This window comes from Cynocephalus volans, chromosome 5, assembly GCF_027409185.1.
Source record: "Cynocephalus volans isolate mCynVol1 chromosome 5, mCynVol1.pri, whole genome shotgun sequence".
Taxonomy (NCBI): Eukaryota; Metazoa; Chordata; class Mammalia; order Dermoptera; family Cynocephalidae; genus Cynocephalus; species Cynocephalus volans.
The window spans coordinates 14,296,992-14,441,170 of record NC_084464.1 but is presented as its reverse complement, the minus strand read 5'-3'; the positions used below and the strand labels follow the sequence as shown (position 1 = coordinate 14,441,170).

Genomic DNA, 144,179 nt, shown 5'->3' with positions numbered 1-144,179 from the left:
GGACAGAACAGGACTCTATGTAGCTTTCTGTTGAGATAACAGAATTCATGATGGCATGGAATAGGAACCTGACATATTCTATCCTAAAAGGTAAATTAAAAGGGCTGTGCAAGACATACTGACTCCCCCCCCCTTTTTCCTATGAAACAGAGGCTGGAAAATTGAAAGTTTTCTGGCTAAGCAAGCTTCAGGCATCTATCAGCTGAGATTATTTTTCCTATTCCCATATTTGATATGGGAATAGCATGCACAGCATACATATAAAATTCAACATGGTGAAGGAAGTAAGTGCCATCAGAATTATAAAAACTTTGGCATAGAAAGGAGACCTTAGAGATCATTGCCTTGGCATCTTGGAGTGGTCCAGAAAGCCTGGGGGTCAGCTTCCTACCTCCAAGGGTGAATCTTCCTACTCCTGTATTCGTTGGAGCAAATCTTCCCTGCTTATGATTTTTTTAAAAAATATATTTAGGCATCTAACACAAAACATGATTGGAATAAGCTGCTGGTCATCGCTACCCACTCTCCCAATAAATACTCCATTCCAAAAAGTACCATATTCACATCGATCATCTCCTGGTACCTGCCAACTCTCCTTTCATTTTATTTTTTGGAAAACATTTTGTCATGGTAAAATATATATGACATAAAATGTTTGCCATTTTACCTATTTTTAAGTATACAATTCAGTGGCATTAAGTACATTCACAGTGTTGTGAGTATTACCTGTATTTCCAAAACTTTTTTACTACCTTAAATGGAAACTCTGTAAGCATTAAGCAATAATTCCTCATTTGCTTCTTTCCTAGTAGCCTCTATTACACTTTCTGTGACTGAGTTTTCCTATTCTCGATACTTCATATAAATGGAACCACATAATACTTGCCCTCTTGTTTCTGGCTTATTTCACTGGTATATTGATGTCAAGGTTCACCCTTGTTGTAGCATGTGTCAGAATGTCATCTGTTTGTATGGCTGAGTAACATTCCATTGTATCTATCACGTTTATATGTTGATGGACCAATGGGTTGCTTCCACTTTTTGGCATTGTGATTAATACCACAACAAACACTGGCACACAAGTATCCATTTGAGTCCCTGTTTTGAATTCTTCTGGAGTGGAATTGCTGGATGATATGGTAATTCTATGTTAGCTTTTCAAGAAAACCCCACACTGGTTTATACATTGGCTGCACCGTTTTCCACCCACCAGCAAAGTACAGTCCATTTCAATTTCTCCACATCTTCACCAACACTTGTTATTTTCTGTTTTGTTTTTTGTTTTTAAATAATAGTCATCTTAATGGCTATGAAGTGGTGTCTCATCGTGGTTTTGATTTACATTTGCTTAATGACTCATGACGTTGAGCATCTTTTTATGTGCTTGCTGGCCGTTTGTATATCTTCTTTGGAGAAATGCCTATTCAAGTCCTTTACCCATTTCTTAAATTGGGTTGTTTGTCTTCTTGCTGAGTGTTAGGAGTTCTTCATATACTTTGGATATTAAACTTTCATCAGCTATATGGTCTGTAAATATTTTCTCCCATTCTACAGGCTGTCTTTTCACTTTCTTGATATTGTTCTTTGGTGTACAGAAGTTTTAAATTCCGAAGGGCCGGCCCGTGGCTCACTTGGGAGAGTGTGGTGCTGATAACACCAAGGCCATGAGTTCAGATCCCTGTATAGGGATGGCTGGTTAGCTCACTTGGGAGAGCGTGGTGCTGACAACACCAAGTCAAGGGTTAAGATCCCCTTACCGGTCATCTTTTAAAAAAAAATAAAAAATAAAAAATAAATTTTGAGGTCCAATTTATTTTTTCTTCTGCTGCTTGTGCTTTGGTATCATATGTAAGAATCCATTTTCAAATCCAAGGTCCTAATTTATCCCTGTGCTTTCTTCTAAGAGAAACATTCTCTTAGAATTGTATTCTATCTCTGCTCTTTTGATTTATTTGACTTTATGGTTTTAAGTCTTATATTTAGGTCACTGATTTATTTGAGTTAATTTTTGCATATTGCATGAAATAGGAGCCGGACTTCATTCTTTTGCATGTAGAAATCCAGTTTTCCCAGCACCATTTGTTGAGCTGTTTTTTCCCTATTAAATGGACTTGGCACCCGTGTTGAAAATCATTTGATGATAGACCCATGGGTTTATTTCTAGATTCTCAATTTTATTCCATTGATCTATATTTCTCTACTTACGTCAGTACCACACTGTTTTGATCACTTTATAGTAGGTTTTGAAATTGAGATGTGTGAATCCTCCAACTTTGTCCTTGTTTCTTAAGATTCTTTTGGCTCTTTGGGGTCCCTTGCATACTGTGTGAACTTGAAGATTGCCTTTAATGTATCTGCAAAAAAACCTGCCAACTGTCCTTTGTCCTCTTCCCATAAGGAGCATTCAAACAACTGCCTTCCTCCCCAAAGGCTGCCCTGGCGCCAGCTCCCCTCAGGCTCTCTGCAGGATCCTAATCACTGGCATTGGTCCCACCTGCCTCCCAAGACAGGTTAATCACCTCTTTGCATGCAGACTGCCAAGAGCCTGGTCTGCTCAACCCTTTTATCAACATTATGCATGTGAGGGTATTTCAACTTAGAATTCCTACCCATGAAGCTTCTTTTGGAGGCCTGAGAACTCTTTCTGACACGGGGATAATGATTTTGGGGGCTGTATTAAGAAAGCAAAGGGAGAGCCAGTGGGGTTGGCACTTAGGGGCCACTTCTATGGATTGAAATGAATGTGCTTATATTCTATCTCTGCCCTTTTTGCCAACTAACTCCATTTCCTGGGACAAGGGAAAAATTCTACACAGACTGTTGGGGTGTGGGCTATTGTCTCAGCATGAATTTGTTGAGCATCTATGATGTACTGGGTTGGGCAGTGTAACAAATACACAGGAAGTCCCAAATTTATAACCTCAAGGAGTTTAGAGTCTTATGGGGTAGTGTGCACGGCATGTAAATGTTCCAGTATCTAAAGCATGGGCGTGATATGTTATTTCACATCATGGTGCACTTTGTGGTATAGACAATATGTGTGATTGGTGTTCAGCCGAGAGAGAATGCCATGGGAGCTGTATTAATCACAGAAGGCTGCTTGGTGAAGGCAGTACATAAACTAGAGATTTCCAGAGGTAAGAAAGAGAAGAAAGAACATTCTAGTAGGTGCAAAAGATATGAGGAGAGGAGATAACAACAAAATCCAAAACACAGTGGGAGTGAACTTAACACTTTTGTGAAACAGCAAGTATCTCAGTTTTAGTGTAAACTACTCATATGGGAGAAGAGAGGGGATCCAGTTGCAGAGCCAGGGTGGAGCCAGATTGAGAGGGCCTTGAATCAAAAGGAGTGGCCCAGAATTGTTGGTGTCCCAGGACGTATGCGCTCATCCTACACAGCTTTGGTAGCCACTGCCTTTCTAATTTCTAGAGGGATCATTGTTCTCCAGGTGAGGGTGGAATGTGGCTCTCACCGACACATCAGCAGGTGCAGGAGCTTGGAACAACCACTAGGCACACCCATGTGTCTTCAGCTTGTATTTTGCAGCCACCACCCTGGTCAAGGCCCTCTGTCACCCCACACCTGGAATGACTGAAAGAGCCTCTCATCTGATCTCTCTGCCCTCGGGCTCACCTCTGCTCCAAACCACCGGGCAAAGTAATACCAGTCAAATGTGCCTGCGACCATGACAACATCATATCATTCCTTTGCGCAAGAGTGTCTGACAGCTTGGATCTAGGCTCTGTCTCTGGCTCAAGGCTCTCTATGATCTTGCCTTCTTTAAGTGTCCCACAGACTTCCCACTGCACCTGCAAACAGAGAAATCCCATTTGCTTCATTCATTCAGTTTTTCACCTATTTCCTGGCTACACCTCAGGTGTAGACACGGTTGTAGGCTGCCTTGTGTCCTTTTCTCCCAAATTCCTCATGTTGAAGCCCTTACCCCCGTAACTCAGAATGTGACTGTATTTGGAGATAGGGTCTTTAAGAGGTAATTAAATTAAAATGAGGTCATTAGGGTGGGCCCTGATCTGATATGACTCTTGTTCTTATAGGAAGAGGAGATGAGGACACAAACACATAGAGGGAAGGCCATGTGAGGACACAGGGAGAAGGCGGCATCTGCAAGGCAGGAGAGAGGCCTCAGGAGAAACCAGCCCTGCCCACACCTGGATCTCAAACTTTCAACTTCCAGAATTGCAAGAAAATAAGCTTCTGTTGTTTGAGCCCCCAAGTCTGTGGTACTTTGTTATGGCAGCCCTGGCACACTAATGCAGACACCATCACCAGGCCTCCCTCAGTCGTGGATTTATATGCATGTGCACACTTTATTTTCTTACAAAAAACGAAATCATGCCATACATATTTTGCTACTGAATTTTTAAACTTAGCAATATTCATAGACATCCTATAAGTCAGTATTTATAAGTACACTGCATCATTTTTTTTTATCATTTTACTATGTAAACATTTTTTGTGGCCCTTTACCAATTTCTTCCTAATCCCTCCTGCCTCTATCTCTTTCCTACTTCTGGTGTCCTCAGTTCTGTTCTCTCTCTCTCCCTTTTTCAGCTCCCACTTACGAGTGAGTACATATGGTATTTCTCTTTCTGTGAACTGAACATAATCTAAGTTCATCCATGTTGCTGTGAATGGCAGAATTTCATTCCTTTTTATGACAGAGTAGTATTCCATGGTGTATATATACCACATTTTCCTCTACTCATCCACAGATGGACATTTAGGTTGGTTCTGTATCTTGGCTATTGTAAATAGAGCTGCAATAAACATGGAGTGCAGGTATCCATTTGACGTGATGATTTGTACTCCTTTGAGCATACACCCAGCAATGGGATTGCTGGATCACATGGCAGTTCTATCTGTAGTTGTTCGAGGAACCGCCATACTGTTTTCCATAATGGCTGCACCAATTTACAGTCCCCACCAACAGTGTGGGAGGGATCCCCTTTCTCTGCATCCTCGCCAGCATTTGTTATTCTCTGTCTTTTTGGTAATGGCCAGTCTAAGTTGGGTGAGATGATATCTCCATGTGCATGTCCCTGATGCTGAGTGATGCTGAGCATTTTTTCATTTCTGCTGGCCATTTGCATATCTTCCTTTGAGAAATGCCTTCTCAGGTCCTTTTGCCCATTTTTTAATCAGGTTACTTGTTTTTTTACTGTTAAGTAGTTTGAGTAGTATATTCTGGATATTAATTAATATTCTGGATATTAATCCCTTGTCAGATGCATAGTTTGTATTTTCTCCATTCTGTAGGTTGTCTTTTTGCTCTCTTAACTGTTTCTTTTGCTGTGCAGAAGCTCTTTAGTTTGATATAATCCCATTTGTTTATTTTCCTTTTGTTGCCTGTGGTTTTGGGGTCTTGTTCATAAAGTCTTTGCCCTGTCCTACTTCCTGAAGTGTTTCTCCTATATTTTCTTTTAGCAGTTTTATAGTTTGGGGTCTTATATATGTCTTTAATCCATTTTGAGTTGATTTTGGTATATGGTGAGTGGTACAGGTCTAGTTTCACTCTTCTACATATGGATGTCCAGTTTTCCCAGCACCACTTATTGAAGAGGCAGTCCTTTCCCCAGTGTGTGCTGCTGAAGCCTTTGTCAAATATCAGTTGGCTGTAAGTAACTGGGTTGATTTCTGGGTTCTCTATTCTGTTCCATTGGTCTGAGTGTCAGTTTTTATGCAAGTACCATGCTATTTTGGTTACTATAGCTTTGTAGTATAGTTTGAAATCAGGTAGTCTAATGCCTCTGGATTTATATCTTTTGTTCAGGATTGCTTTGGTTACTCAGGGTCTTTTGTTGTTCTATGTGAATTTTAGTATTGTTTTTTTCAATTTCTGTGAAGAATGTCATTGGTATTTTGTTGGGGATTACATTGAATCTGAAGATTGCTTTGGGCATTATGGACATTTTCAGAATGTTAATTCTTCCAATCCAAGAGCAGGGAATGTCTTTCCCTCTTTTTATGTCCCCTTCAATTTCTTTCAGTAGTGATTTATAGTTCTCACTGTAGAGATATTTCACTTCCTTGATTAAATTGATCCTTAGGTTTTTTTTTTTTTTTTGGCTATTGTAAATGGGCTTGTTTTCTTTTCTGCTAGTTCATTGTTGGAGTATAGAAAAGCTGCTGATTTTTACATGCTCTATTTTATATTCTTTAGTTTTACTGAAATCATTTTTCAGCTCTAAGAGTTTTTTAGTAGAGTCCATAGGTTTTTCTGTATATAGGATCGTGTAATCTGCATACATGCAGACAGTTTGACTTTGTTATTTGGGTCTTCTCTTTTCTTTTTTTAGTAAGCCTACCTAATAGCTTGTCTATTTTGTTTACCTTCTCAAAAAACCAACTTTTTTCATTGATCTTTTGGATAATTTTGGGGGTCTCTATTTCATTTAGTTCTGCTCTGATCTTAATTATTTCTTTTCATATATTAATTTGGGGATCAGATTGTTCTTGTTTTTCTAGTTCTGTGAGTTGTAGCTTTAGGTTGTTTGAAATCTTTGTATTCTTTTGATGTAAGTGTTCATTGCAATAAACTTCACTCTTAGTATTGCTTTTGCAGTATTTCCCAGGTTTTGGTACAATGTCTCTTTATTTTCATTAGTTTCAAGAAGTTTTTTGATTTCTGGATTAATTTCTTCTTTGACCCATATGTCATTCAGAAGCATGTGTTTAATTCCATATGTTTGTATGGCTTCCTTAGGTTTGCTTGTTGTTGATTTCTGGTTTCCATCCATTGTGGTCTAAAAAGATACTTGAAATGATTTCAATTTTTTAAGAATTTGTTGAGACTTGATTTGTTATCTAACATATTGTCCTGGATAATGTTACATATGCTGATGAGAAGAATGTATATTCTGTAGTTGTTGGATGAAATGTTCTGTAGATACCCCCCAGGTCCAGTTGGTCTAAAGTGTAGCTTAAATCCTGTGTTTCTCTGTTGATTTGTTGGCTAGATGATATATGTAATGCTGACAGAGGGGTGTTCAGGTCCCCTACTATTATCATATTGGGGCATATCTCTTTCTTTAGGCCTAATAGTGTTTGCTTTATATATATGGGTGCTCCAGTATTAGGTGCATATATATTTATGACTGTTATGTCTTCTTGTTAAAGAGATCCCTTAATCATTATATAGTGGCCTTTTTGTCTCTTTTTATCATTTTTGTTTTAAAGTCTATTTTATCCGATATAATAATAGCTACTCCTGCTCATTTTGAGTTTCCATTTGCATGGTATATCTTTTTCCATCTCTTCACTGTTAGTCCAATCAGTCAGTCTGTGTCTTTTGAATGAGGAGTTTAATCCATTTACATTTAGAGTTGTTATTAAAAGGTATTGTCTTATTCCTGGCATTTTATTGATTTTTGTTTGGATGTTTTAAATATCTTTTGTTCCTTTCTTCCTCTTTTGGTTTGTCTTTGATGTTTGTTGGTTTTTTGTGGCAGTAAGATTTCATTTTTTTCTTTCCTGTTTGCATTTTTGTTCTACCAGTGGTTTTTTTTCTTTCTTGTGTATTCTTGGTAGTTATTATTGTTTTTCAGATTCAAGATGCAGGACTCCCTTGAAGATTTCTTGTAGGGCTGGTCATATGGTGGTGAACTCCCACAGTTTTTGTTTGTCTGGAAAACACACTGTTTTCCTCTCATTTCTGAAGGATAGCCTTGCTGGGTATAGTGTTCTTGGCTGGCAGTCTTTTTCTTTTAGTGTTTTGGATATATCATCCCATTTTCTTCTGGCCTGTAGAGTTTCTGTTGAGGAGTCTGCTGTTAGTCTGATAGGGGCTCCCTTATAGTTGATGTAACACTTTTCTCTGGCTTCTTTTAAGATTCTCTCTTTGTCTTTGAGCCTTGCCAGTTTGACTGTAATGTGTCTTGGAGAGGATCTTCTTGGGTTGAATCTGTTTGGGGATCTCTGAGCCTCCTTGATCTGAAGGTCCATGTTTCTCCCTTTATCTGGGAAGTTTTCCATTATTATTTCATTGAATAGGTTTTCCACGCCTTTTCCTTTCTCCTCCACTTCTGGAACACTTACAATTAGAATGTTTGTGTGTTTAAGGTTGCTTTCTAGCTGTTAGATTGTCTTCATTTTTTAAAAATTCTTTTTCCCTTTTTTTTTTTTTTTTTTTTTGGTCCGCCTGGGTTATTTTGAAAAGACTATCTTCAAGATCAGAAATTCTTTCCTCTGCTTGTTCTAGCCTGCTGCTTAAGCTGTTGGTTGTGTTTTTTATTTTGCGAGTGAATCTTTCAGTTCCATGAGTTCTGCTACACTCTTTTTAAAGGTATTAATTTCTTTATAAATTTCCTCCTTCTTATCCTGGATTTTATTTCTCATTTCATTATGTTGTCTAACTGAGTCTTCTCATATCTCAGTGAGTTTCCTTAATATCATTTCTCAGAATTCCTTTTTAGTCATTTCAAGGACTTCCAGCTCCATAGAGTCTTGTATTTGAGAGTTACTGTATTCTTTTGGTGGTGACATATTTTCTTGGATTTTCATATTTCTAGTATCTCTATGTTGATAACTGGTCATCTAGTAGAGCAGTTGCTTTTTCTGTTACTGCGGAATGAGCTTTGAAGAGAGAGACTTCCTCTTCTTTTTCCAGTCTCCACTGGTAACTCTCGTGTCAATCCAGTTGAGTGTCTGGCAGGCTGCCTGCATGGTGGTGTGGCTACTACTGTGGCAGCAAGACAGTTTTGTGCTAGCTGTGGCTGTGGCAGTGGCTGAGGTGGGACACATGTGTGGAAGTGGTATTTTCAGCATGCTCCTGGCCTTCTGCTGGGCCTTGGGGCAGCCTTCAGCTCCTGCCTGGGACACTGGGCATGCTCCTTTTACAGCCTTCTTTTAAATATGTGTAATATTCCATGTATTTCCCTAAAGTCTTTTTAACAGCAAAATGTAATGACGTTAATTTTATTAAAACACCTAGAATCTATGACAGGAGTGAACATGTTTTATTAAAAGATCTCGGTTGCCTTCAGAAAGCAAAGACAGGTTAGAACATAAACTTTCTATGGAAAGGACTATACATGCCACCTTTTAGAAATCCCATATTTTAAAGAAGCAAAAACAAAGGCCCAAAGAATTTCATGACTTGCCCAAGGTCATTCTAATGGTAAATGCTCAACCCAGGGGAATAATCCACACCTTCGGGGTTATTCCCACCACATCACAATGCCACTGAAATAGACCACAAGCACCTTCCCTGAGATTGCTATGCCAGGTTCTATTCCTTTAGCCTAACAGTCACTTTTTTATTAACAAGGAATCAAAAAATGTAGAACTAAATGTAACCCTAGAGTCATCTGGTCTATCCTCATTTTATAGATGAGAAAGCTGAGAACCAGAGTCCCCTGGGTAGGGCTCTGAGTATGATAAATATTTCCTATAAATGAAATCATGCAATATGTGGCCTTTTGTGTCAGGCTTATTTCAAACATAAATCTGATCGTGTTTATCTCCTGCTTTAGTCCATCCAAGAGCTGCCCATGACACTTGCGATGAAGCCCACACTCCTACCATGGCCAAGGCTCCAGTCCTGTTCTGTGCCCTGAAGCTCAGCCTGTTGTCCCCTTTGCTCACTAAGCCTTTGCCATATTGTCTTCTTCGTTCTTTACACAACCAAGTGTTTATTGAGAAATTATTTGGTGTAAAACCAACTGGCAGATGTTAGAGGAAATACAAGTCAGATTTAACCCTGGTCTTTAATGAGCTTTATATATATATATATTTCTCTCTCCCTCGCTCTACAGGTAGAATGGCCTGGGGGTAGGATTCATTCTTTCATTCAAATTTAATACAGGGCTGGCCTGTTAGTTCTGTTGGTTGGAGCTCAGCCTTATAACACAAAGGTCATGGATTCAAACCCCTGCACCAACCAGCCACCAACAAAACAAAACAATTATTCAATACAGAATTATTTGTCTGTACATTTTAAGTCCAGAGCTAGGCACTGGGGACACAAAGTCCATTAAGACAAGGACCTAGGGTCCAGTAGGAAGGACAGCCAGGTGAGTCGGTGGTCAGAATGGACCCACCAAGTGCTGGGAATGAGTGGAACACAGGAGAGGGCTCCCTCATCAGCCCGGGAGGGTGAGGGAGGCCTCTCAGAGGAGGTGACAGTTGAGTTGTGTCTTGAAGAATGACAGGGAGTTAGTAGTTGTAGAAAGCAGTAGAGACTGGGGTGAGGTGGGACTGGGGAGGATGGGGGACAGCAAGAATAGGCCTGGTATGGGGAAGGGCATGGGTGTTGGGGTAACTGCATACATGTCTGTAGCAGGAAAGGGGGCACATCAGAGCGTTGGTAGAAGGTGCACGTGAATGGCCTCACAGGCCCAGCTAAAAAACCCACCACCTCCAGAATTTTATTCTAAGCATATTCTACCTTATTTTATTAGCATTAAAGGAAAAATTATATGTGGGATTATCTATGTCTTTTACAGAGCTCGTTGGTGATGTAGTGAGCGCTGGATTTTATTCATGTGTCACGGCCAGTTAGGAAGTTATTTTATTAAGTCAAGCAAAAAAATCATGAATTTATAATTTTATGAGTACTTATTATACATGCTAGTTTTTCCCTCTGCCTATGTCTGTCTGTCTTTCTCTGTCTACATAGTTATGCACAACACAGACCAGACCCCATATATGATGGCAGTTCTATAAGACTATGGAGCTGAAAAATTCCTATTGCCTAGTGATGATGTAGCTGTTGTAATGTTATAGCACAATTACTTTATATTTTTATAAATTTAGTGTAACCTAAGTGTGCAGTGATGGACAGTAGTGTACAGTAATGTCCTAGGCCTTCACAGTCACTCACCACCCACTCACTGACTCACCCACAGCAACTTCCAGTCCTGCAAGCTCCATTCATGGTAAGTAACCTGTACAGGTCTATCATTTTTTATCTTTTCTATCATATTTTTACTGTGCCTTTTCTTCATTTAGATATGTTTAGGTAAATAAATACTTAGCATTGTGCCTACAGAATTCAGTACAGTAACATGCTGTGGGTTTGAAGACTAGGAGCATAGGCTATACCACATAGCCTAGGCTATGCCATCTAGGCATAAGTGTAAGTGCATCTACAATGCTCGCGCAATGACAAAATCGCCTAACAACTCATTTCTTAGAAAGTATCCCTGTTAAGTCACTCATGACTGTACATATATACATTTTGAGAGTGGTTTTTTTTTTTCAAATCCCCTTTTTCAGGTGAGGAAACTGAGTCTCGGAAAAGCTGAGTAACCTTCCAAGGGCACACAGCTAGTGAGCAGGGTGGAGATTTGAGGCTGTCTCCCTCAGGGCCGTGTGGAAAGTCCTGCCCCAGCTCCCAGGATGAGGTTGGCCAGAGCTAAGGCAGGGTAAGGGAGGATGAACAGGAGGGGACAGCGATTTCTGAGGCAGGTCTGAGAGCGTGTGCATGCGGGGTGAGGGAGGGGAAGAAGTCTGGAACAGTTCCTAAGTTTCTGGTGTGGTCATCAAAGAGATAGAGGCATTCCCTGAGGTGGAGGAAAAGGAAAAAGGAGCCCGTGGCGCACTCGGGAGAGTGCGGCACTGGAATTGCAGCGACGCTCCCGCCGCGGGTTCGGATCCTATATAGGACTGGCCGGTGCACTCACTGGCTGAGTGCTGGTCACGAAAAAGACAAAAAAAAAAAAAAAAAGAAAAGAAGCACAGGCATTGTTGTGACCCATAGAAGATGAGGACCAGCGGCCCTGGTTGAGAGAGGGAAGCAGGACTCCGGATTGAGGCTATCAGGAAAGGCTGTAAGGGGCCGTATCTTTTAAGATGGACCTTGGATTAAAATAAAAGAGCTTTCAGCAGGTGAAGTTGCAGCGGAGAGCACTTTAGGGAGAAGATATAGGCAGGGAAGCATGAGGTCATGTACGAGAAGCAGCGATGGTGGATTTTGGTTGAGGTCCCCCATCTGTGACAGGCAGAGCAAGGGGTTTTAGGTGGAGGAGTCAAAATCTCTGACTGGGCTTGCTGGGCTTGCTGACGAAAATGTCAGGGCTGATCTAGTTGACTTAGAATGGGTAGAGACTGCCAGTGGGGAGACTAGTTAGGAGGGTTTTGCAATGATGCAGAGAAGAGGTAATGGGACCTTGGATTTGGTAGGGACACAGTATCAGGAAGAAGAGGACAGTGTAAAGAGACAGTGGCTGTAGAGTTGATAGGCTTTGATAACTAGACGTGAGGCTAATAAGTGGGAGGGTAATCCAAGACCATATTGAAAATTTTGAGCTTGGAGTGAAAGATACAAATTCAGTTTGGGGAATACTGGGTGGAGTTGGCAATTGTCTATCCAGGCAGTGCAGCGGAAAAAAGTTGATGATGTCTCTGGAGAAAGGTCAGGACCAGGCCGGGGTTATCCGCATGAGGTTACACCTGAAGTCTTGACAGCAGATGATACTGTCGCAGGCAGAGGGCAGAGGGCAGAGATGGAAAGTAAGAGAGCAGAGGACGAACCTTGCAAAACGGCCGTTTATGGGGGAGGAGGGGAAGGAGGCGTCAAAGTGGCTGAGATGATGTAGGGGGAGAACCAGGGCAGGGGAGAGGTTCAGAAGTCTGCAAGAGGAATTTCAAAGAGGAGGTGCTTAAATTAAAAATCACTTCATAACCCAGAACCTTGGCTCTTCAGCACACTGCTGCTTCTTTCGTGTTTTGGCCAAAGAGTAGATACAACCCTTATCCCTTTTCCCCTTTACTGTCACTACAATATGCTGTAACTTAAAAAAAAAAAAAGAAAGAAAAAAGACTTTTCTGAGTACTAGGAGAGAACAAAGGAGAAAACAATAAATATGGGATGTGTAAAGTATACGGGGCTAATGCCAGCACAGCCGGGTTTCTCCTTCGGGTTCAGGGCTTTCACTCCGAAGGTGATCAGAGTTCTCCCCGCCGGCCTCAAAGGTGGTATAGGGCTCCTTTGAGTCTTTGTCCTGGGCTTCCCCTTCCAGGGGTTTGGCCACCTCCACTTGGCTGGCATCCTTCTGCACCCCTCACACAGGGTAGGTACCTGCTTTTACATGTGCCATTTGAGTCCAGACAAGATGACAGTCTGTCCAGGGTCTGGTTTCTCTGTTCCTTTGCTGAGCATGAGTGACCTCTTGTCCTGGTCAGGGACACTAGGGATCATGTTGATGAGACCTACAGCAATAGGTTAAAGAGATACAAGCACTGGAGGCTGGACTGAGAACGAGCCTCCGTGAAAGACAGGAAGGCGTAGGTGGCTTCTGGCAGAGTATGTTCATCCAAAGGTGGGTTTGACCAGACCAGCTGCAAGGCTTCCAGAATGCAAGGACATGGAATCCCAGCCCTGCTGGAAACATGCACTGATTCCTCCTTTCTCCTTCATCCCATGCAACGTGGCTGCTCCCAGTCCCTGCTCTGGTCCGGGTAACTGGACCACACAGAGGCAGATGCCTCATGGTCCCTCCCAGGTTTGCTGCTTTTTGCGGGGTGGGGGCTCCCCTCTACTTATCTGAGGGTTAGCTCCTATGACCTATTTGTGCCCTCCAGTCAGTTTTGTCTCCTTCATCTGTCTTTTTCTTACCTGCTCCTCTGACTAATAACTGGATATACCCTCTTGACTTTTGCCTTCCCTTAAAAGCCCTAAACCAGAGCTTTGAGCTCAGCTGTTGCAGGTACAGAAAAATCACACCGTGGAAAAAAATGTGCAGACATCAAAGTTAGTTTGCTTTTGATTGGACCCACATTTATCACAACAGACAATAGAGCACATCTGATAACTTATCCTAAATGATGAATTTTCACCTACTCATCTTGATTTCTTCATATTTGTAGTCAGGCTCTTTACCCCAAGTCTACCAGACATGCCACTTTTTTCCTCGAGGACAACCAAACCTCTTATTGTTGGGAATGTTATAACACATGGTTGTGTCCAAGCCTCTCTGTTGTGTTGCATGTAAGTATGATAAGAACATCGCTCAGTACTCAGCCTACACTATTAGAAGGATTTCCAGATGAGTCTGAGAGTGGGCAGTCTCTGTCCCCTGGGAACCTATTTTCAGAAGAATTATTTTTCTCTCACTTTCCACTGATATTGCAATCTTGTCCTCATGGTTCTATTTATTGACAGGATGCTGAACTTGGGTGACAGGGCTATGCTTTAGGTGTCCACTCACTGAAGTAGGATGCACAAGATTTGGATTCTAAATTCTGTCACTAATTAACTGTGTGACCCCAAATAAGTCAATGCGCCTCTCTGGGCCTCAATTTTCTCATCTATAAATGAAGGGTTTGGGTAAGATCAATGATGTTATAGTACATTTTTTAACAACCAGCTCTTGGTGAGGTGGGAGCACAGAGAAGCCCTGATTTGTACTGTTTGTCCATTTCTGTGGCGTAAACAATCCCACCAAAGGCCCATTTCAAACTACCAACTTGAAGTCCACCGGCTTGTAAATTTCCTGAAAATTTAACAATCATCTCTGGGGAGCCCGTGTGAGCCAGTTCCAGAACAACACTGGATAGAATCAATGCTACGCATTATTTTAATCCTGAAATTCTATGAAATTATATATCTAAAATACCCTTCAGCCCTAAAATGCTACAGTTCTATGATTCCAACACAGGTGGTTTTTTCAGTGGTCCGGATACACCCCATCCTAATTAACAGCACTCGCTTGCCACGTCAGTGCGTCAGCATCCCATCACAGCTGGCTTCAGTTTGTCCAGATTCAGAGCAATTCTCCCTCTTGAGCAAGAGGCTCTGGTCTGGATGCCTTTGAATGAGGAGTGGTGGCTCTGAAACTATCATGGCTGTGAGGTGGGGAACTTGGGTCTTGAAACTCCAAGAGCCGTTCTAGAGCTGCTTGGGCCTTCCTTTCTTTTGGTCAGACAGGGGATGATTCATCACTATGTTATTGCAGCCACTGTTTCCCAGGGTGCCTGGAAGCCAGGATGGCCTGAGAGCTGAAGCAGACAGAAGAAAAACAAGGAGGAGGAGAAAGGGACCCGCCTTGGGCAGGGCCCCTGCCCAGTCGTAGGCAGGTGTGAGTCACTCCTCTCTGCCACACCTTTTGCCCGAGTTCTGAATGTCAGGTGGAGAATTTGCCTAGACCAAGCGCCCTTGATCAAGTCAGAACAGGTTTCCTGAAAGATCATTCCCATTAAAATTAATGGAATCAAAATAGGCTGATCTCTTCTGAAATGTGATTCATTTCTTTTCTAAGTGTTTCCCAAATGCTTACAGAGAAACCTGAAAGCGTAGAAGAGAGAAAGGAGCGGAAGAAGTATACTTTGACATCCCAAAGGCTGGAGGTTAGAGAGAGAAGGGTTGGTTTTATATTATCCATTTCTGCCATCCCAACCAACCAGCTAACCAGCTTGCTAAAGAACTAGCAAGCTGAGTGCAGCGATGAATGTAATGGGCATGAATCCTCATGAGTTACTGGTTATGATCAAGATCGTTTCAGTGTGTGTGTGCACACACGCAAAACTGCTATCGAATTAAGAAGAAAAAATCTAAAAGAGAAAGACTTGGTATATAACTAAATTTCAAAACCTTAGGGACACACCTCACACCCATTAGGATGGCTACTACTGAAAACAAAAAATAAACAGAAAAGTGTCTAAGAGGATGTGAAGAAACTGGGACATTTGTGCACTGCTCTAGGGATGTAAAATGGTGCAGCTGCTGTGGAGAACAGTGTGGCAGTCCCTCAAAAAATTAAACATAGAATTCCCATATGATCCAGCAGTTCCACGTCTGGGTATATACCCAAAAGAATTGAAAGCAGGGTCTCAAAGAGATATTTGTACACCCACGTTCATAGCAGCATTATTGAGAATAGCGGAAAGGTGGAAGCAACCCAAGTGTCCATTGATGGATGAATGGATGGACAAAATGTGGTACATACATGCAATAGAATATTATTCAGCCTTAAAAAGAAAGGGGATAAATACTGTATATGTGGTACCTAGAGTATTCAACTCATAGACACAGAGAGTCAAATGGTGGTCACCAGGGGCTGGGGGGAAAGGGAATAGAGAGGTGTTGTTTAATGGGTACAGAGTATCAGTTCTGCAAGATGTAAAGAGTTCCGCGGGTGGATGGATATTGATGGTGATGGTAGCACAATGAATGTACTTAACACTAATGAACTGTACATTTAAAGATTAAGATGGTAAATTTTATGTGTATTTTGCCATAATTTGAAAAAAAAATTCTATACACACACACACACACACACACAACTAAAAACCTTGTGGGCAACTGCCTGGATTTGAATTCTATTTCATGGCTCTATAAGAAATATGAGTTTGGTCAAGTAACTTTACCAATTTGAGCCTGTTCCGTCATCTGTCAAATGGAGAGGATAATGATGTATGCTATTTAGGGCTGTTGTAAGGTTTCAATGAGACAGCACGGGCAAAGCCCTTGGGACAGTTTTGGCGCATAATCAGGGCTCAATAAATGTGAGCTATTGCTATTATTGAGGCATCAGACATGATGGCGGAAGGTCAACTAGAAGCTGGCCATGGGCAGTCTTGTCTAACTTATCTTTTTTAACTTGATCCAAAAATGGAAACAATAATTTCTAGCCACACATATTCACATTCATAAACACACGTGTCATTAAGACCCACATATTATTGGACACGGCTAGCTACTAGCTCTGGTCTGCATTCTTAATTTGTCTTTTCTGCTAATCTATCAGAGTCTAGCTGTGCCCTTAGGCACACTGTATTAAGGGCAGAGGGATTTTATGTTTATACACACCATCAGAGATTAAATATTTGTTTTCTATGAGGAGCTACAAGCGTAATGTCTGATGTGTTATGGTGTTGTCCACATAAGCTTCAGAGGAAGGTCCACAGGAACAAGCCAGGTCTGCAGTCAAGGAGCGTACCTTCGTCCCCACCTGCCAGAATCCTCCCCTAGGACTCCTGGGCCCGCCAAGGCTATCTCTGCAGTCCCTGCTGCAGCGGCCAGTACTCAGGCTTCAGGAGATTGCCTGGGAAGTTCATCCATGAAGGCTCAAAAGGTAAAGACAGGCAGAACAATAGAGAAGCAATACTAGGGAGGCCTAACAGATCTCAAAGACTTGGGTTCTTTGAGACAGTATTTAGGGATAAAATACAGCAAAATATGAACGTGTGGTGTTGCCATTGCCAATGAATATTTCCAGAACAGTGGTTCTCAACTGGGGGTGGGTGATATTGCCCCGCTACCCCTCCACTCTCATTCCATGTGGCAAGACAGTTTTGATTGTCTCACTGGGACAGAGTGCTACTGCATCTAGTGGGTAGAGGCCAGGGATCCTGAGAAAAATCCTATAATCTACGGGACAGCCTTCTAAAACAAAGAATTGTCTGACCCAAAATGTTAATAGCACCGAGGGTGAGAAATCTTGCTCTAGAGCAACAAAAAGGGATTAAAAGAAATCATTTCCTCGCTTAAAGAAAGAAGAAAGAAAAGAGCTATTAAAATACGATGGTTTTATGAGGGGTCTTAAAAAAATTCATGAAAAGATTCATATTATTTTTTAATTCTATTTTTCCGCAACCTTTTCGAAGTACACTTGTAGAAGTAGACCAAAGAAATATTTGTATAATATTTGACATTTTAAGACTTTCTTACCTTCATATTCACACACATACATACACCACTGACCAGAGGCTACACTAGTTACAGTTATTTATCAGCTTTTTGCAACAGAGATATTAAAATTTTAAACTGGATTTGGTGAGGAGGGGAAAATTCCTTTGTAAAATATCAAGGCTTCTTTCTTTAGACCTTCACTGCATTAGTTAGAACTTGTTTCTTATCTTGCTCAACATTCAGAAGGAATTTGTCCAAACATGAAATCCTTTAAAACTTCACAGTGGGTTACACCTGGGAAACAGCTTTATGGGCTACAGATTAAAGTGGGAATAAGGTCTGGAAAAGCTGCACTAAATGATCTGTGGAGGACTATGAAAGAATGAGGCCGTCTTATGCTCTAGAATCCTGAGCCGCAGCATTATGTGTTGCTGGAACAGCACCCTTGATAGAATAGGCATGTCCTGAGTCTGGCTGCCTAGGTTTGGATCCCGTCTTCAGGAGACAAGCTGTGTAGCCTTGGGCAAGCTACTGAACTTCTTGGTGCTGCTGTTTTTTCATCCAAAACATATGGATAACAATAGAACACACATCACAGAGTCATTGGGGGGATTAAATGAGATAATACAGGTGAACACTTACCACAGTGCCAGGGCGTGGCAAGCGCTTTAGAAGTGTCAGCCATTACAGTTAGGGTGATAATGTGGAACAAGGCAGATTTATAAAGGTTAAAGAACACGATATATTTACTTTCAAATATAACCAACTTTGGTATCTCTGAGACTTAAAATAATCTGTAGGTAGTTTTAAAACTGGATGAAATGTAATTAATTTTCATTTCTTCTACTCCAGACACAATAAGCCATAGTTACATTGGCACCAAAGAAGGCTTACCAAATTAGAAATAAGGTTAATGAAGGAGCCCAAGAAAGAGAATTTAGATACATTACTGTGAAAGGAAGTTTAAGAACAATTTTTTTGTTTATGCAAAGCCTAGGTGCTCAGTAAATGTCTATTGATAAATGAAACGAAGTGGTATTTTTATGGAAGATGGGAAGTAATAGAATCTTATGGGAAGGTTGTGTGGTAAAGAGGAGATAAACCACTGTAGAGGTGAGGCAGTGGGCTTACTGAATATTGTAGGTGCTTTGCAGAGCTCTGGCAAAGACCCTCACAGCGTTCTCACCCCTGGCTGCACATGGGGGCACTCTAACACATCCTATTGCCCAAGTTCCACCTGGATTGATTAGATCAGGATGGGAGAGCGGTGCTGGAGTCTCCTACATCATTCCAATGTGCAGCCAAGGTTGAGAGACAGTACTCTAGATTAGACCAATACTTCTTAGAATTAGGAATTGCTTGGGATTTTATTAGAGCTCAGATTCCCATTCAGCACATGTGCGTAGGGGTAGGGGGAGCGGGAGGGAGTAGGCTAAGATGCTGCATTTCCAAGTAACTCTCGGGAGAGGTCAATTCTGCAGTCCTGGGGATCCCATTTGGAGCAGCAAGCTCATGTGCTTTGAAAATGACTCTAAATAAATAAACGTATAATATCATTATAAAGTGCTATGGCTGTTCTTTGAGAGGAAATGCCACTTGTTCAGCAAATGTGTAATAACCCACAAGAGCTACGTGCTTTTCGAGGGATACGAAGATGAATGTGTAGATCCCTTCCCTGAAGTTGTTTACAATTCAATTTATAACAGACAGCATTTAAGTTAAGCAGAAAACAAAACTTCCTGACTGTCAGGATTTCTGATAGCGGTGAAATGGGATGGGTATTGAGGCGTGTTGAAGGGGTGTTGTACTAGAAGTGGGGGATATTGAGAGAAAGAGTTTTCTTTCAAAAAAGTACTGATGGAGGAATATCTTTGTGAAGCAACAGAGGATGGTGGAACATTCAGGAAAGAGGCAGAGGAAATTGCCAGAAAAAGGAGATTGAGTATCAGGGTTTTGAAAATGGAGTCTCACAGATGGTTGTGAAGACTTGGGAGTTTCTGAGGAAAGAGCCCTGTTGCAGAAGGCAGGAGGACCTCCCTACTGGGTTTGAGGTTTTATTTGGGAGCCCCCACTGGTCCGTTTTACACACTGGGCTTCTCAGGTAAGCCAAGAGCATAAACTTGGCAAAGATTTTCTCTAAAAGGCTCATCCAGATGCTGCCATTTGCATCTGACTTTCAAACCAAATAGATTTACAAACATTGAGACCAACTTCAGTCAAGTATCAGTATCTAGGGGTTTGTATCATGAATCTTTCTAAATATTTTCTCCTCACGTCTACTCCGGGTATTTCGCATTGTCAATCAGCAATGCCAATCCAGTATAAAGAGTATCTGAATTCACTCCTGTGTCACAGGGTTGGCCACAAGTGGATAGAGTTTCCCGGGAACCTCATCTTTGCTGGTCACCTGTCTGACACCGACTTTGCTGAGCCCGGCAAGCTCCACACCAGGCTTGCAAAACCTCCCTCTGCTTATGAAAGCACAAATGGACCTGCTGAGCTTTCAAACTGTAGCACGAACCTGCTCCTCCTTGCCTAAGTGCCAGCAGATTTAGAAATGTCTTTGACAATCATTCTGCAAGCTTGAGCGCAATTACATTTTTTAAAAAGAGTAGCATTTTAAAATTATTATTAAAAAGCAATACCTGCACTTGGTAGAAAATTCAGAAACACAGAAAAGTAAAGGAGAAAATAAAAATCACCATAATTCCACGGTCCAAAGACAGGCCATGTTCATATTTTGGTAAATGTATTCCTGGTCATATTTATTATGAAAGTGGGATTATGTAGCATAGACAGTTTTGCTATTCTACTTTGTCACTTGACATCCTTGTTAAATAATGTTAAGAGAAGAAATCATTTTTCTTTCCTAGTCTGCTCATATCCATTAAGGAAAACAGCTCTTCCTTCTATGGTAGGAAGCACCATTGGTGGATCATATCCTCCATTATATCCTGGGCACAGCATTTGGCAAGAGAATTATCCTGTGCTCCAGAGGCCTTGTGCTGAGATTGCCATTCGACTTGGTAAAGAATGATTCTGTTTGTGCTAGGGATTAGATAGAGTAGGCAGAATTTGCTCTTTCCCACTATCACAATATCCTTGGGGATAAGGATAATCCAGGCTTAGGATACTATCCTAAGAGGGTCACCTGTGTGTTTGTGAAATAATCTACATACTGTCATAATACTTGCTTCACTGACTATATAACCCACTCTCAGGCCATTTTGATGTTAAATGCTAATTATTTTTTAAGCTTGCCCTTTCCTTCTCATCTATTAGTATCGATCCTCATTAGGCAATTCTTTCAACAAGCATTTATTAAACACTGACGGCACTGATATTTTCAGAATGGCGATGATCAGGCCCTTCCCTAGGAGATGATTTTAGACGAGAGATTAATGGTTTGAGGAGCCTGTGAGCAATGGCTGTCATTCCTAGCTACATGTTAGCAACACCTGGAAAGCTTTTGCAAAGGCCAGTGCCCCAGCTGCACCCTAGACCAGGTGATTCAGCATCTGTAGGGATAAGACTTAGGCATGTCGCTTTTAAATCTTCCCCAGTGATTCCAATGTGCAGCCAGGGTCGAGAACCAGTGCCACGGAGCAATGATTCTCATCGAATTGGCTGCACATTCGAATCATCTGGGAAGATTTTTTCAAAATAAATTAAACTGCCTGGACCCCACCCAGAATAAATGAGTCAGAGTTTCTGGAAGAAGGGTCTGGCAACGGTATTTTTCTAAAGCTCCTTCAGATGATCTGATGCACGGTAAGTATTGAGTATCATTTGCACAGACAGTCTGGTGAATGAAAAAATCTAGAGTTGAGCTCATTTCTGGCTCTTTGGCCTTACAAGCTACACATGGCTGGAGTTACCTCTGAGAGGCCATGTCAGGTAATGGAAACAGCAGGGCTGAGAACCTGGAGCCACCGGTCAAGTCTTGGCTTTGCCTTACAACGTTTGCTGACCAATGTCAGACAAGTCACATAGCCTCATCCACCTACCTACTGGTCTTTCTACCACACCTAGTGTTTTCAAACCTTTTTTTCTTCCTTATTTGATATTTTAGTCGTTTTCATTTGATCAGCACATAGACATAATGATCCATGTATATGTAGTTCTTCATGCAAGTTCTGAAATATAAAAAGCTATGCTGTTGTAATTGTTTTCCAAATTATTCTATGCACTTTCCGGCTTAAAATATGGAGATAACTTGTTCTTAAAAAGAGGCTTCAAATGCCATTATCTTAAAACATTCATAATTTGTTAGATCTAAAATTCTACAAATGTGTAATTTAATATCATACACACTACAGGCTCAAAAAAGTTCAATCTTTCATAGCACATCAGCAAGGTTATTAGAAAGAACTGGATCACCACGAACAAAGACGTCATGGAGGATGCCCAATTCAGTCACGGGGAGGTCAGCTCAGGGAGGAGTTTTGTAAGTAATTCTACTAAAAGTCAACAACGGAACAAAGTCAAGTAATAAAATGATAACAAGTTAAATGCATGGCTATGGCTTCAAATTGCCATTTGATTACACTTCTTGTTACAGGATATTAAAAACTACCAGTGTGCCCTCCTTTCCCCTCCCACCCCCAGCCTACAATCAAGGTCTCCCTTAATTTGATTTCCACTAATTTCTGGTTGTACTGGAAATATACAACCAGCCTAGGAACTCACTTCTTTAAAAAAAAGTATTTACACTTATCCAAAAAGAAAAGTTTTTAAGGGATAGGGTGGGTTTCCTACTTCTTATAAGTGTTTTTCTAGAATTTTTTCTCTAAAATATTCTTTAAAGTTGTTTTTTTTTTTTTAAGCTTGCATTTACAACATAATCAATAAAAAGATTCCTCTGGCTTCTACAAGAAGTTGATATTGAGATTGCCGATGAGGCTTGGGTTAGGATATTGACCAGATTTGGCCCCTTTCTCTCCTGCTCTATCGGAGGCTGGCCTCTCCTTGGTTTAGCATCTCCGTTTTCTGCAGGCAAGTCTTCTGTAATAGTTTTGCTCTCCCTTTCCTTTTTTTTTTTTTTTTTTTCACTTTCCTCCTTTTTTTGTTTGTTTGCTTTTAAGTTAGTCAAAATTTGCAGGAGCAGGTTTGGATAATGTCTCGCCAATCTCTCCTTGGGCTGTCCCTTCACTGAACTGAACTGCCCTTTTCCCTGCACATCTTGGCAGATGCTGGGGCCACGACAGAACTCCTGGGTGTCTATGGTGACAGTGCAGCCTTTGCAGAGTGAGGCTGGCTGGACATTGCTACTCTTGCCACTCCTGTGAGCTGCTGGGACCCTTGTTTTCAAACTTCTTAAAAGCACCAGAGCTCCTTTTCATTCATGACATCTTGCTCAGAATTCAGATGTTTCATAGGGATAGAGGTAGAACTGTCGCTGTGAAAGTGGGAGTGCACTTTTCGGGAATGCTGATAAATTTGACTTGCAAATCCCACCATGTCATCACGATTTTTATCTTTGAGTGTGAAAAATAAAATCCAGTTAGATGTTTCTTTTTGTAAAAAGGAATTGCCTGTCACTTCTTCCCAATTCTTAAGGTTGGGAGAAAAGAGAGAGGGGTGGTTGTTGATGGTGAAGGCCATGGAAACTAGTAGGTCTCACAGACTGAGGGCTCAAGTTAGTGGAGAAGGGGACACTGCCCTGGGTGAGATACCTCAGGGGAGAGGGCAGGAGTCAAAGTAAGAATCCAACTAGGTAAGAATCTGGGACCTCCGTGGTGCCATGTGAGGTGGAGGGTTAGAGGAAGGAGCATTTCCTCCTGAGTGACAATATGCTTGTGACGCAGCCGTGATCGCCCCTGTCATCCTGATGATCAATTGAGTACTGAGACCAACAGATACTCTTCACTGAGCCATCCCTATTAGGTGACCCGTGACCTTGACTAATGGCCACTAATCTGTATTCATTGTTTACCAGCAGGTTAATAAGATCTTTAGTACTACCAGAGAAGAAAACAATTAGGAGAGCACAGGCCAGATGACCGCATGACACGCAGAGAGCCCAGACTTGTATCTAGCCCATCAGCCTGGGCTCGGGAGCAGGTGTAGCCCAGTCCTTCCTCTAATTATGCAGGGCTGGCTTCTCGTCTCCTTGGGGAGCCCCAAACACCTGACTCATGCGTAGGTGCTCTTTGTCCTTACTGGTAGTGTCCTTTCCATCAGCCACACTCTGTAAAGAAAAAACATATATGTTTTCAGATTCCTTATGCTTTTATATATAATTGCCATTGAAATGGCCTTGACATTTCTATATCGGCATTTTAAGTAAACTTTTAATTGCAGTATAATATACATACAGAAATATATACAAATCCTAAGTGTACAGTGGGTAAATTTTCACACCTATGGACACGCCATGTCCCTAGGTCAAGAAATAAAATATCACCCTCATCCCAGAAGCCCCCTCTTCAGCCCCTCTCAGTCACTCCCAACCTAAGGTACCCACTACCCTAATTCTAACACCACACAGTGATATTGTCTCGTTTTGAATGTTTTCTTTTAACCATTAACCTGTATAAATGTGTTCCAGTGGACAGCTAACTTCCTTGTTAATATTTTTACCTCAGCAATCATAATAAAGAATGCTATCTTTTCCCACCTTTTTCTTTAGTGCCCTAGTGTGAGTTGGACCAGCTTGATATAAAGCTATAGAGCTCGAAGGCTAAAACATCTTTCCCACAAATGAAGTCGGCCTTCTTGTTTAATCATTTGACCAAGAGGTGCTGTGAACGTCTCTTTGGCAGCTAGTGCATTGAAATGCTTAGTTGTGGATGAAATTCCAGCCATAGATATTTGCATATTTTTAGTTTAGGCACTCACGCGTGCACTCGCGCATGCACACACACACACACAGTTTTCTGCTTTTTTTCTGCTTTGATTTCTCTTTTTCTCTTTCTATCCTCAGTAGATATCCTTCTCAACTCCATCTATCATTGCCTTGTGCTCTTCACGTAAACCTTCCTCAACAGATCCTGTTCTCCAGAATAATCATCACCCCTGCACAGACTGCCTTGAACAGAGTTGTTCACCATACTAAGGCACACACAGCCATGGCGGATTCCTTTTACTTCTACTCGTGATGCAAAGACCATAAGAAATCTAGGTTTGGACGGGGAAACTGAGTAGCAAAAGCAACTGTTAGAACATGTGGCTTTCATTATCTGCCTGAAGTTCCAGCCTGAGTTTTTCTTGAATGAGGATGTAGTGTCTGTGTTTATACATGTGTTTGCTGAAGCTATAGGCATCTCATTCATTAACTCATTCATTTGTTCATTCAACAAATCTTTCTCAAGTTCTGTTTTGTGCCAGACATTGTGTTAGAGGCTGGACTTTCCAAGGGGGAGGTCTGTTCTTCAGACCAGAGGGAAATTTCAAAGCCCAAATACAGTATTTATAGATCTGGCCTTTAGAGTATAAGAGGCACCCAATTTCTTAAAATAGAATATTGTTGCTTTTAAATATGCCATACACATGATAAGAACTCTGTACGTATTTTGGGATGAGGATAATAGTATTGTGCATGTTTCTCTAGAATACATTGGTTCAAACTCTGGATTGTTTAGATATTTAAATCTAAGAGTAATGGAGGAATAGCTTACTGCCTTTTAGGCTGCCTCCTTCCCTTTCAGCTCTACTATGACAGAGAAAGTCGTATTCTACCTCTGTGTATTGCTTTACAATTTAAAGTCTTATGGCAAAAGGATCTTAGGCATCTTTAAGGAAGCATTATGTAGATGTATGAATAAAATACTGAACATCCTTTTTGTGTTATAAAATAAGTCATATATTTTCTTTTTCAAATAATTTCTTCCAGGCTCATCAGAAACATTCTCTAACCAGATTATTTAGTCTTGCCTTTTGATAAAAAACAAAGATGGGTCACAAAAAAGTTTCAACAAAGAGCACAGGTGGAGAAAAGTTTCTCTTTTTTCTATGGCAGAAAAAAGATCAACTTTTTCACCTGTTGACAGTTTGACCTCATATCTGTTCAGATTCCTCTGAGACCTAAACTGTGAAGAGGGAGCGGAAATGAAAATGAACTCACTGAATTGTATTTAAATTCATCCTACTGAATCCAGGACTGTAAATCAATCCCATTCACACCTGTAGTGACTATACTGCATAATCAGTGACCTCCCCCCTCCTGTGTTCTTGTTGAATATAAAAGACAGATAAATGTCAGAGCTCTGCCCTAAATTAAGATTCCTCCCATACAAGAATCCTGGACTCAGAAGGCAAGCATGTCCCTTTCCAAGGTGACATCACTCTGTCCACTCTCGGCTCAGGGCCAGCAAACTCTAGCTCAGTGGTTCCTAGTCTATGAGATGTGGGTGCCCGAGAACATGAGGTGCTTTTATTCCGGGTTTGCAAGTATTATGTACAGACTGCGTAAATAATGTTTCACACCTACACTTCTATTTTCTGAAAACATGGAGATGTGTAATTATGATTAATAAAATACAAAATTCGTTTAAAGTCATTGCTAAGTTCATGAAAGTGTTTTATAGTACTGAGACATAATTACTATTTCCTCCATTGCTGTCAGAAGCATAACTTTGCTTAGGTGCAGATTAGCAGTTTGTAATAATGATTTAAACATTTGAGGGTCATTGAGAGTGTTGGGGACCTCCCTTCCCCCCTCCATTTCCATGTTTCACTAGGAGGACACAGTGGAGCCTGGGCGGTAGAGTCAGGACAGGACGCCTGCTTTTGTTCCATTTCTAGGAAAGAGGTCTGTCTCTCTGGAGGAAGTTGTTTGTTCTAGATAAAGGGGCCATTTCTGGGGGTGGGTGGGGGGAATGCAGATTCAAAAAGAAAGAAAGAAGGAAGGAAGAAAGGAAGGAAGGGGAAAGACAGAAAGGAAGGAAGGAACTCTTCTTTCTTCTGTTCTTAGGGGGAATTCATTCATTTACCATTATTGTTGAATTGAAAAAATAGCCACCATATTCACTGCTTGACTTTGTTCTTGTGTTGACTACACGACATCCTTTGTGAGTTTGTGTGAGCACTAGGGAAGAGGTGGAACACCAATTCAGTAATGCTTTTCCTGTGACACATGCAGATGCCGCTAGGGCTAGGTATTCACTAGGGTTTTAAAAAATTCTTTGGGAAATTAGATAAATCCAAGAAGACTAGGAAAAATCACATGTAGTATTCTCCTAAAAAAGCTTACAAAGGGTAAGAAACACTAGCCCAGAACCGGAACTTCAGCATAAATCTGATCTGCAAATTTAAAGACGTAACAAATCGTGTTGGGGAATCTGTACACAAACCTGAGAAGCAGGCAGCCTTTCAGATTTCTTACTCACAACTAGTGTGAATGTAAATTGGTGCAACCATGTGTGACAATAGTTTGGCCTTTTCTTGTGAAGCTGAAAATTCACATATCCTATGGCCCAGCCGTTCCACTCTTGGGGTACACCCACAAGAAAAGCCCGGAGACATATTAAGAATGTTCTGAGCAGATCTGTTTGTAATCAGAAGTAACTCAAAAGTCCATCAACAGCAGAAAGGATACATTCATTGTGATATGTCCACACAATGGAATATTATCAAACTGACCAAATAGAAGATGAACTATATAGAGCAACATGCAACAAAATGGATGAGTCTTAAAAATATAATATTAAATGAAAAAGTTAAGTCTAAGAAGTTACATGCAACATTAAGCCCCTTTTATAACATTAAAAACCACTAAAACCAAACAACCTATTTTTCCAGGATAGGTATTGTGTGATAGAACATTGTAACACACATACACGTACCAGGAAATGAATGGTAGACTGATAAGTCAACCTTCAGGATTGTCAGGTGGGCAGATGTAAGTTACACTCATTGCGGGTGGCGGGTTGGTGGATGTTCTATACATTATTTTACAGCTAGGGTGAGGGAGGCACACAGGGACCAGTGATGAGTGTGTGTCACGAGCCAAGATGCATGACTCATCCGATTCTGCACATCCAGGTGGGGCGGGGTTGGGGGGAAGCTGTCACAGGTCTTGCAGGACGCAGACAGACCTGACAGCTTTTCAGACAGAATTTCAGACTGAGTAGACGGAGGAAAGGAGTAGATATGTTATTAGAGTTTATCACCCAGTGTCCCGCAGGATCATCAGTGCGATGAAGGAGCGCACTCCTGCCCTGAGGAGTTTTCAGCCTGTCCCAGACAAACAAAGCAACAATTGAGACATTGAATCTGAAATTAAACATTACAGCTCTGGAGTTCATTGTTTTTATATGTTTTTCTGTTTTGCTGTGTTATTGTAACTTGTATTCGTCCATTTTTGTTGCTTATAACAAAATACACTGAACTGGGTGATTTATAAAGAAAATGAAATTTATTGCTTACAATTTCTGAGGCTGGGAAGTCCAAAGTCTATCTGGTGGTGGTGACAATGACCCAGGGGTCTCACATTGCAAGATGGTGGAAGCAGAGAGAGCAGAGAGAAAGCAAGACAGACTCTCTCTTCTTTTAAAGCCCTCAGAACCACTCTCTTGACCACCGTTTTTAATCCATTCACTAATGCAAGGTCCTACAATCCAATCACCTCTTCAAGGCTCCACCTTTCAATTACCATAATAGGATTCCCACCCTCTTAACAGTCACAGTGGGGGCTAAGTTTCTAATACATAAAACATGGGGGACACAATTCAAGCTTCAATAGTTTTGGGGGGACATAATTCAATCCACTATATAACTCAAATATTTTTATTGTATTTTTCTGACAATAAAGTTATTGTAAAGACAAAAATTTGGAAAATACAGAGAAGTATAAAGAAGAAAATCTATTCATTATTCCAAAGACCAGAGGTAATTATTGTTAACATTTTGGCGTATTTTCCTACTGTGGACTATGGTTGGGTAAGAACCACTGAACTACCTGCCTGTTTTATATTTTCTGACCAAGGCAACCTAGCAAAATGGTTCAGATCTTGGTTCTTTTGTAGTGAAACCAAACTGAATTTTGAATCCCAGCTTCGGCCTTACCAACTGTATGCCCTTGGCAAGTCGATCGCCTTCCCTGTGCCTCAGCTGCAGCTTGGTAATAACTGGGTTTGTTTTGAGGGTTAACTGAGCTGAAATGTGGAGTGATGAGCAATGGCAACGTCTGGCACACAGTCCACCTACAGTGATAGTTGTGATTTGTTATTAAAACGATGGGCCTGGTTTGAGGCAGGATGTTCATATAGTTAGATGCTGAGGAACTTGGAAAAGCACCTGAGAATAGCAGCAGGAATTTCAGGTTATAAAGGTCGAAAGGGCTACATCATTTCTGACCTGAAGTCAAACTGGTGGGTGACTTCCAATAAGTGAAGACTGGAGGCTGCCCTAGATGATTTGAGAGCCCAGGGAAATAAGCTTAAGCCTGGCCTGTCAGCATAATAGGAGTTTCATTTATCCTCCTCTGGTGAGAAAAAATACCTTCAACGTGACAAGAAGATGGGGTAGTGGTGGACATGACCGTGGACAGGCAGTGTCATCTCTGGAGCCTTCGTCTGGGCCACAGCAACTCTCTGAGATTAGTAATATGCTCTGTTTCTCCTGAACTGAGGACCAAGCAAGCAGGGCACTTAGGTGGAAGCCCCAAAGATTATGTTCTGAAAATGATGGGATATCCTAACCACTGAAGGTTTTGTAAAACGTCAAAGAACCAGAGTGGCTTTAGGCTTCTCAACAGCAACTCTGCAAACAGCTCATCAACAATCTGGAAGACTGTGATATCTGGCCACATGATCAATTAAGTGTGTAGTGGAATAAGGATACTTTTAGACACACAAGTTCTCATAAAATGTACCTCTTCCTCAGTACAGTAGGTGGAAGATGTGTGCCATCACCATGAGCATGTAAACCAAGAAAGTGAAATGGGAAAGCAGAGGGTCCAATACCACCTGGCAGGCAAAGGGGGTGCAGAGGGAGATCCTGCAGCTGAGGAGTGGGGCTGGAGGACAGTTGACCAGATTGTGACAAGCCCGATAATCCCAGGAAAGCTTTCTATAAGTGATGAAGTTAATAACTGATGTGAGAGCTTGTATTGAGAAAACATTTATTCAACTAAGGGAGAGCTTGGGGATAAAGTAATGATAATAACAGACAACTAACTGAAAGGAAAAGAAAAGGCCATTTTTAACTCTGGAGGATGGAGAAGCTGGAAAGGAAAGGAAAAGTTTATGATAATTTTCCTACTTAAAAACAACGTAGCAAAGTTATTTACAATAGCCAAAAGGTGGAAGCAACCCAAGTGACCAGTGACAGAGGAGTGGATAAACAAAATGTGGGATATCCATAAATGGAATATTATTCAGTCTTAGAAACAAAAGAAATTCTGACACTTGCTACAATATGGACAAACCTGGAGGACATTATGCTAAGTGAAGTACGACAGACACAAAAGGACAAATACTGTGTGACTCCACTTCTATGAGGAACTTAAGAGTAGTCACATTCATAGAGACAGAAAGTAGACCTGTGGGTGCCAGGGGCTGGGGGAGCAGGGAACGGGGAATTACTGCTCAATGTGTACAGAGTTTCTGTCTGAGATGACGAAAAATTTCTGGAGATGGATGGTGGTCACTTAATGCCACTGAACTGGGCACTTAAAAATGGTTAAAAAGGTGAGTTATATCTTATGAATACTTTACCACAATAAAATTTGTTTTTAAAAAAACGAACAAAAATACCTTGTAAGATGCTGTACAAATAAATGGAATTATAATTGTTTTCCTCACAGTGATGAATATCAGATTTTTAGACTCAGATGTTAGCAATTTCACTTTCACTTTCAAAGCCAGGTGTAGAAACGACCTGTTTATTACAAAATCGTATATCTTTATTTAAGAAATCTATTATTAGAAATGCGCACTCTAACAAATGTCTTCCGTATATCTGTCTTCCAGCGATTAACTCTATGCCTTAAGATCACTTTATATGTCTCTTCCAATGTATAATTTTTAATGTAAAAAAAATCTGACCATACTATATATCTGACTTAAAAATTGCTTTTAAAAAGCTTTACAGTACATTTTGCCTTCTTTCCACATCTATGTCTATACAAACACACTCACTGGTTCATCCTGGGTTTTGCCAACAAAACAAACAAACAAACAATAAAAACAAAAACAAAAAGAACCCCACACTTGTTTTCTTAATATTTCTTTTTAATAATAACTCTGAGAAGTGTTTCATATTAATATAAGTTCCTCTTAGAAAGACAAGTCCCTCTGTCATTAAAAAGGAAATTTAAAGAAGCCTCCTTTTGTACATCACATATTTTCTCAGGGATACATTAAATAGAAATATTGATTTTTGTTTTAAGAACACAACAATTCCAAGTGTAAATCATGAGAGTATTTTTTCCTTATTTAGTAAAGCAAAATAAAAGGTTGTTTAGAGATGACAGATGACGTTTCTTCTGCAAGCCTTGGTGGGAAAGGACTGGAAATGCTTTGTTCCCCTGAAGCCAAACTGCTCAGCAGTTAAAACTCAAGGAGCGGTCAGACAGGTTTAACAAGAATGATGCGTACCTCTCCACACCCACCTTTGCAAGACAGAACTGCTTCAAGGCTTTGTTGAAACTGCTGAGGAACTGTGTTATAACTTTTTCCTATATCTGAAATGTTTCCGTCTCATGCCAGCAGGCTTTAAATGTTTCAGGTTAAAATTCTGCAAATCAGTAAACAATGCACAAATAGAATCAAGTTAGATTTGCTGCCATAGGCATTAATTTATTATTTTTTTATTTTATTTTTTTCTCGCACATGTTTATTTTTACTTTCTTTTCTTTTATCAATATACAGTGTAGTTGATTTTCGCGTCCTTTTACCAAATCCTCCCTCTCCACTCCCTTTCCCCTCTCCCCATAGGCATTAATTTAAAGGAGAAGAAACAATCCTATGGGTGCTCCCCCTGATTTGCTCAACTTTCTCTTAAATCCAACTCTTTCTTGCTAAAGAGAAACTATCTCATTTGGAAGTCAGCAGTCAGTTCACTTAAATCTTGAGGATCTGGTTAGAGGAACCAGAAGTAGCCCAGTTGTTTTAGACCTTCCCAAGTCTGAATGGCCCATGGAAGTTCTCTTAGAGCTTCCTAGTGGCCCATGGATTACTGAAGGTTTCAGGAAGGAACTCTCACCCGTTTTTCAGGTCTGCAGCCCCTGTGATGAGGGCTATGGAAGGATTGCTGGGAAGACCCTACAAGGGATGGCCTGCATCTCGTAGGGCAGGATCATTTCCATGTTTGCTGTAACTGCCTTCCATGAAGCCATCACTCACAGCCTTGCCCCTTCTTGTTTCCCATCCACAGTGAATGATACTTGCCATTGATGTGAAAAGAACAAGAGTGGATCATTGGCATGGAAAGCTCCAGGATCTGCACTTTACCACTTTCAAAGAACCTTTTTAAAAACAATGCCACCAGACAATATTATGCACCTTTTAGAGCAATACTAACAAGATGTTTTACATAAGGTTGGAAAATGCTCATGATATAATGCTAAATTAAGAAGCTGAATACGAACTCGCATATGTAATCTGACATCAGTTAGGTAAAGTTTCATCGGGGAGAAAAAAACTGGAAAGAAATCTACCAAAAATGATTGCCTTGTCTGGTTGTTATAATTATAGATTAAATTTTCTTAGCTTCTCTCCATTCCCTCCTGCATTTTCTGATTATTTTACAGCAAACATATAGACTTTTATAATCAGGAGGGAAAAAATCCCCAACTTGAGTTCATCCTTTGAAGCAAGTCTCTTGCTTGATTTGCTGAGTGAGCTCTCGGCTCCAATCTGGGTTTTGCTCCCTTCCAGGCTGGGACCTTGGCAGGTAATGTAAGTTCTTTCTCAGGCCTCAGTTTTCTGGGAGTAGGATGAGAGATGAGGAGTTTGAATAGGGTTTCTTCGTTACGATCTGTGATCTTACCAAGTCTCGGACAAAAAACTAAAACTCTTGGGACTCTAGATTAGAAGAGTCTGTTGAAATTGAGCATGTTTTTTCCTCCAGCTCCTGCTCTGTTAAGATGCTCACTTTCTGTGTTTTGTTAATACTACCAGTGGTTGTTTCATATTTTGTCTCCTGCTTTAGATATGTTAAGATCTTTAACATATTATGGTATGTTAACATATTTAGTTCTTTAATCTGTGGCTAACGTCCTGCATCTGCGTATTCAGCCAACTTTGGATTGAGAATATTTTAAAAACAAAACAATAAAAACTATCAATATAACAATAAAAAATATGAATAAAAATAGTAAAACAACTATTTACATAGTATTTACATTTTATTAGGTGTTATAAGTAATCTAGAGATATTTAAAGGATGTGTGTAGGTTATATGCAAATAGTATGTCATTTTATATCAGGAATATTAGCACCTCCGGATTTTGGTATCCATGGGGATTCTGGAACCAATCCCCTGCAGATATTGAGGGATGACTGTATGTTAAAACGTTAATTTATTTTGCTCTTGTATTATATTTACTGATTGTGTGGGTGGCCCACTAAAGTAAGTGTGAGTTATTGTTTAGCTTGGTAGGTTAGAACTCACTAGGCCAAGGGTGTGGGTGGCCCACATATGGTCCAGAGCTGTGCTTGTCATTATCTGGACCCTTAACCTCCAGCCTCCTATCTTGTGAACTTGGGCTCTTAATGAAAAACAGGATCAGGCTGGGAAAAATGAATGAATCCCTAACATCCATGCTATCCAAATAAAGGCAGTCGAAAAACATACTTTTAAAACACAAAGGATAGCACAACTTACTAGCTATTACTTGTGCAACAACAAAAACAATAAAAATAAATCTCACTCCTACAGTGACAGAAAATGTATTTGAGATGTTCCTCTCAGTTATTTAATTTCTAAAATGTAAACCACCTTCCCCTGGCTAAAACAAAAACCACTACAAACAGAAAAATTCTCCTGTTTCTGAGGACACCTGAACAAAGGAAAATAATGAAAGGTTTGGGACAATGTATATACTTTACAAATATTTTCCTATTTCTGAAATGGACTTCGTATGTTTTACCAAAATGCTTTCTTCAATGAAAGCCTTGAATAGTTTCAACTTTAACTAGGAAAGATCAATCTTATTTTTGCGACATTGAGATACTAGATTTCATGATTTCTGGAAGATTCTAATTTATTCATATAAATGGAAGAGTAAAAAAGAAAAAGTAAATATATATATTGCATTCCTAAAAATGTAATTGTCTACCATTTAAATAGGAATTTTCTTTACCTCACATTACAGTTCCAATCCTACTTTTTGCCTGTAGTTCTCATTTATTAAAATACTACTCCCCTGGCAGGCGGAACACTTATTTTAACTCACAGGCTGTAAATCTTTCTGTGATGAGGGGATATCATTTGCCAACAAAGAGATATGAGAGAGTTCACATGGGATTTTGAGCAAGTAAATGGTTCCTCTTAATCTCACTGAAATCAAGGTGTTCTGTTTAGTTTTAAAACTCTGCCCAGGATATGCCTCTCTCCTAGTGCAAGGTCATTTCTAAGGTCAGGCCGAGAGAAAGTTGCCTGTCAGTGATCTGTCTCTATCAGTAGAAGGGGAGGTATCTGCAAGTGGAGAGAGAAAAAATAGCTGACCTTAGGTCAGCTAGTAAAGACTTTGCCAGATTTTTGGATTCTGAAATTCTTAAACCTAATTGTAAGAAACAAGCTACTTTTAAATCCCTTTGTTGTGTGCCCACAATTCTATAAACATAACTGGATTATAGCATGCCTAACGCACTGCAATTATTCGTTTTCCTGTTGCAGACTTTGATATCCTACAGAGCAAAGTTGTGCATTATTCATATTCGTGAGTTTGGCATTGAGCCTATTGTGTGGCACACAGTAAATGTTCAATAATGGCTTTTATATGAATGAATGTTAAATATCTCCAAGAGGGAGGTTTACTAATTCACATATGGGATAAAGATGGAATCACTGAAGGTTAAAATTTCACATTGAGCAATGAGCTTTCATTTTAATGGATGGTACCTTAGCTTTATATGATGTCTCACAGTTTTCAAGAATGTTCAGAAAGTTTATTTCATTTGACCCTCATTGTAGATCTGGAAGGTTGGCAGAGCGAGTATTATTATGTCTATTTTGCTCTAGCCCAAGTAAATTGTAGTACTAACATCAGAACTATGGTCTTCTGATCCCTAATCCTCACCACAAGGATGAGCCAACCTAGAGGACTAATGTGTGCATGACATCTCTCTAGCATGTCAGTCTACTTATTTCATTCTCTTATTTTCCTTTATCAACCTTAGTGAAAGATAAATGAAAGCCATTGTCCTCTCAGACCTGGCATATTTGGAAGCCATTGTATTCTTGGGAGTGCCTGGAAGAGTGCAGGAAGCAATAGGACAGGCTAGGAAGCAATGGCAGCCAGATGTATGTATTCAGTGGGCAGTGCTTTTCACCCCTTCCCCTGTTGTGCAAACAGACTGAACAGCTCTGTGAGCCTGGGTGTTGTTTGGGTTTGTGCAGAGCCCTGTTCCTGACTACCCAATGTGAGCTCTCAGAGAAGCCTCTTTGCTGAGGGGTGCTGTCATCATCACTGGGAGGTAGTTGCTAGATATGTGTGTTGTTTTTAAGGAAAATTCTCCTGTGCAATTGCACGCTCCTTTGATCACACATTATTGGAGAAAAGGAATCCCTGAATTTTTAAAATCGAAGTATTACTACAACATTGTTAAGGACTGTGGCTGTGTCTCATTCATCTTTGTATTTTGCAGAGTCTGGCATTAACCCTTCCATCTAGTAGGTTATAATTATTCGCTGAACAAATGTGCAAAGAAGAAAAACATCCTAAATCAAATGTTGTACATTATACCCTGACACCCTGAAATGGCCTTTCTTCTTTCCAGCGAATGGATATTATGGGCTGTTGTGCTGAGGCTGACTTCCAGCCATTAATTCCATTTCAGAGGAAACTCTGTCTCATTTATAAATCAGTTAGTACAATCATTTGATCACTTGGCCACATAACGAGAAGAAATTGGGACAATTATGGAAATTATCGGGTGTGCTAACAGTAGTAAACTTTTACCTCGTAGGTTTGACTCAGATTTAAGCTGTTCAACTGTGAAGAAAAAGAAAAGGACATTTTGTCAAAGATTGTGGCTAAAAGGTCAAGGCGTCATTAGAAGTGCTATAGTATGGCAACTTCTAGAAAACTCCCCCACTCCCTTTACAACATGCAAATGTAGTTTGTTTTTCGTTTTCAGTTCATAAATATTTCAGAAATACATTGTAGAAGGTAAGTTATCTAGCATTGCTCAAGAAGATGAGAAATATTTATTATAAATATCTTTAAATGGTGTTTATTAAAGAGTAATTTAACAGTTTTCCAAATTATAGAAACAGCTTTTTAAGGATCATGTGACTGGGTGTGTATCTAAACCCGGTTTCTGGAGTACTTAACACTCAGCCACTAACTGGGAGTGGCCCTGGAGCAAATCGCCGGAATGTTCTGGCTCGGAGTTACTTATCTGTACCAAGTGGATGATATCTGTCCAGGATTCTTTGCCACTGGCAGGCTCAAGTCCAGGAAGGGCCCCCGCCATCGACTTGTGCAGAGAGCTCTGAGTTCCTAAAGGGACCGGGTTTGGAGAGAAAGGTGATCGGGGGCGCGCGTAAGACAAGCATCCCCAAAGTTCTTTCACACAATTTGGAAATTCGGTCTGGGGGTTGGAGTCTTTACATGGCCATCAAAAAGGAAAATAAAAGAAATTGCAGCTTATATTTTCATGTTATTACATGAAAAATGCTCTAATGTTTTATCTTCACGCCAAAAGAATTTATGGTTAAAACTTCAGAAAGTGGCGGTTCTCTGTAAAAATCATTTTTTACACGTAGGAAATCGGAATTGAGGCCATTTTCCTGTATTACTGGAATAAAAGAAAATTCCGGGGGGGGCGTAAGCCCCCAAACAAAACCCCTTTATCCAAGATTTTTCTCCTCGACTGTGTTTCTATTCAAAGCTTGGTTGGTACCGTTTCCAGGGATGAGCAAAAGGAAACGTTTAATAAGTAATTGTCCAATCGAGTGGCCCTTCCAACCCAGCTTACTTCCGCCCCGGGAATCGGAGAAATCCTCAAAAGCCGGGGCACGCTTTCCCCGCCCGTGTGCTCGGAGCGGAGCTCAGCGGTCCCCGCGGGTGGTCGCGCCGGGGGAGGTCGGGTCGCGGGGACCCCCGCCCCTCCTTGCGTTACTCAGGCCTCGGTGGTGCGGGGCGGAGCCGCCGGGCGCAGGTGGGGAGGGGCGGCCCGAGCGCGTCGGCGACACCCCCGGGGGGCGGTGACGGCGCGGCGGCCGCACCCCTCCCTGGGAAGAAACGGGCCAGGTGGGGCTTCGGCGCCGGGTGCCAGCGGGGAGGAGACTCGTGCCCCCTCCGACCAACACCAACACCCAGCCCTGTCCCAGCTCCTCTGCGCCCTCGCCGCCCTTCGAGCCACAGCTCTGCCTCCGGCTCCCGGCCCGTCGCTGTCCCCGCGCTCGCAGTTGCCGGGACGGCTCTGGTGGAGAAGAGCGTCCTCGCGACACTTCTGCGCTCCCTTGCGTCCCCACTTCCCGGTGGTCCGCCTTCCCCGAGCGGCCCGCCTCGCTTATGCCCCGGCGCTGAGCCGCTGTCGTGAGTGCCCGGCGACATGAGCTGCAACGGAGGCTCCCACCCGCGCATCAACACGCTGGGCCGCATGACCCGCGCCGAGTCCGGCCCCGACCTGCGCTACGAGATGACCTACGGCGGCGGCGGGGGCGGCGGCGGCGGCGGCGGCACCTGCAGGATGTACTACTCGCGGCGCACCGAGCAGAACTCGGACGGCTACTGGTGGGTACCGCCCGGACAGCGCACCGCGCGGGGCTCCGGCGCCTCCACCTCTCCTAACAATCCTAGAGCGCCGGGACAGGGAGGGACCGGCCTCCTCTGGCCCACCGGGAAGCCCGCGGCCAGAAGGAGGAAAGTCTCTTGGCCCGAGGTCACGAAAGCAGTCCCTGACCGCGCTGGGGGCAGGATCCGGGTGTCCCGACGCCCAGCGCGCCGCCCTGACCCGGGAGGGGGTGTGGGTGCGTGTGGGGACAGGGGAGGCTCCTTCCTGCGAGCGGGGACTAGGTCCTACCTTTCTCCCTGTCGTCACTCCCCTCCCCGCCCCGGCCAGCTAGGGGCCCAGGAGGGCGCGGGCAGGGCCTCGGGGCCCCCTTCGCAGCCCCCGGGGCTGCCCGTGCGCGCTGGGCCGGGCTGCGATCGTCTTTGTCCCGGCCGGCAGGTCAGGCGAGGCGGGGCTGCGACAACAAAACCCAACCTCTCCCGGCCCTGTCCAGTGGCCACCGTGCACACAGGGCTCCGTCGTCTCTACAGGCTCACCCCAAACTTCTGGTCACCCCGAGACCATGGCCGCAGCGGCGCCTGTGCTCCTTGGCCACCCGGGGCGTTTGTACCGAGGTTGTGGGTGGCGCGGGGTTTCGTTCCTAGGAGACCCCGCCGGGGCCTCCCATGTCTTCTAAATGAAGCTTTTTTGCAGGGCCCGGGGTCGAAGCTCGGCCGAGACGAGCCGGGCCCCACGTGTCGGCCGCGCCGCAGCTTCTGCAGCGAGCGCACCTGAGGCCCTGCGCCTGGGCCCTTTGTTTCCTCCTTTTTAAAAAGCACCGAATGAATGACCCCAGTGGCTTGGTCGCGGAGCGCCGGTCCAGGGTCTGCCCTTTGATCCGGACAGTGCGGGCAGGGGGTTGTGGAGGGGAGGGCGACGCTGTGGGCCTGCGCTGGCCAAGGTGCCCAGGAGAGGCCCACCGGGAAGAGAGCTGGAACAGGCCGAGGGGGGTTAGCTGGCTGGATGGTGGGCGCAGATAACGAACTGGTCTCCCCAGGTCCCCGGAGCGGCACTGCCTATGCCCGCGTGAGCAGTGGGAGCCCCGCAGCCCACCTCCTCCCCGTCCCCTGCCAGCCCGTCCCTCGTGGGGCTTTTGGGAAGAGGCCCTGAGCTTCAGGACGTAGTTACCCTGCGTTATGGCCCTAGGCTGGGGAGGAGCAACCTGAATGCACTCCAGGGGAGTTTTATTTTGCAAGAATTTTGAAGGCAGGGACTAGTCGAGTTGCTACCTGTTTTCTGCCTAGAATTTTTTTTTTTTTTCAAATTTCTGGAACATCTTGATAATTTATTTTCTCTTCTTTGAGTAAGCGGAGAATTGTCTCAATCTTGGAGCTCTTTGTTTTATGAACAAAATGTGTCTGGGGATTTCCAGGAAAAAATGTGCCAAGCAATCAGAGACATAAACAGTTGGGTTTTAGAGTTTGTTTTAAAACTTTTCCAGCCATTTAAAATTGAAACTTTTCTCTCGCAATCTTCCAGGATTTGGGAAGCACATTCATTAAATGTGTGGATTACCCACAATTTCAATCCAAGTCAGAAGGTGCAGATTCTTTAGTAGTGCATTTTGGCAATTTATGAACCAAGTTCTTATTGTTTATTATTAAACATGCTTCAGTTATCCTAGATCTCCTATCTTTTAAATTGACATTAGTCAGTACTATTAATTGAATAGTTCATTCTTTTAGCTTCTTAGACATTTTATAAAGAAGGAACATTTAAATTAATTACTTATTGATTAATGAGCTGCATAAAGAGACGTGTTTTATTAGGATTCTTCACTGAAACATTTTTTCAATGTTCAGGCTCAGTGTTTTTTCATTGCATAGTATCATTTCTTTTGTGTTCTATTTTTCCGACTTCCAGCCTGTTTATAAATCTGCCAAGTTTTACATCTCTCTGGGAGGGAAAACAGATCCAAGTAAAAAATCACTCACTTTGAGGAGGGATTTTTTTCTGCACATTGATGCTGATCTGCCCGGCAGCGGGGTGTCAGGCTCAGAAGTTGGAACTCCGCAGGCGATCACATTCTTTCCAGATCTAGGTAATGGAGATTACCTCCAAGCCTGTCCCGGCCTGCAGTGGTGTGGCTAAATACAAAGTAGCCCACAAATGCTGACTTCGGCATTTTCAAATAATGGCGACTGATCGAAAAGAGGCACCGACACCTGTTTTTCTGGTGGCATCACGGTTTTGTGCCGAGGGATTTGTTTGTCTGTGGCACGCGGTTGTAGAAGTAGGGCGTCCTCTCTGCCCAAGGGGGCCACTGCTCTCTGCTCAACAAATGATGGTGAACAATTTCATCAATACTTTTTTTAACCAGAAATTTTTCTAAGTAAAGACTTCTTTTTTTTTTTTTTTTTTAAGGTAGAAAAACCAGTTTGAAAACTACTGGTTGAATTAAACTCATTTATTTCAAAAATTGCTACTTTATTGGCTGAATTAGTGATTTTTGAAATGACTGTTGTATTTAGCCTTTCCCTAAATAAACTAATTTGAGTGTGTAGAGAGCCCAAATCTTATTTTTCCTTTTATTTTTATTTATTTGTTTGTTTATTTTGGGGCTGGCTGGTACAGGGATTGGACTCTGGAACTTGGTGTTATCAGCACCGTGCTTTGGACTAACTGGCCAGCTCCCTGTTTTTCCTCTTAAAATGACCGAGAAACATCTCCCCTCTGCCTGTCCTTTCCACTAATAACACTTGCCCCTTTCTAGGATAGTATTAGATCTCATTTCCCCACCACCTGCCTGTCCTTTTTGTCTTTATTTTAGGTTGGATGGAATCTGCAACCACTTTATTTAACTTCTTGTGTTCTGCTTAATATTTTGTTAACATTTGGTAAACGTTATGCGCTTGATAATATAATAGGCATAAGTTTTGAAAATGTAAACTTTGGATTTTTCTTGTATAGTACATTAATATTGTTGTTCAATTAAAGCAGAATTACTATAGTCTTATTCCTGTAGTTAAAACAAATTCCAAATCTGTAGTGAAATCTGTTACCAGAGTAACAAAGTCTCATGGTTAGATCTTTCACAGATCAAAGTGTGGATTTTGTAGGCGGATTAAAAGCAGAATATAGTCATTAAGCTCACAAATATGTGGTTATAATATTAATGCTTACTTTTCTCTCAATCTCATGATTTCAAAACCAAAATTCATGTGATTGCTATTTGAAGTACATTTTAAAGTTTGTTTTAAATTACCTTTTAAAAGAAGCCTTTTTCTTAGTGAGAAAAACAGGTCCGTTTGCATCGAATTTTAGAGCAGGAGGGACCACTGAGTTTCTATAGACCACCTAGTCTATAGAAACCCCACTTTCCTATGTTAGAGGCAATAAGCTGAAGACTTGCCCAAGATCCCAGAGTTCACTCACGGCCCTGTTGGCACGAGAACAGAAGACTCCTTACCTTGGTCCTCCCTGTGCCTTCAGAACTTGACCTTTAGACTGGACAGGCCTGTAATTACACAATGAAAGTATCTCAAATCCCATTTATTCTTTCATTCAGCAAGTATTTACTGAGCATCTGCTGCATGCACTGTGTTAGGTGTCTGGAAGATTCAAAGTGAAAATAGCAGGGTGTGAAAGGAGTGTATGCTCTTTAAAGGAAGATAAGTACAAAGTGCTGTAATACAAAAGGGTCATGGACAGGAGGCTGTCAGTAGCTTCAGAGGCTTCACAAGGAAAGGAGGTAACATCTGTCATGGGGGCACTGGTAAGACTTTGTAAAGGAAGTAGTGTTGAATTAGACTTAGGAGTATTTCAGTTGGTACAGATGGATGATGGGCAGAGAAGAGCATGAGGAAGTCTGAGAGGCCTATAGAGGGTCTTCACTGTGAGTGGGGAAGAAGTGAGAAGAAAGGAGGAGGGCTTGTTTGGAGTGCCATGGAGAGAGGTTGGATAGGCAGAGAGGAGCCCTTGCAGGTTTTCTTAGAGGCCAGTGAAATTCTCCTCCAACGAAAGAGCAGGACAATCAGATGACCCTAACTGAGCTTGGGACTGTTTCTTTGGCAGCACCATGTAGGGTGGGGTGGCATGAAGTGGGAGAGATTGCCAGGAGGAGTTGGCTTTAAAAAGCCATTGCACCAGTGCAGAAGCAAAGTAATGAAAGTCTGAACCAGGGCGGGATGGGAAAGTAGATGTCGCTGAGGTGGAGTGACAGCTTCAGCTAAGCGTTGGATGTGAGAGGCAAGGGAGAGTCTGAGAAACAGCCTTAGAGCTTCGGTGACTCAGACAGTGGATATCCTAAGTATTTTCTGGGAAATGATTGCAAAGTAAGATTCAGTTTTGCTTAATACATGGCAGAGGGGGCTGGCCAGTTAGTTCGGTTGGAGCGTGGTGTTATAACACCAAGGTCACAGGTTCAGATCCCAGCACTGGCCAGCCACCAAATATGTATATATAGATATATATGGCAGATGACATTTACATGGATATTAAATTGAGTAAGTTGTATATTTTATGAAAATATCAGATCTATGGTTAATAATAGTTACCATTACTTGGAAAACACCTACGATGCGCCAGGTATATTAGGTACAGGACCTCATGCCTCACCACAAACTTCCCAGTTTACAGATAGGAAACTGAGGTTTAAAGTAGCTAAATGGGGCTGCCTGGTCAGCTCAGTTGGTTAGAGCACAGGTTCATAACACCAAGGTCTTGCCCAAGGTCACAAAGCTAGTAAGTAAGTGAGCTAGATTTGAATCTGGCATATACCACAGTGATCCAAGGAAGGATCAAACCTTTGTTGTTAAAATTCATGTTTTCTACTTGTACTTGTACTGTTTTCTGAGTTTTTCCTTCTTTTTAATCTGTTGCATTCCTCAATCTGCATTCCTGTGAAATATTTATTTCATAACCATCCTATTCTTTTTTTAATACTCTTGTGGAGTTTCCATATGCTTAAGGGAAAAAAAAGCAACCCAGTATGATTCTGCATTAAGCTAATTGTTGGTCAGATCTATTGAATGGGACAAAACAGCTTTCAGCAATAGTTAATTTTTTCTCTAAATATGGGCATAATGTTATTGTTGTTCAGGTAACAGAAATATGTTGGGAAGGAAAAAACTGCTGATGCCCTAGATATCTCAGTGCTGATGTCTTAGGGTGGAGGAAAGGAGGCTTGGGTGTGACTTGGGGAGTCTATCTTGACTCTCAGCTAACCAGTCTTTCCAGCTGAGGAGGTTCTAGAAGGACAGTTTCAGTCTGGAGGCCTTAGTGCCAGCAGCTCAGAGCACTGCCCCACCTTTTGCTTTTCTCTTACCTCCTCCTGCTGGGCTGGTCCTGGTGATCCTGCTGCTTGAAACAGTCAGGTGTGGTTCTGATGTTCAAGCCAAGGGCCCCAGAGGTCCCAGGACTCAGACAATGAGCCACTCGTTTGAAGCAACATCCTGTAAAATGCTAGTGCAGTGCAATAATTCACACCTCACCACCAGCACCCTGGGTCCAGGGTCTTCAAAGACCTCACGAATGTGAAGTCTACATTTCACGAATATGAGAACACTTCAGTGAGAAGCTGCAGCAAACAGATCAGAGGTTTCGCTTGGAATTTAAAATGTTGACACACAGACATGACATCCCTTGCTCATCTGGCACCTGGGGGTGGGGGTGGGAAGAAGGAGTTGGCTTCTTGATGGATAACCAGACAATTTGTAAACTAATTTTTTTTTAGGCTTTAGTAAAATGTTAGTTTTTGCATAAGGAAGTAATCAAAATAGAAGTCCCTATTTTGGCATTGAATTTGTGAGGACCAAATATTCATATTTCATCTCCACTTAATAAAAGAAAGGAGGGTATCTTTTTTTTTTTTTTTTCCTTAGCCCTTCAGTAAGTTTCTTTCATGCTGTTAAAATGTATCACTCTCTTTGGCTTCAAACAGTTATTTTTGAGTTTTGTAGGTAATCTTAGCAACTCCTGAAAAATGCCTCATACTTAATACCCAGTCCGTTTCTTCTTTCTCCTCTTTCCCTTTTTTCCTTCTCACCCCTCCCCCAATTTGCTGCAGGATGTCCTTAAAATTATGAACTGGGGCAAAGACAAAAACACAAAAATGAAATCTCAGAACCACGTCATAACGACGGCTGCAGCCACCGCAGTACGGCTGCGAGGAGCTAGCTTCTGCAGTGCCTTGCAGACCTTACTGCCCTGCTAAGCCTCACCTGAACCCCAGGACGTGGGTGTTCCTACCTGCCACAGCTGCAGAAGCTCCAGGAACTGTGAATGGATGTCACTTTTTGCTCAAAGTCACAGGCTGCTCAGCGGAAAGTGGCTGAGCTGGGAGTGAACTCGAACTCTGCCCGACTTCAAAGTCTTTATGAAGTTAATGATATGTGATCAGTTTGCTCCGCACCTCCCCCAACACAATCTGCCAAACACACAGTGTGAAAATAAAGAGAGAACTATCCAGAAAGGAAGCAGAACTTTATTGGAGTCCTGCTTCCACAGCTCCTGGGTGAGGACAAAATGAAGGATTAGAGGAGGTCCTTTTTCTAAAATCTATATTAAAAAAACCCTTTTTGTTCACTGTTGTGGTGGGAGTGGGGGGGATATACGTGCTCCCTGCTGTGCTGTTGAAATCAGGGTGATGAGTGGTAATATCCTCAGATCAATTTCTCATTTGCCTTTGTTTTTCTTCTGCTTTTGTAAGATAGACAAACACGCATTAAGTTTCTTCTGTGTGCAAAAGCCTGTGTTGTTATGTGTGTGTAGGAGTTGAAGGACTAAGGTGTGGGGGCTTTGCTCTCCAGGAGTAGGGTAGCCAGGTGTGTAAATAACTTGTTCAGGAATCGGGGCACAGGTGTGATCAGGAAGGTTCCATAAAGGAGGAGCATTTGGTCTGTAACTTCTGAAGGATGGACGTATAACATTTCAACTGATATACAGGGTGTTCAGTAAGTCTAGGAGGTAAGGTATCATCCTTAAATGAAGAAATAAAATATACTTTTTATTTAAGATCCTTTAAAGAAACCCAGAATAGTGAAAAACGTTTTGAAAATTATAAAGAACTAAGCAAATAGGCCCTAAGATCAATGTTAATGCATTACATAAATATCGTAATTTCCAACACATATTTACTGATTTACTGAGTTGTTCCTAGGCCAGTATTCCATGAACCTGAATGCGGAGAGACTTAAATCTCCATTTCTGACACATATGAAAGACCCTATGTTGATTAAATGAACAAAAGAAAGAGGAGAGAGCAGAAGAGAGAGATGGAAAGAGGGAATCCAATGGAAGAGAAAGTATATAAGCAAAAAGAAATATAGAGTTAGGTGGCATGGGCCAAGTGTCTAACGAACAGTATAGATTATTATAAAAATATTTTTATAAAACAAGGAGAATAACTTTTAAAAAATATTTTTTATCTTGTAATGCTGTATGCTCCTCTTCAAAATATTTGTCTTGTATTTTTTTTCCCCTACAATATTCTTGGCAACGATTGTTAATTGACTCCTTTAAGACAGCTAATTTTGGAGTCTTAGAGAAAGAAAAGAGTGTTAGTTGCAGGTAGTAAAATAAAACAGAAAGCTCTTTAATATTGTTCATACTTTCATCTTTGGATTAAAATCCAGGACTTGTTTTCCTTTTAGCCATGGATAAAGGATGTTTATACAAATGTTTGGAACCATTACTTGTTTAAACAAGTTTTAGAATGAACTTTTAAAAAAAAGTTTGCACAGGCAGGTTCTTGGTAGTATGAATCACTTGTCTTTGGGAGTTGGAAGATAAAACAGAATTTGAGAAGAGTTAACTTTTCAGGATGTGTTATTTTTTTCAAGGACGGCTATTAATTTTAGTTTATAAGTCAATATTATTTTGATTGATTTGACCCAAGTGAGTTTTGTTTTGTTTTACTTTTAAAAATTGATTTAAAAATTGAAACTTGTGGCCTGTTAGTTCAGTCCCTAACATGGTTTAAAATCTCCCCATCCCTAGCACCCATGTGTAACAGTATTGCAATTTTTTTTGAGGCTAGGGACTTTTAAAATCCTTATATGCTTGTTAAATAAGTATATCAATTTAAAAATTATTTCTTCATACATGATAGAATTTAGCATTTTTCCCAAAGTGCACTATGTGAATTGAAGAGGAAACCTAGTAACCATTAACCAGAACATCGACTTTTGTGTTGTTTTCAACAAGGAAAAATGAATTTGGTGGTATCATAAAACAGAGTTACAGAATGAGTGAGTGGAAGAAATCTTAGATATCATCTAGCCCAACAGATAAAAAAAAAACTTATATAAAAAGAAAAAAATCGAAAATTATATGCTCAATAAAAGAATATGATCTGACTTAGAATGTTTCGAACTACACACAACTTTTAAAAAATGCACATATCCAACTGACACATTGGGTCAAACTCCTTTCTACCTGCACTTCCACCTTGCTTTAAGCGCAACCAGGTCTATGTGGATTCTTCACTGGGCTAAGAGAAGCAAACTGAAATGGCAAAGTAGATTCTCTTTTCTCCAGTCACTAACCTCCCTTTTTCTTGTTTTGATGGACTTCGCTACTCACAAGGTGTACACCTGGTTCCCTTTCTCACCTAGGTCTGTTTCCAAAGGGTATTCTTGGCCACACCTCAAGACTAAAGTGGGATTCTTATGGATAAAAGATAGGATAAGTTAGATGCTACTTTAAGGATCAGATGCAGTCTTGAAATTTTGTGTATAAGATGAAATTTGGGTAATCAGTCTGTCTTTCCCATATCAGTCTATCTCTCCTATAGACAAGTACCAAAGATTCTTAATTTCATTGTTCCAACACTTGAGCTTTTGATCTATAACTAACTTCTCCAGTAGTTGGGTAAAAAGCTGGCAAGTTTTATATTTTGTGCTCAAATGAATTTGGTCTCATGTCATATTAAAAAGACTTGGACGTTATTTTGGTACATTCATTCACAGTTGAATTTGAACTCTCTGCCTCTGTTTTTTTTTAAAATAGGTTCTTATTTTGGAGTAGTTTTAGATTTGCAGAAAAGTTGCACAGATAGTACAAATTCTTGTATATCCTTCTCCCAGTTTTCCCTGTCTGCCTTTGTCTTATAGCTCAGTTTGTGGTAGCTTTCTACAGTGACACACACTATTAAATCATTTAAGAAACTCTGACTTTTCATTGTGCTAAGAGATAACCCTTTAATTTACATGCTTGGGACTGGCATTCTTTGTGGGAATCAACCTTGGAAAGAAATTGCTGAATTTCTAAATGTTTCAGAAGAAAGGTACCCCTATCCCCCCTTCAGAAGAAAGGTACCTGCATAAAGAGAACAGATATAATTATGTAGGAACTTCCTAATTCCTTATTCATCCTAGGGTTCTAAATGAGGTTTCTGTTTTTTAAATTCTTTCCCTTGTCTCTTGAGTGCCTTTCCTCTATTTTTTGGAAAGATTCTGATTCTAAGTCAGTTGGAATTTTGCACAAGGTAGGACAACAGATGTGGCCTTGTTTCTATTTTGTCTGTATGAGAAACGTGCCAGATTTCCAGTGTAACTCTGAGTGGAAGAGAGAGGCTGGTTGCATTCATGGGGGTGGTGTGGGAATCTGCCTGGTTTTGATGGGTGGACAGTTCAGGTGCTGTTGCGCTGCTGTTGTCTGGGCCTGTCTGGAGGAGCCTGCATCGCCACTTGGGTGTGGTTCCCAGGCACGGCTGGGTTCCTCACCCACATGCAGCTCGTGCTGGCTTGTTGGGGAACCTTGCTTGCAGTGTGGGACCCCAAATAGGTGGCAGAAAGAGAAAGAAAATGCTTCCTATGGTAGGATGACACACAGTCAGGCACCGTGGGAGAAGCTTCCACATTCTTGGGCTCCTACCCCATCTAGGCATAATAGAGCCATTTAAAAAAAAAAAAAAATTTTTTTTTAAGCAGTGAAATTCTTTCTTTAAAAACCACATGGAGGGACACACACACACACACACACACACACACACACACGAAATTCCAGTTTGTCAGACAGGCGTCAGACTCATGAAAGCAGGCGCAGGCTGGCCCTGCTGAGGGGCTAGTGTCTCTGAAGCCCTGGGAGGAGTTCTGGCTTCTTGTAGCACATTCATGAGGCCTTTTCACAAACATAAAGCAATAATTTGATGTGCTTTAAATCACTCTTAAACTGAACTACAGTAGGACATGCTGTGGAATAATGTACCTTGGCAAATTAAAAAGTAAGACTTTTATTATACCTTGCTCTTTGTTGTCGAGCAATATGCCATCTTCTTCTGTAAAACATGGATCATCTACAACATTCTTCTCTACCACCACTGTTGAAACTTTTAAGGTTTCTGCCACGTGTCTTCCAGAAAAGTAACTCATTTTAAATATACATTGAATGAGCCTCATTGCAGAGAAAAATATTTATTCTAGGAATCTTGAAAAAGGATTGTTTTTGCATTTAAAAGCTCCACTTTCTCCACATCATGATTTCTTTACCATTAGTCTTTTACTGTGATTGCAGGAAATACTTTTGTAGAGTAAGCTGCTCTCTCATCTCCTACTTTTTCTTTCAGCCAGACTAGTCTGTGAAATCTTCATGCTCTGTGTCTGAGACCAGGTGGGTCTTTCCACAGAGGGACTTGAGGTGTTGGGGACTTGCATTAGGGACCAATGTGGTATGAAGTGGCTTTGTGTCATTGCCAGAAATGGATTTTTACAACTCGAAGGAGTATTTCTAGATTGGATACTAGACCTGGAGGTGTGGGGGTAGGGGAACTTGCTGTGAAGGACATTACTGGGCTAACTGGTGAAACCTGAACAAGTTTTGTAGATTAGAAAATAGTATTATATCCATTTTATACTTCCTGATTTTGGTAATTATACTGTGGCTGTATAAGTGAATATCTTTATTCTTAGGACATATATGCTGAAATATTTTGGGGTAAAAGCCTCGATTATTCTCATGGTTTAGGAAAAAATAATATGTATACATAAATACATACACATTCATATATGGAGAGGGGAAAAGGGAAATAAAGGCAAAATGTTAACAGTTGTGAGATCTAGGTGAATGGATTCACAGGAGTGTTTTTGTTCTGTTCTTTCAACTTTTCTGAAAGTTTGGAATTATTTCAAAATTGCAAACAAGTTATTACATGTCTGGTTTCTTTGTGTTTGTCTCTTCAGCCAAACCGGAACAATGTCCAGGCACCAGAACCAGAACACCATCCAGGAGCTTCTGCAGAACTGCTCAGACTGTCTGATGCGAGCGGAGCTGATCGTGCAGCCTGTAGGCTTTCTTTATTCTCGTGGCTTTGACTCTCCTGGTCCTGACTTTGACATTCCTGTTCAGTGACCTCTTTCTCATACTTAGTGTTTAGAGATTATCTTTTTCTAAACAGACTAGAGAGGGATGCATATCTTTTTAACCTATTTGTAATGTTGGTTTAACAATGGGAACCAGTTTTCACACAGCTTTTTTTTTTTACCCAACAAATGTTTATAGATTGCTATCCTTTTGGGATTGCAGCGACCTATGGTTATTTATGTGTTTTGGGAGTACAGATGGTCCAATTGACTTAGGATTTTTTGACTATGGTGGTGTGAAAGGCATACGCATTCAGTAGACACTGTATTTCAAGTACCCAGACAACCTTTCACTTTCAGTATAGTATTCAATAAATTACATGAGATGTTCAACACTTTATTACTGAATGGGCTTCGTGTTAGATGATTTTGCTCAACTGTAGACTAACATAAGTGTTTTAGCACATTTAAGGTAGGCTAGGCTAAGCTATGATATTCAGTGGGTTAGGGGTATTAAATGCATTTTCTACTTACAATATTTTCAATTTATGGTGGGTTTATCTGGACATAACCCCATCGTAAGTCAAGGAGCATCTGTATTTTCTCTTCTCAGAAACGCAACGTGATATGTTTCTGTCACTGGATTGGGATGGATCATTATGTCCATTCTATCCTATTCTATTCTATTTCTTTATTCATTCATTCGTGTCTGGCCAGCAAGGGGATCTGAACCCGTGACTTTGGTGTTATAAGGCTGCACTCTAACTGACTGAGCTAACTGGCCAGCCCCTAATATGCATTCAATTTAACAAGATTGATTTTTCAGGGAAAATGACCATATTGGGAGAATGATTCTATTTGAGAAACATAAAAATGTAGAAACATAAGCAATTGAATGTTGAGGGAAAATGGTACCATTTGTGAAAACCTCATGATATTTTTTAAGATAACTGAGATGTCTTAGGATATCATCAAATCAGGATTAGAAATCATGGGTTCCATGATATTTGCTGTGTAAAGTCTTTATTTTTAAAACCCCTGTAGCATTAACATTTGCTCCGAGTTAGCTAAAAACAGACCAGAGAATGGAGGAGCTATAGCCACCTTTTTTATCCCTTTCCTGAGTTATTGCATCTTTTTCAGCAAAGGAATTGAGTTCCAGTCTCCCCGATGCTGACATTAATGTCAAGGTTACATCTGGAATCTGCCTCATCACCAAGTATACCCCTGCTAAGTAGTCTATATTTGAAACAGATTGTAAGGAAGCAAATTTATGGGTCTGTTTGGAGAATATCTTAATGTTCTAATTTCTTAGATACTGTCTGAGTTCCAATTCTTATTCATTTTGTCCAGTTAAAAAAATAACCGCTTTAGTCCATGTAAAAAGATATGTAGGACCCAACAAACTAGCTTGGTTCCAATTCTGGTTGTTCAAGGTGTCTAATTGAAACATATTCTTTTGGATGTTCATCACAGAGCCTTGATTCCTTTACATAAAGCAAAAGAGGAGGCACCAGTGACACACCCTGGCCCTGGACCTGATTTGTAGTGACTATGGAAATGTTTTACATGTAGATCTGAAAATTTACATGGCACTATGTTCTCAGTTTGTTTTTACTTACATGCGTGGAAGTGCAGTAAAAACAGGTTAAGGAAATAGTATCATATTTGCTAACGTTTCTGGGTAGAGGAATGAGGTTCGTTTGGCTGAAGCCAAATGAAAGCAGCAAATGTAACATTCTAGAGAAAGCTTGTGTAAGTGGCACGAAACAGCACAAGAAACTTTCTATATTTTTCAGACTTTATTTTGAGATGATTATAGACTGAGAAGAAGTTGTGCAAGTGGTACAGAGTGGTCTTGTGTAGCTATCACCCAGCTTCCCCAGTGGTGACATCTGACATAACTGTAGTGCATCATTCAAACCAGGACGTTGATTGGCCCAATACAGTTAACCAGAGAGAAGCTTTTTTTTTAAGAACTGAAAAGTTATGTTTTCATAAGGTGCGGGAAAAGCTCAGTTTGTGTGTAAAACGCCCTATCTGGGATAGTGGTACAGTGTTCCTAGCACCATGAAATTCCTGTGAGATGAGTTCTGTGCAGATTATGAAAGATCAACGTGTAACATACTGAAGCAAGGGAAAGATTAGCATTCTGTAAATATGCCTTTAAAAGCCAAGTGAAAATTTAAAAGACAGTCCACAAATTTTGGTTGACGAATCTCTCTTCTTCTCTTAAATTAATAACATAATTTCCAGATAGAAATTTTTTGCAGTTAGATGAGGGGGAGGACATATAATATTTATGTTTAGAGTAGAAGTTTTATTTTCATGAATGCACGGGAAGGTTTTCTTTCCAGTATTATGTGTTTTGCTTCATGTGAATTCTCTTAGGAACTGAAATATGGAGATGGAATACAGATGGTTCGGACTAGAGAACTGGATGAGTGTTTAACCCAGGCCAATGATCAGATGGAAATCACCGACAGCTTGATCAGAGAGATTCGGCAGATGGGCCAGCCCTGTGATGCTTATCAGAAAAGGTATTGCCTACAGAGCCTGGATCAGACAGGCCTCAGGAAGAAGAATGCCACACAGCTGGTCACGCTCAATCCCATGATCCAGGTCTTCCTGTGGGGGAAACACAAATGTTCCCAAGGAAAGGCTTGCTGACTTGGTATTTTGCAGCTTTATGTATGTCTAATATGAATTGACCAAAACCACTACCTTCATCTTTTGTGGAATCCCAAAGATGCCATTTAACAGACTCGCCCAAGAGAGTGTGACCATTCAAAACTTTAGTTCTTACTTTTAAGAACTGAGTTCGTTGTGAGATGCTAACTCCATTTAGAGGGCAGCAAAGACCTTTGGGACAGCATTTGACTTTTGAAGAGTCTAATATCGAGTCAAGCTTAGTTTAATTGATACAAAAATGAGACTTCCAGGGTTGGAAACAGAACCTTGAAAACAGAGATATGTAGTCTAAATTTGTTCTCGTGCTACCTAGGTCCGGGGTACTAGGATAATCCCTAGGCCCAAACTCACGAAAAAGAGAGAGGGCCTACCAGGTTAGGCAAAGGCAGTTACACATTCCATGATGATTCAGGCTTTGAGCATCTTCCTAAGATTTCATTTTTGTAAGTGATCAAGATTCAAGTCATAGGGTAAAGAAAAAAATCTTCAAATAAAACATTTGTGGCTTCTTTATTGACACAAAGGAGGCTTGGAACAGGGGAAATTTGTCATAGGCTGTTTTCCTCAATGGTCTGTTTTCCTTTCCTTTCAGACTGCTTCAGCTCCAGGAGCAAATGCGGGCCCTTTATAAAGCCATCAGTGCCCCTCGGGTCCGAAGGGCCAGCTCCAAGGGCGGTGGAGGATACACTTGTCAGAGCGGTTCCGGGTGGGATGAATTCACCAAGCGCCTTACCAGCGAGTGTTTGGGGTGGATGAGGCAGCAAAGGGTAAGAAGCTTCTAGATGGACAAGTGTTGGTTCTTAAACATCCCGAACCTGTGTACAGAGTGTGGCAGGCTCAGCCCCAGTGTTCTCGACCTCAGATGGTAGCAACAACTTGCTGTTTTCAGAATTTTCCTCCTATACAATTTGAAAGTGGTCTTTTATTTTGAAAGAAACGAAATTTCAGGGAGTTTTTTTCCTTCCCCCCTGTGTGGCTTAGGGAGTTGGCCGCATTGCTTTATGTCATACTTTGTCACACAGGTAATATCTAACAGGTATGATTTAATTAGATTTTGAATATCCAGCTCTCACCATTCACAACCAGAAAATCTGTTGTGGGAGTTCATGTGCTAAATAACTTCATTGTTCTACTTGAGTGCTAACTCACTTTATCTGTATTACTGATAGGTACGTAGGGGAAAAAAAGGTTGTAGGTACTTAGGAAAGAAAAAGGTCGTGGCGGTTCATTTAAAATGTTAACAAATTGGAGGAGCTGGAACTGGATATGCTGGTTTGGGCTCATTGGTTGCTGACCTTACATTTTTGAAGTGTCAGTTGTCTCCCTATGCAACCATCAAGTCACTGGGGGTGGGAGTGAAGTAGAATGATGGCAGAAGTATGTACCGATCCTTTCCCTAGAACTGCAGTTTCTACAGAGTATTTTTCAATGCTAATTATTATGTTGTTTTATGGAGTAATTATGCCCTATAATGAACAGGTGTCAGTAGAAATATGCCATAATCATGTAGATGGGAATTTCATAATGAAAACCTACTACTAATGAACCATCCTTCTCTTGGGAAGGTGGATATGTTAGAATATGTGGAGAGATCAGTTATTACTCACTGTGGTTGTGGTTGTAAGTTTGGTATGATTAGTTCTTGTTGGACCAATTTAGCAGGGGTCCTAAAATTTCTTAACCACTTTAAAATTATTGTGTGTGTTCTTTCTTGAGTGCTGAAGGCTTTTGCTACTAAACATTCATTCATGCATTCACTTATTCATTCATTCAATTAAATTTTTCTCCTATTTACTATAAAGACTATAGACTATTACAGAGGTGGGGCTTACAGAGGAGAAAAGTCAGTTATAATCTTAAAAACCTAAGTACAAACTTATTTGCATGTTTTCAAATTTCCTTCTAATCTTTGAACACATTTCTTGAAGATTTTTATATGTATTGGCATCGTGCCAGGAACTAAGGGTTTAAAACTGATCTATAGTCCTGAAAATGAATATTTGAAGAAAAGATATATACACCCAAATGCCAAATTTCTGTCCAGATCAGTGTGTGATTAATTGCCATGTGAGAGCTATGGTGCTCTCACCCCTGTGGAATGGAGCCATCAAAGGAAGACTTGGCAGAGAGAAAGGGGCTTGAACTGCATCTTTAAGGATCCACCATGGTAGGCGAAACAGCCTTTGGACCAGATTAGCTGTGAAATGCTGTATACCCTAATGTCTTCTTAGTTAGTATGACAGTTATAGAAAATGACAGCCCATAATTTCTCATCTTCTGTATTCATGTCAGCGTAGCTTTTTAAGAGTACTTTGTAGCAAAGAGTCAACATTTTTAAATTTTGGAAAAAGGCGTTATCACATGAACTCAGTTATGTGTCATTTTCTAACAGAAACAACTGAGCGATGCTTTTCAGATCAGGCAGGCGGCCCTCATAGTTTCAAGCAAACTAAAAGCGGTCTGATCACTTACTGCAGGTTTGCTCTAGGATTCTCTCTCTCCAGCCCTTTCCTCTTATCCCTTCTTCCCCCAGGCACAGCCTGCATTCTTCCCTCACTCCCAGGAGAATGAGCTGCAGGGCACAGCTGATAAGTTTCCCCAGCAGAACTATCACAAGGCAGGCGCACATCTCCTGTGCCAGGTTTTTGTTTTCTTTCCCTAACTTGTGTTTCTGCTGATGGACGGGTCAGATATTCTACACCTGGCTGGTAATGAGCGGTGTCAGCTGGAGCCTGGTCATCTCATTAGCTTCCCAGTGCACACACCTGGCTCTATTTTAAAGCCTTTGAGAGGCTCTGCAAGAGAGAAAGGTCAAAATCCTGGGTAACCTTCAGTTGTCTGACTCTGAAATGGCTCCCCTTTCTTGAAGCCTGGCCAAGTACGTGAGAACACGGATGTGGCTTAGAACAATGTCTGTTATGTTCTTGCTGCAGTGCCAGACTGGAATGTTGGCCCTTGGCATGTCCAAGTGATGACACAGGTGATTTGGAAATTTACATGTACTCATGCAAAAGAAGGATGAGATAATGGACTTGCCCCAGTGTGAAACTTGTGGAACTATGTGATCAGTTCTCATTATGTGGCATTCTTAAATTTGCAACTCAGATAATAAGTTTAGTCAGATTTAATTTTTAAAACAGCTAACATAAATCCCCTATCTTAATATTGCTAACATTAATTGAAATTAAGACCTTGAGTATGTATAGTAACTTTCTTTTGAATTGTGCCACAGGGAGTTTTGCATCCTGAAAGGGAAAGGTTAAATGCTAGATTTTAAAGAGCCAACATTTATAGTCATCAAAACAATGTAAAGAAATAAACCGTGAAAGATACTTTTAGGTTAGCTATTTATCTTGGGAAGCAGCGCATGATTGTAGTTAGCAATTTTTGATGCATATTTTAAAATGAATAAAGAAATGTCTGTATTTTATAACATCATTATATCATACATACATATGCATACCTGCTAATATCTATGCACATGCACACTTGCATGGGCACATGTGGATTTTTTTTTCAGAAGAAGGTCTCAAGGGTGTCATTTCTGAATTTCCTCCTCAACCCATCTTGAGTTGGGATCAGACAAGTTGAGGGGAAGTATTTGGCAACTCCCATTAGCTGTTTGGGAGTCTTAAACCTTTAAAAAATATTTTGGTTTCAAAAGTGCTTTGTACTTACCATCTTTAGTTTTACCTGAAGCAATGTCCTATATGTCCCTTGCTACTCTGACCCCTGACGCTGTAGATAAGGGGGTCAGATGCCAAGGAGCGAACGCGAAGGGCTCACTCTTTCTCTGCCCTTCTTCAGGCGGAGATGGACACAGTGGCTTGGGGCGTGGACCAGGCCTCAGTGGAGCAGAACATCAACAGCCACAGGGTCATCCACAACACCATCGGAGACTACCGCTGGACACTGGACAAAATTAAAGCCGACCTGGTACTTTTCAGTGTTTCCTCTTGGAGTCTTCAAAATGGCATAATCAAGGATTGTGTGATTACTCTATCCCAGGCCATTTGATCTGAAACATTAGGCTATTATTTCTTTCCCAAGAGACTGGAAATTTTTAAAAAATCCCATTTCATAAGTGGGGAAGTGGAATCAGATAGACCTACTAGGGATTGTATTAACACCCAAAGAGGAGTTAAATGGAAGGCTGAGACCATGCAAATGCTCATTTTGTTTGCAGTTTGTAAATAAGCATTTTGGGGGGCAGTAGTTTGTTTCTGCAGAAAGAAGAGAATCTATTCCGATAGAGAAAATGCTGCAGTCATATAGTTTGTGTTGTTCGTGGATCCTTTCCTACGTGGTAAAGTGTCTTTCTACTGAAGGAAATCACGTCTCATCTTGACACTTCTGTGCTGAAAAAGTCAGACTTGAAGCTGGATCGAGAGTTATGACATAAAATATCAATCTGATCTTGAGTGCTTTGTTTCCCCCCCAGATCTCTACATTTTTATTTTTATGTTAATTAATTAATTTATTTATTTTGGCTTCAACACATATATTTATTTCTTATGGTATGGAGACCGGGAAGTCCAAGATCCAGGTTCTGTTCCTGGTGCACTTTTAAATCATCCTCACTATTTCTTCCAGCTTTTTTTGCCTTTCTTTTGTCCACCTGAGTACCTGACCAACTTTCTGCCTCAGTCTTTTAAGGTCTAGTGAATCCTAAACCATATTTTCAAACTTTAAAATATTTTGTAGCAAGAGACTCTACGTGACAGTGATCGGGCCTTTACCATGTGGAGATGGTGCTACTAGGCCAGCAAGGGTTTGCCTTTAAACCACCTGGGAAAGTGTCCCTGGGCATAAGAAATGTCATAGAGCAAATACTTCTGCTGAGGGATCTGAGGCCAATATCTGAAAAAAAGAAGGTTTACAAGGGCTGCTCTTTCTATACATGTCCACAGGAGGAATTAAATAATGACCTGCTTTTTGTCATCCTCTAGCGTGAGAAATCTGCTATCTACCAGTTGGAGGAGGAGTATGAAAACCTGCTGGTAAGACCACTTATTCCTCAAGTGCACATTTCTGTCGTTTTCAATTGAGTTGAGTTCCATGAATACCAGCCATCTCCTGGGAGTGAGGTACCTGCTTGGCATAACACCTAACCACCCTGACGTATGCCTGTAGATGCTAATTTTGTTACTACTGCTGAGTTTCCTTTAGATGTGAATTTTAAATGCTTTTTTTCTGAAGACAGTACCTAGTGCTGTTATGTTTGCAAGTTGTGTCACATAAGTGGCACTTGTTAAGTACTTGCAGTTAAAGCAGTAAAGCTTTCCCATTTGAGAATTGTGGCCTTTTGATGACGTATAAGCAAAAATAAAACTAATTTTCTTCAGATAGAGGGCTACCAGACCATCATCACCATTTTATAACAGACTGTATTGGTCACTCAATTTGTAAGAAAAGAGATTTACATTCTTCTGCCTACTTGTCACCGTGTCTTCACTTTTCCAGCATTTGCTTGTTGGCAGTGATACTTTTTAAATAACATGGCTAGTGGTGACACAACAGTTTTCCTATTAGGGCTGGGTGTGACTCATGGCACCTTGAAGTTTTGCGGGGAGGGAGAAGTTAGGAAAAACTTGATTTTCCTCTTTATAGTCTAAAGCTAATTATTGAACCCAAACACCAGTATTTGAATCAGGATCCTTTGTGATTAGGCTATTTGAATCTAAAATGCTGTCTTGTTCATTGAAGGTTGGTATGGATGAGGTGAATGTTTTACCTATTCTTGTGAATTTTTTTTTTTTTTTGGTAAAAGGAACCACAGGGTTTTCATCTATGAAATCTGCAGAGAACACATCTGCATATTGTTATTTTAACGCTGCTTTTGAACTTCCTGTGCAGAAAGCGTCCTTTGAGAGAATGGACCACCTGCGACAGCTGCAGAGCATCATCCAGGCCACGTCCCGCGAAATCATGTGGATCAACGATTGCGAGGAGGAGGAGCTGCTGTATGACTGGAGCGACAAGAACACCAACATCGCCCAGAAACAGGAGGCCTTCTCCGTAAGCTCCCCAAGTAGCTGTAGACGCTTGTCTCGAGGCTGTTGCCTTGGAGGCTACAGCTGGGGATGAGTGGCCTTTTAATAATGTCATCAGCCACTTATAACTCAGCCTCCCTTGACATCTTGAAATGGTCATGAGAAACCATTCCTTCTGGAAAACTTTTCAGTGAGTTCAGAGGGGCAGTACCTTGTTTAATATCCCAGAAGACAGTGGTTTGTTTGGACGGGGTAAGAATCGGTTCATTCAGATAACCCAGAACGTGGGCAGCACTGTGGGAAGGTGTATTGAGACCTGGACTTAGAACATCTCAGGAACAGTTGTAGTTGTCATTCTGCCTGTGTGATCTTGGACAAGCCGAGTGACAGTCTGGCCCCATCCGTGTGCTGTCCTGTCTCAGACATCCTTTCTAGCCTTCAAAATGCTGTGATTCTTGAGAACACAGCATGATTCTTTGCCATTGTTCATTTCCAAAATGCAGGTTTGTATTTAACTTCCTTTAAATACTGTGGAAGTGATGGAAGGCTAATGGTGAATTACTTCAAAGGATTTGCTTTTCTTTCATTCACAGATACGCATGAGTCAACTGGAAGTTAAGGAAAAAGAGCTTAATAAACTTAAACAAGAAAGTGACCAACTTGTCCTCAATCAGCATCCAGCTTCAGACAAAATTGAGGTATGCTTCATGAGGTTTATATTTGTTAGGGAAAAAAGAAAATTTTCATAAAATAAGACTATGCGAATGAATGATTCTGATTCATCATAAAGCCATGTCAACTTTATTTTTTATTTTCTAGGCCAGGGGTTAGGCAAACTTTCTGGATAGGACCAGATAATAAATATTTTGGACTTGTGGGCCATTTGGTCTCTCTTATAATTACTTAACTCTGCCATTGTATTGAGAAAGCAGCCTTAGACAATATGTAAGTGAATGCTCACTGGCTGTTGTATTGCTAGGGCTTAGGCTCACAGACCCTACAAACCCATTGTACAGACTGGGTCACAAACCCCTCACCTGCAGGTCCACGAGCTAGTTAATAGGAAAAGACCCTAGGAGCTGTGGGTAAAAAATTAATAGGCTTTATTCAGATGCAAGCTTAGGTAGCTAGCAGCAGCAGCAGCCGCCCTAGTGACGTCCCAGGGTATCCTGAGGGCACTGTGGATTAGAGCCACTCATCCTTTATACTATGTCCGATAACCCAAGACACCTGGGCACACATACACCACTACATTGGACAACAACCAAGAAATACCAGGGCGTATGTGCATATTTAGATCAAATGCTTGGCAAGATTCTGAACATCCGAGGGACCCTGACCATTTTCCTTCACTTTCCCTACAGCTGTGTTCCAATAAAACCTTATTTACAAATATAGGCAGTGGGCTGGATGTGGCCTATGGGCTGTAGTCTGCTGATCCTTCCCTAGACTACCATCTGTGAGCTTTACTCAAGGCCGATGATGTTAGCTGGTAGCACTCGGATGGCCATATTGGTTGTTTAAAAAAATCGAAACTTCCATATCAGTTGGTAAGAGTTGCTGTCTTAAGCTCCCAAGCCCTCTGCCTGGATGCCTCAGATCTCCTGTGATCCAGCAACTGTCCAGGAACAGGGTTTGGTGTGGCGGAGGCACCCTGCTCCAGTGCTATCCCCAGTGTCTGTTCTGATTGGTCAGTAGCTGTGCCATTCAAGTAATAGTTTGACTAATATTCCTAATGGTATCTATTTATTAAAGTTAATTTTAAAATTTAACTTCTGCCACACTAGGAGTTTTCTGGTGGGAAATTGTTTTCAGTTTTTAGAAAAAAGTTTGCTTGACTTGGAATTGGATAAAAGGGTATTTCCTAGCTTTCCTTCAGGCTCACCTGTATCTCTAGGAATGTATGTGTCTGTATGACTGAGCGGAGGTAAGACAGCTGACATTTTCTCCTTTCAGGCATATATGGATACTCTTCAGACGCAGTGGAGCTGGATTCTTCAGATCACCAAATGCATTGACGTTCATCTCAAAGAAAATGCTGCCTACTTCCAGGTTTTTATACTTAGTCATAATTTCGTTGTCTTTTATGTCTTTTCTTATGGCTTATTTTTTTAGTGTTTTTAAAAGCACTGAAAATATTCTTGAAAATATTGCATAAATTCTGTTTATTGGTTTTCAGTTTAGAGGAGCATAGATTTGTAACCTGGTCCCTAGTCACTCCTAATCTCTTGTTATCACATACGTAAATACTTCCTGCTCTAATCTTTCCCTTTAGCCACCTATCAAAGGGAGGCTTAGGGATGATAGTCCTCGAAACAGCACTACTAGATGGTACTGCTTACTGAGTTGCTTTTCATTGGCGTGGGATCACTCTCATCCTTAACAGTTTTTTGAAGAGGCCCAGTCAACTGAAGCCTACCTGAAGGGGCTCCAAGACTCCATCAGGAAGAAGTACCCCTGTGACAAGAACATGCCCCTGCAGCACCTGCTGGAACAGATCAAGGAGCTGGAGGTATCATCTCAGATGCAGAGCCGCAGCAGCCACGCCTAGGGGGAGATGAATGCACCCCCCAGACGCAGCTCATGCTGCTGATTGGTATTATTGTACAGTGCACACCCAGAGCCCCAGCAAGCATTTTCTTCATCTTTCAGTGGCGTTTCTCAAAATGAACTTGTTTACGTGCTCAGTTATTGTTGAGGATTACTTTTGTTTCAGTTCCTGAGTAATCTGCTCAGAACAAAAAAGGGAGAGGACTGTGATTACTTCACATGATAATTCCTTTGGGAAAGCATACTTCAAGTTTTATCGCACAAGAATATTCTTTCTTGCCCACTTAATTCATGTCTACGTAGTTTCTGGAGAGGCTATTATGAAAGGTTTTCCTATTTCCTGAGGATGAATTTGTGGCTTTTTACAGCTCATGTGACTATAGTGATTGATATTTAATTTGTAATGCTGTAGTAGCTACATTAATGCCATTTGAAGATCTCTAAAATTCACAGGGTATCTATGTTAAAGTATGATTTTATTTGCAATTGCAGAAAGAACGAGAGAAAATCCTTGAATATAAGCGTCAGGTGCAGAACTTGGTAAACAAGTCCAGGAAAATTGTACAGCTGAAACCACGTAACCCAGACTACAGAAGCAATAAACCCATTATTCTCAGGGCTCTCTGTGACTACAAACAAGACCAGGTGTGTACTCAGTTACTCAGAATGATATAAAAAAGTTTTTCCTTTCTTTACACACAGATTTTTGTCAATCAAGAGAGCAAAATTTAATCTAGGTTTTAAGAAGCACCATAGTCAGTGTCTTTTCTTTTATAGGTAAAGTAGTAAGCTGTTGAACAAATGCAGCTTCTTTATTTTGAATGATATGATAATTGTCAATAATTAGGACAATAGGCATGGTAAAACCATTTTAATTGTTTTTGAAAGCTTAATATTCCTTTCTTCTGGTATGTAAAACTTATTTATCTGTTACCATGCTCATCTTTAGATTACTCCCACAGAAGAAATGAGTGATATGCCATTGCAAATTTTATGCAATAATTGAGCATATCGATCCTGCAAACATTTATATGGAAAGATTACTCGTTTTTAGTAATTATTTATATAATTACCACAGCTCTGTTTTTTAAATTATAAAAATTACTGAGGATTTCAGAGATATAAAATGTGATTCGTTGGTTAGATAACTTTTATAAGACAATGGACATTATTCTGCCATGTTGAAATGTTTTAAGAACTTGTGTGGTGAGAAGAAGTTGCAGTGGAGATTGAAATACATAATAATCAAGCTTATTACGTTTTACTAGTTAAGATAGTTGTCATATTGTAAGTAGCCATTTAAAGAAGTTATATAGAAGCTAGAGTTAATTTAGAAAGCTGTTTTTCTAGAGACTCTTCACCAGAGTTTTAATTTTATTTAAAAATTTTAAGAGCATATGAATGAGACAAGTGACCCCTCTGCTAAAATCTAACGTAATAAAACATGAACTCACAGAGACAGAAAAATGATGGATGAGGTTTTGTTTTACAAAAGGACTTATCACCTTACTGGTGGATTCCCTAGGCTATCTTCGAAAAAAATCACTTCCCCTAATTCACTTAAAATGTAAGTCACTTTATCCACCTTTTAGGCTCACAAGTGTTATTTAAAGCATCAGTATTGTTGGATTGTATAAAGATCAGCTTAATTTGCAGGAGAAAAAATACAATAAAGGCTCCAACAGTTTGCACATTTCATCTCTGTTTCTACTTTTTTGAGAAAAAAAGATGAAAATGTGTGCTTTGGAATAAAGCCACCATGTGCGGCTGCTTGCCTTACAGAAAATCGTGCACAAAGGGGACGAGTGCATCCTGAAGGACAACAATGAGCGGAGCAAGTGGTATGTGACGGGCCCGGGAGGCGTGGACATGCTTGTTCCTTCCGTTGGGCTGATTATTCCTCCTCCAAATCCTCTGGCCGTAGACCTCTCTGGAAAGTAAGTTGTCGAAGTTCCTACTAGTCATGAGTGAATGCAAGTGGGGAGGAAGGGGACAAGTGCTTCGAAAGGAAGCTTAGCCAGTGGTTCTTACTGTAATTGCCTCCCAAAAAAGGAACCTCGCCAAGGTCACCTTTGCTTTGTCTTGCAGCTGTATGTTGAAGACACTATCATGATTGGAGGATAAAAAAGAATGTCTGACTGTGTATGAGGGTTGGAATGAATGATACTTATCATGTGCTTCAAAGGCATCGTTTTGAAGTTCTTTCTTTCTTAGAAAATCAGTCCTTTTGAATATAACCACAAATATAAAACGCCTTTAGTAACAATATCTGCTCATCAATAGGTGGAGCATTCATTTTGTAGATTGTCTACAGCAGATTGTTTTAAACCTTTTGGTATGGAAATCTCCAGCCACACACAGAATAGGTAGAGCAGTGTAATGAGCTCCTGTGTACTCATGGCCATGATTTGGCAGTCACCACATCTGATGTACCTGCCATCCTGCATTAGACCTCTGTAAACTAAAAAGTTGCTGACAAACAACACAACAACAAAAAATTGTGCTGTGTATTTCGGCCAAGATGATTTGATTAAACTATATACTAATGTAGATAATTGAGGATGTACTTTGGGGGGAGTAAATGAATGCAAATTCATTGAAGTGTTGACAGTTTTGAAAAATGTACATATTTTTGTTACTTCATAAGTGATGTAGATTTTTGTGCAGTTGTGTAAACATGTCTAGGTTTCCTGGTTGGCATGAAGTTTGAAAGTCTGGCTCTAGTATTTTCCCTTTGTGCCTTGTAGGATTGAGCAATACTATGAAGCCATCTTGGCTCTGTGGAACCAGCTCTACATCAACATGAAGAGCCTGGTGTCCTGGCACTACTGCATGATCGACATCGAGAAAATCAGGGCCATGACCATCGCTAAGGTATGCCCTCAGGCTGCTCAGGCTGCCTGGAGGGAGTGCCATGCTGCTCCCTACAGTGCCTACATCCCCCAGGCAAACCAAGCTGTGAAGCTTCTGCTCCTGTATCTCATCAAGAGAGTCAGCTCAGGGCCGGCCCCGTGGCTCACTTGGGAGAGTGCAGCGCTGGGAGCGCTGAGGCCATGGGTTTGGATCCTGTATAGGGATGGCCGGTGCACTCACTGGCTGAGCGTGGTGCAGACCACACTGTGCTGAGGGTTGTGATCCCCTTACCGGTCAGAAAAAAAAGAAAAAGAGTCAGCTGAAACTGCCTTAGAGGTTCTGATCTGTCCAATAGAGAATGGGGGGAATTAGCACATGGCTAGTTATGAGACAGAGAGGTAATGTGACCTACAGGCCAGATGCACCTGTGCAAAGGGCATGTGGTCCTGTAATATTCTGGCTCCTGTTCTCCTGAGGTGTAATGGAAAGTGAGGTCATTAATGATTAATTGGATATCACAGAAGTAAAAGGAGGGGTAGAATTCTTGGAAGAACACCCCAAATATTAGTTATTCTGAGTCAGTGGTTTCCAAATTATGGTCTGAAGAATCCTAGGAGTGGAGAGGGGGTGTTCTTTAGAGGGTGACAGGGATGGAAGTGAGGAGAGTGGCACAGAATGGGTAAATTTTGGGGTCCCCTGAGCCTCATTTCTCCTTTTGGTCAGAGCAGCTTTGCTGTGCTCTGCTTTACATTTGGGGCTTCTGGGTAATATTTCATTTTAAGAGAAAAAATTCTGTAGGAAAAAAAATTGACAACCCACTGTTCTAAGACCTCGATCTTAGGAGCAATGTCTAAACCCTTATATTAATCTGTTTCTGTTGCTTATAACAGAATACTTGAAACTGGGAAATTTATAAAGAAATGAAATTTATTTCTTATAGTTTTGGATGCTAGGAAGTCCATGATCCAGGGGGGCATATCTGGTAAGGGCCTTTTTCTGGGTGGGAGCTCTCTAGAGAGTCCCATGGCAACACATAGTATCACATGGCAAGAACAGCAGGAGTGAGAGCTACCCTTCTCACTTGCTCTCTTTATAAAGCCATCGGAACCACACCCATGACCACTTACTAAACCATCACCCCATTACTCTATGAATGGATCAGTCCATTTATGAGGGCACATCTCTGTGATCCAATCACCTCTTAAAGGCCCCACCTTCCACTTTCATATTTGGGCTTAAGTTCCAACGTGAGCGTGGTGTGACATTCAGACCACAGCAGCCCTCAAAGACCTTTTGTATCTTAATGTGTCTCTGATGAGCGCTGGCTTAAGACCTATCTAGTGGGGGATGGTTTTCAGCAGACTCTTCTTGGTTGCACTGTGGAGTAATTGTAAGTTGTAAATCACTTCTGCCTGATTTTCTTCTAGCTGAAAACAATGAGGCAGGAAGATTACATGAAGACAATAAAGGACCTTGAGTTACATTACCAAGAGTTCATCCGAAATAGCCAAGGCTCAGAGATGTTTGGAGATGACGACAAGCGGAAAATACAGTCTCAGTTCACTGATGCGCAAAAGCATTATCAGACCCTGGTCATCCAGCTCCCTGGCCACCCCCAGCACCAGACAGGTTAGCTTGGGACATCTTTCTTTTTGTATCAGCCGTGTATGCCATTTAAAAAAGAAAGTAGTTTGCGTAAAATTAGTTTCAGAATAATGTCTTTGAAAGGTATATATCAAAAGTCATTTATATACTAAGTTTTCAGAATCAAATAAAAGGAAGTAGGTGTAGTTTTGAGTACGGATGTTTTTTGAGGCCTAGCACCTTGCTAGTGAGGAATTCTGATTTTTGTGGCTCTATCTTATTTTTACAGTAACCACAACTGAAATCACTCATCTTGGCACCTGCCAAGATGTCAACCATAATAAAGTAATTGAAACAAACAGAGAAAATGACAAGCAAGAGACGTGGATGCTGATGGAGCTCCAGAAGATTCGCAGGCAGATAGAACACTGTGAGGGCAGGATGACCCTTAAAAACCTCCTTCTAGACCAAGGATCTTCACACCACATCACAGTGAAAATAAATGAGCTCAAGGCGAGTATCTGTTAATATTTTGCCTGATTCCACATATATTTATCTTAAGATGAATTAAAAGAAACCTCTTGGTTTAAATGTTTATAGGCAAGAAACATTAATTTTCAAGAAAACAGGCTTCTGGCAGGATTTCCTTTATTCTTTCCCTTGTTTCCAAATTTGTAGAAGTTATCAAGCTGGGGGTTAAACCACCTTTGCTGTTTGTTTGTTGGTTGGTGAATCAGGCTACATCCATTTCAAAAGTTTTCAAAAATATTAATTTGCCTTCTGTGTAGAACAACCTACAATATGGGCTGGACAGATGGAATTACATTTATTTATAGACAGGAAACTGACATGGAGAGATTTGGTTGGTAGAGATTTCAAAACCATAGGCAGAGCTGTGACTATGGCCTGGGTGTGTCAGCACCTAACTCCGTGATAATCTCTGCTCAACCAAGCCTGGGCACTGCATTGGAATGTCTAAGGTATATATATTCTAAGTAAGAGGGTCACATTTACACAATGCTAATAGGGCCATCCAAAGATAGAAATGAAAGATCAACTCTGTCTCTCTTTCTTGAATCCTTTACATTTAGTGGACTTTTTAAGGGCAAAAGTAATCATAAGAATCACAGTTACAACACAGAGTACTAACCACTATATGATCATGGCGTACCAGAATTATGGAATATGAGGATACTTCAAAAAATTTCATGGATTTATAAAATCCATAAAAAAATTTCATGGAGTATATATATATACTCACTCTTGAATATATGCAATATATCAGTCTTAAAAAGAAAGATACTGCCATTTGGAAAAACATGGATGAATCTGAAGGACATTATGCTAAGTGAAATAAGCCAGATTCAGAAAGACTAATATTGCATGATCTCACTTGTGTATGGAATCTAAAAAATAGTCCAATACGTAGAAACAAAGAGTAGAATGGTCGTTATCAGGGGTGGGGAGGAGAAGGAAGTGGGGAGATGTAAGTTGAAGGGTGCAAACTTGTAGTTATGTAGGATGAATAAGTCTGGAGATCCGATGTGCAGAAGGAGAACTATGGTAATAATATTGTAGTGTATACTGAAAATTTGCTAAGAGAGTTTGCTCTTTCCACACATATGAAAAAAGGTAGCTACGGAAGATGATGGATATGTTAATTTGATTACTTGTAGTAATCATGTTACTATGAATATGTATATTAAAACCACATGTATATATATACCTTAAATATATACAATAAAAATAAATTTTAAAAAAGCACACAGCTAAATCAAAAGAACTTTCCTTCTTTTTTCAGAGTGTGCAGAATGATTCACAAGCAATTGCTGAAGTTCTCAACCAGCTTAAAGATATGCTTGCTAACTTCAGAGGCTCTGAAAAATATTGCTATTTACAGAATGAGGTATTTGGACTGTTTCAGAAACTGGAAAATATCAATGGTGTTACCGATGGCTATTTAAATAGGTAAACACAACTAACGCTAATTTCAGATATTTTGCTTTTCTCCAGTTTCATTTTGTCAGACTTCATTTGCTTTATATGCTTGGCTTACTGGACCTTTTGCCTTACAGTTTCTCTTTTTAGTAGAGATTATCTCCTCTCTTTTTTCTGGGTGGCTGTGCAGTACAGGGATCCAAACCCATGACTGTGATGTTACAAGGCTGGCTCTAATCAACTGAACTACCTGGCCAGCCCTTTTTACTAGAGGTTTACTTTACGTTCTTCTGTGGTTCTCAGAGAGTGTCCTATAGCCCTGGGTGCTCATTAATTCTACTACTCTGAAATCTAATGTATCTTAAAACTAAGGTCTCTAAGGGCCAGCACTTAGAATTTTTCAGTGAATGCGAAATAGTGGTCTAAATCATGATAGAGGAAAAAATGACCATTGCTGTCGCTTATAAAATAGACAAAATAAATTTTTATCAGCTTTAATATTGTTCTGTTTCATTAACAGTGGCGTGAGCCAAATGTTCGGCAGCAATTTTACCTCTCTCTTGTTTTTTCCAGCTTATTCACAGTAAGATCACTACTCCAGGCTATTCTCCAAACAGAAGACATGTTAAAGGTTTACGAAGCCAGACTCACTGAGGAGGAAACTGTGTACCTGGACCTGGATAAAGTGGAGGCTTACCGCTGTGGACTGAAGGTAACTTGAAAGGTTTTAACAGTGGCCCAGTTTATGGGAAATATAATACAGGACTCAGCTCCCAACTATAAAGCTTCACTAGGTTTTCAGGAATTTTGAGGATTACTAAATTTCATTGGCCTCACATGATATCAATCGTCATCTCTAGAACTCTGTTTACCAGAGTGTGACTAGCAGGAATTATGTGAGAAAGTAATTTGGGGTGAGATTAGCTTGGGGAATGCTGAGTTAAACATAGTTAAACTGGTTTCTTTACTGTGGGACTTCTCAGAAACTTTAATATGTTAATGTACATTATAATTATTCAGGAATGGAATATGATGTTTAGCATTTTTCAAACCGATTTACACATCGAGTTCTTTTTTAACAGGGTAGCAGAAGGAACTAGATCACTGGAACAAATATTGGGAAATGCAATTTAGTAAATACATTTTCCTGGAATGATTGTCACTTAAAAATACTAATATTCTAATAAGTTTTATAAATTTTTTATTTCCATTTGGTGACTTGTGTAGCATACAATGAGAGAAAGGATTAATTTGTACTCATTTTTTTCCTCTTGTAGAAAATAAAAAATGACTTGAATTTGAAGAAGTCACTGTTGGCCACCATGAAGACAGAATTGCAGAAAGCCCAGCAGATCCACTCTCAGACTTCACAGCAGTATCCGCTTTATGACCTGGATCTGGGCAAGTTCAGCGAAAAAGTCACGCAGCTGACTGATCGCTGGCAAAGAATAGATAAACAGATAGAGTACAGGTGTGCTAACCTCCTCCCCACTTCCTTCCCATTTGGTTGTTCCCAAGATGATGTCATTGAAGTGATCACTGTGAAAAACAGGTTTTGTATTGTAAGTTAGGCTAATAGATGCTCTTTTCATGACTGCCTGTAGGCAGCTTTGTTTGAAATGGAAAGAAAGTACATCACAATAGCCGAGCTTGAACCTACCCATGTCAGGTGCCATCCAGGGTCTTAGAGAAAGAGCAGAAGCCACTGGGCAAGTTCTTTTGTGCCCTATAAACTCTTGCCGTAACTGTTGGAAGGAGTAGCTGCTTTGAGTAAGTGTTCTCAAAACATTCATGAAAATTAAATCTTATGCAAAAGAAATGTCATACTGCAAATGAGGGTCTTAAACTGAATTGCCTTGCTTGTCCATTTTGCTAGCAATGCTTTTTAAAAACCATTTTTACTGAAGTATAGTTTATATACCAGGTTTTAGTGTATTTGGAGTTGTGCAGCCATCACCACAACCTGAGTTTTGTACATTTTTATCATCCCAAAAGGAAACCCTGTATCTGTTGACAGTCACTCCTCATTACCTTTCAAACGCCCAGCCACAGGAAATCACAATATTTAATGTTATCAATCTTTCTGTCTCTATAGACATTCTCTGGACATTCCATATAAATGGAATCATGCAATATGTGGTCCTTTGTGATGGGCCTCTTTCACTTAGTATAGTGCTTTCAAAGTCTCATCCATATTATAGCATGTTTCAGCACTTCATTTCTTTATTTTCTATTTTATTTTTTCATTTCTTTTTATGGCTGAGTAATATTCCCTCATTTGGTTATACCACATTTTATTAATCCTTTAATCAGTTGATGGATATCTGGGTTGTTTCCAATTTTTAGGTTATGATGAAAAATGCTGCTACGAACATTTGTGTATAAGTTTTTTCTGTGGGCATATGTTTTCAGTTCTCTTGGGTATATACCTAGTGAATTGCTGGGTGATTCTATGTTGCATATTTTAGGAACTAATAAGATAATGATTTTATTATATCTATTTTCCCCCAGATTATGGGACCTGGAAAAACAAATCAAGCAACTGAGGAATTATCGCGATAATTACCAAGCTTTCTGCAAATGGCTCTATGATGCCAAACGCCGCCAGGATTCCTTAGAATCCATGAAATTTGGAGATTCCAACACAGTCATGCGATTTTTAAATGAGCAGAAGGTATAAGCCAAGTTGTCATTCCGTAGCTGTGTTGAGATTAATTGGGTGTAAATTGTTTTTCCTCTGGTTTTCACAGCAGTGCCTAGGTGTGACGTGATGAATATTTAATATTATTAATCTATTTTGTGAATGCTTTATAAATACCCAGAGGAAAAGCAATTGAGATATTTACAAAGAAATACAATTATGAACATAGAAATAAGGTAATGTTTTTCTCAATGTTATAGTAAAGTATCTTTATAAATTGAGATGATAGGCCAGAAAAAAAATAGTACTGACTAGAAAGTAGTTTCTTATAGGCAATAAGAAGATGGAGAGCTTCCTTTTTTCTGAATGGAAAAAATGTTCATCTCCTAAGCTGTAACTGCATGAATATGAGGCCAGTACACGTAGTAATAAACCGAAGGGAAAAAAAGCAAAACAAGTAACAGTGATAAAAGAGTAAAATAACATTTATTTTAAAATATTTATATAATTTAACCTTTGTTGTTGTTTTTTTATATATATAGAACTTGCATAATGAAATATCTGGCAAACGAGACAAATCAGAAGAAGTACAAAAAATTGCTGAACTTTGTGCAAATTCAATTAAGGTATGTTGGTTTCAAAAAGAATGTTCATGTTTCATCAAGAATATTATTAACTGCGTTATTGCTGATATGCTTTAAAGATTATAAATTTATTGAAGATAGTGATTATGGCTCTTATGTATTCTCTCCTGAACAAACCATAAAAGTTTGTTACTCATGAACTTGAATTCATTGCATGTTGTCAATATCCATGCAAATGGGCTGGTCTTTTAGACTAATGGTATATGAAAAATTCTCCAGTTAGCACACAAAGATGTACGGCTTTGTTTAACAATGTAATATTAGATGCTTGGACACTAGTGCCACATTATAGCTTTTGGGGTTCATCATTAGAAATGCAACTTGATGATTTAAAACTGTGTACCTGTAGCTGTTGGTGACTCCTTTTAAGTCCACTAAGATCGTTTCTCTTAAACTTTCTTACTCTGTAGGATTATGAACTCCAGTTGGCATCCTATACCTCAGGACTGGAAACTCTATTGAACATACCTATCAAGAGAACCATGGTTCAGTCCCCTTCTGGGGTGATTCTGCAAGAGGTATATATGTCATTCCATAGGTCTTAGAGGCTGCCCTTCCATCTCTTCTCTTTTCCTTGTTTCCTGCCTGCCTTCCCTATAGTCTCTTGAGTTCATCCCTTGTTATACGGTATGCACTCAGAAAGGTTTAATAGCAGGTTATATGCTCCTTCCAGTGTGAGTCATTGATACATGATATGTTTTAGGAAATGATTAAGGGAAATCTAAATCTATCACCTATTTTAGGGTCTTTACAGAAATTGGGCTTAAATTTCTGGGTTTGATGAGACTTCTAAAAAGTGGAAAATATATAGTAGATTTCTAAAAGACCACAACTTTCCGAAGATGTCAGAGAACATTACCTGTAAGATGGTTTAGGGGAAACAACCTATAGTGACAAGAGTGGAATTCAGTGTTCTTAGCCCTTTGTTTTTACTTCTAGATTTTAGAACTAGTACACATGAATGAAGGGAATTTACTCCTTAAATTACAATCTGATTATTGCATTGTTTTAGAAAACAAAATTGGCATAGGACTTAAAAAAAAGTTTTTTTATTTGGTGGCCTGGCTGGTATGGGGATATGAACCCTTGACCTTGGTTTTTTAACACTGTGCTCTAACCAACTGAGATAACTGGCCAGCCCAGAACTTGTTTTTTAAAATGCTATATATATACACATCTATATATGCATATGTATATATATCTATATGTGCATATGTATATATATATCTTCTTTCCCTCCTTTTCTCCAAGGCTGCAGATATTCATGCTCGGTACATAGAACTACTTACAAGGTCTGGAGACTATTACAGATTCTTAAGTGAGATACTGAAGAGTTTGGAAGATCTGAAGGTAATTTACTTACTCTATATCCTTGGAGCACCATAAAAAAAAAAATAGAACCCTGTTTTACTGCCTCATTATAGCATGGATATGTATATACTCACTGGTGAAACTATATTTCTTCTAAACATTTAGTATAATACAGTTTGTTTGTAAGTCTAGGGTTAGTTCCATGCTCCAGTACTCTGCTCTAAATGGACTTAGATAATATTTGCAAAATTGTAGCTACTTTACGTTGCCAAAAAAACAGTCATTTAATGTTTGCTCAGTAAATTTGCTGTATTTCTTTGTGTTAAATTAAGGATAACAACATCCTGGACAAGGTGGATTTGAATTTTTCATATTGAGCAATTGTTCAATTTACCTCTCATTTCTAATACTTGAATTGAGTTTATATGGAAACTTTATACCTTGAAATAAAGGGACTATAGTTTATGAAATCATAAGCTTTTGATCTTGAAAGAAATTACCTCATTTTAAGCTGAGGAAGCTGAGACTAAAGACAACACTATATCATTTGCTAAGATCATACAAGTAGTTCGTGGAAGAATTATGATGAGAATCCAGATTTTTAAAATTTTTGTCTAGTAATTTTTGTCTTTTATCACTCTTTATGAGGGGTGTGTGTGTGTTTATAAAGAGAAATGGGGATGCACGTTGTCGTGGGAGGGGAAAAGTACTGCTTCTTTCTTGTGATGTGAGGTGTTGTTCTTTCAACATAATTTCTGATTTCACTTTTACAGCTGAAAAATACCAAGATTGAAGTTTTGGAAGAGGAGCTCAGACTGGCCCGAGATGCCAACTCAGAAAACTGCAATAAGAACAAATTCCTGGATCAGAACCTGCAGAAATACCAGGCGGAGTGTTCTCAGTTCAAAGCTAAGCTTGTGAGCCTGGAGGAGCTGAAAAGACAAGCTGAGCTCGATGGAAAATCAGCTAAGCAAAATCTAGACAAGTGCTATGCCCAAATAAAAGAATTGAATGAGAAGATCACCAGACTGACTTACGAGGTTGAAGATGAAAAGAGAAGAAGAAAGACTGTGGAAGACAGATTTGACCAGCAGAAGAATGACTATGACCAACTGCAGAAAGCAAGGCAATGTGAAAAGGAGAACCTTGGTTGGCAGAAATTGGAATCTGAGAAAGCCATCAAGGAGAAGGAGTATGAGATAGAAAGGTTGAGGGTTCTTTTGCAGGAGGAGGGCGCCCGGAAGAGAGAATATGAAAATGAGCTGGCAAAGGTAAGAAACCACTATAATGAGGAGATGAGTAATTTAAGGAACAAGTATGAAACAGAGATTAACATTACGAAGACCACCATCAAGGAGATATCCATGCAAAAAGAGGATGATTCCAAAAATCTTAGAAATCAGCTTGATAGACTCTCCAGGGAAAATCGAGATCTGAAGGATGAAATTGTCAGGCTGAATGACAGTATCCTGCAGACCACTGAGCAGCGAAGGCGGGCGGAAGAAAATGCCCTTCAGCAAAAAGCCTGCGGCTCTGAGATAATGCAACAGAAGCAGCACCTAGAGTTGGAGCTGAAGCAGGTCATCCAGCAGCGCTCAGAGGACAATTCAAGGCACAAGCAGTCCCTGGAGGAGGCTGCAAAGACCATTCAGGACAAAAACAAGGAGATCGAAAGACTCAAAGCTGAGTTTCAGGAAGAGGCCAAGCGCCGCTGGGAATATGAAAATGAACTGAGTAAGGTAAGAAACAGTTACGATGAGGAGATCATTAGCTTAAAAAACCAGTTCGAGACGGAGATTAACATCACCAAGACCACCATCCACCAGCTCACCATGCAGAAGGAAGAGGACACCAGTGGCTACCGAGCTCAGGTGGATAATCTCACTAGAGAAAACAGGAGCTTATCTGAAGAAATAAAGAGGCTGAAGAATACGTTATCCCAGACCACAGAGAACCTCAGGAGAGTTGAAGAAAATGTCCAACAGCAAAAGGCCACTGGCTCAGAGGTGTCCCAGAGGAAACAGCAGCTGGAGATTGAGCTGAGGCAGGTCACTCAGATGCGAACGGAAGAGAGTGTGAGATACAAGCAATCTCTTGATGATGCTGCCAAAACGATCCAGGACAAAAACAAGGAGATAGAAAGATTGAAGCTACTGATAGACAAAGAAACAAATGAACGCAAATGCCTGGAAGATGAAAATGCAAAATTACAAAGGGCCCAGTATGACCTGCAGAAAGCAAACAGTAGCGCCACTGAGACGATCAGCAAATTGAAGGTTCAGGAGCAAGAACTAATACGCCTGAGACTCGACTATGAGAGGGTTTCCCAGGAGAGGACTGTGAAGGACCAGGATATCACGAGATTCCAGAGCTCTCTGAAAGAGCTCCAGTTGCAGAAGCAGAAAGTGGAAGATGAGCTGAATCGGCTGAAGAGGACAGCCTGTGAAGACTCTAGCAAGAGGAAGAAGCTGGAGGAAGAGCTGGAAGGAATGAGGAAGTCATTGAAAGAGCAAGCCATCAAAATCACCAGTCTGACCCAGCAGCTGGAGCAGGCATCCATTGTCAAGAAGAGAAGCGAGGACGACCTCCGGCAGCAGAGGGACGTGTTGGACGGCCACCTGAGGGAGAAGCAGAGGACCCAGGAAGAGCTGAGGAGACTGTCCTCGGAGGTCGAGGGCCTGAGGCGGCAGTTGCTCCAGGAACAAGAAAATGTCAAACAGGCTCACTTGAGGAATGAGCATTTCCAGAAAGCGATAGAAGATAAGAGCAGAAGCTTAAATGAAAGCAAAATAGAAATCGAGAGACTGCAGTCTCTCACAGAGAACCTGACCAAGGAGCACTTGATGCTGGAGGAGGAACTGCGGAACCTGAGGCTGGAATACGATGACCTGAGAAGGGGCCGCAGTGAAGCGGATAGTGATAAAAACGCCACCATCTCGGAACTAAGGAGCCAGCTGCAGATCAGCAACAACCGAACCCTGGAACTGCAGGGGCTGATTAATGATTTACAGAGAGAGAGGGAAAATTTGAGACAGGAAATTGAGAAATTCCAAAAGCAGGCTTTAGAGGTATTCACAAATATTTGATCACAGCTTCACTGTTTCTCAGATAATTTGCTCCATTATCATCTAATCTGAACTGTGCTCTTTTTACTTAGATGGATGCTTGTTGAAAGTCTAATTTTTCTTTTTATTGCTCTCCTTCTACCTGTCTTAATCCAGATAACCACTTTAAAATCATTTCAATGCTGTTCGTCCTTTTGTTCTGACTGCATCATATGTGTGTGACCTGTGTTTGGCCCTGTTTTTAAGAACTTTAGTGTGTCAGTAACATCTAATCACTTCCTCTGAATGTTCTGCTCTACTTTCTCGAAGATTACCCTTATTTAGTGATTTATGATGTACATTTGGAATTAAAATTGTCCTAAATAGAAGATATTAAAGCATTTCTCTATACAATTTTTAAATCACTTTTTCTTGCTTGCTTAGATGATTTTTCTGGATGCATTATTCTGCACTTTTGATCATAGTCCTAATACATTTCTTTTTGTTTGGCTTTTCTTCTTTTAACCCCTCATTTAAAAATAACTTCTTTAACATCTGACCCATTTGACTTCTATAGGCAATATTTGTGTGGGTATGGGAGGGGCGTGTGTATATATCCATATGTTTGTATTGCTTTATTAAACATCTTATTATAGTTGTAACAGGTGAGATATAGGTATAGCAGGTAGGATAACCTGGAACAAAACTGTCCATATTTTTTCAAACCATAGTTATTGTTAAGATTAAGACAGGTCTACAACTTCTCCTAGTTCCTTCTATGGAAAAAAAAAATTAGTAAGTATGAAGTCATTTAACAAAGTGGCAACATATATCTAAAGAATTTTTCCATGAATTTGTAAGATAACAAGCTAACAGTATATCCAAGGAAAACAGTGAAAGGAAAAATAAGTAAACAAGTTTGAAAAAAAAAAATACAGGAAAAGAGGTTAAATTATGACAGTTATATGATATGATCAAAACATTATTTTTTCCCATTTCTTTTTAAATTCTAGGCATCTAATAGGATTCAGGAATCAAAGAGTCAGTGCACTCAGGTGGTGCAGGAAAGAGAGAGCCTTCTGGTGAAAATCAAAGTTCTGGAGCAAGACAAGGGAAGGCTGCAGAGGCTGGAGGACGAGCTGAATCGTGCAAAAGTGACTCTAGAGGCAGAGAGTAGGGTGAAACAGCGCCTGGAGTGTGAGAAACAGCAAATCCAGAATGACCTGAATCAGTGGAAAACTCAATATTCCCGCAAGGAGGAGGCTATCAGGAAGATAGAGTCAGAAAGAGAAAAGAGCGAGAGAGAGAAGAACTGCCTTAGGAGTGAGATAGAAAGACTCCAAGCAGAGATCAAGAGGATTGAAGAGAGGTGCAGGCGAAAGTTGGAGGATTCTACAAGGGAGACACAGTCACAGTTGGAAACAGAACGCTCCCGACTTCAGAAGGAGATCGATAAACTCAAACAGCGCCCATATGGGTCCCATCGGGAGACCCAGACTGAATACGAATGGACTGTTGACTCCTCCAAGCTGGTGTTTGATGGACTGAGGAAGAAGGTGACCGCGATGCAGCTCTATGAGTGCCAGTTGATTGACAAAACAACCTTTGACAAGCTGTTGAAAGGGAAAAAGTCAGTAGAAGAAGTTGCTTCTGAAATCCAGCCTTTCCTTCGGGGTGCAGGAGCTATCGCCGGAGCTTCTGTTCCTTCTAAGGAAAAATACTCTTTGGTAGAGGCCAAGAGAAAGAATTTAATCCTCTCAGAGCCCACAGTCATGCTTCTGGAAGCTCAGGCAGCTACAGGGGGTATCATTGATCCCCACCGGAATGAGAAGCTGACTGTCGACAATGCCATAGCTCGAGATCTCATTGACTTTGATGACCGCCAGCAGATATATACAGCAGAAAAAGCTGTCACTGGTTTTGATGATCCATTTTCAGGCAAGACAGTATCTGTTTCAGAAGCCATCAAGAAAAATTTGATTGATAGAGAAACTGGACTGCGCCTGCTAGAAGCCCAGATTGCTTCAGGGGGTATAGTAGATCCTGTGAACAGTGTCTTTTTGCCAAAAGATGTCGCCTTGGCCCGTGGACTGATTGACAGAGATTTGTATCGGTCCCTGAATGATCCCCGAGATAGTCAGAAAAATTTTGTGGATCCAGTCACCGGAAAGAAGGTCAGTTACATGCAGCTGAAGGAACGGTGCAGAATCGAACCACATACCGGTCTGCTCTTACTGATAGTACAGAAGAGAAGCATGTCCTTCCCAGGAATCAGACAGCCTGTGACTGTCACCGAGCTAGTCGATTCTGGTATATTGAGACCATCCACTGTTAATGAACTGGAATCGGGTCAGATTTCTTATGATGAGGTCGGTGAAAGAATTAAGGACTTCCTCCAGGGTTCAAGCTGCATAGCAGGCATATACAATGAGACCACAAAACAGAAGCTTGGCATTTATGAGGCCATGAAAATTGGCTTGGTCCGACCTGGGACTGCTCTGGAGTTGCTGGAAGCACAAGCAGCTACTGGCTTTATAGTGGATCCTGTTAGCAACTTGAGGTTACCAGTTGAGGAAGCCTACAAAAGAGGTCTGGTGGGCATTGAGTTCAAAGAGAAGCTTCTGTCTGCAGAACGAGCTGTCACTGGGTATAATGATCCTGAAACAGGAAATATTATCTCTTTGTTCCAAGCCATGAACAAGGAACTCATCGAAAAGGGCCACGGCATTCGCTTATTAGAAGCACAGATCGCAACTGGTGGGATCATTGACCCGAAGGAGAGCCATCGTTTACCAGTTGACATAGCGTATAAGAGAGGCTATTTCAATGAGGAGCTCAGTGAGATTCTCTCAGATCCAAGTGATGATACAAAAGGATTTTTTGACCCCAACACTGAAGAAAATCTTACCTACCTGCAACTAAAAGAAAGATGCATTAAGGACGAAGCAACGGGGCTCTGTCTTCTTCCCCTGAAAGAAAAGAAGAAACAGGTGCAGACATCACAGAAGAATACCCTCAGGAAGCGTAGAGTGGTCATAGTTGATCCAGAAACCAACAAGGAGATGTCTGTTCAGGAGGCCTACAAGAAGGGCCTTATCGATTATGAAACCTTCAAAGAACTGTGTGAGCAGGAATGTGAGTGGGAAGAAATAACCATCACAGGGTCAGATGGCTCCACCAGGGTTGTCCTGGTAGATAGGAAGACAGGCAGTCAGTATGATATTCAAGATGCTATTGATAAGGGCCTTGTGGACAGGAAGTTCTTTGATCAGTACCGATCTGGTAGCCTCAGCCTCACTCAATTTGCTGACATGATTTCCTTGAAAAATGGCATCAGCAACAGCAGTGGCATGGGTGGTAGTGTCAGTGATGATGTTTTTAGCAACTCCCGCCATGAATCAGTAAGTAAGATTTCCACTATATCCACTGTCAGAAATTTAACCATCAGGAGCAGCTCTCTGTCTGACGCCCTGGAAGAAACCAGCCCCATTGCTGCCATCTTTGACACAGAAAACCTGGAGAAAATCTCCATTGCAGAAGGTATAGAGCGCGGCATTGTCGATAGCATCACTGGTCAGAGACTTCTGGAGGCTCAGGCCTGCACAGGCGGCGTCATCCACCCTACCACTGGTCAGAAGCTGTTGCTCCAGGATGCGGTCTCCCAAGGTCTGATTGACCAAGATATGGCCACCAGGCTGAAGCCTGCTCAGAAAGCCTTCATTGGCTTTGAGGGTGTGAAGGGAAAGAAGAAGATGTCGGCAGCAGAAGCAGTGAAAGAGAAATGGCTCCCCTATGAGGCAGGTCAGCGCTTCCTGGAGTTCCAGTACCTCACGGGAGGCCTTGTTGACCCAGAAGTGCATGGGAGGATAAGCACAGAAGAAGCCATCAGGAAGGGGTTCATCGATGGCCGAGCAGCTCAGAGGCTGCAAGACACCAGCAGCTATGCCAAAATCCTGACCTGCCCCAAAACCAAATTAAAAATATCCTATAAGGATGCCATGAATCGCTCCATGGTAGAAGATATCACTGGGTTACGCCTTCTGGAAGCCGCCTCGGTGTCGTCGAAGGGCTTACCTAGCCCTTACAACATGTCTTCGGCCCCAGGCTCCCGCTCTGGCTCCCGCTCTGGATCTCGCTCTGGCTCTCGCTCTGGTTCCCGAAGTGGGTCCCGGAGAGGAAGCTTTGATGCCACAGGAAATTCTTCCTACTCTTACTCCTATTCATTTAGCAGTAGCTCCATTGGGCGCTAGTAGTTGGTTGGAAGTGCTTGCTCTATCTTGGCTTCATTTATATGAATTTCTACTTTACTAAATAATAAAAAAAGAAAACCTGATGCTTGCAGGATAGTAGAACTTTCTATGCTTAAAGAAAACATAGCCATGGTTGAAATCAAATAGTAAAGGCTGTTCTGGCTTTTTCTGAGCTCATCCTAACTAGTACAGTACACACTTGGATGTAGTGTATATGAAGTGGTCATCAGTTGTAAGGATAGCACAAATTGAGTTTAGAAAATTTTCTTGTGTTTAGATATTTTATCAATTCTTCTTGAACTTTGTTTTGGCTTATAACACATATTTCTATTCTTGGAGATAAAAAATTGATCACTGATATTTTAGTCTTCATTCTGTTTTTCATCTAAATATTTTCATTTTCTGTGTTAGGAGAAAATTACCCTACCCCACCCCCCACCCCATACCCTGCAAAAAACACCCACCCCAAACCCAAGCATTTTGGAATGAGTCTCCATTAGTTTTAGGATGTGGATTGTGTAACCTATATACTCTTTAATGTACTTGTTTGGTATTAATTTGACTATACTTGTATGTGCATGATGGCAGCAGTCTTTGCTTTTCTTTGGTCAAAGTTTTCTGATTGTTTTGCTTGTCATTTCCTATGTACTTTAAAAAAGGTGTCTTTATAAAGTTTGCTATCCTGGCAATAAACTTTTAGACTTTTGAAGTTTTTATGTTTTGATTTAATAATGTGTTTATGCACACAAGGGAATTTAGCGGCAGCTTTTTGGCTATCATAAAATAGGTCTATAACCATTTATTCACTAAATACTTATCAAGAAAGATCATTAAAAAACTATTCAGTTCTGAATTCTTGTTAGAAAGTAGTCTTTTGAAGTTAGTTCTTTCAACATTTCTCAAGTACCTGTTGTGTACCAGGTAGGGTCCTTGGAAAGAAGTCTGCATAAAGAGGCCAGCCCAGAAGTCAATACCTTGTTACTAGTTTATTCTGGACAGTGAGGACCAGGTAGCGTTGGCAAAAGTCACCATCAGTGCATTGAAAAAACATGAAGTGGCTAAGATTCCATTTTGGGTATCCTTAAGATAGATGGTGTTTCATTTTTTCCCCTAAGTGAAAAGAGTTGTCCTTGAATCTATGAACATGATTCCTGAAGAATTCTTAGCTCTCTGTCAAAGGACAATTGGAATATAAGCCTATTCCTTTGGATCAAAGAGAAACTACTGAAATTCAGACATTTGTCATTAAATTAACATAACTTTACTGAATACCTACTATGTCTAGTATTGGGCTAGGTACTAAGAAGATTCAGCAGGATTTACAAGCCCCATGACTGCAAGGCATTTGCAGTTTGTGGGGATGGAGGACAATTATAAAACAATCAAATTTCCTATGTCAGCATAATCAAATTTTGTAGACAGAATATAGGAAAGCAAATGAAATGCTAATTGTGTAGAACAAAAAAGATTAAGATCAGATAATAAATTATTCGGGGCTTTTGGTACTTAATGGTGAAAGTTATTTCCAATCTCATTGCATGAGCCATTTTTCCTCCACAGCGCTCATTTCTTATCTCACCTTTACTTTTCTTCTTTTTTCACTCTCCCAATTTGGAGGACTTGAAATTAATTTCATTTACTAAATACTGAGTTCTGTGTACCATGCATTATGCCAGAAGCCATGGATCCCGTGGTAGAAATACATGGTATAAAAATAGCCCTTGTAATCTAAAGGGAAAAGAAGAATGTGTTTGGATAAATGAAGTTCCTTATGCTAGAACTGGGAGGCTGTATTAGTCACCTCAAGCTGCCATAAAAAGAACACAGACTGAGTGGCTTAAACAAATGTATTTTCACACAGTTCGGGAGGCTGGAAGTTCAAGATCAAGGGCTGTTAGGATTCATTTCTGGTTATACCTCTCTTTTTGGCTTGTGGATGGTCACCTCACTGTGTACTCACATGACCTTTTCTTTGTGGGTATGCAGGGAAGGATGGGAGAGGGGAGAGAGAGCGAGCTTTGGTGTCTTCCTTACCAGATTAGGGCTTCCTTACCAGATTAGGGCCCTACCCTTACGACCTCATTTAACCTTAATTACCTCCTTAAAGGCCCTGTCTCCAAATACAGTGACATTGTGGGTTAGGGCTTCAATATATTAATTTTGGGTGGACCCAATTTAGCCCATAACAGAGGCCTAACCTAGAACAGGGCCTGTAAACCTCTCCAAGAAAGTGATAATTAAACAGATTAACAGTGCCAATGCAGAGCAGTTCCTCAGGTTGAAACAGTAACTAGAGAGTACAGCCAATTGGCAAATCTTTCCTACCCCCTCCAAGCTGCTACCAAAGCTGTCAGTGAGCTCTGAGATGAGATGGGGCTGTGTCCTAGAGAAAAGACATGGTTGATGTGAGCTGAGTTTTGATTTGGTTCACATACATGGTACAACCACGAGAAAAATACATACCACTTTTCAATGAGAGTCACATCACATCCAAAAATGGTCTCACATTTTACAGGCCACTTGGCTAACTATGGAAATGCAAATAAAAAGTAAGGAGACTGTGGGCAGAGTATGAGTAAATTATTTCTAGAACTCATCTCTTATCCCATGTCTGCTTGCAGGCCCACTTCTGTATTTTACGGTGCTTTTTTCTTTTTTCTTTTTTTTGGTGAGAACCACTCTATTTGCCTTTGGAAATAACTGTTTACAAAAATTTCCTCCACAGTTCCTTCATCAGGGGTAAACAAAGTGCAAAGGAAAGCAACTATATGACAATCAGGCTTGAAAAAAAAATAATAAAAGGTATTAAATTCTAAAAGTTAAAACCATTTGGGAAAACTCAAAGGGCTGATTCCAGGTCTTGGGTAGGAAATACACAAAGTAAGCTTGGGTTATGAAAGCAAGAAAGCACTCCAGGACTAATGGGGATTTTTCAGAGAGACACAGGCAGTGGCTTAAAGTGGCTCCCACTGGCCAAATCGGGACAATTTTAGCATCAGCAAGAATTATGATGTTAATGGAGTACATACAACTGAATTTTAAAACCATAAATCAGTAATTAAAAAAGCCCCTAATTCCAGTGAGACAAGCAACAAAAGGGAATTGTGGAAAGAATGCTAGCTAATAATAAATGTAGAAGGCATGATATTATTAGAGAATTATCATTTACAACTCTTAATGTAATAACAGATTCAGTGAAGGATCATATGAGGTAGTTGAGAAACAGGATATTCTTATAGCCTCGTATAATCCCACAGGTTATTTACCAATTATGTCCTATTACAATGGAGAGATGTAGTCATCACCTTTACCAAATGATCAAATTTAGCATTGCTAGCAGAATCTAAGATATGTGTCCCTATGGGATGTCGTGAGAGGAACACAGAAATTCCTATGTAGTATTCTTGAACAAATGCTTGAAACGAATCTAATCATGAGGGGGAGAAATCTGACAAATTCAAAACGAGGGACATTCTACAAGACAACTGACCTATGCTCATGGCAAAATTCAATGACAATTTAAAAGGGAGGTGGGGGGGAGACTGTTCTAGATTAAAAGAGACAATAACCAATTATAGCTCATGGGTTGAAAAAATAAAACTGCTACAAAAGGAATTTTGGGGACAACTGGGGAAGTTTGAATATGAAGTATATAATCGATGATTTTATGGAACTATTAATTTTCTTAGGTTTGATCATATATTGTGATTATGTAGGAAAATGTTCTTATCTTAGGCTATACATGCTCACATATTTGGGGGTGAAGGATTTGCAAGTTACTTTCAAAGAAATCAGCAAAAATAAACGTGTCTGGTTGTGTTGTGGAGATTAGAGACAAGAGAGAAAGCAAACGTGGTAAAATGTTAACAATTACCGAGCTGGAAGACGTTCGGCTATACAAACGTTCGTTGTACTAGTGTTTAAACTTTTCTGTAGGTGTAAATAAACCATTTTCTCAGAAAAACGTTGAGGAGGAGAGGAAATGCCGTTCAGGGAAGGCCAGGAGAAACGCATCCCAGAGCGGCATAAAAGACGCAGCGTCTGGAAAAGACCGAAAACCGCCTCTCAAAATAACAGCTCCCGCCCTTCCCGGGGCCCTTCCTATAGGCTGTTCCAGACACGTGACCGCGTGGCCCCTCCCGCAGCTCCCAGGGGCCCGCGCGCGCTGTGGGCGGTTCGGCAGCTTCCTCCCGGCGGGCAGTCGGCGGCCATGGAGGGCGAGCCTCCTCCTGTGGAGGAGCGGCGGCGGCTGCAGGAGGAGCTGAGCGGGTTTGTGGACAGCTGCTGCCGGACGCTGGAGGAGGTGACGGCATCTTTGGGCTGGAGCCTGGATCTGCTGGACCCCGGGGAAGAGCAGGCAGCGGAGGTGAGGGGCGCGGCCGCGGGGTCCTTTTGGGGGCCGTCGGTCCGCGGTGTTCAGCGGCCGTGGGGAAATCCGCGTGGGGGTCGCGGAGGGAAGGGCGTAGGAGCCCCCGCCCGTCTGCAGAGCCGTGGTGGGCGCCGCGGGCCCCGGAATGTCCCCGAGGCCTCGGGTTCCGGGCTGGGGCGCGCGAGGGCCCCAGAGGGTCGACACCGACCTCTATGTGGCGTTCCTTCCGCGGAACTTCGGGTTTACAGAAAGCGGGAAGATGCGGGGGTGAGGGGGGAATGGCAGATCCGGTGTTTATTTAGAGCATAAGTGAATGGGTCTCAAGAGTGCTGCTCGCAGAGGGGTGGGCGGTTGGTTTTGTCATGTGTCACGTGGATTCCGCAATTGCCCCAGCCTCGGTGTCTGACAGCTCGGAGTTCAGCAGTTCACTTTTCTCTACCTTAAAATTGGACACTTCTAGGGCTAGCCGGCTAGCTCACTTGGGAGAGCCTGGTGCTGGTAACACCAAGGTCACGGGCTCCGATCCCCATACCGGCCAGCCGCAAAAGAAAAAAAAAAAGAAAGAAAGAAAACTTGGACACTTATGACTGGGACAGCACCGATTCTGGGATTATTAAAGGATGTCACTAAGCAATGGTAACTAGTGACTCTCCTGGAAGTTAGAATTGCTTTTTTAAAAAGGGCAGGCAAGTGTATTTGAGTGAGCGATCTTGATTTTTGGTTTTGTTTGTTTTGTTTTGTTTGGTTGGGATGAAGGGAAGTGCTTCAGTGTGGGGTAATTCATGATCTCAAATATTCATTCTGAGTTTACCACGCTGTAATAATTTCCCCCGGGTTTAAGTCACATGATTAATTCCCCAGAGGCATTTAAAGTATATTCGATTTATATATAAACCGTTCACTATGAATTGTATTAAAAACACAGTGGAAATTTAAAAAAACACAACTTCATTATTTGTTTAGAGGAGTATTTGAAGCTGTGAATTCCATTGAATGGGGCCTACTAAACTTTTCCCTACTATTGTTTACTCAGCATTGCAGTAAAATTGGATTCCTTGGCTTAACACTTAAAAAGCACATTGTATGTGCCTCTTATTTTACATTACCTCATTTAATATTGAGAATAACCCTATGAGGTAGGTACCGTTGGCAGCATTTTGCAGACGAGGAAACAAAGACAGAAAGGTGGTAATTTGTCCAAGGACACACTGCTAGTAAATGGCGGTTAGGATTTGAACCCAGGCCTTCTGGCTCCTGAGAGTCTGTGTGCTTAATTGCTATGTTGTCTCTAAAACTCCTCTGTAAAATTCTAAAATTCTAACAGTCATCTGTGTGTGGACATCTAACTTTTGCAAAACCAGTGTCTGGTATTGAAGAGAGTGAATGGTTTAAAAATCCTGGTAAGTGACATACATAATTCCTAGAATAGGTGCAGTCCAGATAGTTAATGAATCTTCACTTTTCTGCTAGGGTTTTTTAATACTGAAGTTTGGTGAACAACAGTCACAGTTCCTGTCTTCATAGAGCTTATTGTCTGGTGGTGGTAAGGAGGAATACAGAGAAATTGGCCATTACATTATCATGTGATAAAGTCTTTGATGAGTCGGGTTGGAATTGCTGTGGTACAGATTATTATAAGCCGTGGAGGGACAGCAAAGGTTTCTTGGACAACGTGAATTCTAAGCTGATAAAGTGAGAGGAATTAGCTAGGTGAAGCATCAAGGAAGCATTAACAGCATGTGTAGAAGTCCAGAGACAAGAGAGTGACCAGATCAAGTAGTTAAGGATACCTGGAGCATGGGACATAGAGATGGAGGGGAATGATGATGGTGGGTAGGGGCCAGATCTTAAAGTTCCTTATGAGCCGTATGAGAATCTAACTTTTTTTTTTTTTAAATGAGGGAGGCATGGAAGTATTTTATTTTTTAAATGAGGGAGGCCAGGGCATATCATAATCATGTTAGCCTTTTAATAAAATAATAATTACTTATATTTGTTGAACACTTGCTATGTATCAGGCCCTGTTCAAATTGGTTTATGTGTATAAACTCATATATAATTTATTTAATTTCTATAATAGCTTTATGAGAAAAGTCTTGCTGTTATTCCTATTTTATAGATGAGGAAACTGGGGCAAAGAGAATGCATTGTTCAGTTTCGTACAGCTAGTAAGTGGCAGAGCTGAGATTCACACTAGTCTATAGTGCAGAGAATGGAGTGGAGGGCAGCAAGACTGGGAACAAAGAGAGTGAACAGTTAGGAGATGGCTGTTGTAATCCCAGAGAGAGAAGATGGTGTCCTGAATTGAGGAAGTGGCAGTGGGAATGGAGTACGTGGCAGGATTTCAGAGATATTTAGGAGTAACACTGACAAGACCAGGTGACTTATTGGATAAGGGTGGTGAGGGAGAAGAAGCAGCTTTTCCTTGAGCAAGTGAGACCTTTTACTGAAATAGGGCAGCACAAGAGAAACAGGTATGACGGTTAGGAGACCATGAATATAATGGATTTATTTTTGCTCATGTTGAATTTTTAGTGTCTTGGTAGAAGGTATTCAAGAGAGAAACGAGGTCTAAAGATCTAGATTTGGGGGAGTCATCTCTATAGTGAATTGAAACCATGAGATCTTCCAGTAAGCATGGCAAAAGGTCACTGGTTAGACCTACATGAAACACTAACATTTAAAGGGGGACAAGTAGAGCAAGGAAGACAGATCTTTAGAGGAGACCAAGGAGAAGAAGCCAGAGAAGTAGAAAGAACATGAATAGTGTATCAGGATGACAGAAATGGACAGTTGCAGTATGACCTTCCAAGAGTTCAAATGTAAGGACTATGACATGTTCTTTGGCTTTAGTAGTAAGAAGGTTGTTAGCAACCTATTGGCTGGTTTTAGTGGAGTGATGGCAGTGGATGAGGAATGGCTGTAGGTGAGGTTAAGACAGTGAGTAAACAAATTTTTCAAAGTTAGGTTTTGAAGGTCTGGAGAGAGGGCAGAGGCTTTAAGTGGGTGAGGGGGTTTTGGGAGTTGTTTTTTTAATACACACCCCCACGTGGGGGTTGAGAGAGGCCTGCAGAAGAGGAGGTACTGGATAATACTGGTACTTAATCAAGTAGTAAACATTTAACAGTATAATTATTTCTTTAAATACCTTTTTTCTTTGCTTCTTTTTGATTTTTATAGGATGAAGTTGTGATATGTCCTTATGATTCCAATCATCACATGCCTAAATCATCTTTAGCAAAGCACATGGTATCTTGTAGATTGAGGAAACTAGGCTATACCAAAGAAGAAGAGGTATCGTATATTTACTGTATTATATATATGTCGTGTGATTCATGCATTAACAAACACAATATTTGGAAGGTATATCATGAAGTTTTCTGACATGAAATTAATAGCCCTTATTTGTAGGGTAGGATGGCACTTGCCTAATTTCACAAATTATTGTGAAATATTTTGAGAGAAATACTGTGAGAAATATTTAAATGGTACTAATCAAATCATTAGTTCATTTCAAATCTTAAAATAGTCAATTATCTGATACTTAAAAACACTAAGATTTTTTTTTTTTTACTGTTTAGGATGAAATGTATAATCCTGATTTTTTCTATGAAAATGTGAAAATACCTTCAATTACTTTGAGTAAGTATTAAGTTATTAGATTAAAAATTAAAAATATTTTAATATAGGTATTGATTTTCTGTTTTTGAATTATGAAAAGAATGGATTTTATAATATGCTTATGATTAGTACCTTAAGAGAATGTAGTATTGATTAATGTACAATGAAACTAGTTGACATAATCTGCAATTTAGAGACCAGGCTTATAGTAATAGGTAATGAAAATCCTGTAAAGTTTTGTAAGTAGGATAGATGCCTTCCTTCTTGGTTATAACAAAAATCTGAACACACAAGAGAGGTTGAAGGTAAGACTGAGGATGGAAATGTGTTCCAGGTATTCACAGCATATCTAGAGGTTAAAGTCTTAGGCTCTGGAAACAATGCCCGGATTCAACTCTTGGTTTTGTCACTAACAGATGGGTGACTTTGAGCAACGTAATTAACGTGTTTGTTGCTTAAATTTCTTTATAAAATGTGGATGATTATAATAGCACTTTGTAAGGATTAAACAGTAGATGTAGTATACTTAGAATAGTGTCTGACACTTAGCTAAACTTCAAGAAATGGTAACTATTATTGGTCACTAAAATTTGTAGCTACTACCATTGTATGTCTGATTATAGTGTTTTTGAAACTGAGTCTGGTTACCTACTGGGCTCCAGGTAGATCTGAAAGAATTCTGTGTTCAGATTACACAGGTAGCGAATAGGATGTTTTCTGTCTTAGGGTTCTGGAAAGTTTGTCAGTGTACCCAAAGAGCTCGGGTTAGAAACAAGTCATTTTAATTGTGGACACTGGTGGTTCATATTATATTTATGGATTTTTTTTTTTTTTTTTTTTTTTTCAGATAAGGACTCACAATTCCAGATAATTAAGCAAGCTAGAACTGCGGTTGGAAAAGATGGTGATTGTTATAATCAAAGTAAGTGCAACATAGTTTGAGCTAATTAATGAATCAAATTATTTTTCTCCCACAAGCATGTTACTAATTTTGTTCAAGAAAAACCTTGTGAAAACAGTGACTTGGAAAAGTTGTTTTACATTTAACACTTAAACTTTAAAATTTTTAAACTTTTAAACTTTTAAATTAACATTTAAAACATTTAAACATTTTACATTTAAACTTCATTTGTTGGGGGGGAGGGAGGTTTTGGTGATGGGGAGCAATAATCAGCCACAATGTATATCGACAAAATAAAACTTAAAAAAAAAAAAAAAAAAAAAAAAAAAGAAGTGTAAAAAAAATAAATAAATAAAATAAATAAATAAATAAATAAATAAATAAATAAACTTCATTTGTTAAGATATTTCCTGCTCAGATACACTAGTATCTCACTAGGATACTAGCTTAGCTAAGGGTTCATTCTTTTGAATTATGTCATAGGTGAGATTGCCTTGTGGATAATTTTTAAAAAATTATTATTTAGTAAATAAATGCTATTTGGATAACTATCTTACCCTGAGATTTTCTCTCTTGAGAATGTTGAAATGCAATATAAAAGGAAAGGCTTAGGCTAAAAGAAACTAGTTTTAATCTTTTTGGATATTGGATCCCTTTGAGATGGTGAATGCTAGTGATCGCCTCCTCAGCAAAAAGCACAAGCACAGTGTTTTACATATAATTTCAGCGGGTTTGTGGATCATTTCATGCTTAACTTTGGGGCTGAGTTAAAGTGTTTCTGCCTGGAACTTCAACAGATTGTATTTTTAAGCATAAGGTATTAGGAAATTGGAAGAAAATTTAATCCACCAAAAACAGGGAAGTAAACAAGTTAATAAGAGTTTAGATTTCAGAACCTAGGTATGACATCTAGCCAAAGCATGACCAGCTCCTCTCATAAGGACTTCTGAGTTGTCTTCTTTGAATCTTTCTTTGAAAGGTAGCTTTCTCTGGACATCTTACCTTTTTTTCCTCACTTTTTTTTCCTAGCCGAATTACATTCACCAGAGCATAGTCATGGTTGGTTTTCTCCCTTGTTGAAGTTCAGGTCTTTATTAAACATTGTTCTAAGCCAATAACTGGACTATGTTGCATGGTGGCTTCAGAAGGAAGACCATCTTACCTTAGTCTGTCTCTATTACACTGGTTCCTAACAACAGCCAAGAGCACATTTCCTGTTTTTCCTGTTATGAAGCTACCACTTGTGCCTGTCAGCTAAATTCCAATGTTTTTTTCCTTTGAGAGACATTTAACTCTCATCTTTTCCTGTTTCGTTAATGGGCCAATAAAAAAATAGAGGTTTTTGGTTTTTGGAGGGGTTAATACTTACAGTACTTTATTGACTCTTAACTGTTTAGATAAGATTTACTGAATTTATTTTAAGAGAACTTGGAGATCATCTAATCTAGTGTCTGCATTTTACAGAAAAGGAAAAAAAAACTATGCCTGATAAAGATATGATAATATTTTGGTGTGTTTGTCTAAAGGTATTTTTATATTTTAGCAGGTTCTTTTTTCAAAGCTCTTTTATGTATTTTATTTCTCTTCCACAACAAACTTATGATAGGTTGGACAAGCCTTTTCCCCTCCATATTAGGTGAAGCAACAGAGGTGCACAAAAGTGAGGTAACTCGCCTCTGCTAGATAATAGCAAAGCTGGATCCAAAACCAAGTTCTGCATTTTGGCACAAACTGAACTGAGTTTTATTTTCTGTTAGAAACTCTACATTTCGTGAAATTTATAGTCTAGGATTCTAGATGTTGCTCAAATATATTTATTATTATGTTTATCATGATTAAGTGGAAGAATATCACAGACTTAAAATCTGTACGTACTCACTGCTACTGTCAGTGCTGTTCATTGTTTATTCTACTTTGTGTAAGCCTATTTTAGAGAAAAACATTAGCTGTTTGGCCTTGCATAAACGACACCTTCTCTGAGTTTTCGTTTCCTTACTTGTAATATAAAACTATCTCATACGGTTGTTTAGAGGAACAGAGATAATGAATGCTAAAATAGCCCTAGCTCCAATAATTGGTAGCTACTGTTGTCTAAGTGAAAATTCATGTGCAGAAAGCAATATGAAGATAATGAAACCGGTGAGAGTTTTTTATATGTTATTTAAAAATTGTTTACCATTTGGTTACTAAGTTTTTTATTATATAACTGGGTAATAAGGCAGATTTGAACATTGAGTATATTCTTTACAAAAGCAAAGAGTTACTTTGAATAGTCCTTTCAGTAGATAGTTGAGAAGAACTTTGATTTTGAATTTTGGTACTATGTTAAGATTTAATTAAAAGTAACTTTTTGTATGATTTATAAGATTTAATTGTTAAGAGTAACTTTTTATCTGTAAACCCTCTTTTTAAAACTTTTTTTTAATCCTGTGTAGAGTTCTGCAGTTTCTTAGTAGAGGTTATTTTTCTGACCCACTTATGTCTTAGGAATTTTTAAACTTTTTACCCCTGGATAAGAATTTCTTTAAATATCTTCTTACTTTGAAGAAAGAATGACTAACATGAAATATTTTACATTTTCTCATTTAATTAATATTTTGTTTGTTATGCACTAAAACATAAGTTTTTTGATGAAGTTGTAGATATGTTTTCATTTCATTAGTCATGTCAGGCCTAAACTCAATGTAGAATTCTTAGTCTATTATCTTTGTGAAATCTTGAACAACCATTTAAATCTACATACTTATTTTCAGATATAGTTAGTTTGGTTAATTTTATAACCAGGATATTAATTTCAGTCATAAACAATCATTTTATTTAGTGATACATATTTTTCTTTCAATATTAAATATTCAAGTTGCTGTATTTCAGTTTCATGAAGTGTATTAGAGTCATGGCTATGATTTGAAGGTCAGTGTACTATAAAAGAACCTTAGAGAGACAGGGTAGAATGGCTTTAAAGCTGATCGGTTTCTACCACTTGAGAGACTTTGGGCAAGTCATATTTCTTCTAAGGACTTTAAATTTTTATCTCTAATGTTAGGGAATTGATTCTGTGAATTCTCCCTAAAATTCTAAATTGTATCTTTGAGACAGTACCTTTTATTAGTATTTAATGTTGTATGTCATATGTTTAAAATGCCCTGTGATGGTAAAAATGACTAAGAAGGAAGCATGAGAATTAGGGTTTTTAAAAAAGTAGATTAGAGTTTCAATTTGAAGTGATGAAAAAATTCCAGAGATGGATAGAGGTGATGATTGCACAACAGTGTGAATATTCTTAAAACCTCTGATGTAAACTGAAAAATGGTTAAAATGGTAAATTTTATGTTATGTGTATTTTACCACAATTTAAAAAATACTGCAAAAAGAGGCAGATAAAGGGTCACAGAATTATTATGATTACAGCACATTCAGATATACCTTGAAATTATAGACTTGTATTTTGAAAATTTACATTTTATGTAAATGTAAACTTATTTAAGTGATTATCCTTTTTTTTTAAATCAAAAATATTTATGTTCTGAATGATTTGAATGCAGTTTGTTGCTTAACTTTTCCTGTACTTTTTCTTTTTCAGTAATTGGGGTGAGTATAAAGAGGAATTAGGAACCTGAATGTACTCCTTATTTAAAGATATGCAGTATCCTTTTGCAAATGATATCCTTTTAAAAGTATCATTCAAATTTCTAAACTTTATCTTAATGGCTGTCAAAATATCATAGTATTGATTTGGAATTTTGGTTGAATTTAAGTATTGATCTTTACCATAAAGAAATTTAAGATGAATAATTCAAAGAAAACTTCAAAATATTTTAAGGAGGAAATTATGTTTCTTTGTTTAGAAGCAACAGACAAAAGTTTATGTGAAGCTTGGTTGTAATACAACATTGTTTTCTAATCGTATTTTTCTCCCAGATTTTTATACTTTATATTCAAAGAAATTTGGCTTATCAAGGCTAACTTTTTATAATCTCATGTTATACAATTAAATATCTTAACACCTGGCTACATAAAAGGGCTTTTCCTAGTAACCATCCCAGTTAGAGTAAAATTGCTTGACTTGAAAGAGATGACTTCCCCACTAATTTAAAACCATTTGACTAGTAAAAACGGCCATGTATCTATAGCTGTTAACTTACAGCATCAGATTCAGTGTAGCTCTCCTCTTAATTCGTAGACACTTATAGTCATTTCTTTTTTTGTTGTAATGCTTAGTTCATAGTATGCTCTTATTTGAATTCTTCTTTTGCCTCTTTACCTAAAAAGTTAATGAGGTTAGACTTTATCAAATATAAATATCTGGGAAGAGCTACTGATTTTACGTTGTTCTATGAACCAGAGTTGTTATTACTGTAGGATAAGCTAGCAAACATTAAAAGGATTCTTTTAGTAGCTCATGTTCTTTGTTTACATTAGGAAATAATGAAGTCTAGAAAAAATTGTTATAAATTGTTTTATTTACAGTTACAGTCATTTTTTTTATTTCTTTGAGAAAATTTGAATTTCAAAACAAATTTTCTTCAGTGTTTAATACATCGTATCAAGGTATTGTATTTACTTTTTTTCATTAATGACCAGATTTTAGAAAGTTCTATAAGTATCGGGGGACACTGCTGTTAACTTTTTTCAGTGAGTTTGGTTAAGCAAATATGTTTTCTTCTCAGGAAATTAAAATGAGTTTAGTTTCAATTTAATCTGTCTGTCTCTGGTCTGGCAGAAGTTTGAGATTTCTGCTTATTGTTTTTTGGTCCCTAGTTTTAAGTCTCGCACAAGTGGGATGTATTTTAAATATTGATCGTCTAGTCTGATGTTTCATACAAAAAAAGACATTTTTTACACATTTTTTATATTTCCATAGCTTTTTCAAAAGGTATATAATGTGTATTACCTATTAAAAGCACTCTTTTAGCTTTTATGGGGAAAAGAATATAAACAGAAAGACAGACAACTATTTTTGTAACGTGAGAAGCCTTTTAAAAATTGTTACCCAAAAGGTTTTCTTATTAGCAAATTGTCTGTTATGGTTATTACTACCTGCCTTCATGGGATCTATCTTAACGTTCTCGGAGAGAATAGTGAACATCCACAATACATCCTTTCTGTGGATATAGTATTCAGGACAGAGTCATTGTTTACCATTTATTGCGTAGATTGGTATTTTGTATATTTAGGGATTACTGTAAAAAAATAGTTTCTGTTAATATTGTATTATTTCAGCAAATGTTTAAAGATAAGTAGTAGATTTTAAGTCCACAATGCTTCATGTATTGTTTATTCTTGTGGTTTTATTTTTACTTTAGGGATTTATTCTTCATTGCCTGTTGAAGTTCCTCTAAATCACAAACGGTTTGTTTGTGATCTAACCCAAGCTGATCGTCTTGCCCTCTATGATTTTGTACTTGAGGAGACAAAGAAAAAGCGCTCTGATTCTCAAATCATTGAAAATGACAGTGATCTCTTTGTAGACTTGGCTGCCAAAGTCAATCAAGGTTTGAGATGAATATCATAGTTTACATTTTTTAATTGTCATTCCATCCTGTGAGTGTTATTAATATGATTCAACTGTCAGGTCAAAATGAGTTGGAGTAGGATGGTTTTGTATCATCTGATATTATCATATATATTAAGATATTTACTCAGTGCGTGAAGCTTTACTCTGGCTTTTACATTAAGCATACCTTTTTTCTGTAAGATTGTTACTTAGAACTGTGCAGTTATTGAAACACTTACATTCAACTAATGGCTGGAGAAGAGGAAAATAAAACTTAACCCTTGTATATTTATAATGTAGAATTTTTAGAATGTTTTTGTGTGCTACCTTGAAACATGTTGAAGTATAGGATAATTGTATTATTCCTACCTGCTAATTCATAAGAATTTTAAAGTTCCTAAGGATATAATAATTTTCTTTTATTCTTTTATTAGATAATAGTCGAAAAAGTCCAAAATCTTACCTTGAAATCTTGGCGGAAGTGAGAGATTATAAAAGAAGACGCCAGTCCTATAGAGCTAAGAATGTTCACATAACCAAGAAATCATATACTGAGGTGAGTTTTACATAATCTTGTAGAGCTTTGCTATGAGCAAAAATCTTTTCCCTTATATAGTTCTAAATCTGTTCTATGGATTTGCACAATTCCTTGGAGGTTTTTTGAAAGAGTCTTCATGGTGGTCACACCTGATTTGTATTTGCTCCATCACTTTCAGACCCACCCTTTACCAGGAAAAGGCTTTTCAGAGTACAAAACCTTATATAAAGAGGTTGTACAGTCTTAAGAAATATCAGCTTGTGAGGAAGTAGTATTGCATCGTGATAAGAGCAGGAGTTTTGGCCTTAAATCTCGTCTTGAGATTTGATTCTCCTGTTTGTCATTGGCTATTTGACTTGGGCACATTATTTGAGTTTTTTAGAATTCATTTTTCTTCATTTTATAATAATAATGCAAATTCTATAGGTTGTTATGAGAACTGATTGAGATAATGCATGTGAACACACATTTCTCAGTAAATATTAGCTGTTATCTTTTTGCAGAAATCTTAGCATGCTTTATGTACTCTCCTAAATATTTGGCTTAAGAAATATCCTGGTATAAATTATTTACACATGAATCTTTTGGTGTATAGCTTGACTTATTTTCAGATGCCATTTAGCAGATAGAGTTGATGAATTTTTTGGTACATGAATGACCTTGCCCAGGCTCTACACATAATTTCCTCTTTGAATCCCTTATTGTTCCTACATTATTTCTTATTTCTCTCTGATTTCACAGGCGTTCCATAATCTGGCCTCATTTTACCCATTGTTTTGCTTTAGTCAAGCATGCCTCTTAAACTATATCTGATTACATGTATTTATTCTTACCTTATGCCCTAGTACATGTTGTTTTCTCACCTGACATGCTCTTTGTTTTTGCCATTTTAAATATTGATGAGTTTAAGGTCCACCATTTCCATGAGGTGCTGGTTGACTCTGAGCCATCACTGGTTCATTGCACTAATTCTCTGTACTGCACAGTTAGCATTTAATTTTATGCTGTTCTTTTTACAATTAAAATATGTATCTTAGTCCATTTTCCATTGCTTATAATAGAATCACTGAAATTGGGTAATTTATAAAGGAACAGTTTATTTCTTACAGTTCTAGAGGCTGGGAAATTCAAGGTTAGGGGAATGGGGAAGGGCCACATCTGGTGAGGGCCTTCTTGTTGGTGGGGACTCTGCAGAGTCCCAAGGCAGTGCAGGGTATCACATGGTGAGCATAGGGCTAAGCATGCTAACTCAGGTCTCTTCCTCTTCTTATAAAGCCACCAGTGCCACTCCCATGATAACCTGTTGATCCATTTACCCATTAATCCATTCATGAAGGCAGAGCCATCATGACCCAATCACCTCTTAAAGGCCCCACCTCTCAATACTGCCATATTAGGCATTAAGTTTCAACAAGAGTTTTAGAGGGACAAACATTGAAACCACAGCAGTGTGTGTTTTAGACTTATCTCTCTCAGTAGAGGTCTAGGACCATGTCACACTACCTTGGTGATTCTTACAGTCTTTTGGGTATTTGGTAGTTCATCAGTTATTTCTTCTGTTGTCTCATAATCTTGTAATTAACTTTAAGTGTTGCTGCTAGTGTTCTTTATAATTTTATGGTTAACCTTTTATTATGGAAATATTCAAACATATGCTAAAGTGGATGGCATCATCTAAGGAAACTTTATGTACCCATCACCCAGCTTCAACATTTATCAACTTGTGGCCCTCTTGTTTTATTTATAACCCCACTCCCATACTTGGTAATTTTGAGAGCAGATCATAAACATCTTTCATCTGTAAGTATTTCAGTGTTTACAAATCTTTTAATGATTTATCATATCTGGCTGTGGCTTTTTCAACATTACATCCATTCCTAGCTTATTCATTTCCTACATATTTTTTGTTTGCTCTGGTCTAGACCTTGAATTTTCACAAATTTCTGCAAAAAATTACTACATACTGTAGTTACTGTGCATAACATACTGCTGTAGGGTATGCAAAGATAAATGTCACACAGACCCCACTCAAAGATCTTCTACAGTAGCTTAATAAGTGAAACAGACATTTCAAAATACAAATTGTGTGAAGTGCTAAAAGAAAGGTGAAATCAAAGTGTGTGCCAGGAGGGAGTGATTCATTTAAAAATAAGATTAGTGTGGGCTTCATAGAGAAGGTAGCATTGGAGGAAAAGGGAGAAGCAGGGTATGTTAAAGGAATGTCTACTTATTGACTTCTGTGTGGCAAACCTGTGCCTGGTAGGTTCTGTGGAGACTGGGCTTCAAGGAGTTCATGTAGAGCTGCTAGACAAAGAGTCTAGTAGGGCTGCTGAGGAAGTGCTAGAGCTGGAATTTCAGTGCAGATGTGTGTGACTCATCACTCCACTGGGTTAGACCTACAGTCTTAGGTTTTCTACATTAAAATATAGTGGGGGAGGGTAAGTAGTAGATAAAGATTTTCCAGGTGGAAGGACTAGCTTTCCTAAAAGCACATAAAAGTACCGGAGTTATTTTTTTTTAGTTTTATTTTATTTTTAATTGATACATAATAGTTGTACATTGTTAGGGGCTAAAATGTGATGTTTCTATACGTGTATACATTGTGTTACGTGTATACATTGTGTAAGAATCAAATCGGTAAGTAACAAATCCATCACCTCAAGAGTTTATCATTTCTTTGCAGTGAGAACATTCAAAATTCCCTCTTCTGTGGTTAGAGTGTGGTGTTATAACACCAGGGTCAAGGGTTTGGATCCAAGAACTAGCCAGCTGTCAAAGGAAAAAAAAAATTCTTTCTTCTAGCTTTTTTGAAATATACATTATTATTAACTATAGTCACCCTACTGATTGTGCAATAGAACGCCAGAACTTTTTCCTCCTAACTTGACCAGTCTCTCCGCATCTACCCCCACCAAGACCCCCAGCCTCTATTAACCACCGTTCTACTCTCTACTTCTGTGAGATCAACTTTTTTAGATTCTACATATGAGTGAGATCATGTGGTACGTGTCTTTCTGTGTCTGGCTTATTTTACTTAACATAAGGTCCTGTACTGAAGTTTTTTAGAGACCCATGAGTAATCCAGGGTGGTTAGAGTTTAGGGTGTCTGGGGAATATCCGTTGAAAAATAAGGTAAGGCTGCCTTCTCCTATGTGATATAATAAAATCATGGATGGCTTTGAAGGCTTGATTAAGGAGTTTGGACATTGTTCTGTTTTACTTTGGCAGCCACTGGAAATTTCTTTGAGGTGGAGAGAAATGCAGTCAGGCCTGAACTATAGTGTGTCTCTCTGAGATTGCTCCTTGTCCCCTATACCTTTTTACTTAAAACATTTCCTAATCAGGCATGAGAGTAGTGTAAGCTCCTATTTTAGTTTCATCTTTGCCTCCCCAGTGACTAGCCTTAGGCTTGATGGCATGGGTAAGTAGGAAAGAAAAAAACTTTCCAATGATTCTTACAAGTAAGGGATTTCTAGTCTCATTGTGAAACTATCTGTGAAGTGACTTTCATGTTTCATATTTTGTTCATCATCTAAATTATAAGGTTTAAAAAAATGATTTGTAAATATTCTCTAACATATAGATAAGTTGCAAAACTGAAAATAATACCCAGAACTCCTGTGTATCCTTTCACCAGATCACCCATTATTAACATTTTGCCCATGTGGTTATCATTTGCACTCTTTTTCTTTTTCTTTATATTTTCACTCTATCTCTATCTGTACATAATTTTTACCTGAAATATTTAAGAGTAAGTTACATATATCATGGCCCTTTATCCCTAAATACTTAGTATGTATTTCCTATGAATAGAGATATTCTCTTACATAATCATAGTATGGTTATCAACTTAAAATTTTATGTTGATATAATACTTTCTTTTATCATCCATATTCCAGTTCATTACCTTTTCTTATATTCTGCACACATTCCACAGTCTGTCATAGCTTCTAATGAATATTTGATTGGTTGTTAGCAGTGATTTTTCTAGCTTTATTATCTTAATTTTTTGAACAGTTTTCTTATCTGAAATTTGGTCCTTAACTCTCCTAAGGTGATTCGAGACGTGATAAATGTGCACATGGAAGAACTCAGTAATCAATGGCAAGAAGAGCAGGAAAAAGACGATGATGCCGAAAAGTATGTCATTTGTCTTTATTGGTGAAAATGTTCTCTTTTTAATGTTACCTGTAATTGTTAAATTTTAACATTTCCAAGACCCTTTATAACATGCTGTAATTCCAAGATGCTAATTGTTTGTTATCAGTGCTCAGTATTATTATACCCGAGTTGTTCTATGACATTTCCCTTTGACTCTTTTGGTGGGGACCATATTGGCTAACTGGTTCCTTAGTTGGTTAGAGCACAGCCCTGTAACACCAAGGTTAAGAGTTTAGATCCGCATGCCAGCCAGCCAACAAAAAATAAATAAAGTTGTGTGGTGGGAACCGTATTAATGAAATAGTTAAGTTGTAAAACATTTAAGAGCTATGTTTCTTTGACTGCTCTCTTATATGGAATATAAGATTGTGCATATGTATTTAGACCCTGTGATTGGTATGATGTAGAATATTGCACTTTAGGGTAGTGTGTGTATAATGGAGACCAATGGGAAAATGAACTGATTAACTTTTCTTTCTGTTTTTCAGGAATGAACAAAGGCGATCAGCTTCAGTAGATTCACGACAGTCTGGTGGAAGCTATTTGGATGCCGAGTGTTCACGACATAGAAGAGACCGGAGTAGGAGCCCACATAAACGAAAAAGAAATAAGGATAAGGATAAAAACAGTGAGTCAAGAAGAAGGAAAGAGAGGTGAGTCTAACCCTGCATCATCCAGCATTGGATTGTTTACCTTTAAAAAGCAGAACAGGACTTTTCTTGTAGACCACGCTGAGAAAATAGATTGTAAGTTAAGGTAAGGAGAGTAAATAATTGATGAAGATTCTTAGCATTCATTATAGCTGAATTCAAATAACCAGAGCTCTAGTGACTGTTCTCTACATGCATGATTGGGTATTTGTGAGAAATGCCCTCACCTGTCCAATGCCAAAGGATGGACACAGAGACACGAGGTACAGCGAACTGAGACTTCAATGGCAATATTGTAAGATTGGATGTCTGATGAACCAGGCACACAAAAAAGGGCTGTAGCAAGCAATTTTTTCCCTAGTGCGCAAGTCCCTCCCCCCAGTTCCTCATTGGCTGAGTACTACGGGGTGCATAATCATCCTGAATGACGCCTAAGATTTATTACCCCATTGTAAGGAATTTCTTTTTCTGAGGGTTCAGGACAAGCCTGTGAAAAAGGCCTGCCAGAAGTCCTGAGGAGGGAGAAACACCAGGGAATGAAGAAACCAAAAGGAGCTAGTAACTAATTACCATCTCAAGGAAAGCTCTATCTGTTCAGTGACCCTCTGGGAACGGGCTGGACCAGTCAGACAACTTTCGGGCTGGGCCTGTTAAATACCTCTTTGAATCAGCTAAAACACCTGCAAATGAATTACTTAGATTATTTTCTTACAGTATTGGTTTCCCTTTTTTATCACTTACTTGCTTCCTAACCAGGACATATGAAAGTAATGTCTAGGTAGGGAGTTAACTGTGTTGAAAAGTGTTTGCCATGATCTCTTTCTTCTGTTCCTTCCTCCCTCATTCTTTCCCTTTTTTTCTTTCTTGCTAATTCCTCATTTAAAGGGAATATAAGGTCAGCAAGAAGATCCAAACTTTAATATTAGTCACTTGATTTGCCCTTGTTAGTAAAATTTTTATAGCTAGAGGTAGATGGAGTAATACTAAAATAATAAATTTAAATCAATTGAGGTCTAGTCATATGTTTTAGCTGCTTACTGGGCATGTACGTGGATCTCAAGTTCATCAGGTCTATAACTAAACTTCCCTTTTTCTCAGTCTGCTCCTCTTTCCCCAGCATTCCTGTGCTGGTTAGTGGGATGAGCCTTATCTAATCACTGAAGCCAGAAATCAAGTCATCATTTTAGATACTCCTTTCTTATTGCTTACCATCTGGTCAGTTCCCAATTGCTGTCATTTCTCCCTGAAGATACCTGACAGGCACCTCCTCCTCTCTGTCCCTGTTGCTGTTCGTGTGGAAAAGGATGGTAGTTCTTTTGATTGTTTTACTTGTCTCTAAGCTTATCCCATATGAATCCATCCCTACTCTTCTGCCAGAGTGAATATTCACCACTTAAAACTCTTCAGTGGCAAAATCCACACATTCTTTAGGCAGAATGGCTCTCAAGACCTCCAAGATCAGGGCTCCTGCCTACCTCTTCTTGTATTTTGCCACTACCCCATGAAATGCATAACTTGTGCTCTAGCTAGCCTGAATTACTTAACAGTTTCTCATCCACACTGTGCCACATCTATGCCTTTCCACCTTGTGTTCTGCTGCCTAATTTTTTTAAAGCCTGCTTGGTAAACTCTCCCTCATCCTTTAAGATCCAGCTCAGTCATTTCCTGAAGTCTTTTCTCACTCATTCAAGCACAGCTTGATCATCTTTTCCATTTGTCACCACCCTATCTAGCATATACTTGTTATCGAATTTAATAGTTATTACTCTCCCTACTAGATTGTGAGCTCCTTGAAGGCAGGGCCCATGTCTTATTTAGTTTCATTTGCACTGTGCTTGTCAAATAATAGGCTCTCAGATGACATCCTGTCTCTCCAGGGCCACTGGTAATCAGGAATTAGTAAAGCTAATTGGTTTGGTAATTTTGTTCATCTTACTATCATTCAGTTCAAAGGTTGAAAATTAGCTATGATTTAGTTTTTCTCATAAAAATGAGATATTTGCTTAGTAATTCCTTTTGATTCATGATATTTCATAATTATACAAATTAACTCTTGATTATTTATCAGAAATTGTGCTTTTTCATTTCCTCAAGTTTGTTAGTGCTTTTCCCACTTGAGTAATTTTTGACATCTCTAATCAATCCCTATTGACTTAAATACATTAGAAATCCTCAAAATCTAAAAATGAAATCATTTTCCTTTAGAGAGGATAAATTGGATATTAGCAGGAAATACTTGTCAATATGGCAAGGCTAATCTTTGGTAACCACCCCTGAGGTGGAGTTGAGATAATAACCAGAATGAAGAAAGCAGACAATTTCTGAATACTTTCTATGACTTTAATATTCTATTTGAAGTGAATTCTCTGATCAGCTATCATTTACATATATTCAGAGTTAATTTTAAAGCAGAACTCCAAAGCCCAATGTTTAAAAAATCCATTTTTCTTATCCCTAATTCCGTTTTGTCTCTTAATTTTAATAATTCACTTTCCATATTTACTCCATAAATCACTGTTCAGTTCTAAATGCACGTTTTAACTTGTCTTGGTTTATGTCTGATAAAAGTATGTTACTATTGAATTATTTTTTTAAAGCTCTGATATTAAAATGGCCATCATTTATAATAGTTTTTTTCTACACCCCTTTCATTTCAGGGATGGGGAAAGGCATCATAGTCATAAAAGAAGAAAGCAAAAAACATAAATGAAGTATTTGTGCATGTGTTAATATGCTTATGCCATGATGACCAGTATGCTGATATTTTAATTGTAATTGCTTTGCAGAGGAGAATGTTTATAAGATCTGTTTAGTGCTCATTAGTTTTCAATAAATACTTGTTCTTCAAACTGAGTATACTATTATGCCCTACAATTTTGCTTTCCGTATGTTTTAATAGATGTTTGCTTCCTATTACTGATTTTGTTTCATTCTTTTTCGTAGCTTACACATCATAAAATTCTTTAATTAAAAAAATTAAATACTTAAGGTATATAAATTATACATGAATACATTCTCTTTATAAAAAATTAAACCTTACAGATAAGATTAAAGTCCCTTTGGAACAACATCTGCAGTCTTTATGCCGACCCCAGTGGTAGCTACTCTTTACCACTACACTGGAGAATTGTAATAGGGAAAAACAATCTAAATATCATATGAAGGGGAATGGCCTGCTAAATAAAATACGTGTAGTCATGGGATAGATTATTGTATTGGAATTAAAAGAAATAAACTAGATCTGTATTATTGCAGATAGTTCTCAGAAACATAATGCTAAGTGAAAATAGCCAGTTATAGAAAGATATATATAAATTATATAAATGTGCATAACAATACTGTACATTTTCTATGGCTATATGTATTTTAAAGGTCCAGAAGAATCCATACCAGACTCCTAACAGTGACTATTTGGGGGAAGGAGAATAGATGGAAGTGATTAAGGGTGGAGACCAGGATTGGGAGGGTGATCAAGGGACATTTTAGCTTTACCATAATACAAAAAATTTTTTAAAAATAAGGTATTCATGTTTTAATTGTTAATTAAAAATATACTGTTGTTTTGTGTTTTATGAGTCAACCTTATTGATGTACTATTTACTTATATTAAAATGCATGCATTTTAAGTGTATATTTCATTGAGCTTTGACAGATTTGTACCCATGTAACCACCATCACAATCAAGATATAGAATATTTCCATTGTCCCTCCCTTTTACCTTTTCCCAATCAATTCTTCTACCCCTAACCCCAGGAAACCACAGATCTTCTTTTTGACTAGGTTTATCTTTTCTAGAGTTCATGTAATTGGAATACTACAATATATACTCTGCCTTCTTCCACTCAGCAGGTTTTTGAGATTGATCCATGTTGTTGTGTATCAGTAGTCCATTCTCTTTTCTTGCTGAATAGTATATTCTATTGTATGCTAAATCATTCAGGTGAAACTTTGGCATTAAGTCTTAAGCGTCTCACATCTAAATAGTAATATTTTGAACATTGGAAACCCAAGTTAAAGATTTCATTTCCAAATAGAAATGAAACTTTATTATTTGAATAATTAACTGACAATGACAAAAAGGTTGATTGGATTTGGATCAGATCAGCTTCTGGTATGGAAAATGGCTCTCAGAAATTTAAATTGGAAATCAACAGGTCACTTGCCAATATGTAGTGCTGTTACTGCCATTATACTTAATTTCTAAATATGTAAAATTCCAATTTAAAAATCTTAAAACCAGGGATTTGGGAGTTACTGTGATGTTGAACCATATGAAATTGCTGCTTTCATCATCCCACATTGAAACTCTTAATTGATACAAACAATAATTTCCTATTCCCCTTTCCCCATATGCCCTGGTAACCAATATTCTTTCTCTCTCTATGAATTTGACTATTACAGGTATCTCTCATTCAGGTAAAATTATAGAAAAATTGTCCTTCTGTGTTTTATTTCATTTAGCATAATATTTTCAAGGTTTGTCTATGTTCTGTCATGTATCAGTACTTCATTCTTTTTAAGGCTGAATAATATTCCCTTGTATGTATTTATGACATTTTATTTATCCATTAATCTGTTGATGTACATTTGGGCTGTTTTCACCTTTCGGGTATTGTGAATAATGCTGCTGTGAACATGGGTGTAAAAATATCTGTTCAGGTCCTTGCTTTCAATTCTTTTGGGTATAAACTTAGAAGTGGAATTGTTGGATCATAGATAACCATTTAAGTTTTTGAGAAACCACCATATTGTTTTCCACAGTGGCTATACATTTTATATTCCCACCAGCAATGCACAAGAGATCTGATTTCCTCACTTCGTTGCCAACACTTATTTTCAGTTTTGCTTAGTGTGTGTTTTATAATAGATAGCCTAATGGGTGTGAAGTGGTATCTCATTGTGATATTTGGTGAACTCTTTATATTAAACTTATTTAATTCTCATATAGCACTTTGAGGTGTAACTACTACTATCATCATTTTAGAGATGAGGAAATGGAGGTTCAAAGAGTGAAATAACTTGCTCTAGTTCTCAGAGAAACTGGTGGATCTAGAATTCCAATCCAGGAAGTCTTGCTCCAGGGTCCACACTCTTGCAATTTTCCCCCTTTGTATTATAATTATTTATGTACTACTTTCATTCACAACTAGGTTTTAAACTTTCTTGAAAGTGAGATTTGTGATTGTCTTTGAATCACCAATGTGCTTAGTATAATTCCATAAGTGATGTAAGTGATAAATGTTTATGTATAAGAAAGTTAAGGCATAGAGATGCTTTGTTATTTCCTCAGGATCATACAAGTAATACAACAAAGATTGGAACTAGAGTGCCTGCTGTTCACCACTATATAAACATATATTAGCTCTGGACCCTTTTTTATTGGATTCACGTTCTGGTAGCTTGTCATTTCATAGCAATTCATATCCACCAGAGTTCTCTGAACTCCATTATGAAGTCCTAAATGTTTGAACATTTTAACACCTGCCATTTTGTTAAACTGATCCAAAAATGAACTCTAGCTTGCATTGTGTCTTGATACCAGTTAGTTATGCACTGAAGTTTGCATCAATCAACTTTACATAGCAAGATTTCACATGAAAACACAAAAAACAAGATCCCACAAAACCTCCTAAAATTAAGGCTGCTTGACCATTAAATGCCAGATTCTTGGAGGAGTCAGCTAAATAAGGAAGTTGGAATTAGTTGGGAAAAAGTAGGACCTGCTTTATACACTCCTCAACTCCATTCCAGTCCCATCTCCTACTCATCTTGAGGAAGAGGACAGATGGGTGTGGTTTCAATCTGCCATAGGAAAACTATGCTTAGAATTTCAGTAGGGAAGGCATTTGTGAGCAAAAAGAAATTAAGGAAGCATCTCAAATATTTAGACTGACATCGGTCACTTTAATTTTGATATTGACAAGGCAATTGCTATGCAGAACCCTGGGCACTGTTTATATTCAATAAGTAACTAGAATCATCACTCAGAATTTTTAATTAGATCAATAATCTCCAAGTATTTGCTCCAAGTATAACTAATTGGATAATCTCAAACTCTTTAGCGAAAATAAGTTGTTAAATGGTAAATTTGAGGTAAAATGTTTTAAACTGCCATTGAAAAAATTTTCTAATCACCTATGTATTCTGTACTACAGAAATATTAATTTAATACTATAAACATGTGCATAGGTTTTTACGCCTGTGTTCTGAGGACATTTTTATTTTTAGCGAGTTCATGAAGGTCCAAGAGCTCTGGTGCAAAGCTTTGTGGCATTCTGAGTATAAAAAAATCATTTATAGTTCCTTGAGTATGTTTACAAGGCCAATTTCCTTTTATGTAGCTTGCTTTTTCAGGTGCTGTAATTGAGCCTGCAGATGTGTTAATTATAAAACTAAAGCTCTTTTAAACCAAGCTTGTTTTGTTACATTAGTGATCGTGCTTACTGCTCTAGCCATAAATTTGGGAGTTTTGGGTGTTACAGAAAGTCCTCCAGCTTTCAGATATTCGGACTAGGACCAGTAATTCTAGTGCTCCCTCTTAGAAAAGAATAAGATTGCACCCTTTCCGGTGCCCTTTTATGGTTGACACAGTGCTTTAAAAGGCTAGCACAGAAGGGTAAAGTAAGTCTCCATAAAACCCAGAGAAGAGATTGTAAAACACTTCTTTGGATCCTGTCTGGAGATGCAGCTGAGAAAAAAAGGAAAAAAAAAGTGCCAGGCTTAAGGGGCAGTGAGCTAGATTCATCTTTACTAAGCTGGGTCACTTTCCCATTCCAAAAAAAAGTAAGTCCACCTAAGGAAAAGGATGCTGTCTTAAAAAAGAGGATAAATTCGCGAACTTATTTTTAGTCTTTTGGTTTAGTACAAGGCAAGAAGCACTTTCAGTTTACAGAGTTGCTACACATGCCATCCAGACAATGTTAAATGAAGGAAGGCTGCAGGCTCCAGGGAATCCTGCCTTATGAGGATTACAACTTGTGGCATCAGTTAAGGGATTGAGTACTCTGTTTATGAGGCTGATTTCCCATAATCATGGAGCTTTAGTAACCCATGTTGTTTTTCCAGCTCCAAGCCATGAGTTCTAGTCTACAATGAGCTTTCAGGAATACAGGGAAGTGAAGCATGGGCCTGGGGTTGTTTGGTATTGCTGACACCATTTAATATGAGTGAAACACTTTTAAGTAATTCTTCACATACTGTAAGGAATAACCTCGATTAAAGTGGGCAGGGGGATGAGTCAGATCAATACAGCACAGATCTGCCTTTTCTTAGCAGTGTGACGCTGGGCTGGGCAAATCCTTAATCCCACCATGCCTCCTATTCCTCATCTGCAGATTGTGAATAACAATATGCCCTTAAAGGTAACAATATGCCCTTTGTGGTGAAGTTTAGAGATAATGAATGTAATTTGCCTCACATAGCACCTAACATCTGCAAGTACTAAGTCCTGCCATTATTGTGATTTGTAACACAGATATGAGCTTTTTCTTTCTACTTTGGCTTCTATGTCTGCTTTTGCTTATGGACCTATCTGTATACCTCTTCTTGTGCCCTCAGAGAGTTCTGTCACACTCCTACTAGCAAACATGCCATACATTATTGAAGACTCCAAAAATGCGTGTGTATAAAAGGGGCTTCATATTACCTACCTCTAGGGTATACATATAGCTGGTGCACACCTGAATGGCCTATCAGTGAAATACTGAAATATTTCTAAACTGGTTAGTAAATAACTGCTGTTCCAAGCTCCACCTTCTATCTCCCCCTCTTTGCCTTTGAAATTCCTGATCCTTTGCTAGACACCACCATGATCCAGCAAATAAAAGGCCAATGTGTGGTGCATCTGGGGGCCGTGGAACATCCTGCTCAGGGCTGAGACTGGTTGATGGCTATTCTGACTGATGACAATGCAGTCAGCCTCTCTCTGAAATAATGATATATATTAATAAATGGGACGTATTATTCTATTTCTCACTTTGCCTTATGTATGATGGGCCCTGTGTGTAGGTTGCTGTATGATGGGCATACTGATCACGGACATCGTTACATACACTTGAATCAGCCAACATAGCACAGGGAGTAGAAGAGGGAAATGGAAATATATTGTTGTAAAGTTCTCACACTATACATGAAGTTGTATAGCATTATTTGAAAATAGATTATAAGTTAGGAGTATATATTGCAAATCCTAGGGAAGCCACTAAATAAAAAAGATAGGTATAGTTAATAAGACATAGTGGGGAGAAAATGAAATTGTGGGAAACAATCCAAAAGAAAAAAGTAAGAAAAAGGAGACAAAAGAACAGATGAGACAGATAGGAAACAAATAGCAATATGGTAGATTTAAACCCACATTGAACATTAGATGTAAAAGTTCTAAGCACTCCAATTAAAAGGCAGAGATTGTCAAATTATATAAAAATGCAAGACCCAGCTGTATGCTGTCTACAAGAAACCCACTTTAAAAATAAGGACACAAATAGGTTAAAAGTAAAAAGATGGGAAAGATGTACCATGCTAACACTAGTTGAAGGAAGCAGTATTACTCTCAAAGAAAGTAGACTTCAGAACAATAAATATCAGGGATAAAAAGGAACATTTCAAAAGGATAAAGAATTTAATTCATTAAGAGGACACAATTCTAAATTTTCATAAACCTAGTAATAGAGGTTCAAGATACATGAAACAAAGATAGGACTGAAGGAAGAAATAGGCAAATTTACAGTTATAGGTCAAGATTTTAACACTCCTCCCTCAGTAATTCATAACACAAGGGTGGACCGAAAAACAGTAAAGAGAGGTCTTGGACAACACTGTCAACCAACTTGACTTCACTGACATAGAATACTCCACCCAACAACCAGCAGAATACATTCTTTTCAAATGTGCTTGTGATATTCACTGAAATAGACCATATTCTGGGCCATAAAACAACTCTCAATACTATGAAGGAGGTTCACAGTGGTTACCAACTTGTCTGAGTCGGGAGACAGGACACACCAACGCACAAATTACATGAAGCAGATTTGTTAATTACAGACAGGCAGCAAGGGATATAGAAGCCTAGGATCCAGGGTAAGCCAGCCCCGTAAGGTTCAGGAAAGCTGTCTAAGTCAAATGGAGTTTTGTCTGTGCGTACTTTACTTGCATCTCAGCTGAGGGACCCTGGGAAGCAACCCACCCTGGATTTTATACCCCGAGGGCCACAGAAATTGCTGGGCTAAATCATTGAATGATATCTTGTTTCTGGGGGCAAAGGGGACTGGAACAGATCCTGGGCTGTTCCAGCCTGTTCCTCCCTATCTCAGAATGAGGCCCCAGCTGTTTCAGGCAGTTTTCCCCTATCTGAGGATGTTGCATTCCCAGCACATTCTACATAGAACTGTAGAGTAGAACTACAAGCAAGAAGGAGGAGAGAGGGGAGTACTTGGTCAGTCTGAGGCTACCTGGAGAACTGTCCTGCAAATACATTTGACAGGACTGAAATCATACAAACTACATACTCTGATAACAACAGAATTAAACTAAAAATCAATAACAAAGATATCTGAAAAGTCCTCAAATATTTGGAAGTTAAACAGCATATGCCTAAATAACTCATGGGTCAAAAATAAGACCAATGAGGAAATATTTTTAATTTAGGGAAAATGAAAACAAAAATTGTGGGATGCATCTAAAGCAGTGCTTAGAAAAAAATTTATGGCATTACTTTTTGTTAGAAGTGAAGAAAAGTCTCAATCTAAGTTTCTACACTAAGACACTAGGAAAAGATTGAATTAAGTCCAAGTCAAGTAGAAGAAGGTGTATTAGGAGTCTCCAGAGAAATAGAACCAAGAGGAGAGAGACTAGACAGTTTCGTGGTTATGGAAGCTGGCAAGTCTCAAGATCTGCAGGGTGAATCAGCAAGTTGAAGACCTAGGAGACCCAATAGTGTAGTCTGAGTCTGAGCCAAAAGGCCTGAGAACCAGGAGAACTGATGGTGTAGTTCCAGTCCAAAGGCTGCAGGATCAAGACCCATGAAAAGCTGATGTTTCAGTTGGCATCTGAAGACAGGATAAAGCTATGTACCAGTCTGGAGTCTATCAGGCAGAAAAAATAGATTCTATGGATTTTTGGATGATTTTTTAAAAATATTACAAACAACATTGTATCAATAAATTCAACAGCTTAGATAAAATGAATAGGTTCCTTGAAAGACACAAATTACCTAAGCTTACTAAAGAATTAACAGATAACTTGAAATAGTCCTATTGAATTCATAATTTTGAACTTCCCCACAAAGAAAATTCCAGTCCCTGATTGCTTCACTGGTGAATTCTACTAAATATTTCAAGAAGAATAATGTCAATTCTATAAAAACCCTTCTGGGTAATAGAACAGGAGATAAACTTTCCCAGCCAGCACTATCCTGATACCAAAACCAGGCAAAAGCATTAGAGGTAACTGCAGACCAGTATCTCTCATGAACATAGACACCTTAACAAAACTTTGGGAAATTTTTGCAAACAAATGAATACAGCAATATATATATTTAAATACATTATGACCAAATGAGTTTTATACCAAGCATGCAAGGTTGGTGTAATACTGAATCTTGATCAATGTAATTCAACATGTTAACAAACTAAAGAAAAATTACGTGATTGTCCATAGATGCAGAAAGAGCAGGCAATAAATTTCAACACTGATTCATGGTTAAGAAAGCAAAAATAAAAACCAAAACATCTGGCAGCCCCCAACACACAGCAGCAGGCAAAGAGCTGAGGCCATCCCCCACCACATGGCAGCAGGCAAAGAGCACACCAAAAATACCACTTCTGTGCAGGTAGCCCTCCATAGCCACAGTGGCCACAAAAGCGGCTCATTGCCACAGCAATAGCCACAGCCACCGTGCAAGCACCTGCCAGACACTCAACTGCATTGACACAGGAGAGTCACCAGTGGACACCAGGAAAAGAAGAGGAAGTCTCTCTCCTCAAAGCCCACTCCAGAGTAACAAAAGAAGCAACTGCTCTAACAAATGACAAGACACCAACATAGAGGTACTTGAAATATGAAAATTCAAGAAAATATGACACCACCAGAAGAATATAGTAATTCTCAAATTCCAGGCCCTGTAGAGCATGAAACCCCTGAAATGACTGAGAAGGAATTTGAAGCAACAATCTTAAGGAAACTCACTGAGAAACAAGAAGACTCAGACCACATAATGTAACAACAACAACAAAAATCCAGGATATGAAGGAGGAAATTTACACAGTAATACATTAAAAAAGAATGTAGCAGAACTCATTAAACTGAAAGATTCATTCAACGAAATAGAAAACAACTGAGAGCTTAAACAGCAGTCTAGAACAAGAAGAGAGAATTTCTGATCTTGAAGATAGTCTTCTTGAGATAGGTAGAGAAAAAAAGAAAAGAATTTTTAAAAAATGAAGAAAATCTAAGAGCGCTAGCAGACAACCTTAAGTGCACGAACATTTGAATCATGGGTGTTCCAGAAGGGGAGGAGAAAGAAAAAAGCATGAAAAACCTATTCAACAAAATAATGAAACTTCTCAGGTATAGGGAGAGACATGAACTTTCATATCCAAGAGGCTCTAAGATCCCCAAACAAATTCAACCCAAAAAGATCCTCTCCAAGACACATTATAGTCAAACTGGCAAAGCTCAAAGACAAAGAGAGAATCTTAAAAGAGGCAAAAGAAAAGTGTCAAGTCACCTATAAGGGAGCATCTTTCAGACTAACAGCAGACTTAAAAAAACAATGGAATTCAAAAAACAATGATCACTACCATGAATACAAAAGAACAAAACCCACTGATAGAACAAAAATGCAAACAAGAAAGGGAAATAAAATCTTGTGCCACAAAAAACCAACAAACATCAAAGACAAATAGTAAAAGGGGAAGAAAGGAACAAAAGATATTTAAAGCATCCAAACAAAAATTGATAAAATGCCAGGAGTAAGACAATACCTATCAATAACAACGCTAAATGTAAATGGATTAAACTCCCTGCTCAAAAGACACAAGCTGACTGGTTGGGTTAAAAAGTTAGACCCAACTGTATGCTGTCTTCAAGACTCACCTAAACTGTAAAGACACACAGATGGAAAAAGATGAATCATGCAAATGGAAACCAACAATGAGAAGGAATAGCTATTTTTATATCAGATAAAATAAACCAAAACCATAAAAGGAAACAAGGCTACTATATAATGATAAAAGGATTTACCCAACAAGAAGATGTAACAAACATAAGTATATATTCACCGAACACTGGAGGACTCAGATTTATAAAGCAAATATTATTTGGCCTAAAGAAAGGGACATATCCCAATATGATAATAGTAAGGGACCTGAACACCCCTCTGTTAGAACTGGAGAGATCATCTAGGCAACAAATCAACAGAGAAATGTTAAATTTAAACTACACTTTAGACCAATTGGACCTGGGAGATAACTACAGAACATTTCATCTAACAACTACAGAGTATACATTCTTCTCATCAACTCATGAAACTTTTTCCAGGATAAACCATGTGTAAGGTCATAAATCAAGTCTCAATTAACTTTAAAAAATTGAAATCATTTCAAGTATCTTTTTAGACCACAATGGATTAAAACTAGAAATCAATAATGAGCAAAACTCTGGAAACTATACACATATATGGAAATTAAACATGCTCCTGAGCAACCTATGGGTCCAAGAAGAAATTAAACAGGAAATCAAAAAATTTCTTGAAACTAATAAAGATATATCATACCAAAACCTGTGGGATACTGCAAAAGCAGTACTAAGAGGGAAGTTTATTGCAATAAACACTTACATCAATAGAGTAGAAAGATTTCAAATAACCTAATGCTACACCTCATAGAACTAGAAAAACAAGAATAATCCAATCCCCAAATTAGTAGACAGAAAGAATTAAGTACAGGGAAGAACTAAATGAAACAGAGAACCCAAAAATGATACAAGTGACCAATGAAATAGAAAGCTGGTTTTTTTGAGAAGATAAATGGAATAGACAAGCCATTAACTAGGCTAACTAAAAAAAGAAGAAAGAGACCGAAATAACAAAAATTGGAAATGAACAAGGAGATATTACAATCAATACCACAGAAATACAAAGAATCTTTAGAGACTATTATAAACAACTGCGCCAACAAATTTGACAACCTGGAGGAAATGGATAAATTTTTGGACACATGCAGACTAATAAGACTGAACTGTGGAGACATAAAAAACCTGAACAGACCAATAACAATCAATGAGATTGAAGCAGTAATCAGCAGTCTCCCAACAAAGAAAAGCCCAGGACTGGATTGCTTTACTGCTGAATTCTACCAGACTTTTAGAGAGGAATTAATACCAATTCTCTTCAAACTATTCCAGAAAATTGAAACAGAGGCTATTTTCCCAGACTCATTCCATTAGGCCAGCATCACACAGATACCAAAACTAGACAAAGATACAACAAAAAAAAGAAAACTATAGACCAGTTTCTCTGATGAACATAGATGCAAAAATCTTCAACAAAATATTAGCAATCAGGATACAGCAGCACATCCAAAACAGTATACACCATGACCAAGTGGGATTCATCTCTGATGCAAGGATGGTTCAACATAGGCAAGTCAGTAAATGGGAAATAGAAAAAACAATCCTAACATTTGTATGGAACAACAACAAAAAGCCAAAAAATAATGGTAATAATAGTAAAGCTGGAAGCATTATACTATCTGACTTCAAATTATACTACAAAGCTATAGTAACCAAAACAGCATGGTACTGGCATAAAAACTGACAGACCAATGGAGCAGAATAGAGAACCCAGAATCAACCCATGTACTTAACAGCCAACTGATATTTGATGAGGGCAACAGGGGCATACATTGGGGAAAGGATGGCTTCTTCAGTAAGTGGTGCTGGGAAAACTGGACATCCATATGTGGAAGAATAGTTTCAGAACTGTACATCTCACCATATAGCAAAATCAACTCAAAAATGGATTAAAGACATATATAAGACCCCAAACTATAAAATTACTAAAAGAAAACATAGGAGAAACATTCAGGATGTAGGACTGGGCAAAGATTTTATGAACAAGACCCCAAAGCACAGGCGACAAAAGGAAAAATAAACAAATGAGATTATATCAAACTAAAAGGCTTCTGCACAGCAAAAGAAACAATTAACAGAGTGAAAAGATAACCTACAGAATGAGAGAAAATATTTGCAAACTATGCATCCAACAAGGGATTAATATCCAGAATATACAAGGAACTCAAACAGCTTAAAACCTTGTCAAATATCAGATGGCTGGTAAAAACAAGTAACCCAATTAAAAAATGGGCAAAGGAGCTGAATAGGCATTTCTCAAAGGAAGATATACAAATGGCCAACATACACATGAAAAAATCCTCAACATCACTCAGTATCAGAGAAATGCAAATCAAAACTGCATTGAGATATCATCTCATGCTAGTTAGACTGGCCAATATCAAAAAGGCAGAGAATAACAAAGGCTGATGAGGATGTGGAGAAAGGGGAACACTTCTACAGTGTTGGTGGGATTATAAATTGTTGCAACTGTTATGGAAAACAGTATTCCTCAAACAACTACAGATAGAACTGCCATAAGATCCAGCAATCCTATTCCTGGGTGTATACCCAAAGGAATGGAAATCATGTTGAAGGAATACCTGCAGCTCTATTTATAATAGCTAAGAGTTGGAACCAATTTAAATGTCCATTGATGGGTGGATGACTGGATAAGGAAGATGTTGGACATATACATAATAGAGTACTACTCTGCCATAGAAAAGAATGAGATTCTGCCATTTGCAGCAACATGGATGAACTTAGAGAAAATTTTGTTAAGTGAAATAAGCCAGGCACAGAAAGAGAAATACCACGTCTTCACTAGTTAGTGAGAGCTGGGGGGCGGGGGCGAAATATATATATATATGTATACACTCACAAAAAAGAAAAAAAAAGATACAACAATCACAATAATTTCTTGAACTTTCAAAAGGAGAGAATGGAACCGAGGACACCAGAGGTGGAAAAGGGGGCAGAGGAAGGGAGGTTAAGGTTAAATTGGTAAAGGATCGCAAAAATGTTTACATGTGTAATGATAAAATAATAAAAATAGAAACAACACCAACAAACACCTACAGCAAACTAGAAATTGAAGGAAATTTCCTTGCTCTGATAAAAGGCACCTACAGAAAACACAACGGTGTTATAACCAACTGAGCCAACCAGCCAGCCCTGTCAAATTCTAAAAACAAACAAAACAAAACCCCCAAAACAAAGCCCACAGTGTTATAATACCAAGGTCAAGGATTCGGATCCCCATACTGGCCACCAAAACATACAAAAACAAAGAAATTGACAAACTTAAAAAAAAAAAATATATGAAAATGCAATGACCTAAAAGAGTCAGATCATTTTATGGAGGGAAAAATAGAACAAAGTTGGAAGATATACACTGCCTGATTTCAAGATTTATTATGAAGTTACAGTAACCAAAACAGAGTGGTATTAGCATAAGGATAGACATGTAGATGAGTGGAACAGAAGAGAGTTCATGTATGGATACACAGATATATGATCAATTGATTTTTGACAAGCTGTCAAGGTAATTCAGTGAGGAGAGGATAGACCTTTTAACAAATGGTGCTGGAACAACATATGGAATTACAAAGAACCTTGAATTTTACCTCATAAAATATACAAACATTAACTTGAATCATAAACTTACATGTAAAAACTAAAATATAACATTAAAAGAAAACAGCAGAAATTCTTTGTGACCTTAGTTTAGGCAAAAATTTCTTAGATATGACACATAAAGAACAAACCATAAAAGAGAAAATTGGTAAGTTAGATTTCATCAAAATCAAAAACCTTTTGCTCTTCAAAAGACACTTAAGAAAATTGAAAACTGAAAGGCAAGCCAAAGAATGGGAGAAAGTCTTCACAAATACGTAACAGACAAAGCATGGACTTTTCTCTTACTTTATCTTCAATCTGGAAGGGCTCTGGATTTTTTGACTGTAAGACAGTCTAAAGCAACTGTGTTTTACCTGGAATACGTACAGTGTGACCAGCCTGGTGCTGGAGATTTGAAAGAAACACACTTTAGGACAATCACTCGTTGAATAAAAACCTGCGCTTGAGAAATACTGGAAAATTGACAGGATGAATAAATAGAAATTAAATATAGAAAAATTTGGTTATGTCACATGAAGAATATTTGTGAATACATCTCTGTGAGTCATGGGTTATGAGTAGCAGTCTATTGGAGATTAAGTGCCAAAGCTAGTAGTTCTGATAATAACCCTAAAAAGCAAAAAAAAAAAGAAAAAAAAGGAACTTGAGGCAGCAACAGGAAAGGGTTAGTATGTGAGATAGATGCTGAATCTTGGAGAGACGGGAGGAGAGGAGAGACAGGAGGAGAGGAAAGTGTTCTTCCAGTTATAGGAGATGTCTATGGACAACCCATTAGAAAAACTACCACCACCATCACCCTCCAAAAGAACATTGCTATAGGTATAGAGTTTATTTGATTTCTTTGAAGTGAATGTGGAATTTGAAGCCAAGGAGGCAAAATTATAGCTTTGTTGTATTATGATTGTATCAAGAATAGACACACATTGCATAATTTTTTTGCTACGTTAGAATGTGACTGTACTTATCCTTCAGGGTTTATGAAAAATAGTTTATTTTATTAGAGGTGATCATTAAAAAGATTATATCATTAAAAAGATTGATAGTGATTGTGTTAGTCTGTTTTTGTGTTGCTCTAACAGAATACCTGAGACTGGGTAATTTATGAAGAACAGAGGTTTATTTGGCTAATGATTCTGGGACAGCTGCATCTGGTGTGAGCCTCAGGCTGCTTCTACTCATGCTGGAAAACCACAGGCAGCCAATGGATACAAACCGATCACATGGCAAGACGGAGCAAGAGAGAGAGGGAGGGGAGGTGCCAGGGTCCTTTAAACAACAAGCTCTCGAGGGAACCAATAGAGCGAGATCTCACTCACAACCCCCCTCTCCCCCCATGTTAATCTCTTCATGAGGGATCTGCCCCCATAACCCAAACTGTTCCCAACATTGCCAAGTTGGGGATCAGATTTTGGTATGAGCTTTGAGGGGACAACACATTCAAACTCTTATCAGTGGGGGAGGTTGGGGGGGGCGTGTGGGAAATCTCTGTACCTGCTGCTCAATTTTGCTGTGAAAAATTGCTCTAGAAAATAAAATCTATTCGGGAAAAAAAGATTATTAGCAAAATTGGCTTTGTTTGACAGGGGAAGAAGAACCAAGATTTGGAATTTTCTAAAACTTCTAGGAGGTCAGAGGCTTCTGGCTAATGTGTAAAAACAAATGAAACAATTTATCGTGTTTTTTTCTGGCTCCAAACTGGCTTCTTTTGATGAAATCACATTAAATGTCAAAATGGAGAAATAAATCTAAACTTCAGAGGACTGGGCCTTCTGCATTGGGAAACCTTGGTGAGTTGGGTTATCTGATGTAGGGAATTGCTACCTCTAGAGGGGGTGTTCACCTGGCCATTCTCCCTTTCTCCTGCCTGTCTCACCGGGTTAATGTGGGGCCTCTGGCCCAGCCTCTTATTGGTGTGTGTAAGGAAAGGAGGTTGAGAAGAATTGGGTACTGTGAGGGCTCCTAAGGGATGTTGGGGGTGGGGAGTATGGGATGGAAGGAAGCGATGAGCAGATAAGTGGCTGACAACCCACAGAGAGCAGGCAGGACAGGTGAAGCCCTTGGCATGTCTTGGAGGACTATGGAAGTGTTAGCAATTGTTCTTTTACAGGGAAGCATTCTTTTCAGTTCTGCAAAAATTCTTCTCCAGCTGTGGGAAAATTCCAAAGACTGTGTCAGTAACATGGCTGAGGCATACGTCTAGACCGAAGTGGGCTGGTGGTGGTAATAACAACAGCAACAATAGCAGCAGTCATTCGTGAGCACTTGTTATGACTGGGTACAGTTGGCCCAACCTGCATTATTTCGTGTAATATCCACAACACCCTACGAGGTAGGAGCTGTTACCATGCCCATTTTACAGATGAGGAAATGGAGACTTAGAGAGTTTCAGTACTTGTCCACAACTGTATAGCTGCTAAGTCTTAGGAAAGGGATTCCACCCTAGCAGTGTCATCCTTATAGTGGGGATTGAGAAAGACAATACCTAATCATAGGGCAAAGAATACATGAGATTATATATTGCAGTGGATGCAAGAGCAATGACTGATAACTTCAACCTGAGATGCTCCCCCAACTTCCCTTGGTCAACGGCAGACCTCACCAATGCCACAACCCTTCCAGGGAGTTGGGGGGAAGGCGGAGATTGCATCCAATGAGTGGTTGATATGGCAGTATAAAGGCCTGCTCCCCGCTGGCCCCAGCTGGGGAAAACTCTAAAGGCCATCCCAGCCCCAGAATCCCTACACCCTATCAGACAGCTAAGGCTGTCTTAGTTGTAAGAGAGCATTCTTTTGCTTGCTTTGTCTAGAAATTTCACTTTCTCAGCTACTTTCCAAGCCAGCAAACTTCATCTGTGTTATTGCTGGGTAGGTAACAGGGGGAGACATTCTTGTTTGGGGACAGAAGCCACCCAGGAGAAAAGAAAGGTCAGCTTTCCCTTTTGTTTGATTCTTTCCTAAGCTAACAAGGAAAACATGTACCATTTTTCATGTTTACCCTAGCCGGGAAAGTATTGAGTGCTTACTTGGTGCTTGCTATGTTCTTTATAAAAGCTCTAGGGGGTGGGGAGGGAGAGGACTGGCAATCATTCAACCCTCCTAGTTTGCTTTCCTGAACTGTAGAGACCAAAGGCTAAAAATATGTTTCTGGGTCCCATTGTAGCAAGGGATGCCGAGATGTCCCATTATGCCAAGATGCCGGGCTGGCCGATATTTGAACTCAGTGATTTGGCAGGCTGAAGCCTTGCTTCTGCTGCCTCTGCTGCTGGTGAGCAGGTTGGAGGTGTTTTTTCTGAAACAGCATGAGTAGCCATCCCAGCAGCAAGCAGGGTATGGCTGGGGTGGTTCTAGACCCATCAGTTCTTAGGGAGGTTTCCTGGTGCTTAGAGTGAAAGTGGCATCCTTATCATTGGAGCTTTTCCAAGTTGTGTGATCCTGGATCTTTGCCATTCAGCAGCTTCCTGATTCCCTGGCGCCTAGCTATGGACAACGTGGCCCTTCTCTTGGTGGGCCGCTTCTGGGGTGTTGCTCTGGGAGTTATTTCTGAAAGCCCAACCTAGAGCCCACTCTTCCAGCCCTTTCAATAATTTTGTAAGCACTGAATCCCTCCATTAATAATGTGTATCTCATGATGCCTCTTAGACTCGAACTATGGTAGCTTCCCTTTGTTGAATGCTTCCTATAATGAGGCACTTTGCACAGATGTCTTAGGCTGGGTTCCCTGAGAAAGAGATTACTACGTACGAGAGAGGGTGGTTTCTTCTGTCAACAGCTGAACAGTGGCTGAGCCACTGCTGCATTTGACTTTGCAACTGCCCCAAGAGGCAGACATCATTAGTTCCAGTTCCATAGCTGAAGAAAGTGAAATCAGATGGCGAAAGTGACTTGCCCAAGGTCCCCAACTTGTCAGTGGGAATGCAGATGGGTTGCAAACCCAGGTATGTTCATTCCCCACTCTGTCACCCTATCTCTGTGTGGACTGTGTGGTCACCTGCCTACTAGATGTCTGAGTAGAATCAGAATACCCTACTAGGGGCTGTAGGTGGTTCAGCTGGCAAAATTCTGATCTACAGTGTGCCGTTGGCAAATACTGCACAAACAACCTTTGGTCATTACAATTTTGTGACCCATTGTGTCCTATACAGCACAGCCAGTATATGCTTAGGGTCCAGATCCCTGGAGACTGGGCCTGTGTGATTTAGTGCTGCTTCTAAACTTTGGTCCAGGAACCTACACTGGGCTGGCCTCATTGAAATCATATTAAAACATATGGATTTGGGGGCTGCATCTCTGGACATCCTAATTCATAGGTCTGGTATAGGACCCAGAAATCTGTATTTTTAGCAAATTTCCCTTATGACTTGGAAGCTCAATTAAAGCATAAACTAACTAGATTTAGAAATCACAGATAAAGGACGAAAGTAGTTATTAAAGAGGATGCTAGGAGGTATGAAGATCATGATTATTTTACTAGACTTTGTGTTCGAGATTTGCTGGACATAAAGAAAAAAGAGAATCAGGATTCTATTGTACTCATCAGCAACACTGCCTGTGTGTTTTTGTTGGTATTGTTTAATTAAAGTTCACTGACTCTGAAGGGGCTGAATGCAAATTTGTAGATGAGCTCCACATTTTAAAAGCACTGCCTACTAAGACTGAGGTTTACATAAGCCCCTTCCACACAGACACAATATGGACTAATCATAAAAATGGGTACCATTTAAGGAGAAAACAAGAAGAACACTGCGATTTATTTTTTGCAGGTGGGAATATATGACCTGGTACTGTGTGCTCAACCCTGAGGGATTTCACTTGGAAAGGATCAGTAAGAGGAAGCTTTAAAAAAAAAAATTTTTTTTTTAAAGACTGTATTAAATATTTTCTTACACCCTGTTTAGAGCCAGAAAAGGCTTTGGAGTTATCTGATCATTTCTCTACCTTCATTTTACAGATAAGGAAACTGAGGCCCACGGTTGTCCAGCTGATGGGTAATAGATCTGGGTTTGGCTACAAGCTTACTTCCTCTTATTCCCTCTCTCTTATACTCACAAATGCTGTGTCTCTTTATTTCACCATTGCAATGACGCATAAAGATTTGAGGAATTACTATAGGCCTCCTTAGTTTTCCATACTAAATCTACTGTGCTCCAGAGCAAGCTACTGCCCTTTGCCCAAGTCCAGCTGGCCACCTGTTTTTGTTCAGTCGTGAGCTAAGAATGATTTTCACATTTTTAAATGGTTGGAGAAAAAAATCAAAAGAATAATAATATTTCATGGCATACGAACATCATGACAAACTTAAATTTCTGTGTCCATAAACAATTTGTATTGGAACACCATCGTGCCCATTTGTTTGCACGTTACCTATGGCTGGGCTCCAGCTGCAGCAGCAGAGCTGAGACCCCAAGGTCTACAAGGTAAAAATATTTACTGTCTTTTCCTTTACAGAAAAGGTTGGCCCACCCCTGATCAAAAGGCTGGGGTTTGTTCTCTTTTTTAAAAAGAATGATTCATCAAGTACGTGTGTTTTCAAATAAGTGGCAGCATCTAGTTTTTGTTTTGATCACTTTCTTAATGTCCTGGTCCCATGTAGAGTATTCCTGTAACCCAAGTGCTCTTATGGGGCCGGCCCAAAGCGGGGCCATGTGTTTGGGGTTCAATGCTCTGTGTTTGCCTACTTGACATTAATGATTTTATCTTTGAACTTGTGTCTTGTACGTAAAGTCCAATGGAACAATGGAGTCTCTGCTCACATGGGGTCCTACTCTTTGCTTCCTGGGATGGGTCCTCAGCCCAAACCTGGTGGGAGGTTGGGTTGGTGGGAGCATAGGTGGGGATGCAGGTGCTGGGGTGGGAGAATTCACAGTCAGAGTTGCTGTGAGGGTCAATACTCACCATGTGAACATCCTCATGCCCCAAAAAGTGTGACATTAAATCCAAATAAAAACCACCATAACAGGTCAGGAGAGAGAGATCATGGAAGAAAGGAAAAGCTTTTTTCCCTGCTTTTTGAACAGGGGTCTGCATTTTCATTTTGTGCTGGGCCCTGCCAATTATGTAGCAGGCTCTGATCTTCCACTTCACACTGCATGGTTTTATTGAATAACTATAAGGAGCTATTTGTCCTCATTAGGGAGTGTGGGCACATAAAGGGGGAGGAGATTGCTCTTGTTTTTGCTCTTTTGTTTGCAGTCTCAGCATTAGCATTTTAAAATAATTACTCTTTTGATGTACTAACATTCTTTAATATTTATATGACAGTGGAACAAGTCATTAGTTTGGGAATTAAAGGCTAACATGGTCAAAAGTTATGAGTTTTCCTTTTGGTGCAAAGTTTAGTCATAATACAGATACTTGCTAAATGCGCTTTTTAGGGTCTTTTCATTTAAGGATGGCCAAGTGTTATATGAGTTTACTAGTTTTAGAAAAAATGCATAGAGGTAAAGAAAAAAAGTCAGTTTTGATGAGAATTATGTATAACTTGAAGGGCAATTGCTTTTTAATAACAATTTTAGAATTGCAGACAAAAAAAGTAATTTCTTATCCTCACCCATCGCAAGGTTCACACTGACACCTTATGACGAAAGACAGGTTAACAGAGAAAAGCATAACAAATTTATTTAATCAAAGTTTTATATGACATGGGAGCCTTCAGAAATAAAGACCAAAGGACACAGGGAAAACTATATTTTTATGCTAAGTCTGATGAAAGACATGGAAGTTGTAGAGAAATGTGACTGGACAAAAAGGGTATGATCTAATGGTAATAAAGTGGGGGATCACAGCAAGGTCTGTCCAGATTCTGCTTGGCCTCTCTGTGTAGCTATCATTCCCTCCAGGTATAGGGCAGGACACCTGTCACATGAGAATCTTATGACCTGCTGTCAGGGGAGGTAGGTCAGAGAGTGACCTTTCTAGGTTTTCTGGCTTGCTTTGGGGGAGTGGGGTTCTAGTTTGTATGACCCACCTTGGGGGAGACATAGTGAAAGGAGAAAGGAGGGTGGGAGAAGGTGAGCGAGAACTTCTTGTCTCTGAGGCCCTTCCAGTCTTCTCTACTTCAGAGCACTCAGCATGCCGAGGCCCCTACTCTGGGGTATTGTGTACTGAACCTGACTGTATATTACAGATTAAAATGGTGCCCCAAACAGGAGCCCAGTACATTTATATGGTCCATTTATATAATCACAGAGCCCTAGATTCTTACTGTCACAAAGCACCCCAGGTTCTGATGAAGGCAGCTGGATCCTACCTCACAGACCAGCATTGGAGAAGTACTACCCCATTCATTTCCAAAAGCAACCAGGTTTCAATACATTCTGCACTTCTTTAGGGATCTTACAAAATTCTAATCTTTGACACAATTGTTTGATTAGGGGTTGGGGGTAGCTGAGGAAGAATTGTCTAGAAAAAAAATTATTTTATTTATTACTTAAAAGGGAAGGTATGTATAATGAGTGGAGAGGGTTTCAATTGGTGAAAGACTTAGATGAATAAATACAGTGTGTTTGTGCTTTAAAAAAACATATTATATTTAGATGAGTTAGTTTTTAAAATTATTTTTATATTGAGTTTTACTTTCATGTTAGGAGCTCATATCTTTATTCATCAGTCTTCCAAGGAAGAAGGCAATAATTCGTGAGACTTCTTCGTTATTTTTGATTATTAGGTAATTGGGCAATGATTCTTGATTATTAGGCAATTCAAGACCTTATTAGGCAATTTACAGTTGATATACACTTCCTGCCTCTCCTCCTGCTATGGGTTAAATATGTCCCTCAAAAGTTAATGCATTGGAAACTTGACCCCCATTGTAACAACGTTAAGGGGATGAGAAATCTTATGGTAATTGAAAGGTGGAGCCTTTAAAAGGTGATTAGATTTTGAGGACTATGTCTTTGTGAATGCATTCATCCTCTCATGGAGTAATGAGTTATCATGGGCCCAGTTCTGATGGTTTTATAAGGAGAGGGAGTGAGCAGGTTAGCTCTCCTGCTCAGCCCATTCTCACCATGTCACACCCTGCATTGCTGTGGAGAGTCAACACCAAGAACAAGGCCCTCACCAGATGTGTTCCCTGGACTTTGGACTTCCCAGCCTCCAGAACTCTAAGAAATAAATTTTATTTCTTTATAAATTACCTCATTTCCATAAGCAAGGGTAAGGGATCAGAAATGAAATACAAGCAGATACCGTGTTGCTATCTGTGATCAGCTCAGCGTGTAATTTTGGGATGGACTTAATGTACTCAGTACCTTTGTGCTTGTTAATGCTCTCTGACTTTAAAATGAAATGCAAAACAAACTCATAATCAGATAGCCATCAATCCCACTCTAGTGAGAGTTTGCATAAATGGATTCCCTCTGCTGGGTTTTTACCTTTTGAAATTTATCTCTCATCATAAAGTGAAAGGATTTATTTACCTTAAAGGAATTTAAGGTCTCAGAATGCAAATGATGGTGGAGAGATTTTTTTCAGAAATGGGGTGTTTCTGATATTGTAATAATCTTGCTTAGGCTGGCCCTAAGCCTGCTCTAGTCATTCTGTGGTAACTAGGGATGGAGAGGGGACTGAGGTTTCTTCTCTCAGTGATCTCTCTGTTTCCTTGAAAGGACCAGAATGGAAGCGGGAGGCTGACTTGGCTCTGGAGCATCATGAAGGAGAGCTCTTCCCAGAGGCAGCCAGGACTTGGAGCCTGCCCTGTCTGAGTCTGGAAAGCCCCCTCCTTTCTCTTATAACTCCTTGGCTCTAAGAACTCACTGTGAATCGAGTTTCCTACTGTCTCTGAAGCTGAGCCGAGATCTCATCCTAACCCTGTGCCTCAAGGGTGGGGATTGTGCTGTGCATTGGCTAGCAGGCCAGTTAGTGCTTGGGGATGGAGGGCTGGGACCAACGGGACTAGGAGAAGCTCAGCTCTGGGCTCTGGGGGTGGACGAGTAGGGAACTCTGAATTGGAGGAGTGACGTTAAAAATGTGTGTTAGCTACATGACATTAGAGATATGAGGGCTTACTGTAAAGTACACAGGTCAAAGAGAAGACTCAGGATCTAATCCCAATTCTTCTACAAGTTAGCTGTGGCTTTAGGCAAGTAAAGTAACTTCTGTGAGTCTTTGTTTGCCTATCTGTAAAAAAGGGAAACTCTAAGATCCTCCCCAATATAAGTCTTGGGTCAATGGGAAAACTGTCATTATCAGCACTGATTAGAAATACATTGGTCCCGTTATCCGAGATTTTGTTGTCCACAGTTTCACTCACCCATGGTCAATCACAGCCAACAGTGGTCTGAAAATATTAAATGAAAAATTCCAGAAATACAGTTCATAAGTTTGATATTGTGAGCTGTTCTGAGTAGTGTGGTTAAATCTTGCACCATCCTGCCCATCCCACTGGGGACACGAATCATCCCTTTGTCCAATATATATGTTACCTGCCCATTTGTCATCAACACCGTCTGTTCCTGACATCCAACCACCCACATGATCGTGCTCAATGATCCAGGATCACCTGAAGCTGATGATCTTCCTTCTGATATATCATCATAAGGTCTATAGAAGCCTAACACTAGTCTTCACTTCATCTCATTGCGCAGGCATTTATCATCTCACATCATCACAACCAGAAGGGTGAGTACAGTACAATAAGGTATTTTGAGAAACACACGGAGATACCCCATTCACATTACTTTTATTACAGTATATTGTTATAATTGTTCTATTTATTAGGTATGGCTGTTAATCTCTTACTGTGCCTGATTTACAAATTAAACCTTATTATAGGTATGCATATATAGGAAAAAAACATACCATGTATAGGGTACTATCTTCAGTTTCAGGCATCCATATGCAGTATATGTTCCCCAGATGAGGTGCGGTTGTACTGTAGAACAGAGCATGAAGAGAAAAACTAAAAATGTGATTTTGTTTGTGTGGCATAATAAATACTATATCTGGTTTTGTCCCCAGTTCCTAGCACAGAGCTTTAGAAACTTGTAATTTCCTACATGAATGGAGTCTTTGTAATGCTAATGAGGTGACTCAGAGTGGGCCCTTAGACACCCTGGGGGCTGGTCACACAAAAGACTGAAAGATCCTTGGAATTTTAGGCCACTCCAGGGAAAGGAGGGAGACCGAGCTTGAGTTCAATCACATGGTCAATGATTCAATCAATCATGCCTATGTAATGAAACTCCAGTAAAAACTCTGCATACCATGGCTTCAGTGGAGTTTCTTGATTGGTGAACCTATCAATGTGCTACAAGGGTGATTCACGCAGATTCACCCTCAGATAGGAGGAGAGGGCATACAAGCTCTGTGTTCCTGCCTCCCCATCAGACCTTGTCCTGTGCATCTCTTCTTTTGGCTGTTTCCAATTTGTATCCATTGTAGTAAAACTACAGTCTTAAGTATAGTGCTTTCCTGAGTTCTGTGAGTTGTTCTAGTGAATTGTTGAAACTGAGGGAGTTGTGGGAATCCCTGAATATAAAGCCAGTCTGTCAGAAGTGTGGGTGATCTGGGCATCCCACTTGTGGCTGGTATCTGACATGGAGATGGTCTCATGGAGGACTGTGCTCTTAAGCATGTGGAGTCTGACTCTAATTTCAGTTAGTCAGTTTCAGAATTGTGTTGCTGGATACCCAGTGAGGGTCAAAAAAACGGTGTCAGAACACTGTTTTCCTAGAATTAATGTGAATTATAATACTTTATAGAACTTCTCACCCTCTATGCCTTATTACCATGGAGCCAAATTATGATTATATTTGTAATAGAATATGCCAACTTATATTTATTTAATATGCAATTATTTGATTATAGTCCTAGACTCTTCTCATGGATGCCCAACAAGCCTGAATTTGTTGCACACTTATTTTGGTCATCTACTTACATGGTATGTTCATGACTTAAAAAAACAAGCAGGAAAAAGAAAAAAAAAACCTGAGGAAGTCTTTTTTAAAAATTCATTAATTATGAGATATAAATACAAAATCATTAATTGATAATTCAGATGGAGATGTCAGTGTAGAACTAGAGCACTGACATGATCAAGTCAAGGGTTCAGATTCTGATGATCTGAGAGGGAGAGTGTCTATAATAGAGACTGGATGTGCTCATCATATCTGATTCTCCTCCCCTTTCTGGGCATGTGGGAACACTTCCCATGTCTCCCCCACTTATGTTAGGACCATATTTCTAATTCTGGCTGATGAGATGTGAGCAGAAGTCACAAATGTCACTTCTAGTCAGAGGCACTTAAGAGCAGGTGCAATGCTCCATGCCTTATCAAACTGTGAGGCTGTGCTGAGAAGTGGTACCAAAAGATGGTGGAGCCTCTATCAGCTCCGGCTCCTGAGTGACTACAGAGCCCTCTGCTGGCCCACATTGGACTTGCAACATGTAGGAAGAAAAATCTCTATTTCAGGATTAGTTTGTTACTGCAGCACATCCTAGGTCATCCTAACTAATAGAGTGACTTTGGGCACATTTTTATTATGGTGCTAAGTGTCTGTCCTGGGCTAGGCCCTTGAACAAGTCCCCATGACTCTTGTGACCCTTGGTAGAAGATCTGAACTGGAGTTACAGAACAAACAGGCCTGTGACACCTTTATGTTAGAAATAAGAAGCATCATCACTTAGCTAGGGTTTCATGTTGGCTTTTCACCTGGTGACAGGATATTTGAGTTGCAAGGACATGTAGAGATCACTTAGCTCACTTAGCAGACACCACTGTTTGCATACCTAAATGCATTCCTCACTCTTTCTTCTTTGTTTACAGAATCCATGTGGTTAGTGAAAAGACCTCCCTGGTCTCAGAGATCAGTCCTCATGGGTCCAAACTGAACATGTGATGTCATTCCTCTTGTTAGTGATTGGTTTAGGAGTGGCCATGTGACACAGTTCTGGCCAATGTCATATGAGAGGCAGTACTGGGAAAGGCTTTCCTTCCTCTTAACAAAGAGATACTGTGTGTGTGTGTGTGTGTATATATATATATACATATATATATATATATATATATATATTTTTTTTTTTTTTTTTTTTTTTTTAAACCCAAAATGTTGATTTTTGTACTTCTGGACATGGCTCTGTGAAGCATGATGCTTGGAACTCTGGCAGCTATTTGCAATCACAAGTGGATCCAGTATAATAGGGTAAACCAGTGTGTTACAGACTGTAACCAGGGGAGGTTCTTGGCGATGCTGATATTCAAGATAAACAAACCCTGGAGGTGCCCCATATGTGGACTTCCTAATATGTGAGATAAAACATCCTTATTGTTAAGTCATTGTTACTTGCAGTGCCAGACCCCCTAGCTGTGCACCTACTCCCCTCAGTTACATTTTACAGGTAGATCTGCCATGTACTAACTTTACCTTTTTTTCACCATTTATGAATTCTAGAAGAAACCTCTGTATAAAATGGTTTTTAAAAATAGCTTTATCGAGATATAATTCACATGCCATAAAATTCACCCATTTAAAATTCTGTGGCTTTCGGTATTTTCTTAGACTTGTGCATCCACCACCATAATCAATTTTAGAACATTTTTGTTACCCCAAAAAGAAACCTTGTACCCATTAACAGTCACTCCCTGTATTAGTTTCCTCAGTCTGACATAACAAAATACCATAGAATGGGTGGCTTAGGCAACAGAAGTTTATTTCTTACAGTTATGAATGCTGGAAGGTCCAAGGTCAAGGTGCTAGCCAGCTAGGTTTCATTCTGAGGCCTCTCTTGTTGGTGTGTAGGCTGCTCCTATCTTGCTGTGTACTCACATGACCTCTTCTTTGTGTGTGTGCAGAGAGAGCTCTCTAGTGACTCTTTTTATAAGGACACTAATCCTAACATATCAGAGTCCCACCCTTATAGCCTCATTTAACCTTAATTATCTCCTTTATAGGCCTTATCTTCAAATACATCACATTGTGGATTAGGTCTTCAACATATGAATTCTGTACTAGGGGTACTATGGCCACAATTCAGTCCATAGTACCCCTATTCTTCCTTTTCCTAAGTTTTGGGAAACAACTAACCTACTTTTTGTCTCTTTGGATTTGTTTATTCTGTACATTTCATATAAATAGAATTATGCAATATGTGGCTTTTTGTGTCTACCTTCTTTCTCCATTTAGCAAAATGTTTTCATGGTTCATCCATGGTGTAGCATGTATTAGTACTTAATTTATTTTCATTGCTGAATAAGTTTCTCTTGTATGGATATGCTACATTTGATCGATCCATTTATCAGTTGATGGACATTTGTGTTATTTCCACCTTTTGGGTTATCAGAGTAATGCTGCTATAAACATTCTTGTACAGTTTTTGTGTGGACCTGTGTTTTCATTTCATTCCTAGGAGTGGCATTGCTGGGTCATATGGTGACTCTATGTTTAACTGTTTGAGGACTGCCAAACTGTTTTCCATAGTGGCTGCACCATTGTACATCCAATTGTTTCATAATCGGTATGTTTTGTGGCACCTCTGTTTCCCACCCAAATTAAGAAACAGTTGAAGAACAGAGGAGTCAGGCAGATGGAGCGCTCATGTCAGCTTTACTAATGATAAACTTTAAGAAAACACAGTTTAATTAAATATGAGGGATCCGGGTCTTCATTCCCAGGATGGGCAAACTTGCCCTAGTCATTGGCACAGCTGGGCAAATGCGGACCCCCTCCCTCAGGCCCCACTGGGCACCCAGGAGGGAAGCTTGGCATGCAAGCTTTCTGTGGGCCAACAATACTCAGCTCCTTTTCCCAAACTGGCCCATCATCGGTTCTGTCCCCAGGAGGAGGGAGGGAGAACAGAGTTTCTGTTCTAGCTCTTCCTTCCTATGGAAGCAAACACCAGGACTGGGGGCTGAGCGGCACGCTCTTGAAATGACAGTTTCATTTTTAGAACTTTCCGTTTGTCTTAAGTTGTGCTCATCTTTAAACTCTCCGGTTGTGTGATGGTAACATTTTTTACTGTGATATTTCTGAAATTTCCATATCTTGAGTTATGGCAACATGTCAGCTATGCCCAAGACCCCCTTCCTTTGTTGCTGTGGGCTCCAGGATACAGAGATCGCTTTCTTGTCACGTTCCATATCAAGTGCCAAGGATTTGAATTCCATTCAGAGACACGTTTTCTACGTATGGCCTCTCTGCACTGAGACAATATTGCTGCAAGATGGGACACCAGCTTGTTGCACTCTACTTCTGATGTCAGCAAGTGTCTGAGGGGATAATGTCCTCATAGCTGTTTTATCTTGCTTCTGCATCACTATTTGCACCACTGTTAGGAGAAACCAGTCATGTGCTGATCTTAGTTGACCAGACAAAAATATACAACTGGAAGCCAGAGGTGTCACCTTGAACACAGCCTACCTGCATTGACCTTCTGTCTCTGTACTTTCCTATTTGTGCATAGTTATTGCCCAAGTTGATCCACCCTGGTAGGAAGGCCATTTTTGTTTGCTCCAGATGGGTGGTTTTGATAAGCAAGTTGCTATTGATGGAGGGAGTTTACAGAAAAAGGGACCAGTTTTCTTCCTGAGTCAAAAACCCAAAAGACTCTTTATTTCTTGGGGGTAGGCATCTTGGCAGTGGCAACAAAAGGAACACAGAAGAGAGGAAGTCTGGCTTGTCTCTTACCCGCCTCCACCATTATCTCACACTTTCCCCTTGTTTCCCACATCACAAGAGGTCTGGAATTGTTGAGTCTTATGACAGGAGCCAAGAGACATTTTTCGAAGTCTGACTCTTCACATAAATTTAAAAACGCAAGGTCATGGTCACTTTGAGGTAATTAACTCTTTCTATTTACAAAGCATGTCTTTCCTGGTTTCCTGAAGTTATCAAGTAGTTCTTGATGTGGCTTCAATTACACTGCATGTTGCTTCCCCAATTGAGGGCTGCTACAGTTTGGTATTGGCTTTTGACATATCTTTGCAGTTGTTAAGATTATTCCTACATATCAGAATAGATTCAGCCCCTCTAATTGTTTGGTTTCATTTTAATATTTAATACACACAGTCCTCAGAATTACAAAATGTTCTACCCTCTACTTTCAGAGTTCATCTTCTCACCATAGTTCAGGGGCCCCATTTCAGTGTGTGTGTGTGTGTGTGTGTGTGTGTGTGTGTGTGTGTAAATGTATACACACACATATACATGTCCTACTTTGCCAGATTTCTCAAAATCTTAGAGCTAGGCATTCAGATTGGATTCCTGATAAGGTTTCAGTCACAATCATGGTAAGGGAACAGGCGTTTCTGTTCTCTCTCTGTCCCTGTCTTTACCCCTTCCCCTACAACATTTGTGTTCACTGTTTGCCGTACTCAGAATGCAATGAACGTAACAAGAGGAAAATGATTCTTCAATCATCCTCTAAAATTTAAATAAAAATTACCATTGTGAGCGATATCCAATATTGAAATGCAACTCACATAAAGCTCTTCTCAAGTGATTCCTGATCATCTCACCCAGAATTATGTCCTGGTTTTGTCACTCATTTGTATTGTATTTGCCATAAATAAAAATGATTTATGAAAGAGTCATGATCCTCACTAGAGTGCCTATATCCCCAGCTCCAGTGCCAAGCACATAATAGTTTAATATATATTTGTCAGATGAATGAACAAATGAATGAGAGAATTCCTCCACTGAATTGTTGAACTTCAGGATGGTGGAGTGCTGTCACCTCTGCCTATACCCAATGCCTGGCTCTGTATCTTACACCTTGATGATGCTCAGTTTAAATTTATGTATGAATGAGGAGTGACATCAGACAGCTGAAGCAAGAAAGCAATCTCATTTATAAAGGTATCAAGAAGAAATAAATTTAACCAAGGAAGTGAAAGATCTGTGCTCTGAAAACTATTAAACATTGATAAAAGAAATTGTAGAAGACACAAATAAATGGAAAGATAATCCATATTCATGGACTAGAAGAATTAGTTTTGCTAAAATGTTCATACTACCCAAGGTAATCTACAGATTTAATGCAATCCCTATCAAAATTCCAATGGCATTTTTCACAGAAATAGAAAAATCAGTCTTAAAATTCATGTGGAACCACAAAAGACCCAAAATAGCTAAAACAATCTTGAGAAAGAAGAACAAAGCTGGAGCACTACATTTTCTGATTTCAAATTATATTGCAAAGCTATAGTAATCAAAGCAGTATGGTACTGGAATAAAACCACATGTAGATGAATGGAACAGAATAGAGAGCCCAGAAATAAACATACACATTTATGGTTAACTAATCTATTACAAAGATGCCAAGAATACACAATGGGGAGAGAACTGTCTCTTCAATAAGAAAAACTGGATATCCACATGTTAAAGATAAAATAGAACCCTTATCTTACAACATACACAAAAACAACTGAAAATGGATTAAGACCTGAAACCATAAAACTCCTAAAAGAAAACATAGGGGGAAAGCTCCTTGACATTGTTCTTGGCAATGGTTCTTGGCAAAAGCACAGGCAATGAAAGCAAAAATAAACATGTGGGGCTACATCAAACTAGAAAAGCTTCTGCACAGCAAAGAAAACAATACACAAAATGAAAAGGAAACTTATGGAATGGGAGAAAATATTTGCAAATCATACATCAGATAAGAGGTTAATATCCAAAACACATAAGGAACTCATACAACTTAGTGTCAAACAAACAAACAAACAAACAGAAAACCAAAACATTTAAAAAATAGGTAAAGGACTTGCATAAATATTTTTCCAAAGAAGACATAAGAAATGGCCAACAGGCATATGAAAATGTGCTCAACATCACTAATCCCAGAAATGCAAATCAAAACCACAATGAGATACAACCTCAAACCCGTTACAATGGCTATCATCAGAAAGACAAAAGATAAATCTTGGCAAGGATGTGGGGAAAAGGGAGCCCTTGTACACTCTTGGCAGGAGTGTAAATTGGTACAGCTATTATGGAAAACAGTATGGAGGTTACTCACAAAATTAAAAATAGAACTATCATATGATCCAGCAATTCCACTTCTAGGTGTATAGCCAAAAGAAATAAAATCGGTATGTCAAAAAGATATCTGCACTCCCTTGTTCATTGCAGCATTATTTACAGTAGCCAAGAGGTGGAAACAACTTAAGTCCCCATCAACTGATAAATGGATAAAGAAAATGTGGCATATAAACACAATGGAATATTACTCAACCTTAAAAAAGAAAGAAATCCTGCCATTGGCAACAACTAGAATGAACCTGATGGGCATTACACTAAGTGAAATAAGCCAGATGCAGAAAGACAAATACTGCATGATCTCATTTATACATGGAATCTAAAAATGTCTAACTCATAGAAACAGAGAGTAGAAGAGCCAGGGACTGGAGAGATGTTGGTTAAAGGGCACAAACTTTCAGCTATAAGAAGAATAAGTTCTGGAGATCTAACATACAGTCTGGTGACTATGGTTAACACTAACATATTGTGTAATTGAAATTTGCTGAGAGAGTAGATCTTAAGTATTCTCACCACACACACACACAAAAGGGTAACTATGTGAGATGATGGGTATGTTAATTAGCTTGATTGTGGTAATCATTTCTCTATATGTATATCAAAACATCATGCTGTACATCTTAAATATATACAATTTTTGTCAATCATACCCCAATAAAGCTGAGAAAAAAAATTTATGTAAGAATGAGTTACTGTCAAAGTGTACAGTGTCCCTAGTGATGTTCAGAACCCTAGGACGTTACAAAAGAGTCAGAAGCCCCTGGCTTTGCCCCACAGAGGTTGAGAATGTGAGAAGTTACACAGTTACCAAGCAAAGTGACTAAGGACACGGTTGAGCCCTGTTCACATGATTACTCAAAATTTTATTCTTGCATAGGTTTTATTGTGCCACATAAGCAGTTAATTGTGCAAACTACCTTCTTTTTATTGCCTAACGCAAAAAAGTTTTCAATGGCACAAATAAATTTTCTACATATTGCAGGAAATTTGAAAAATAGAGGCAAGCAGGAAAAGCAAGAACCAAACCAAAAACATCTGCAATCTAATTCTACCACTCAGAGATTCTCCCACTGCTGACATTTTGGTCCCCATCACTCACTCACCCACTCACTCAGCATGTATATTGAATACCTGCTGTATCCCATGCATGGTTGCAGGCACTGCTCTGGGGATGCAGCAATGGACACACTAGCCTCATGCACTGATTTATGGATCTCCTGGCTGTTTAGAAAAAGGCACCCAAAGGATAACAGAGAGAAACCATGTGCTGAGCTCTCAAGGCCCAGTGAGACTGTTAGACCATGAAAAGAATGAGTGGATTTAAAGCAGAATCCTGATAATGAAAATCATAGTAATGTTAACAATAACAGTTAACATCATTGAATGATTTCTGTGTGTCAGGCTCTGTTTCAAGTGGTTTTACATGCACTAACTCTGTGGGACCTTACCTATCCCAAGCTCTATGAGGAAGGTCCTATTATTTCCATCCTTGTTTTATAGATGAGGAAACTGGGACATGGAGCATTAAGAAAATCTATGTGAGGCACTTTTCTAATCAGTCCCTCCATTGATCTAAAACAGAAGTTCCTGAGATATTAGAACAGAGTGCCAAGAGTAGCTTTCCCCCAATAGCTGGCAGGAGCATGGGACCTCAGGAGCTGAGAGCAGCCCCTGCCAACAGATAGAATGAGCAAGGAAGTTCACATGGGCTGCCCACAGATACCACCACCACACAAGTGGTCCACCAATTATGACCAAAGCCACCACTGCTGCAAGGGTGGCCAACTGCCACAGCATCAGCCACCACTGCTGTAGCAGCTACCACCAACCACTCAAAGCTACTGCCTCCAGTGGAGCCCAGGGAGAGAAGTGAGGGCCCAACCCACAGGGGGGATTATGCTGTCACAAATGGTGATGCATCTGGGAGTGGGAGGTATGTGTACAACCCAACTGACTTCCTTGATCTGAGGAGAGACACACATGGAACCCCTAAAGAGTGCAGAAACCCAGGATAGTCAAATAGAGTAAGGGAGAAAATTCCCAACCACTAACAACCCATCCCCCAATCAGGGGAAGCAAGGACCCAGGAGGTGCCTCTGCCTGTAGAAAAGAAGAAAGAGAAACCCCATCTGGGGTCACCCATTGAAGCTGAGGAGCTCCAGTATACCCCAGTGTACCCACTGGGGTGATGAAACTTTAGCTGGGATGCCAACAAGCCCACCCAGGGTCACCCATCCCAGTCAAAGAACAACAGGGCACCCCAGCCCTTCTCCCAAGAACTCAAGAACTTGCCCACATTCTTGACAACCCAACACAGTGTCATTAATCTCAGCAAGGAATCACTCAGTGCCCCAGTGCCTAGGCCACAAAGGCACTCACACACAACTCTGACACTGAATACAACCAAAATACCCACACAGAGACTACACTACTGCATTTACCCAGAACTGATTCTGAAACACCCTACTCAATGATTGATATAAAATACATCTATAGGAGGGAGTCTCTCACCTCAAAGCCCATTCCAGAGTAAAAGAAGAAGCAATTGCTCTACCAGATGACCAGACATCAACATAGAGATACTAGAAATATGAAAAAACAATAAAATATGATACCACCAAAAGAATACAATAATTCTCAAGCACCAGACCCCATAGAGCAGGAAATCCTTGAAACAACTGAAAAGGAATGCTGAGCAACAATATTACAGAAACTCACTGAGATACAGGAAGACTTAGATGACACAATGAGATGAGAAAATCTTTCCAAGATATGAAGGAGGAAATTTACAAAGAGATTAATATCTTAAAAAAATGTAGCAGAACTCGTGGAGATGAAAGATTAATTCAACTAAATAAAAAACACAACTGAGAGCATAAGCAGCAGGCTAGAGTAAGCAGAAGAAAGAATTCCCGATCTTGAAGACAGTCTTTTCAAAAGAACCCAGGCAGAAAAAAAAGGAAAAAAGAATTTTAAAAAATGAAGAAAATCTAAGAGAGCTAGCAGATAACCTTAAGCATAAAAACATCCAAATTATGGGTGTTCCAAAAGGGGAGGAGAAAGGAAAAGGCATCAAAAACATATTCAACAAAATCATACCAGAAAAGTTCCCAGGTATAGGGAGAGACACAGCCCTTCAGATCCAGGAGGCTCAAAAATCTGCAAAGAGATTAAATTTAAAAAGATCCCATCTGGGACACATTATAGTCAAACTAGCAAAACTCAAAGACAAAGAATACTAAAAACAGCAAGAGAAAACCTCAAGTCTCCTATATGGGAGTTCCCATCAGACTAACAGCAGACTTCTCAACAGAAACTCTATAGGCCAGAAGAGAATGGGATGATATATTCCAAATACTAAAAGAAAAAAACTGATAGCCAAGAATACTATATACAGCAAGTCTATCCTTCAGAAATGAAGGAGAAATAGTGTATTTCCCAGACAATCAAAAACTGAGGTAGTTGACCACCACACAACCAGTTCTATGAGAAATCCTCAAGGGAGTCCTGTATCTCAAATCCAAAAAATGATGATCACTACCATGAAAACACAAGAAAGAACAAAACCCACTGGTAGAACAAAAGTACAAATGAGAAAGAGGAAGAAATTATATCTTAGCACTTCAAAAAACTAACAAACACTGAAGACAAACAGTAAAAGGGGAAGAAAGAAACAAAAGATATTTAAAACATCCAAATGAAAATTGATCAAATGCCATGAGTAAGACAATACCTTCAATACAATCCTAAATGTAAATGGATTAAATTCCCCATTCAAAAGACTGATTGATTGGACTAAAAAGCTAGACCCAACTATATACTGTCTACAAGAGACTCACCACTCACCTCATGTGTAATGACACACACAGACTAATAATGAAGGGATGGAAAAAGATATAACATGCAAATCGAAACCAAAAACCAGCAGGAGTATCTATTTTTATACTGGATAAAATAGACTTTAAACCAAAAACCATAAAAAAAAAATGAAGAAGGCCATTATATAATGATAAAGGGATCTATCCAGCAAGAAAATATAACAATCATGAATATAAATGCATCCAACACTGGAGCACTCAGATATATAAAGCAAACACTATTAGGCCTAAAGAAAGAGATGGACCCCTGTGAAAATATTTGGGTACCTGACTCCCCCCCACTTAGCACTAGACAGATCACCTAGGCAACAAATCAATAGAGGAACACAGTATTTAAGCTACACTATAGACCAATTGGACTTGGCAGATCTCTACAAGACATTTTATCCAACAACTACAGAATATACATTCTTCTCATCAACACATGGAACATTCCCTAGGTTAAACCACGTTAGGTCAAAAATCAAGGCTCAACAAATTTTTAAAAATTGAAATCATTTCAAGTATCTTTTTAGACCACAATGGATTGAAACTAGAAATCAATCACAAGTGAAATTTGGGAAACTATACAAATACATGGAAATTAAATAATAGGCTCCTGAACAACCTATGGGTCCACGAAGAAAAACAGAAAATCAAAAAATTTCTTGAAACTAATAAAAATGAAGATACATCATACCAAAACCAGTGGGATACTGAAAAAGCAGTACTAAGAGGGAAGTTGACTGCAATAAACACTGACATTAAAAGAATAGAAATATTTCAAATTAACAACCTAATAATGCTACACCTCAAAGAACTAGAAAAACAACAATCCAATCCCTAAATTAGCAGACAGAAAGAAAGAATTAAGTGCAGAGCAGAGCTAAACCAAATAGAGACACGAAAAATTACACAAAAGGCCAATGAAACAAATTGTTGGATTTTAGAGAAGATAAACAAAATATACAGACAATTAGCTAGGCTAACTAAAAAAAGAGAAAAGACCAAACAACAAAAATCAGAAATGAGAAAGGAGACATTACAACCAATACTACAGAAATACAAAGAATCATTAAATACTATTACTATTATAAACAACTATACACCAACAAATTTGAAAACCTTGAGGAAATGGGTAACTTTTTGGATACTACAAACTACCAAGACTGAACCAAGAAGACGGAAAACCTGAAAAGACCAATAGCAATCAATGAGATTGAAGCAGTAATCAGCAATCTCCCCAAAAGGAAAAGTCCAGGACTGGAAGGCTTTATGACTGAATTCTACCAAACTTTAAAAGAGGAATTAACATTAATTCTCTTCAAACTATCCCCCAAAATTGAAACAGGGGCCATTCTCACAAACTCGTTCTATGATGCCAGCATCCCTCTGATACCAAAACCAGATAAAGACACAACAAAAAAAGAAAACGACAGGCTAACATCTTTGATGAACATAGATGCAAAAATCTTCAGTAAAGCTGGGACAGTGGGGGCCAATGGCCTCAGCCACACCCCCTGACATCTGCAACCAGCCCAATGACAACCACTGAGCTGCCACAGGAAGCACCCTAGGCTCTCCAGGTGGTGTAGTGGGGTGCTGAGGGCCTCGGTCATGCCCCCCCCCGACATCCACAACCAGTGCAGCAACAACCACCAAGCCACTGCAGGAAGCACCTAGTCTCCTGAGACAGGGTGGTGGGGGGCTGACAGCCTCTGCCACACCCTGCTGACATCTGCATCCAGCCCAGTGATGACCATTGAGCCACTGCAGGAAGCACCCTGGGTTCCCAAGGTGTGGTGGTGGGGCCCGAGGGCTTCAGCCACTCCCCCCTTATATCTGCTTCCAGCCCAGTAATGACTGAGCTGCCACTGGAAACCCCCTGGTCTCCCCTACTAAAATGAGGGTGATGCCATGGGCCTCAGACCATGCACTCCCTTCTTCCTGCTACTCACACACTATTTCACTCTACCTTCCCTTTTCCATTTCCCCCCAGCTGCTCTATAACAACATCTTAGAATGTAAAAAATTAATGATATTAATAAATAAATTAATAATAAAAGATATCTTCAATGAGTATTAGCAAACAGAATACAGCAATATGCCAAAAAAATTGTACACCATGATCAATTGGGATTTATCCCAGGGATGCAAGGATGGTTCAACATACACAAGCCAATAAATATGATACACCACATCTACAAAATCAAGGAGAAAAACCATATGATTATCTCAATAGATGCAGAAATAGCATTTGATAAAATTCAACATCACTTCATGATAAAGACTCTCAACAAATTAGGTATAGAAGGAAACTATCTCAACACAATAAAAGCCATATAAGACAAACCTACCACCAATATCAACCTGAATGTGGAAAAGCTGAAAGCTTTCCCTTAAGAACAGGAACAAGACGAGGATGCCCACTCTCACCACTTCTATTCCACACAGTATTAGAAGTACTAGCCAGAGCAGTCAGGCAAGAGAAAGAAATAAAGAGCATCCAGATTGGAAAAGACGAAGTCAAACTGTCTTTGTTTGCAGATGACATGATCCTTTATATAGAAAATCCTACCAAAAACTCTTAGAGCTGATAAAAATTTCAGTAAAGTTGCAGGATACAAAATCAACACTGCAAAATCAGTAGTGTTTTTATACTTCAACAATGAACTAGCAGAAATGGAATCAAGAAAGCAAGCCCATTTACAATAGTCACCAAACAAACACACACCTAAGAATCAATTTATCCAAGGAGGAGAAAGATGTCTATAATGAGAACTACAAATTACTGCTGAAAGAAATTAACGAAGGCACAAAAAGATGGAAAGACATTTCATGCTCTTGGATTGGAAGAATTAACATTGTGAAAATGTCCATACTTCCCAAAGTAATCTACAGATTCAATACAATCCCCATGAAAATACCAATGACGTTCTTCACAGAAATAGAAAAAACAATCCTAGCATTCATAAGGAACAACAAAAGACCCCAAATAGCCAAAGCAATCCTGAGTGAACAAAATAAAATTGGAGACATTACACTACCTGACTTCAAATTATACTACAAAGCTATAGTAACCAAAACAGCATGGTGCTGTCATAAAACAGACACATGGACCAATGCAACAAAAAAGAGAACTCAGAAATCAACCCACGTGCTTACAGCCAACTGATCTTTGACAAAGGCACCAAGAACATACATTGGGGAAAAGACTGCTTCTTCAATAAATGGTGCTGGGACAACTGGACATCCATATGTAGAAGAATTAAACTAGACCTGTACCTCTCACCATATACCAAAATCAACTCAAAATGGATTAAAGATTTATATATAAACCCCAAACTATAAAGCTACTAAAAGAAAACATAGGGGGAACACTTCAGGAAGTAGGACTGGGCAAACACTTTATATAAATAAGACCCCCAAAGCACAGGAAACAAAAGAAAAAATAAACAAATGGGATTACAGCAAAGCAAAATGCTTCTGCACAGAAAAAGATACAATTAATAGAGTGAAAAGATGATTTACAGAATGGGAGTTGGGGATGTGTGGCCAAGGCCATGGGTCCCCTACTGTCCCAGCTTTACTGAAGATTTTTGCATCTATGTTCATCAAAGATGTTAGCCTGTCGTTTTCTTTTTTTGTTGTGTCTTTATCTGGTTTTGGTATCAGAGGGATGCTGGCATCATAGAACGAGTTTGGGAGAATGGCTTCTGTTTCAATCTGACATCTAACAAGGGATTAACATCCAGAATATACAGGGAACTCAAATAACATTTAAAAAAGCAAGTAAAGATTAAAAAATGGGGAAAGGAGCTGAATAGGCATTTCTTGAAGGAAGATACAGAAATGGCCAACATACACATGAAAAACTCAGTATCATTAAGCATCAGGGAAATGCAAATCAAAACCATGGTGAGATATCATCTCACCCCAGTTAGACTGCCTATTATCAAAAAGAGAATAACAAATGGTAGTGAGGATGCAGAGAAAGAGGAACTCCTACACTGTCACTGGGACTGTAAATGAATGAGGACATTATGGAAAATAGTAGAGAGTTTCCTCAAACAACTACAGGTAGAACTGCCATATGATCTAGCAATCCCATTGCTGGATGTATACTCAAAAGAATAGAAATCATCATATTGAAGGGATACCTGCACTCCCATGTTTATCGCAGCTCTATTTACAATAGCCACGAGTTGGAACCAACCTAAATGTGCATTGACAGACGACTAGATAAGGAAAATGGTATATATATGCAATGGTTTATTCTTTTGTCATAAAAAGAATGACATTCTGCCATTCACAGCAACATGGATGAACTTAGAGAAAATTATGTTAGGTGAAGTAAGCCAGGCACAGGAAGAATAATACTGCATGTCCTCACTTGTAAGTTGGAGCTAAAAAAATTAAAAAATAAACAAATAAATAAAAAAGAAAGAAAGAAAGATACAACAATCACAACAATTCATTGAACTTTCAAAAGGAGAAAACAGAACTGAGGCTATAAAAGGTGGGAAACGGAGAGGGGGAGGAGGGATTAATGAGAAATTGGTAAAGAGTCACAAAAATGATTACATTGTGTAATGCTGAGTATACTAATTATCTTGATTTGAGCATCATGTATTGTATACAGGTACTGATTTTCAATGCTGTACCTCACAGATATGTACAATCAATTGTTTCAATAAAAATAAATAAATAAATAAAATTACTTTTAGTTACTAAACAACAACAAAACCAAATCAATACCAGAGAAAAATGGCATTAACAGTGGTGTTTGGAGACAAACACCACTGCCTCCGGGCAAGCACACAAAAGCAGAGTGCCCAGAGAGTAGCCCACAGGCTCAGAGGGCGCTGCCGGTCAGTTCTTAGGGTTGGTGGGTTCTGGGAGAGCTTAGGGCTGAATATCTTCTTTTAGTGGGGACAAGGTAGGGTGGTGCAGTGTAAACAGCCTCATGCTAAGAATCAGAAACCTGACACCTCCTCCTTGAATCACTTTCTTCACTTACATTTCAGAACATTTCTTTGGCAGTTCCTTCTCAGTCTCTATTATGGAGTAAATTGTATCCCTTCAAAAACACTTTAACATAAGTCCTTACCCCAGGCCCTTGGACTGTGACCTTATTTGGAAATAGGGTCGGTGCAGATGGAATTAGTTACCGTGAGGTCATACTGGAATAGGATGGGCCTCTAATCCAATATGACTGGTGTCCTTGTAAGAAGACAGCCATGTGAAGACACCAAGAGAGGATACAGGGAGAAGGCCATGTGGAGATGGAGACAGGCATTGGAGTGATGCATCTACAAGACAAGGAATGCCAAGGATTGCTGACCATCACCAGAAGCCAGTAGGGAGATCTGGGACAGAATCTCCCTCTCAGCCCTCAGAAGGAACCAACCTTGCTGACTCCTTTATCCTGGATTTCTGGCCAACAGAACTGTGAGACAGTCAATTTCTGTTGTTTTAAGCCACACACTTTGTGTTATTTTGTTATGTAAGTCCCAGGAAAGTAATACAGTTTCCTCTTACTATTAGGATATCTTGAGACTCAATCCTTGGAACTTGTCCCTTTTCTACACTTGGTAATCACATCCAATCTCATGGTTTTAAATGACCACCTATATTCTGGCCACTTCCAAATTTGTATCTCCAGCTAGGTTCTCTCTCCTGAACTCCAGACTCACTTTTCCAGCTGTCTTTTCAATGTCTCCTTTTGTGTGACCAATTAGCACCTCAAAGTTAGTACACTCAGTTCTGGGCTCCTAATTTCCCTTCTTCCAAGCCAACTCCTCCCACTGACTATGCCATTTCTGTAACTGCATCGTTCTAGTTTCTCATGCCCTGAACCTTGCTGTGATCCCTGCTTCCTCTCTCTCATACCTCACTTCCAATCCGTCAGCAAGTCCTGACAGCCGTAACTCGGAAATGTCCAGAATTTATCCACTTCCCATCGCCTTCCTTGCTACCACTTCATGTCCTTCCTGAATTATGAGAAAGCCTCCTACTTCCTCCCCTGCCACCTTCGATCTGTTTTCTACACAGTAGCCAGACTTATCCAATAAAAATTTAAGACAAGGCAAATTCCAATGGTGAGTCATCCTGCAAAATAGCTGACCAGTGCTCCTCTAAAACTGTCAAGGCCATCAGAAACAAAGTCTTAGGAACTGTCACAGCCAAGAGGTGCCTAAAGAGACAGGTTGATTAAATGTAATGTGGAATCCTGGTTAGGATCTTGGGACGGAAACAGAATGTTAGGTAAAAACTGTGGAAATCAAAAACAACTATGGATTTTAGTTAAAAATAATGTATCAAAATTGGTTCCTTAGTTGTGATAAATGTATCATACTAATCTGCAATGTTAATAATAAAGGCAACTGGGTATGGCATATATGAGAATTCTTTGTTTTGTCTTCTCAATTTTTCTGTAAATCTCAAACTGTTTTAAAAAATAAAGTCTATCTTTAAAAGATTTTTAAAACACATGGATTGTTATTACCCATGTTACAAACATTACTCTGAACTGGTAGGATAATTTTTGTAGTATTCATTTATGTTTTCTTTCCTTCTATCTTTCTCTTTCTCTGCTCCAATTCAAGTGGCTAACAGATTACTGGAGTGGAAAGGAGGGGTTATGTCCAAGGCCTTTATTTTTTCCTGGTTTTCATTTACATACCTCTTTGGGAGCCCCATCCTGCTCCCTGGTGTGGCAAAGCCCCAGAGGGAACAGGTTGCAGATCCCTAGTCTTGCCAACATTCCTGTGCGCCAGGAACTCACAGGAGCATCAGGGATGCTTGACATTTGGAACTCTGGACCACCAGGGGTCAGCTGTCATCCATCCTCCAAGATTGACAGAAATACCTGAGTGACTCTAGTACAACTGAGCAACCGGAGGTGCTGATAACCAACGACTGCAGGACCCCTCTCTTTGTCTGGGCCCCAGGAAAGACCCTGGCACCTGAAAGACCCTGAAATCACTTCTCTTTAGGTACAGGGAGAGAACCCTAAGAGTGACTGAGTTTGAGTTTCCCTCCAGCCTGGGGAATGTGGGCACAGATCCAAAATTAATTTGATCTAAGGAATATTTTTCAAATGCATTTTTTTTCTGGCATACTTGTTATTTGAGGTCAGAGAATAGTCATACCTGTCCTACATTATGTTAATTTGATGAAGTTAAAATACAACAAACTCTTGATTTTGTGGCCCATGGTAAAGAATGGCAGAGGGAATCCCTGTTTAATCCCAAACCACTTTTCCTCCTTTAAGACTTTTTCTTGTTGATTTTAACTAAATAACAGCAAAATTTGTTTTGTTTCATTTACCCCTTTCTCCTGTTCGTAAGTTAAAAATAATAGACAGTCACTTTGGAAAACAGTTTGACAGTTTCTTATAAAGTTAAATATATACTCACCACAAGATCTGGCAATCTCTCTCCTAGGTATTTATCCAGAGAAATGAAAATATGTGTCCACACAAAGGCCAGTACTTGAATGTTCATAGCAACTTTACTCATAATAGACAAAAAGTAGAAACAACCCACTGTCCAATTGGTAAATGGAATGCAAATTTGGTATAGCCATACAAGGGAACACTACACAGCAAATTGAAGGAATGAATTATTGATATATATAACCATAGGGATGAATCTCAAAAGCATAATGCTAAGTGAAAGAAGCTAGACTCAAAAGACCATATATCATATGATTCCCCCATATGAAGTTCTTTAATAAGCAAAACTACAGTGATGGAACACAGCGTAACTGACAGGAGCTGGGGGAGGGGGTGGGAGGAGGGGATTGACTGCAAAGGAGCACAGGGCAACTTTTGGGGTGCTGGAATGTTCAGTGTTATGATTGTGGTGGTGGCAATATAACAGCGCACATTTGTCAAAACTCATTGAATTGTATACTTAAAATTGGTGAATTTTACTGTATATAAATTATACCTCAAAAGACTTGATGAACAGAAGGAAGGAATAAAGATGAAGGTCATGAGTAGCTGACTACCTCATCCCTGAGTATCTGAGAGGCCTGTGGAAAGGACTCCCAGGTTGCAAATGCTAATTTAACTGCTCATTGCCCACTCCCTGCACCTACCCATCCACACCCTGATGCTGCAGTCGGAAGAGGCTCTCCTCGCCTTCTCCAGCACCCCTTCTTTCACTGGGGAGCAGCCAAGCTACGCTGGTTTAACACTATTCATTGGCGTCTGGCTCCATGTACAGTCTGAACCAATTTTAAGCTTTCTGCACTCCATCCGCTCTGTGAAAGGTAGAGGGGCATGTGCTAGGCTTTTCTTTTTGCCTTTGTCTTTCACTCTCACAGCTTCGTTGCCTACCACGGGCAATTTATCACACATGTATTACTCAAGACTCTCCAGAGAAACCGACCAATAGGCTCACTCTATGTATCTACGTAACTATCTATCTAAGGAAAGAGAGAGAGAGATTTTAAGGAACTGGCTTTCATGATTGTTGGGGCTGGTAAATTTGAAATTTGCAGGGCAGGCCAGCAGGCTGAAAATTCAGGTAAGAGTTGACTCTGCAGTCTTGAGTTCAAAGGCTGGAAACTCAGGCAAAATTTGTATGTTGCTGTCTACAGGCAGTATTCTTTCTTCTTGGTGGGACCTTAGTCTTTGCTCTTAAGACCTTCAAGTGATTGTATGAGGCCCACCTACATGATGAAGGGTAATTTGCTTTATTCAAACACTGCTGATTTAAATGTTAATCACATCTAAAGCATACCTTCACAGCAACATCAAGGCTGGTGTTTCACCAAACAACTAGGCACCGTAGCTTAGCCATGTTGACATCCCAACATGAATATACACATTTTGATCAACCCTTTCCTCCCATTTAAAGGGATGAAAAGTGTGGGTTTTGATCCTCGCTCTGCCATTGGCTAGCCATGTTAACCTGAGAAAGTTGCTTGTCCTTCTGGGCCCCCATTTCCCCAATATAAACCAGGAGCAACACTAGGGTAGTTATAAAGATCAAAAGAGTTAATACATTCAGAGAGCCTAGAAGAGTACATGGGTATGCCAGGCACTGTTCTAAGTATTTTACATATACTAATCAATTTTCAAGAGCATTTTCTATTCACCTCAAAATTGCGTTTATGAGCAAGAAACTCCCTAATAATGGCCAATGAATGGCTTGAATCAGGTAGGGGTAGGGGGAGGAGGAAGCCATAGCATATGAAATACATTGGACAGGGTAAAGAAATAGGGGTTTCAACCTCAAATGTTCACAGAAATGCCCCGGAACCTTCCCCTACTTACCTCCTTATCAACATTTAATCAAATCCTAGCATTTAAGATAATTTTTAAAAGCTTCCTACTCAATGATATTCTTGTTTTGCTATTTTATTTAATCACTAGTTTGGCAAAAGCCTTAGATTTTTCTTTTTTCTTTCTTTGGTACTATATAAATAGCATTTCTCATACATGATACTTTAAACATGTGTCTGCCTGTTGGTAGAAACCCAGTGACCACTGATTATATTTCTATGGGAAGAAGTATTTCAAGATCCAAGCAAATTACTTACAAACAAACTTTTAGTAAATAATCCTCCTCTACTTTGATGACCGTCTATTTTAAATACAGACAATATAACGAGTGCTTTCAAATAGCTGAGTTTGAC

The 144,179-nt window shown here is 39.6% G+C and overlaps 2 protein-coding genes and 1 non-coding gene across 4 annotated transcripts; all 3 read left to right on the top strand.

The window, feature by feature from the left end:
• The first annotated feature begins 37,016 nt into the window (after window positions 1-37,016).
• Window positions 37,017-78,930, top strand: DSP (desmoplakin). 2 transcript variants are annotated; one of them, XM_063096509.1, is made up of 24 exons: window positions 37,017-37,445; window positions 48,603-48,705; window positions 51,114-51,262; window positions 52,006-52,180; window positions 55,221-55,349; window positions 56,363-56,413; window positions 57,270-57,431; window positions 58,000-58,104; window positions 59,363-59,458; window positions 59,793-59,918; window positions 60,449-60,601; window positions 61,739-61,893; window positions 62,704-62,830; window positions 64,237-64,438; window positions 64,683-64,906; window positions 66,195-66,361; window positions 66,905-67,043; window positions 67,609-67,802; window positions 68,843-69,005; window positions 69,515-69,598; window positions 70,027-70,134; window positions 70,868-70,966; window positions 71,701-72,198; window positions 74,985-78,930. In XM_063096509.1, exons 1-24 carry the CDS (start codon window positions 37,264-37,266, stop codon window positions 78,219-78,221), a joined length of 6,828 nt encoding a protein of 2,275 aa, XP_062952579.1. In that variant the 5' UTR covers window positions 37,017-37,263; the 3' UTR covers window positions 78,222-78,930. The 2 variants fall into 2 exon arrangements, with proteins under 2 accessions (XP_062952579.1, XP_062952578.1); XM_063096508.1 differs by having other exon boundaries at window positions 71,701-73,995.
• A 3,474-nt stretch (window positions 78,931-82,404) lies between these two features.
• On the top strand, window positions 82,405-100,804 carry SNRNP48 (small nuclear ribonucleoprotein U11/U12 subunit 48). Its single transcript, XM_063097812.1, has 9 exons — window positions 82,405-82,587; window positions 85,771-85,884; window positions 86,172-86,232; window positions 87,059-87,133; window positions 92,416-92,604; window positions 93,041-93,162; window positions 97,199-97,284; window positions 97,794-97,958; window positions 100,613-100,804. Exons 1-9 carry the CDS (start codon window positions 82,432-82,434, stop codon window positions 100,659-100,661), a joined length of 1,017 nt encoding a protein of 338 aa, XP_062953882.1. The 5' UTR covers window positions 82,405-82,431; the 3' UTR covers window positions 100,662-100,804.
• Window positions 100,805-104,523: 3,719 nt separating this feature from the next.
• LOC134379388 (small nucleolar RNA SNORA26) lies at window positions 104,524-104,645 on the top strand. Its single transcript, XR_010023786.1, has one exon. It is a non-coding gene; the product is annotated as a small nucleolar RNA SNORA26 (small nucleolar RNA).
• The last annotated feature ends 39,534 nt before the right edge of the window (window positions 104,646-144,179 follow it).

What these genes read in the sequence shown, in the direction of transcription:
- DSP (XM_063096508.1), top strand. Translation starts at nt 37,264, where the DNA reads ATGAGCTGCAACGGAGGCTCCCACCCGCGCATCAACACGCTGGGCCGC. An exon ending in ACAAAATTAAAGCCGACCTG is followed by an intron (nt 55,350 to 56,362) that starts GTACTTTTCAGT and finishes GTCATCCTCTAG; the next exon opens with CGTGAGAAATCTGCTATCTA. An exon ending in TCCAAAAGCAGGCTTTAGAG is followed by an intron (nt 73,996 to 74,984) that starts GTATTCACAAAT and finishes TTTAAATTCTAG; the next exon opens with GCATCTAATAGGATTCAGGA.
- SNRNP48 (XM_063097812.1), top strand. Translation starts at nt 82,432, where the DNA reads ATGGAGGGCGAGCCTCCTCCTGTGGAGGAGCGGCGGCGGCTGCAGGAG. An exon ending in AATACCTTCAATTACTTTGA is followed by an intron (nt 86,233 to 87,058) that starts GTAAGTATTAAG and finishes TTTTTTTTTCAG; the next exon opens with ATAAGGACTCACAATTCCAG. An exon ending in GGCTGCCAAAGTCAATCAAG is followed by an intron (nt 92,605 to 93,040) that starts GTTTGAGATGAA and finishes TTCTTTTATTAG; the next exon opens with ATAATAGTCGAAAAAGTCCA.